Source organism: Xyrauchen texanus, chromosome 8 (assembly GCF_025860055.1).
Source record: "Xyrauchen texanus isolate HMW12.3.18 chromosome 8, RBS_HiC_50CHRs, whole genome shotgun sequence".
Classification (NCBI taxonomy): domain Eukaryota; kingdom Metazoa; phylum Chordata; class Actinopteri; order Cypriniformes; family Catostomidae; genus Xyrauchen; species Xyrauchen texanus.
In genome coordinates this window covers 38,648,071-38,768,343 of record NC_068283.1, presented here as the reverse complement: position 1 = coordinate 38,768,343, position 120,273 = coordinate 38,648,071, and the positions used below count along the sequence as shown (strand labels likewise).

At 37.4% G+C, this 120,273-nt stretch overlaps 6 protein-coding genes, 1 long non-coding RNA gene and 1 other non-coding gene across 12 annotated transcripts in view; all 8 read left to right on the top strand.

The window, feature by feature from the left end:
- Window positions 1–4,006: 4,006 nt before the first annotated feature.
- On the top strand, window positions 4,007–4,977 carry LOC127647312 (relaxin-3-like). The gene is made up of 2 exons (XM_052131481.1): window positions 4,007–4,233; window positions 4,484–4,977. The coding sequence occupies exons 1-2, from the start codon at window positions 4,071–4,073 to the stop codon at window positions 4,771–4,773; spliced, it is 453 nt and encodes a 150-aa protein (XP_051987441.1). The 5' UTR covers window positions 4,007–4,070; the 3' UTR covers window positions 4,774–4,977.
- Window positions 4,978–6,236: 1,259 nt separating this feature from the next.
- Window positions 6,237–27,201, top strand: LOC127647293 (interleukin-6 receptor subunit beta-like). 3 transcript variants are annotated; one of them, XR_007971039.1, is made up of 16 exons: window positions 6,237–6,716; window positions 8,252–8,539; window positions 10,084–10,219; window positions 10,319–10,470; window positions 10,743–10,885; window positions 11,943–12,084; window positions 16,242–16,318; window positions 16,452–16,698; window positions 18,262–18,459; window positions 18,546–18,647; window positions 18,856–18,987; window positions 21,987–22,130; window positions 22,294–22,375; window positions 22,811–22,842; window positions 23,888–23,972; window positions 24,152–24,204. XR_007971039.1 is itself a non-coding variant. In XM_052131456.1 (15 exons), the coding sequence occupies exons 1-15, from the start codon at window positions 6,653–6,655 to the stop codon at window positions 24,527–24,529; spliced, it is 2,370 nt and encodes a 789-aa protein (XP_051987416.1). In that variant the 5' UTR covers window positions 6,237–6,652; the 3' UTR covers window positions 24,530–27,201. The 3 variants fall into 3 exon arrangements, 1 of the variants encoding a protein (XP_051987416.1); XR_007971038.1 differs by having other exon boundaries at window positions 22,808–22,842; XM_052131456.1 differs by lacking the exon at window positions 22,811–22,842 and having other exon boundaries at window positions 24,152–27,201.
- A 248-nt stretch (window positions 27,202–27,449) lies between these two features.
- Window positions 27,450–47,904, top strand: LOC127647284 (transcription activator BRG1). 2 transcript variants are annotated; one of them, XM_052131443.1, is made up of 34 exons: window positions 27,450–27,567; window positions 31,288–31,581; window positions 31,686–31,818; window positions 34,183–34,638; window positions 34,834–34,932; window positions 35,086–35,341; window positions 35,492–35,618; window positions 35,731–35,904; window positions 36,067–36,240; window positions 36,375–36,545; window positions 36,694–36,741; window positions 37,098–37,228; window positions 37,428–37,482; window positions 39,764–39,876; window positions 40,026–40,173; window positions 40,269–40,432; window positions 40,655–40,721; window positions 41,307–41,417; window positions 41,546–41,788; window positions 41,908–42,021; window positions 42,115–42,222; window positions 42,313–42,399; window positions 42,509–42,555; window positions 42,650–42,816; window positions 43,001–43,164; window positions 43,962–44,189; window positions 44,295–44,372; window positions 44,663–44,881; window positions 44,968–45,230; window positions 45,391–45,496; window positions 45,599–45,700; window positions 46,557–46,689; window positions 46,809–46,945; window positions 47,306–47,904. In XM_052131443.1, the coding sequence occupies exons 2-34, from the start codon at window positions 31,360–31,362 to the stop codon at window positions 47,336–47,338; spliced, it is 4,878 nt and encodes a 1,625-aa protein (XP_051987403.1). In that variant the 5' UTR covers window positions 27,450–27,567; window positions 31,288–31,359; the 3' UTR covers window positions 47,339–47,904. The 2 variants fall into 2 exon arrangements, with proteins under 2 accessions (XP_051987403.1, XP_051987402.1); XM_052131442.1 differs by having other exon boundaries at window positions 36,691–36,741.
- Window positions 47,905–49,599: 1,695 nt separating this feature from the next.
- LOC127647311 (low-density lipoprotein receptor-like) lies at window positions 49,600–67,415 on the top strand. Its single transcript, XM_052131480.1, has 5 exons — window positions 49,600–49,690; window positions 62,935–63,057; window positions 64,247–64,369; window positions 65,399–65,518; window positions 66,534–67,415. The coding sequence occupies exons 1-5, from the start codon at window positions 49,606–49,608 to the stop codon at window positions 66,545–66,547; spliced, it is 465 nt and encodes a 154-aa protein (XP_051987440.1). The 5' UTR covers window positions 49,600–49,605; the 3' UTR covers window positions 66,548–67,415.
- Window positions 67,416–77,779: 10,364 nt separating this feature from the next.
- LOC127647291 (low-density lipoprotein receptor-like) lies at window positions 77,780–95,044 on the top strand. Its single transcript, XM_052131451.1, has 18 exons — window positions 77,780–77,986; window positions 85,154–85,276; window positions 85,535–85,657; window positions 86,249–86,626; window positions 86,928–87,050; window positions 87,159–87,281; window positions 88,009–88,128; window positions 88,448–88,573; window positions 88,681–88,852; window positions 88,982–89,209; window positions 89,448–89,566; window positions 89,725–89,864; window positions 89,964–90,105; window positions 91,426–91,569; window positions 91,713–91,937; window positions 94,088–94,168; window positions 94,265–94,428; window positions 94,812–95,044. Exons 1-18 carry the CDS (start codon window positions 77,902–77,904, stop codon window positions 94,842–94,844), a joined length of 2,649 nt encoding a protein of 882 aa, XP_051987411.1. The 5' UTR covers window positions 77,780–77,901; the 3' UTR covers window positions 94,845–95,044.
- Window positions 95,045–110,425: 15,381 nt separating this feature from the next.
- Window positions 110,426–112,810, top strand: LOC127647315 (uncharacterized). Its single transcript, XR_007971041.1, has 4 exons — window positions 110,426–110,556; window positions 111,270–111,411; window positions 111,766–111,830; window positions 112,421–112,810. It is a non-coding gene; the product is annotated as an uncharacterized LOC127647315 (long non-coding RNA).
- On the top strand, window positions 111,505–111,603 carry LOC127648490 (Z30 small nucleolar RNA). The gene has a single exon (XR_007971171.1). It is a non-coding gene; the product is annotated as a Z30 small nucleolar RNA (small nucleolar RNA).
- Window positions 112,811–114,404: 1,594 nt separating the features above from the next.
- Window positions 114,405–120,273, top strand: part of LOC127647310 (kinetochore protein Spc24-like) — a 6,196-nt gene continuing 327 nt past the window's right edge. The window contains exons 1-7 of one of the 2 annotated variants that reach the window (XM_052131478.1): window positions 115,028–115,118; window positions 115,802–115,955; window positions 116,088–116,281; window positions 117,146–117,290; window positions 118,275–118,379; window positions 118,965–119,041; window positions 119,141–120,273. The exon at window positions 119,141–120,273 is cut by the window's right edge and continues 327 nt beyond it. In XM_052131478.1, the coding sequence (XP_051987438.1) occupies window positions 116,107–116,281; window positions 117,146–117,290; window positions 118,275–118,379; window positions 118,965–119,041; window positions 119,141–119,247 (609 nt within the window). In that variant the 5' untranslated portion in view covers window positions 115,028–115,118; window positions 115,802–115,955; window positions 116,088–116,106 and the 3' untranslated portion in view covers window positions 119,248–120,273. Of the gene's footprint in view, window positions 114,422–115,027; window positions 115,119–115,801; window positions 115,956–116,087; window positions 116,282–117,145; window positions 117,291–118,274; window positions 118,380–118,964; window positions 119,042–119,140 lie in introns of those variants that run through there. The other variant, XM_052131479.1, reaches the window with a different exon arrangement.

Sequence of the window (120,273 nt, the reverse complement as noted above, 5' to 3'; positions counted from 1 at the left end):
AGGTCACAATTATGAGGTAAAAATGAAAAATTCTGATATTAAAAATCTAAATTATGAGATAAAAAGTCAGTTATGAGATACTAAGTTATAATTCTGAGATACAAAGTCAAAATGATGAGATAAAAAGTCAGTTATGGGATACTATATCAATTATGAGATACTAAGTCATAATTCTGAGATAAATGTCAGTTATGGGATACTATATCAATTATGAGATACTAAGTCATAATTCTGAGATATTAATTCAAAATGATGAGATAAAAAGTCAGTTATGGGATACTATATCAATTATGAGATACTAAGTCATAATTCTGAGATAAAAAGTCAGTTATGGGATATTATATCAATTATGTGATACTAAGTCATAATTCTGAGATAAAAAGTCAGTTATGGGATACTATATCAATTATGAGATACTAAGTCATAATTCTAAGATAAAAAGTCAGTTATGGGATACTATATCAATTATGAGATACTAAGTCATAATTCTAAGATAAAAAGTCAGTTATGGGATACTATATCAATTATGAGATACTAAGTCATAATTCTAAGATAAAAAGTCAGTTATGGGATACTATATCAATTATGAGATACTAAGTCATAATTCTAAGATAAAAAGTCAGTTATGGGATACTATATCAATTATGAGATACTAAGTCATAATTCCGAGATATTAATTCAAAATGATGAGATAAAAAGTCAGTTATGGGATACTAAGTCATAATTCAGAGATAAAAAGTCAGTTATGGGATACTATTTCAATTATGAGATACTAAGTCATAATTCTAAGATAAAAAGTCAGTTATGGGATACTATATCAATTATGAGATACTAAGTCATAATTCCGAGATATTAATTCAAAATGATGAGATAAAAAGTCAGTTATGGGATACTAAGTCATTATTCTGAGATAAAAAGTCAGTTATGGGACACTATATCAATTATGAGATACTAAGTCATAATTCTGAGATAAAAAGTCAGTTATGGGATATTATATCAATTATGAGATACTAAGTCATAATTCTGAGATAAAAAGTCAGTTATGGGATACTATATCAATTATGAGATACTAAGTCATAATTGCAAGATAAAAAGTCAGTTATGGGATACTATATCAATTATGAGATACTAAGTCATAATTGTAAGATAAAAAGTCAGTTATGGGATACTATATCAATTATGAGATACTAAGTCATAATTCTGAGATAAACAGTCAGTTATGGGATACTATATCAATTATGAGATACTAAGTCATAATTCTGAGATAAAAAAGTCAGTTATGGGATACTATATCAATTATGAGATACTAAGTCATAATTCTGAGATAAACAGTCAGTTATGGGATACTATATCAATTATGAGATACTAAGTCATAATTCTAAGATAAAAAGTCAGTTATGGGATACTAAGTCATAATTCTAAGATAAAAAGTCAGTTATGGGATACTATATCAATTATGAGATACTAAGTCATAATTCTAAGATAAAAAGTCAGTTATGGGATACTATATCAATTATGAGATACTAAGTCATAATTCTAAGATAAAAAGTCAGTTATGAGATACTAAGTCATAATTCTAAGATAAAAAGTCAGTTATGGGATACTATATCAATTATGAGATACTAAGTCATAATTCTAAGATAAAAAGTCAGTTATGGGATACTATATCAATTATGAGATACTAAGTCATAATTCTGAGATAAAAAGTCAGTTATGGGATACTATATCAATTATGAGATACTAAGTCATAATTCTAAGATAAAAAGTCAGTTATGGGATACTATATCAATTATGAGATACTAAGTCATAATTCTAAGATAAAAAGTCAGTTATGGGATACTATATCAATTATGAGATACTAAGTCATAATTCTAAGATAAAAAGTCAGTTATGGGATACTATATCAATTATGAGATACTAAGTCATAATTCTAAGATAAAAAGTCAGTTATGGGATACTATATCAATTATGAGATACTAAGTCATAATTCTGAGATAAACAGTCAGTTATGGGATAGTATGTCAATTATGAGATACTAAGTCATAATTCTGAGATTAAAAAGTCAGTTATGGGATACTATATCAATTATGAGATACTAAGTCATAATTCTGAGATAAACAGTCAGTTATGGGATACTATATCAATTATGAGATACTAAGTCATAATTCTAAGATAAAAAGTTAGTTATGAGATACTAAGTCATAATTCTGAGATAAAAAGTCAGTTATGGGACACAATATCAATTATGAGATACTAAGTCATAATTCTGAGATAAAAAGTCAGTTATGGGATACTATATCAATTATGAGATACTAAGTCATAATTCTGAGATATTAATTCAAAATGATGAGATAAAAAGTCAGTTATGGGATACTATATCAATTATGAGATACTTAGTCATAATTATGACTTTTTATCTACAATTTATGACTTTTATGTCATAATTTTGTCTTTTTATATCCGATTTATGACTTTTATGTCATAATTTTGACTTTTTATATCCGATTTTAGATTTTTATGTCATAATTATGACTTTTTATCTACAATTTATGACTTTTATGTCATAATTATGACTTTTTATCTCCAATTTATGACTTTTATGTCATAATTATGAGTTGTATCTCCGATTTATTACTTTTTACGTCATAATTAGGACTTTTTATTTCCGTTTGATGACTTGGTATCTAGTAATAATCATAATTATTACTTACTAAATCACAATTTTTATGAGGTGGAAATAGGCTTTCATAACATATTATGTTTAAAATAGGTTTAAAAATAAATTATGTTTAACATATTTAACATCCATCCATCCATCCATCGTCAACCGCTTATCCTGTGTACAGGGTCGCGGGGGGCTGGAGCCTATCCCAGCTAACATTGGGCGAAAGGCGGGGGACACCCTGGACAGGTCGCCAGTCCATCGCAGGGCCATATTTAACATATCATAGCTTTTTAAAATAATTAATATGCAGTGTTTATTCTTGAGAGGCCTTATGTGTATACCGTCCCTGTATGCAAAAACGTCAAACGCTTTTAACGTCTCCCAAAATGTCATGCTGCTTTTGTCATTGTTATCGTCACATTCATTAAAAATGCATTATTCTGTTGTCATTTGGGATATTGGGGACCTTTGTCCATGTGGTTACAAAGATAACCCATGTGCAATGGACTGTGTTATCACACTTTGAAAATGCCATGTTCGCTACATCTCTTTGTGTCTCTTAACCCTTACCCCTCATAATCGTCACATTGTCTGCAAACAGGACAAATTAATTATGTAAAGGTGTGATCAACTAAAAGGTAAAACAAGCATTAGGGTGAACTTGGGACACCCATATTTTGTAGCTTTACTATTAGCATAGCTTTACTATTGTTCAGACTTCAGGATATGAGCAAAACCCTTACTCTATTGCTATTATGATTAATAAGATTTTGCCTGATGGATGATAAAACAGGTGCATTAAAAAAAAATGACTAGACTTACATTGAAGGAGAGATGGGAGCCTATTTAGGGGCCACAATAGAGCTGTTCATGTTGTAGTCCAAAAATCTAGAGGATAATTAGCATTTTCGAGCCATGGATTCCCTCTGTATTTTGAGTAAAATAAGGTCTGTGGTAAACATTACTATACTTGAAGATACTTATTAACATTTTAATCTACAAAATACTACTGTCAAAATCATATTAATTTTATATAAATCAACGATGGTCCATAAATACACACCAGCAGTACACATGATAGTGCTAGAAATATGATTCATCAATTTCAATTGGAAAATAGTACTTCAGATAACAATTCAACCTTTACACCTTTCATACTTATACATTCACCTTCCATGCAGTTGCTTCCAGAAAGGTCTTGGACCTTATCTTCCTGTGTTATCTCTGACTACAGAGCCTGTTGGGGGGTGTTCGAACATGTGCCCCCCCTCATCTCTATATAAGCCAGACCAGGGACCTGGGACCAATCACAGAACTTTGCATCAAACAGACATCTGGAACCACACCAGAGAGATACCAGCTTCTGAATATCAGCCTCTGCTGTCAGTGAATCTGTGCTCCCAGCATGATGTGGAAAACCACAGCGCTTGTAGTGTGTCTGCTGCTGGCTGGAGTTGAGGCATTGAACAGCCCCTCGTATGGAGTGAAATTATGCGGCCGGGAGTTCATCCGCGCTGTCATCTTCACCTGTGGAGGTTCTCGGTGGAAACGCTCCTTAACAAACACAGGTTAGTGCTTGAGACCTAAAACACATGCACGAGTTTTATTGTGACATTTACATGGTCATGTTTTGTAAAACCTTTGTCTACAAAAATAACTAAAGCTTTCAATTATAATCCTTTAGATCAAAAGGTTTTTCAAGATCATGATCAACAATTTCAGTCCAAATTTGTATATATTGCAACAGCGTAAATGATTGCGATTCATCCCTTTATTTAACAGCTGTATGTTACATTGAATGTCTGTTTTGTTGCACAGATGAAATACTGGACTTATTCAACTCAGATGACAATAATGCTGCAGAGAGCTGGATGCTGCATACTGGTTCCTCATCCTCTCAGCATACCTCTGACCCTAAAGCTCTGTCGGTGGCACCAAGTGAACAAGAAGGCATTGAGTTCAGCAGACCTGTACGCTCACTCATTTCACAGGAAGTGCTTGAAGCGTTGCGTACCGTTGACAGGAAGGGACGAGATGTAGTGGTGGGACTGTCCAATGCCTGCTGCAAGTGGGGTTGCAGCAAAGGAGAGATCAGCTCCCTTTGTTGAGACTAATCTACCTAATGGAGCGAATGAGAGAGAGAACTTGTGTATGTGCTTTCTCTGTGTAAAAGTTTACTTTCTGTTCATTTATTGTGCTTAAGGCACGCAAATTATTTTATTGCATTAAAACTCCCATGTTTTAGTTTATTTAAATACTGATTTTATTATGTTTTGTAGTTTGAATTCATTTCACTGTATTCTGCTTTTAATATTCACCCAGAGTTTATTGTATTCTTGAATAAACATGAATATTTGCATTCATTTGTATTGAATGGGTTTCTGCTGAGTTGTGAATAAGTATACCGTTGGGGTCCAAAAGTCTGAGACCACATTTATATCTGGAAATAAATCAGTTTTAGGACTTTGAAAATGTAAATTGAAGTTATGATGTAAAATGAAGAAGACATTTTTAGAAATTAAGACAAAGGGTGCAATGGGGCTAAAGGCCCCCATTGAGGAAAATGTATGTTTAAAAAAAAAGAAAGTGTTTCACGTTTAAAAAAATAAATAAAAGAGTTATGTAGTTTTTTAATATTAAAGCAGCAACATAGCTGGTGTGAAAACAAATAATAACGGAAGGTTGTTTCAATGAAAAAATTTATAGAAAAAAATTGGGGATAGGGGCAGATAAAATGAGTCAACTTATGCATATACTTATAGATGCTCTTTTGAGTAACAAATTAGGATAATGCTTAATGAAAGTAACCCTATTTCCTCTTAATTTCACTGAAAAAAATATACAATATTGATTGAAGTGAGTGAGTAATTTTTACTTGACAATTTTGGGGAGGGGGGGGGGGGGGGTTCTCCCCATTTCTCACCAATTTGGAATGCCCAGTTCCCAATGTGCTCTAGGTCATTGTGGTGGGGTAGTGACTCACCTCAGTCCGGGTGACGGAGGACGAATTTCAGTTGCCCAGCCGTCGCAAGTTTGAATCCTGGGCATGCTGAGTGACTCCAGCCAGGTCTCCTAAGCAGGGTAGAGTCACATGTGGTAACCTCCTCGTGGTCATGATTTGTGGTTCTCACTCTTAATGGGGCGTGTGGTAACGTGCCAGGATTCACAGTCTCAGAGGCTGAGGCAACTGAAACTTCACCACCCAGGTGGGTAACCCGCGACACCACAAGGAATGAAATATTTTCCAATATTTTTATAATGACCTTAAGCATTACAATGCCAATTGTCTTCAATGACAATATAAATGCCATTTATTTATTTGAGCAAACAAGAAGTCTTTATAATGTCATGTTTCCTACTTTTCTCACACAGGGGGTCCCTCATAAAGGGATTGTCAAATTTGGCCTCAAAAAGTTTGGCAACCCCTGGGACAGGGGGGCCCCCATACAGTTTCCCCTAAAGTGAATTTATTGGAGGAAAAGGATCATCTTTGGATCATCTGATTGGTCACTGGGGCTTTACGCAACCGACATGTAGGCGGGGCCTTCTGGTAATCAATGCACGCTTATCCAGGGACTGTTACAGTGTTGGCGTGGACGGCGTTATGTTTGATCTTAAGCGCATTAATGTGCAACAATTTGGAAACCGCATGAGCGCGATGGTTGCGACTTAATAGGGTAAAATGTACTTTTCCATAAACGAGAAACTATAAGGGAATATTCTTCCAGGAAGTAGGCTACAAAATGCATGCACCAACATACAGAATGATGTCTTATGGATTTTGTTGTTATTGACGGATATCTGTAAAGAAGACAACAGAGGAAAGCAGCGGAAAACGTGTTTTGAACGCCTTCGAGTCAGAAATGTTTACATTGTTGCGAAACAAACAAACGCGTCACTGATCGCGGGCTTTCCGTGATTGTGTTACTGCTCGTATGAAGTTAATAGTGCGTTAAACTGTTCTCACGTGTGCGAATGCAGTGAGCGATGGGATGGGACAATGTGCACATATATTTGCTTATACTTCTGCACATGTGGATGTGCTTTCAAGGTGAGAAGGTGTTTTCTTTTGCAGTATTTCAGTCAACTCGGTGTAAGTGTATATACTCATGTATAAGATATCCATAAAGTGGCCCCAAAAGTATTAAGACACTTGAGTAACCACAATTAAAAATGTATAAATGTCATTGCATTAAATAACAATATCAAACCAATTTTTTTACATCATTCTACTTTTACATTCTAAAACAATATTTAAAAAATGAATTTAAGAAATATTTGGACAGTTTTTTCGTAATCAAACGTCTTTAGAACATCGCTATAGTCAGGGTTGGGGAGTAACGGAATACATGTAACGGGATTACGTGTTTAAATTACCAAATATAAGTAACTGTATATTCCACTACAGTTACAGTTTAAATCATTGGCATTTAGAATACAGTTACATTCTAAAAGTATTTTGATTACTGAAGAGATTACTTTGCATTTTATTGTCAGTTGTTTCATTTAATATTTAGTTTCAGATGGAAAACATTTATACATATAAATGATGTGATCCAAAGTGCATTTGAACAGCGGTGAAACACTTTCTTATGATCTGTTGCATTCATACGAGCAGACTGAGAAGTACGTTTGAAGTAAGTTTGGAGCAGAAGAAATAGAAATAAACCTTGTGTAAATTGTTAGCTTTATGCTAAGCTAATATGCTATTTCTAGCCATTTTACATGCACATGATCATATTTTTCTATCAAGAAAATTCAAGTTGGATCATAATTTATTTTTTCGAGTAAGACCTTTGATATTAGGGCAAAAATAATATTCTTGATAATATTTTTTTGTATTGTTTTCCTGTATAAATATCTAAAAATCCTTAAAACAAGACAGATTTGATTGATCTTGTTTTAGAAACAACACTGCATGAGATATTTGGGTTTTTCAGAGAATGTATTTTTAACATGTGTATTTTGTCTCACTGTACTGGCAGAGTTTTTATAGTCAAAACAAGTGAAAAAAATCTACCGGTGCAATCCAAAGTAATCCAAAGTATTTATAAGTAATCAAAAGTATTTAGATTACATTACTGACCTTGAGTAATCAAACGGAATATGTTACAAATTACATTTTACAGCATGTAATCTGTAATGGAATACATTTCAAAAGTAACTCTCCCAACCCTGGCTATAGTTAATTTAATGTGAATCCGCTAGGTGAACTTGGTTTAAAGTAAATGCAAAATGTCCACAATATATATTCACATTATAATTTAAGATGGCATTTACTTTTATGTTTTGTTATGTAATGCAATGGTATTCAGATATTTTTAAAGTATGGCTCAAGTGTGTCTTTTAAATAGAAAAGGTTTATTCCCCATTAGCTTTAGCAAATCATTAACGACTCGCATATAAGGTCACTGAATACCAATTTGAACATTTCTTGTTGCGTATTTGTTGTTAAAGCAATTATGTGTGCTTGAAGAATTCCAAACTTTGCTTATGCAATTGACATGTTAGAGTGTATGTTCTGTATTTTTGTCCCAACTTGTTCTTATCATCATATTATCTTTTTTGTCTTTTTTATGGGTTCAGCGTCATTAGTAGTGGATGTAAACTGCTGGTGGAATCAATCTTTTCCTGTGGTGGAGAATGTGGCTGTTGTGTGCAACACCAGTGCACAGGGAAGCACAGACCATTGTGAACTCTGCCAGCTTTATATTATCATGCACAAACAGAGACATCACTTACCCAATGCCTGTGCCAACACGATAAAAACTTTTCACATACCTGTTGCATCAGAACATCTCATAAATATTGACTGCAAGCTTGTGTGCCAGGACAATAAAGATGAACCTTGCCATGTCACAGGAAGAGGAGGCTGTGAGTATCACTGAGTTCAATTATATCGGATAACAATAACAAAATACGGTACTTCCAATAATCTTATGACTGTTTTTGCAACTTAAAGGAATGTTCTGTGTTCATCATCACATATGTAGCTCAATAAATTATCACCGAAAATTATTTCAATTCATCCCTTAACCCTTCCTTGGTTCTGACAATCAGGTTGCACCGTAGACCTCACCGGGTCAAAATGACCCGCCATTATTAATTACAACTCAACATCTGAATTTACCAATTTTTCACCAACAACTGATCATAAATCACAAAGCTACTTATTGCAGATTTCCTAATGCATATTTCAGGCATTTTATGGATGGTAAGTCAAATATTTTTATGCAAATAAAAACCAATGAGTCCTATTGTTTGTCTCATAAGAAACTTTTTTTTTCTCCAAAGAAATGTCTCATCTATATCATTTTATTTGTCTCCAAACACACATTTGTGTGTGTGAAAACGTTCTGTGTGTGGGTGTATATTTATATCTATGTACGGTAAGGTGTGAGAGTGCATATGTGTATGGAGAGTGTGCGAGGTAAGGTAATCACATAAACCGCAGAATGTACAAATGTGTGTGTGTGGAGAGGGTGTGTGCATGCAATTATGAGTATGAGTGTACTTTTTGGAACTGTGCAACCATTATGCACCTTTCTTGCAAGTCTTTATATTAACCGGGTCAAATTTTCCTTGAGAATTTACATAGGGACTTTTTTTATAACTTCCTTTTAAAAACATAATATTAGTCATTTTTACATCATCGGGTTCAGATCACCTCCTTACAGGATGTCATGAAGTTTCAGGATGAAAAGTTAAATTTCAGTTGATGTAAATCAGTGTTAAAATCTGAAATGGGTCAAATTGACCCAGAAGGCCCTTCAAGGGTTAAAGGAAAAATATGTGTGAAGTTATGCAATTACAATAGAAGTCTATGGGGCAAGCCACTGCACTGGGATAACTGTTGAAATACATACTATTTCGAAAGAAGATGTGTTATGATACTAATGAAAACGAGTTTTATCCAGTGGTATTAACAAGTAAAGCTGCCGAACACAATATAGTTCACATGATATGTAAAAGGTACCAAAAAAGAAACTGTTTACAAAGAGAAAAATCCACCCACAAATTGGTGTTTTTTTTTAATAAAAGCACGATTTAGACAACTTTACAGCTCAATTAATGCACAAGACTTCCATTGCCCCATAGACTTCCATTGTTAATGTGTTGCCGTAAACACACACAAGGGATTTTCTTTGGTGATCAGCAACAACATGTCACAGAAGCGATCAATAGCTATCAGCTTAATTTGTTTGAACCCAGAAGGTTCCTTTAAGAAATGCATATGTGTGAATTCATTGTCAAAAATAAGACGAAAAAGGAAGTGTGGCTTGCTTTCGCAAATATACCCACATGACTTCCTGTTATCTGTTGTATGAAAATAATTGTGCTCTTGCAGTACACTGTGTTTATGGCTTTCTGCTCCTTCCTTCTTTCCTAAACGTTTAACGTTCTTTCCTTGTTTACAGATCCCCCATTTCCCCCATCCCAGCCCGACTGTTCTATAGAAGACTTGGAGGATGGAGACATTCATTGCTCTTGGAAAAGTTCCAATGAGTCAATGATTCCAACTATTTACATCCTACACTGGCAAGATTTTGATGAGTATGTCACAAGTGTTGCCTCAATAACACTACCATTACATTATGCATGCTCATGTATGTGGGCATCTAAGTGTGTGTGTGTGTGTGTATTTATATACAGGAATATTAACTCCAGAGAGAGTGATAGTGAGAATGGAGTCATAAAACGAGCAGAGTATATGAAAAACACTGACATTAGTGTGTGGGTCACTGCTAAAAACCTGCTGGGTTCTGCACAGTCTGATGTGTCTGTCTTCAACACAGGATATATCAGTAAGCCACTTTTACTCTCTCACAAACTTGAACGTCAAATGTGAACGTGCCACGCAAACCTCGCGTAACATCCTGTGCAACATATACAACTATAAAAAAATGTTTTTTGAGGCATCGGACGTCATGTCTGATCTCACCTAGGGCACAATCACTGAGATTCCCCATCATGTGTGCAATACATTTGCCATTATTGTCAATACAGTGAATTAAACTTTGCATTACTCATGCTTGCTTTAATATCTTTACCCTCTGGGTTTTTTTTTCTTTCTAAGCACGGCCATACGCCCCCTACATTACTAACCACACCTCGCAGCCACTGGAGATCTTTTGGGAGATGGACTGTGAACTGTTGAGTTTCTCTGACGTTAAGTGTCAAGTGCAGTACCATGTGCACGATGACATGCATTTGACTGAGGTAGGAGGAGTAGAGGAGAAACTAGGACAATGTCTCAATTCAGTTGGCCATAGACTCTTCCATCAGTCTTGATGACATTTCTAGGGGGCCAGTTCCCACAATTGTTCATTACTTCTTTCAAAAGATGTGATTTGGTGTAATTATGTTATGCACACCGCAAATTTGGCCGAAATTCTGTTCAATCAGTGCAACATTGCAGGACTGGAGGTGTTCTACAAGTATTGACTAATGAATATATTCACACATCCACTTTAAAATACTTAGATGCCAATTGATATTTGAGGATATTTTGTGGCTTATTCATCCAAAAATGCAAATGATGTCATCATTTACTCACCCTCATGTCATTCTAAACCCACATGACTTTCTTATGAAAAAAAAAAGAAGAATATCCTGGTCCGTCCATTCGGTGTGTTCATGCAAGAACATGCATTGTTTTAGCACTAAATAGGAATGTCCCGAAACGATGCTGGTCTCAGAATCGGTTCGATACTGCACTCATGTACTCGTGCTTGTAAAAATGCTCCATATACCATCTGACGCATAAATGTCATTCCTTAAACATTCAGCACACAGATTAAAATCACATTATGTCTCAGTGTGATTATTAAGCTGCAAAGGCTGCAATTTAATGAGATAAATATAAAGTTAGCATGTGCTACACTCTTCAAATGTGAACAATTGTGGATAAGTGCAACCATGTTGGCCCATACACGGAAAACACCATCATGAGCAAGTGAGCGGAGCGATAATTCACTTTGTAGTGTGTGGCACATACAGATTACATATTTAATTAAATAGCAACCTTTTGTGGGTTTAATAATCACCTCAATCGGGACTTACCGAAATGGGATATTTGTTAAAAAAATAAGGAAAAAAAGTCATACAGGTTTGGTCATGAAGGTGAGTAAATTATGACCGAATGTTTTACTTTGGGGGAACTATCCCTTTAAAGCGAATCATAATTTATTGAGCAGAGATTTGTCACCTATTATAGTTTATATCCTAGTTAATGTTCATCAAACAGACTGTGACTCAGTTAAATATAATTGTGCAGGTGGATGATTATCAAGTTACGTTTCTGTTGGAGGAACCGCAGCCATTCACAGAGTACAAGTTTCGTGTTCGCTGCCACTGTGGTGAGGAGGAAGTTATGAGTCACTGGAGTACAGTGTATTCAGTCAGAACTCCCCCTGCAGGTCAGAGAAAAATACCCTCACACACACTTATATTCATTTAGCACATTGTATTGCACTCCAGGGTGACATTTACTGTTTTATTGAAGATGTCCACAAAAGATTGAATTAGCGCATTTCTCATTTTAACATGACTTTAGGGTCATAAAACTCTGTTCTACATGATTTTAGTGTGATAGAATTGATTACAAGGTTCATCTGTGTTGTGTCGCCATAGCAACGAAGTTGTAATATTGGTTAGTAAGGTTATTAAGCGATTTTATCACACTAAAATCAGGTAAACGCATATAATGTTTATGTCTTGTGGCTATACTTTTGAAACATTGTGTATTTTAACATTGATGGATTGGCCCTATTCACTTCCACTGTAAGTGCCTCCAAGTAACCAGGATTTTGTTTCCTTGTTAGGACATGTGACGTGTTTAAAACATTGTTGCAAATTGCATACTGTTTCATATACTACTTTATATATATTTATATACCTGCCAACACTCACTATTTTACTGGGTTTCTCCCATTTTTCCACCCTTACTCCCAATTTACAATTTCTCCCGATAAACTCACAGTTTTCCACATCCACACTTTGCTAATGAGAATGTATTAGACCTCTAGACAGTGTTGCCACCTGTCCCAGATGGCGTCAAAGTGAAGTCGTTCCAGACTGTTAATTTAGCATTGATACATGTTGGAAATTTTTCATACGGTGGATAAGGGGTTGTCTGAAAAGTCCACGCATTGTGCTGATATGCGCTAATACTGTGGAGGATGTGGTATGGGGCCATCTGAAAAGTCCACACATTGTGCTGATATGCGCTAATTCTGTGGAGGATGTGGTAAGGGACCGTCTGAAAAGTCCACGCATTGTGCTGAAACGCGCTAATACTGTGGAGGATGTGGTAAGGGACCGTCTGAAAAGTCCACGCATTGTGCTGAAACGCGCTAATACTGTGGAGGATGTGATAAGGGACCATCTGAATAGTCCACGCATTGTGCTAAAATGCGCTAATACTGTGGAGGATGTGATAAGGGACCGTCTGAATAGTCCACGCATTGTGCTGAAACGCGCTAATACTGTGGAGGATGTGGTAAGGGACTGTCTGAATAGCAGAGGTGGGGACAAGTCACACATGGTCAAGTCCAAGCAAGTCTCAAGTCTTAACCATCAAGTCTCGAGTCAAGTCTCAAGTCGCAGTTCAGATAAATCAAGCAAGTCAAGTCAAGGGTTCACCCTAAGCAAGTCAAGTCAAGTCCTGATAAGTTTCAAGTAAAGTCAAGTCACACTACTAAAATAAATAGAGGTAAATTTTTTCGATACATATTTATTTTTGCACAGAAAAGATGAACTTGTATACATATATTATGTATCTTATTTATTATACATTTGCTACATATTAATCATATGCATATCTGTGCTACATTAATATCTGAAAATAAAATAAAATTGTGTTGTTTACACAAAACATTCAGACATTAACATTACCTGTAAACATTAAAACTAATTTATTTTCGTATGCACAAACATTCTTTACATTTTTAAAAATTATGTAATTTAAGGAAAATCAATTTGCAAAACCACATTTATCAATCAAATCAAATCAAATCACTTTATTGTCACACTACCATGTACACAAGTGCAACAGTAGGTGAAATTCTTGTGTGCAGTTCCGAGCAACATAGCAGTCATGACAGTGACGAGACATATACCAATTACAATAAACAACATACTTTCACAAAACAATTTACAAATCAAATGTACACATACTTACACAACACAATAATTATATACAATGTACAGTAAACAATACACACAATATACAATACACAATATACAATAAGTGGGAGTATGTGAAATATATATATATATGAAGTAGTATATTGAGGAGAATATGTTGACAGTCCAGAGTGAAATTATAGATGAATAAAGTGCAGTGCAAATTATTGATCGTGATAGATCAAGTGTTCAACAGTCTGACTGCTTGGGGAAAGAAGCTGTCATGTAGTCGGCTGGTGCGGGTCCTTTATGTGACCAAGTGTAAATGGAATCGTTTTGATAAATCAGAATCAGCTATCCGATCTGAGAAAACGCATGAAGTGGCCAGTTGTAACGTTAAACATAGGGTTGCCAACCACAACAGTTTTCTGTAGCCTTGTGCGAACTTATTCAATAGAATTAGACTTCTAGAATGTTCTTTCAAGTGCAAAAAATATATTTTTTTAATTTAGTAGTTTTTCTTATCATAGCCAACAAATGTCTTCGAAACTCCTTTTCCTCGATTTACTGAAGCCTATATGTAAAACGCATTTGCAGCTGCACAGCCGTGTATATATCTATGCTGCATATATCTATGCCGTCTGGCTCGCTCATAGGCTGTGCTGCGGCAACTGCACAGCCAATGGCGCGAGCGCTGGTCAGAGCCCGCCCAGGGGCGCCAAGTCCCCGAATTTTGCATTAAAGCAGGTCTTCGTTCATTCATAGTCTGTCTGACGTATATATTAGAATAGAAGCTATGTGTCTGTCATGGATTTGCACTGAATTGATACTCAAAAATACGGAACAAAGTGCGTTCCGTATCAGTTCAATACGGAACAAGACTTTATATTATACTATATATTATAAGTATTATACGGAACGGTTGGCAACCCTAGTTAAACAGCCCCTTAGAAATGTTTAGGTGCGTGCAAGTGATCACATCGCCGCCTCCATGTTAGCCTGTCATGCAGTTATGTGCAATGCTTTATAGTTTCCACACGCAGTCCACAAACTTGAAAATGCGCACATTTAATACATACATTATAACCTAAATGTAATATTGAGCTGCCCGCTCATTTTAAGATGCCAATCAACATTAAAAAATTCAGGCAACGCCACTGTTATAATCAAATTCCCCAATAAGTTACATCTATTTACGAGACGTAACAGTATAATGATAATGCCATGGTCACATTTCTAATAAGAAAAAACATAATATGCCATCAAGGCCAAATTATGACAAACAGAAAAGATTAATTCATTACATTAGTAATCGTTATAACGTAGATCTTAGTGAAACTGACTATAAAGAGATTACTTTCTTACCTTTCCTTGTGGTTCTTCTTGATATGTCGAACGAAATTTGACGTTGTGGTTGTCGTGTCGGATATTCGTGCCTTGCATATTTTGCAACTGGCAAATCTTTTTTTATAGGCACGGTCCAGTTCAAAGTCTGTATAGCCAAAGAGACAATTTGTGGAGCTCGACTACTGTCTGCCATGTTTGGCGCGGTTTGAATTGAGCAGCGTTAAAGGCACAGATGCCAATAGTGATGCTGACGTCACAATATATATATTTTTTAATTAATTGTATTGCTGTTTGTTTATTATAAGTTCAAGTCATTGTCGAGTCTTCCACTTCAAGTCAAGTCAAGTAACTTGTTCTCAAGTCAAAGTCAAGTCAAGTCATTTTCGTACTTTAATCAAGCAAGTCACAAGTCCTGAAAATTGTGACTCGAGTCAAGTCATGTGACTCGAGTCCACCACCTCTGCTGAATAGTCCACGCATTGTGCTGAAACGCGCTAATACTGTGGAGGATGTGATAAGGGACCGTCTGAATAGTCCACGCATTGTGCTGAAACGTGCTAATACTGTGGAGGATGTGATAAGGGACTGTCTGAAAAGTCTACGCTTTGTGGTGAAATGCACTAATAATGTGGAGGATGTGGTATGGGACCGTCTGAAAAGTCCACACTTTGTGGTGAAAAGCGCTAATAATGTGGAGGATGTGGTATAGGACCGTCTGAAAAGTCCACGCATTGTGCTGAAACGTGCTAATACTGTGGAGGATGTGGTGAGGGACCATCTGAAAAGTACACACATTGTGCTAAATCTGTGGATTTTTTTATTTAAAAAACAGAAGTTCAATATAAATGTTCAATAAGATTACACAGATCCAACAACGTATGAATACAATCACTGAGTCATAAAGACAAGTACAGGTGAAAGAAAATAAAATTATCATTAAAATGTACCAAAATACCCCCCAAAAATCGCCCTATTTTTTACAATCCAATGTTGGCAGGTATGAGTGTATACCAGGCAGTATGCTAGTGTTCTACTCCAAACTTAACCTGAATGATATTAATGGTCAATGATGCTGATTCTGCATCTCTATTATTCTTTGCAGCACCAATTGGGCAGCTGGATGTTTGGACTGACTGTGCCCCTAATTCAAACACATCTTCCTGTAATGTCTTCTGGAAGGTAAATTCCCACAGTGCATCATTTTAATGGGTTCATTTTCAATGGGCCAATCATGAACAAGCTGCCAGAATGTGACAGGATCATTAGTCTCACATTATTCTCTCCTCTGGCCTTGTCTCTGTGCTCTCCACAGGAGATGCCCCTGTCTCAGGCAAAAGGGGAAGTTCATAACTATGTAGTGACGCTTAAGCTCGATAATGGTAAGGAGAACAAGCTGGTTACCAAGCAACGGAGAGACACAGATAGTCAGCATCCCGATGAAAATGGCTGCCATCAGCTCAGGCATTTCCCACTGCAGCCGGGTGTTATGGGAGTTTTTGTGTCAGCCAATACTTCAATGGGGATGTCTGACCCCACGTTTATGGCGTTTCCTGTCATGGGTATGTTTTATGATTAAATGTGTGTATGCAATTTCTCTAATAATGGTGGCACAAAATGGAATTGCACAAATAGCGACTTTCTCTCTCATGCTGCTTTCACCAAAGAATCACAGTGTTTACACTTTGTAGGGTTGTTAACCTACAAATCTATGCTGTAAAATACATTGTCCGGTAGCATAAAAATGTGCTTCATGTGGTAAAATCTAAATTAACTGTTTAATTATTCCATTTAAAAATGTTATGTAATCTGACAAAATATACCTGACAGATTAAGTTGCATGGAAAAAGTAATTTTTAAGGTTTAGATCAATGAATACTTGAGGTAACAATTGCAGGTTACTACACTTTTCAGTATTTCAGTATTTCCACAACTGGAATAGTAGGAAGCATTTTAACATTGAAAACAATACACACTTCACCTTTCAATCTGAGATTTAAATGATATTAATATTACATTTGGAAGTTCGTGTTGAATACGTTTGTACCAATATGACAGATTTAAGGTGCACTCAGTAATTTCTTTCCTAATTTAAAAAGTTTAACTTCTAAAGAAATGAATAGTCATTTTGAAACACATTTAAAAAATCACGAGCACTCATGTGAGATGAAGAGTTCAGTCATCTCAGTAACCTTATAAAAGCTGTTTTATTATACATAGAGCAGGGGCGCCCTCATGGGGGCAGCCATGTTGGCATCAACAGAATACTACTCTCTTAATCTCAGTAACTGCCCTGTTATTGGACATTTTCCTTCATGGATTAAAATAATCCTGGTTTAATGTGCATAGTGATTTTCTACAAAATGGCATTGGTAACTGAAAGCTACTATGTTTGAATGATGCAGCATCCAGGCCACTAGGTGCCAGCGTAAGCCATATTTTGACATACTTCAAAAGATTTGTGAGCGCACCTTTAAATCGGACGGAAACATTTATGTTGCTAACAAATTGCTAGATATGGAGTACAATTGTTTTTCATTTTGTCAGGCATGTACACTCACTCACTTGCTTGTGGTAGTTGTAGTCCTTATTTAGCAACTCGTTAGCAACATACATTTTTAAAAAAACATGGCAGCTTCAAAATTCACATTTGGGGTATGACTGTGTGTAATTTATGTTGTAGAACAACATGGCCAAGTATCTTCAAGTAATGTTTACCACAGAGCTTATTTTGCTCACAAATTGAAAACCCCCATTATTAAAACCCATTGGAAATTCCAGAGGGAACCCAAGGCTAATTAGCCTTCTGGGCTTGCCCACAAATTGATGTCACGGCTGAGCAGCTCTATTATAATTATTACACTGCTCTGTGGATTACTTGACACTGATTGTTCTATCTCTGCTTTCTGCTGTCAGTGTTTTTTGTATAATGACCTCTTAACTGTATAATTGTAGCCGATTTCCTAGTTAGCTCTGTGCTAATATCATATCTCTCGTATCACTTCATGGTCAAAATAATTTCAACACAAATCCATATATCATGTCCATTTATTTGGTAAATGGCTGTGTTACGGCTAACTTTACATCATCCGTTACTTATGTTAGACCTATGTCATATTATACAGCACGTCAGATGACACCAGAGGTGAATCTGAGTGTAATAGGAGAGAACCACCAGCTGTTTGTCACATGGTCAGAACCTTCTCAGTTCTCTGAGAGCCTTCTGGAGTATGTGGTCGAGCACGTGTCTGTAGAACTACCTCACACTCCCTGCCTGAACTGGGTCAAGGTAAACAGAACCCAGAGATCTGTCACACTCACAGGTGGGTTTGTGCATGTGTGAGAATGTGTGTGAGAGATTTGTAGGTGTGCCTAGTGTCAGTGATTTTGAGTTTGTCTCCATCTACAGGTGAATTTAGGAACTATACAGCATATAATGTATCATTGTTTGCCGTCATCAACAACCACAGCACTTTCCTCAAGTCTGCAATTGCATACACACTTCAAGGAGGTATGTAATGTGTGCCGTTACACGATCCATAAGACATTTGCTCATTTAATCAGCAAACATAAAAACAACCTGTGCAGATGTTGTTTTAAAGTGTGTTTTGTAAGATTTTCTCGATGCTTAGGGTAAATATAACGTGCCAGAAGATGCACGTTCTTGTAATTAGGTTTGTTAGTCAGCTAGACTTCACTTTTCATCTTCCCCTTTTCAGTGCCCCCTGAAGTCCAACAGTTCCATGTGAAGAACATCTCTCACTCATCTGTCACTCTGATGTGGAGTCCCATTCCTGTGCATGAGAGTAATGGTGTCATTCTCCAGTACTCAGTGGGACTCAATGAGACAGGTAACAGAGGAGGATACAATACACGAATGTACTGTATAAAAAGACACAGCTGTGTTTTAAAAGTTTGAAACAGTGGCAAGTATAGTGAGAGCTACAGTAATAGTTCAACAGCACAGACTGATTAACGACTATTGAACACACTTTACATTCACTGTTTTGAATGCATGTGAATTTTAAGATTCATTCACAGGTGGCACCTCAGGTTCTGCAAGATAGCTTAAAAGGTGGTGCTTTGTTTGTCCCCAGCTCAAAATTTTGAATTTGATCATTTTTGGAAAAGTGAAAGATGAACAAATTATGTAGTAAGCCAAAATATTAAATGCCATGTATCGATATTTACTGAGTAATTCATGACTTTGTAAAGGGAGGTCAAAATGACAATTATCTCCTATGATGTTGGAGCAAAATTACAGGTGAACAAAATAATCTTAGAAAGGTGGCAGTGTTATTATTTGTACACAGAGATGGCTAGCTCTATTAGTAAAATCAGGTGATTTCAGCAGCTCTTGTTGCATTATATACCAAAAATGGGAAAAAACAAGATTTTTGTGTTGTTGTTCCAAAGTTGGAGTGCCTGTAACTCCAGAAGTATTAAATACATCTTAATATCCTTTTAGATTCTGGTTCAGAACAAACTTTCCTTGTTGTATCTTCATTTGTAAGGCCCTATAGGTTTAATTCCCAGAGATATGGGGCTCTCAATGAGCACTTTGTGCCCATTTACACAACAACTAAGCTATGTTGTAACGTACGTATTGCTAGAAATTGTGGGAGTGGTGGTGGCGTAGTGGGCTAAAGCACATAACTGATAATCAGAAGGTTGCTGGTTCGATCCCCACAGCCACCACCATTGTGCCCTTGAGCAAGGCACTTAACTCCAAGTTGTTCTGGGGGGATTGTCCCTGTAATAAATGCACTGTAAGTCGCTTTGGATAAAAGCGTCTGCCAAATGCATAAATGTAAATGTAAATGTAAATGTAGTCACTGTAATAAGGGCAAGGTAGGTCGCTTTGGATAAAAGCGTCTGTCAAATGCATAAATGTAAATGTAGCCGAAAATTGTCTTTTTGACCCCCACTCTTGTTGTGGATTTTTGGACACTTTTTATTTGTTCAAATAATATGATCTTCCAAAAGAAATGCACTTATTTTATTTATTTATAAACCAATTTCCCTTCAATAACATGCACTTATTATTATACCACGTGCATGTACACATTTCATATATGCTGTCAATTGACTTTTTAGGATCACTCTGCACTCTTTTATCTCTTAATTCTTTCATAGTTATTTCTACTTGACCTAGAATGAAAAATTATATTATCGCCATTCATTTAGATAACTCATTAAATTTAAAGGATAAACGTATATCTTACTATTTTAGTTTATTTCCTACTACAACCATCTGCAACGCCAATATCTTGAAACAATTTTTCTAATTTGTTTCACCTTCACTATTCAATCCATAAATTCATAAAAGGCCATTTATTGTTGTGTGGGGCTCAAATTTCTCATATATACTTGTCCCATTTGTTTGGTATTCTCATACATTCATTCTTTCTCCTTAATATTATTAATAAGGCTTATTCACTCATTCTTCATCCTTATAATTAAGGCTCATACAGATACAGACAATCACACATACACTTTTTACAAACACAAGGCCTTTATAAACACAGAGCTCTCAAGAAACTTTTCCATTGCAATTTCCTACCCTACAAAATTGCCTTCCTGGTCAAAACTTTGTAATATTTAATTCCTCAACACATGAGGAATATGCCTAGGCCTTCCTTATGCTTTATCTGTTTTTATTTATCGCTCTCATCCTCTTAACAGTAAAAACAGATCATTGCATTGCATGAGTGCATGAGTGTCTTTACCACCATGGGCAAATTCTGGCCAGCAACACAAACTAATTATAAAAGCTAAGAATACTTACCTTTTAAGTGGCCACTGTTTGTGTTGCTCGTCCAGCCAACCCGCTGCTGTGGTCACTCTTCTGCCCTGTTCCGTCCCATCTGGGTTGCCAATTTGTTGTGGATTCGGCCATCGGAGTTTTTGATGCCAGAAAATAGACTTTATTATCAGAAAACAAAGCCGAGTTGTCCTTCTGATACAACTGATGTGTCTTGAGTTTGCACTCGCTTACATCGGTCTAACAAGTCATGGCTAAAACCTTCCATACATTTTCTTCTGTGTCTTCAGTCTGTTATTTTTAAAAAGGGAACATCTGGAACCTCTTTAAGGGGCCTTCTTCTATATTTTCTGTAGTGTCAAGACATGAGACTCAAGTTTACCATATGAGTACCATATGTGATCACGCATTGCATTTTGAGGGGCCTCATTTTCACATGCCTCTATACTCACACACACACACACACACACATGTTGGGTTTTCCATGTTTTATTGGGACTTTCCATAGACATAATGGTTTTTATAATGTTCAACCTATATATTCTATCCCCTAACCCTCACAGAAAACTTTCTACATTTTAAAATTTTTCAAAAAACATAATTTAGTATGATTTCTAAGCTGATTTCTTTCATGTGGACCGACAAAATGTCCCCACCAGGTCAAACATTTTGGGTTTTACTATCTTTATGGGGACATTTGGTGCCCACAAAGTGATAAATACACGCACAGCGCGCACACACACTAAAATACATGCTTGACCATCAGAAATAATTGGAGAATAAAATGGCTATATTTACACTTGATTCATTTATATTTAACTTGATATTCCACACTCTACAAAATAGTGGATTACTCAGTAAATATTAATTCATGGCTTCTACTATTGTGACATTCATTATTATTTCTGTTTATCTTTCCTCAGTGTAAACATTTCAGCTGGGGATATTTCTGAAATTTTGGGGGAAGCTTAAACGTATCTTTTTCAGCCAAATAGGCATGATTATTATTGAATATTTTAATTGGTTAAATATCAGGCAGTTAATCACAGCGGTCAATATATAGATCTGTATGACCTTGTTTAACAGGAGCTAATGTGAGCAGTGACAGAACCAGTGTGCAGCTGTTAGGTCTGCAGCCAGCTCAGCAGTACCAGGCCTGGGTCAGCGCTGTGACCTCCGCTGGTGAGGGAGTGAGAAGCATCACCACTTTCTCCACCACTGAGGAACCTGGTAATTCCTTCATTTCCTTCACTCCGTGCTAGGCCCATATTGATGAAACAACAGGAGCTCAAATGTTCAAAATGTCTTTGTGGTCATTCTTATGCAATTTGTGGGGCAGAAATTCAGCTTCTTCTAGATATATGTAAACCTGTCTCTCTGTTTAATCTCACAGGTTATGTTACCCCAGTGCTGTTGGCTATTATCATAGTCCTACCATTGTTTGTCCTGGTAATACTCCTTGCTTTTGTTTTACTGTAAGTATTACCTATCATGTTTATACTTCTTTCAGTGCTACAGTTTAGCTGTAACAACAATTGTGTTATTTCTGCATTCCAACAAATCACTCTTTTGTGCACTTATTTATTGGTCTCGCATACGGTTTAGCAAGAATGTAAATTTTTTATGTGCATTTTGGTATATGGCTAAAAAACTGCTGGATGGAAACGCCAAGATGTGAATAAAATCTCCGCAGGGTATCCGCGGGTCCTTAAAAAGTCTTAAATTTACTTTTTAAAATGTAAGGCCATAAAAAGTCTTAAATATCTTAATTAAATTACAAGAAGTCTTAAATTACATTTACTGACATCTTAAATTTTGGGGCGTGAATAGAGATGCTTAAAACAGTGTGTGAGTCAAAATCATCTCTCTCTCTCTCTCTCTCTCTCTCTCGTGCATCCGTCATTCAGCAGCTGACACTTGAGTTTAGTGTGAGCGTGTGCAGGTAAGAGCATTTTTACTGAACTTACGACGCTACACATGTACAAACCTTCTTAAACGCATTAATCCGAAATGCAAATGCTGTTATTTTGCGTCTCTAACACTGTCGTTCCAGCTTATAATCGACAAAGCGGTCAACGTTACAATTTGCAAGCGCGCAAGTCTGGAGCGATCATCTGACGCCTTTTAAATCGTTGCTCATCCTTATTTTACACTACCTTTGACAATAATTGTAAAGCTAACAGAACTACTCTCACAACCTTGTTTCCATTCTCTTTAAAAATCAAACATGGCACTACTGTGAATAATGTCTATAGACCAATCCTCTTGTTTACAAAAATGTCAGCGCATGTGCAATAAGTGGCGGCAGAAATCCCGCTGATTGTTGTGCTAGATTTGACAGATTAGAGGATTAAATGAAAGTATGACACAAAACCATCATAAATACAAACATATTCTTAGCGATACAATTGCTATAATGATATGAGTTAATAACAAACATGTAATCGTGGCCGCAGTCAGGTCAACTCTGTTGATGATCTTGAAGCCATCATTTTTCAACAATGTATTCTGAAAAAAGTTAATTTTCCGCATGTTTTTTGCCACCACTTCCGGGTTTGACATAAGCGGTCCAGAGACATTCAAGTAGCCTTAGTGGTTTTGTATTTACCAGCTAATAAATGTTTTTTTTTTTCACTGTGAAAGTGGCCTTAAATTTGTCTTTATTTGGCATTAAAAGTCTTACATTTCATTCCCTTGACCATGCAGATACCCTGGCTTTGAGATAAAGTTATTTAGAGTGTTTTATCTGTGTGATCTAAACCGTGAGTATTTTATTAATAGAAGACTCACAGTGGCTACAATTTCCACTAATGTGAGGATGGAAAAGTGGATTTATTCGCATTGTTTTTGCGATATTATGGTTTTTCCTCCTAAATCAAATTTGCAACTTGGATGGAAACATAGCTATTGTTCCATATTGCTTTTTATTGGAAAATGAGACATATTTTCATAAACTTATATCTACATCCTGCTGTTGTATGATACAGGTTACGGTCACTTTCACCCACCTGGTGTTTTCCAAAGATTCCAGACCCTTTAAACAGTGAATTGTTTAAACATGCAAACTTTCAGGTGAGTTTTTTGGCCTAACTGCCAATGTACAGATATTCCATTAGTATGCTGCATGCCTAGGAATTATAAAGAAATTAGCAAAATTCGGTTTTAAAAGATTTTAGTTAGAGTTTAGCATGTCACACCACAGGACATGTCGACTAACCATGAAGTGTATTCGTTCATGTCTTTGCTTCCAGGATTTGTGGCCTGGCCACTTGTCTACCTCTGAATCATCTCTAAAGATCTCTGAGCTGGAGATCGTAGAGAACCTTGTTCCCACTACACTTACCCATGCCTCAGAGACTGAATTAATGGATGAGGAGCCCCATCAGAAGCAGATAGATGGAATACAGAGTCTGGAGTCTGAGAAGTCAAAGAGTGGAAGCGTTTCAGAGTGTGGCGGTTGGACAAAGGACTACAGAGAAATTGTTGACACTGATGAGGATGAGGAGGAGGAGGAGGAGGAGGAGGAGGAGGGTGGTAGTGATGGTAAAGAAGAGGATGAGGACTGGGTTGAGCAAAACTGTGTCTCGGACTATGAGAGGCATTTTATGCCATCTGTTGAGGCAATTTAACACTGACTTGTCTGAGCTGTACTGTATTTACTCTTTTAATATCCAGGTTCCCATGGTCATGGAAATATCAGGGAATTTTAAAAACAGATTTCCAAGCCTGGTAAAGTCATGGAAATTAGATGAATCTCAAAATGTCATGGAAAGTTCTCTAGTAAATATGCAGTTTTCTAATTATGCTCTACTCTACAATATTTCATTGGTTGGAAATTGTTCTTTATGAGTGATTTATAGAAGTAATTAAAAAAAATTTTTTTTTGAAAAGTCATGGAAACATTGTGGAAATTAAATGGTCAAAAAGTGTGGGAATTCTGAAATATGAAAACAATAGTGAAAAGTCACACGTTCTTTAATTGCCAAATTTATGTAGGTCTTAATTGTAGAACTATGGACATCATTTCAAGTTTACAATCTTCCAAAATACTAAATTAGTTCCAATGTACAACTAACAATAGAAATAAATAACAAATTAAACTACTACAGACAGACACACAATTTACTTGTACACAAACCAAGGACTGTAAAATATATAGTTTTTTTACTATATATATAATAAAAATGTTCCACATATTTTTAAAATAATTTGTAGCATTACAGATTCTTTTCAGAAACATTGTCTTGTGAAATGTGTATATATATATTGGGTTGGAACAGTCAGGAATGCTGAGAGGATTATTGGTGACCTCCTGCCCACCCTCCAAGACCTGTATGTCTCTAGAATGAGGAGATGTGCAGGTAGAATCACTCTGGACCCCACACACCCTGCCCACTCCCTCTTTGAATTGTTGCCCTCTGGCTGGCGCTACAGAGGACTGAGCACCAGGACATCCAGGCACGACAACAGTTTTTACCCTCAGGCCATTTTCCTCATGAACAATTAAAGTGCCTCAGGACTCCCATAGTGCATTATTGTAAATGCATATCTTATGTACATTTGTAAATTCACATATTTAATTCATTAACTGTACATACCCCTACCTTGCACATACATTAACACTTGCACATGTACAGCCGTGGCCAAAAGTATTGGCAGTGACATTTTGTTTCTCGCAAAGTTTTCTGCTTCAGTTGTTGTGTTGAGTCACATTGTTTCTAGATTATTGTGCAGAGTGATCAGATGCATTTTAAATAATTACAAAAAGCTTAATTCAACTTTATCACAAAAACCCAACATTTCACTGTTTTTTTGGCCCTGGCACAAAATGACCAGCTAACATCATTTCACTAATCATAGCAGCACCTGGGAAAGTGTGAACGAGTACTAGTCAGGTGAAATCACTCTATCATTCTGAGTGGATTATAAGAGCAGACTGATTGCTATAAAAGGAGGGAAGAAGTGCTTTCAATCATTGTTTTCTTGTTCGCAATGGTTACCTCTAAAGATAGACGTGCAGCCATCATCGCTTTGCATCAAAAAGGCCTCACATGCAAGGAAATTGCTGCAAAGAATATTGCACCTGTAAGAACCATTTACCGGATCATCTAGAACTTCAAGGAGAGAGGTTCAACTGCAGTGAAGAATGCTTCAGGACGTCCCAGAGTGTCCAGCAGACGCCAGGACCGTCTCCTCCTGAGGAATCAGCTACGGAATCGTGTCACCACCAGTGCAGAGCTCAATATTGGCAGTATGTTGGTGTGAGTGCATGTGCACACACAGTGAGGCGAAGGCTTTTGGACAATGGCCTGGTGTCAAGAAGGGCAGCAAAGAAGCCACTTCTCTCCATCAAAACATCAAGGACAGACTGAAATTCTGCAGGAAGTACAAGGATTGGACAGCAGCAGATTGGTGCAAAGTTATTTTTCTCTGATGAAGCCCCCTTCTGACTGTTTGGGACATCTGGAAAATCGATAGTCTGGAGAAAAAAAGGTGAATGCTATCATGAGTCCTGTGTCGTGCCAACAGTGAAGCTTCCTGAGACCATCCATGTGTGCGGTTGCTTTTCATCCAAGGGAGTGGGCTCTCTCACAATTCTGCCCAAAAACACTGCCATGAATAACGAATGGTATCAAAACATCCTGCAAGAGCAACTTCTCTCATTTACATTTATACATTTGACAGATGCTTTTGTCCAAAGCAACTTACAGTGCACTTATTACAGGGACAATCCCCCCGGAGCAACCTGGAGTTAAGTGCCTTGCTCAAGGACACAATGGTGGTGACTGTGGTGATCGAACCAGTTATGTGCTTTAGCCCACTACACCACCACCACTCCACTCTCTCAACGATCCAGGAGCAATTTGGTGATGATCCTCAAAAGGCGAGTGGATAAGGAGAAGCCCAAAAATTGTGATCAACTCCGAGCACTAATAAGGCAAGAATGGATCGCCATCAGTCAGGATTTGGTCCAGAATCTGATATCCAGCATGCCAGAGCGAATTGCAGAGGTTATGAAGAACAAGGGTCAACACTGTAAATATTGACTCTTTGCATAAATTGAATGTTTTTGCAAATAAAAGCCTTTCAAACGTATGAAATGCGTATCATTGTTTTCCAGTATACCACAAATACTGAATCAGCAAACTTTGCAAAACACAATTTATGTCACTGCCAATACTTTTGGCCGCGGCTGTACATACACCATTATGTTATATGTCCTATTATTTGTATGTGTGTTTATACTCTTACCTTGTTTTATGTTCTGTGTGCACTTGTTTCTCCTATCACCAAAAAAAAAAAAAAATCCTTGTACTTGAGCTTGTGTGGCAGTAAAGCTCATTCTGATTTTAGTGTGTGTGTGTGTACGTACGTTTTATCTGTAGAAAACTGTACCAACACAGCACCCATCCCCCATGTAGTCAGTCAAGCAGCTTGCATTTTACCCTGTAGGCTCCAACTAAGCATGCGCTGCGGCCTTCCGGTCGTTTATGTAGGGGGGGCGCTAGAGAGCCGCGGATCGGAGCACTCAGGCCGTTCTAGAGATATATTCAGAGCAGACGGGAGGGGTAAGAGAGAGGGAAAAAAAGGAACTGGCTGAGCTACCCTTTGTTTCTCGATTTGCCGAAGAGAACGGGGAAGAGACCGGCGCAACATCACACACTCTGTAAGTCACACTCTAAACATTCCGCAGTGATCGTAGAACACCTGACGTCACAAAGGCTTTTTAAGAATCAAACGGATACAATGTATATGAGTTCTAGAACGCGAATACGTTGTTTCCTTCGCCGGCTGTGTGATTGCTAGGCCTGCAACAGCGGCGACAGAATGAATGAATACGTTTTGGGAATATGTAACAAGAGAGGGGGACCGGGCCAAGGGTACGGGAGGCGGGTTGGATCAATCAACTTAAAAAAGGGATGATCGCAGTATTTACTTCTGGATAACTCGAACGATTCCACATTAAAAGCACACACAGCCATGGGCAAGCACAGCATGGCCGACTGTGGAATCTAAAGCACATAACCGGGTCGTTTTGCCATTCTTTGTCTTTCTATTCGGTGTTAAATTAATCTTTCAAGCTGCTTTTAAATCACTTATGGAAAGTTTGAATTCTCATAAGACACCCTATCTTGTGTAGACTTATTGGAGATGTTGTAACTTCATTTTAAAGGTCGTTTGGTTTAATGTGTTAATGGTCCTCTAATCAATCTGTTGTTCCATGGTTGGGTCAGCTCTTTAAAGTCATAAATATTTCGTTTTAATAAACTGCCATTAGCACTAATTGATGATTTGTTTAGTAGCGTTAAAGGCGAAAAGTAATGAAGTATATTAGGCATAAGTGGATCATGTTTAGCTCGTAGCCCAATGAAACTGAACATGAGCTGACTGGCTAGCCGGCTGCTAATTTTAGTTAGCCTTGTAAAAAAAATAATATATATGTTATTTTATTGCTGCTTATTAACACTTTCTTATAGGGAATACAGTATGATTTACACCAGAAGTAATTTGAGTTGTTTGTGTTAACTATTTGTTGGTTATTTTTGTAAATTAACTAATTGCAGCTTGTTGTCAGGAGTAGATTTGGCTACTATGTGTTTTTGATGTTGTTTATAACATAATTCAAGTACCTTATTAGACTTAACAGCTCTTTTGTATCCGGTTATTAATGAGAATCTACATAGATGTGATATCTGCTTTAAAACAATCTGGTTGCATTTGCGTACAAGTTATGAATCTTTGATTTTGTGTATCCTTAATGTATTCTGATCTCTGATTTGTTTTAAGCTATGATGAAGTTGCTTTTCGAAATCTTTTGAAAATGTATTTTAATTGTATTATTGTTATTTTTATATTTAAAAGCAAGCAAATGTTTGAATCTCACAAATAACATGTCCAGGTAGATGCTTATATATATATAGCCTACCCATGTAAAACATTTTCAGGAAAGACAACTCTAATGATACTTTCATTTGTAATTTACATTTGTAAATGGTTGATACATCTTTTATTAAGTTCTGAAGAGTTTCAGACACATTGAAAATGTAGTAAGAGTTACTGTTACATTTATATAGTGCTTTTTCGGACACTACACTCAAAGCGCTTTACACAGTGAACAGGGGACTCTCCTCAACCTTCACCACTCCAAAAAAAAAAAATGCCTGTATAACAGAAATATGGGCAATTTCCATGTTTGGTGGTAAAATATGAATTGTTTCAACAACTCTATCCACACATACAAATAAGTACTCTGGACTAGGATACAATGTTTATATATTTATTAGTGATGAACTTGTAAAATGACAACCTTGGTACTCTATATTGCTGTATCACTCTGTATTTCTATATTACTCTATGTAGCTATATATGTTGTTTGGATTGGTCAGACGTACTATAAAAAGAAAAGTTGCAGGTTCAATTACACTAAAGGAGTGGTCCAGGAGCTATGACCATTGTGCCCTATCTGTAACAATGTATCCAACCTCCGTTTCCTCCATGGACACTGTCTCTGTAAAGAGTATCAAGTACTTTAGCAATAAGCATCAGCTGAATGACAGGTTTCTATACTTGCATACTACATATAAATATGAATGTAATCATGGTATTTAACACATATAATTACATAACTAATGGAAACTGATTTATTTTGTTTACAGAAATAATGACAAGTGTTAAATTCATTGAATACCATAGGAAATGCTTATGGGTAAAATAGGACCCAAATCTAGTGGTATTTTTGCAAATTCTCTTATAATGGCACTGCAGCGGGTGGTGAAAACCGCCCAGTGCATCACTGGGACTCAACTACCTGCCATCGAGCACATCCAGAGGAAACGCTGTCTGCACCGAGCTCGCAGCATCCTTAAGGACTCCTCTCACCCAGCCCACAGACTGTTTTCTCTCCTGCCCTCTGGCAGGCGTTTCAGGTGCCTCCAGACCAGGACCAGCAGACTAAAGAACAGCTTTTTCCCCAGAGCTGTCTCTTTACTGAACTCTAACCCTCACTGATCCCACTCCCCTCATATACTGATAAACTCTCCTCTCCCTCCTCATACCTCATACACTTTGTTATTTGCACTGCTATAATGTTCATTTGCACTGCTGACTATATTATAGTAACAACTGTTTACATATGCATCTTGCACTACTTATCTGACTGGAATATCATTTGCACTGCCGACTGTTTATTTACAGTACCAATTGTTTACATATACATTTGCAAAACCGTACTTTAACTGTAATATGCAATTACTTTCCACTGCACTTTTACTCGGATAGTTTTTGTCCAATTTAATTTGTACTAATAGTATTTATTGCACTTCTGGTTAGACCCAAACTGCATTTCGTTGCCTTGTACCCGTACTTGTGTAATGACAATAAAGTTGAATCTAATCTAATGGAAAAAAATTATATATATATATATATATATATATACACATACATAAGCAAGCTAAACGTTACAACAACAAAAAAAAGTCACCTGACATGATAGAAGACACCTTAATTGAGGAATTCCTGGAGTGGAGTGGCACATCACAAGACCACTTCATGTAAAAACGAGGTCTTAACTAGATGCCGAGTCATTTTTGACATTCAAATGCATTTTAGTATTAAAAAAAATGTGCATTATGAAAAACAAATTGCATTAAAGTAATGGTAGTTATGGGGGAAAATGTGCTTAATTGTCAAATATTAAATGCCACAATTCCCCCCAAAAAATCGATATTTTCTTGATGATAAATATTTTATTTTGTCCCGTCTTTTTCTGATTTTGGTGTTAAATATGACCTGGTCATGGTCTTGACAGGCTTTGTGAGATTGACCCTGATTTCAAACATGCAAACTGAACTATTATCTGAAGTTTGCCCCCTTTGGGGTCTTCACCACAGTGTTTTTAATATGTGATGTTACAGATTCATTGACCCATTTTCTAGCTTTGTTACAAGGGCTTTCTTTAGTTGCTTCATTTTCAAGTCCGTCTTGCTTTTGTTACAACTGTATTCCATCAGAGATGTTATAACTATTACCATCATCTGTTGCATGGCACATATTTGATCTTTACAGTTTGACTGAAAATAAGCTTTTAAAGCATTATGGTTCTGGTTGTCATTCACATGATAAAGATGAGTGTGTTAGAATGTTGTTTTTTCCCTGCACCGTCACCTTTCCCACATAATTATCATTAGCCAAGTTTGCTAAAGTATTGTTAAAGGGATATTTCACAAAAATGTTTTTACTTATTCTCACGTTGTTCCAAATGCATATGACTTTTGTTCTTCCTTGCAATGCAAAGGGAGATGTTAGGCATCTTTTTCTGGTAAACTATTCCTTAAACGTCTAATTTTTGATGTACGTCGCCAACGTTTAATTTTATTGTTGTTTTTAGGTATTCTGAAAACGTATCTGAAGAACGGTGCTTTTTTCCTGCCTCTCTGGCCCCTTCTGGCTCTGCTGAGAGATGTCCACTCCTGACCCACCCATGGGGGGGACCCCTCGGCCCGGCCCTTCCCCAGGCCCTGGGCTGTCCCCAGGGGCCATGTTGGGGCCTAGTCCTGGACCCTCACCTGGCTCTTCCCATGGCATGATGGGCCCCAGTCCCGGGCCCCCCTCCTCAGGACATCCACTACCACCTCAGGGGCCCTCAGGCTACCCCAAGGACAACATGCATCAGATGCACAAGGTGCTGATCTTTTAAACAATATGTATTAGATTTATGTGTGGTAGGAATGGTGCCATGCATTCTGCTGTTAGGTCAATATCGCTGAGTTGTGTTTTGTTTTAAAGCCAATGGAAGGCATGCATGAGAAAGGCATGCCTGATGATCAACGTTACAATCAAATGAAGGGGATGGGCATGAGACAGGGTGGGCACAGTGGCATGGGTCCACCACCAAGCCCTATGGACCAACACTCTCAAGGTACACTATCATGAATATAATATCGTATATCACTATCTGAATATTGTCGAAATATAATGTAAATGTTTTTTAAATTAAATTAGTAGTTTATTGCTTTGAATAAAAATGGCACAGCTTGAAGGTGTTCTACACTTACAGTGACTTTTGTATGGATGAAGTATGTAAATTTGCTACATGCAGCATCATAGACAGTAAATACTAAATTAACATGGTAAAACTTACAATGTTTTCTACTATTATTAGGAGAATGGTTTCTTTGTACCAGCAAGCATCAAAACAAACATTAAATAAATGATCCAGAAATACACTTATTAAAGATTTGCTATTTATTGTATGCTCTGTTAAATGGCGAACAGACTGTTTAGACTGGGTATAGAGAACCCATCCAACCTGTTTGCTCACGTTTCTCTTTGATGTGCACTGCTTCCTTCCTCGTTTTCCTGAGAGAGATGCTAGAGTGAATGGGGTTGCCCCTTTGAAACAGAAACACAGACAGCTGTTGGAAACCACAAAGTCATGACTGAGAAAGAAACCGAATGTAGTCAAATTACTTTGAAAGTAACAGACATGAACGATTGTTTATTGCAGCTCTGTAATTATTATACAGGTTTATATTTTAGTTTTAACAATCATATCTATTCATAATGTATTGGTGAATTATTTATTATTTTGGTCACAAAATTGGACAATTGTATTTTTGGCTTTCTCTGAATGAATCCTTTGTTGTTGTTTTCAGGTTTTATATTGTATATGCTTATCTTTGAAATAATCTACCACATTTTTTTCTTTGTTTATACATTTGTATTCTCATTAGTGCTGTTTGTCAAGATGGTCTGCCTACTTTGGCCAACTGCTTATATTTTTTTAAATGTATGAATATTTTGCTATATAATTTAAAGCTAGACTATAACTTTTGCCCTCAAGCGGTTGAAGCATTAAACCGCAAGTTACTTGCGAAGGAACATTGTTTTGATAATTATGTGAGTTGGGCTTTAGCTCTGTTCTTCTGTGTGGATGAAATCATGGTTACAGGTGATCATCTTATCAGAGCAAATGTCATTAATGACACCAAATCTCGCCCCCTCCCCTCAAAAAATAAAATCAATAAATAACAACATAAAAGATCTTCTGAGCAGGTAAGAAGTGTATCTTCCGCTGTTGTTTTGACTCATTGAAAACTTTTTATAAATAAATAACTTTACAAAAAGTTAGGCAATTCTGTCATGAGACATAATGATTGCTAGTCATATCAGTTGATGTCAAATGGTGGAAAATATTATAACTTGGCTAGCAGGCAAATATATCAATGTAACTGGTTTAGAGATTGGCATTGTTACCAGCATTAAGTTTGTCCTTCCTCAAATTAAATCAAGCACTGCAGTGTTACAATACATAATAAAATGCCACATTAGAGTGGCTAACACTATATAACTAACTACCACTCTGAGAGAGGTACCTGGCTAACTATCGGTCCAATAAAATGTCTCACCTGTCGAGCAAGACAGAAGCCATCTCTGAGTCAGTTTTTAATGCTTTCAGATAGCTACCTCTGAAAAGCCAAGCCGATGTTATGTCGTGTTTTATTACGGGCTCTGTCGCTTTCCCTTTTTGCTTGTTTCAAAGTTTCTTTATTTTGCATACGGGTGGTTGCCCATAGGGTTGCCTTTTGGAATAATCTATGGTTAATGTGGCTTATTTGTTGTGGCTACAAGCTGTCGGGTTCAAACTGCCACCATCACCGCACATATACACACGCTGTAGTAGGACCTTCTTTTCTTTGTTTACTGACATGACGTAAACACACACCGACAACTGACGGAAGTATGCCATTTCCTGCCAAATCTGTCCCGACAGCTCTAAAATACAAATCATCATTATAGGCTTAACATAGTGAATCGGGGAAAGGCAAAAACATGGTTTGGAAGACTAATTGTTTTGCACTTGATCATTAATAAAACTTTGTTCATTTCTAGTAAATAAATCTTACATATTTAGACTTTATATATGTACTGTATATACAGTAATCAACAACATGATAAATTATTATTTATTTTTTTTAACTATTGATTTTGTTATTTGTAGTGCTTCATGGGAGTGTAGTTCATTCCCTCATAAAAGACGTTAAGTGCACAGTCTTGTACCTTCATATTTTTGTCTGATGTTTTTCTTTTTCCTGTCAAATCAAAGTTTGTAATGTTGTAATCCAACCTGATAATAATGGTCCAAACCATTAACCAAATCAACCAGTTCTGAAATACTTTATGCAATCCCAAAGAAAAAATAATATTTCTGGAACCAAGATGGATGAAAAAGTGGGCGGGCACTGTTGCACTCCATTGACCCTGCTTTCATGAATTCTACAAGGTTACCCATCACCTCTGGGCAGTTCTGAGCATGCCCCCAGCCCGGTACCTGCTAACGGGCCTCCATCTGGCCCCATGATGCCTTCTGGGCCTGGTGCAGTACCTATGGAGGGTGGAGACCCGCAGGTCATGGGGCAGCAGAACCGAAGTGGAAGTGCCGGTGGCTTACCAGGTGCAGGACCCAGCGGAGGGCCTCCAAATGCTGGTGGTGCTGGGGGACCCACACCTTTCAACCAGAACCAGCTACACCAGCTGCGGGCACAGATCATGGCATATAAGATGCTGGCACGCGGACAGCCCCTGCCTGACCACCTGCAGATGGCAGTACAGGGAAAGAGGCCGATGCCAGGCATGCAGCAGGGGATGCCCAATATGCCCCCTGCTTCAGGACAAGGAGTAGGCCCTCCTGGACCAGGGGGCCCTGGACCTGTGGGACCCAACTACAATAGACCACATGGTAAGAGATCAGAAGAGATAATTACTCCTAATTATTTTCCAGCTTTCCTAAATGCAGAAGTAACTACCACTTTGTAAGGGGAGAAGCAGTTTAGAGTTTCTAGTACCATGTAGAGCAGAATGTTGACTAAAAATATTGTACGCTACATGACAAGTTAATCTTCCTTTGTGTATAAACCTTTTATGTACATTACAGGAATGGTTGGACCAAACATGCCACCTCCAGGACCCTCTGGGGTTCCTCCAGGCATGCAGGGACAACCCTCTAATGGACCACCAAAACCATGGCCTGAAGGTAGGTCCATCAATCAGTCTGGGAATTTATCCACATTCAATAGTGATATGAATTTGATATTAAGGCTTCCATCTTTTATCTGGGAAAACTCAACAATATGTGTTTACATTCATATCTCGGAGTCAACTACTATCCATGTGTTTGTAACTGCAGGGCCCATGGTGAACGCTGCTGCCCCTGCCAGTGCCCCGCAGAAGATGATACCTCCCCAGCCTACAGGCCGCCCCTCTCCAGCGCCTCCCTCCGTTCCTCCTGCTGCCTCGCCCGTCATGCCACCACAGACCCAGTCTCCAGGACAACCTGCCCAGCCGCCACCCATGGTGCTCCATCAGAAACAGAACCGCATCACGCCCATTCAGAAACCCCGGGGCCTTGACCCAGTGGAAATCCTTCAGGAAAGAGAGTACAGGTAAGAGGAAGAGTTGAACTGATGTCTTCAGGGAAGATCTGGCAAATAGATTTATTTTTTTGTGTCTTCAACTTCTGGTGGACCAATCTACTGTAGCTTCTCAGTTGACCATTTTCTTCAACATTCAATGTCTTTTTTTCCATCCATCAGGTTACAGGCTCGTATTACCCATCGTATTCAAGAACTGGAGAACCTTCCAGGATCTCTAGCTGGAGACTTGAGGACCAAAGCCAACATTGAGCTCAAGGCTCTTAGGCTGCTTAACTTCCAGAGACAGGTAGGACTTGCAATTCTTCGGAAAGGGTTCGACTTGGTTTTTGACTTCATCTAAATTCTCCCACATTTCAGTGGCCTCTGGTCTTTGACCTATGATGTCTTCTCTCTTTCAGCTCCGTCAGGAAGTAGTGGTGTGTATGCGCCGTGACACTGCCTTGGAGACGGCTCTGAACGGCAAGGCCTATAAGCGCAGCAAGAGACAGTCACTGCGTGAAGCGCGTATCACCGAGAAACTTGAGAAACAGCAGAAGATCGAGCAGGAACGCAAGCGCCGACAGAAACACCAGGTACTTGACCAGTTTGCCTTGGTCTCATTGCTCACCCATGGGAAGCTGATCTTCACAGAATGTCAAGTCTAGAGCGAATTTTTCCCAATTTTTAATCTTAGTGCACAAAGACCAAAAGAAATTTGGATGAGTCTGTGATGATGATGATTATTGTACTTGTAGGAGTATCTAAACAGCATCCTGCAGCATGCTAAGGACTTCAAGGAATACCATCGCACCATCACCGGAAAGATGCAGAAAGTGACCAAAGCTGTGGCCACGTACCATGCCAACACTGAGAGAGAGCAGAAGAAAGAGAATGAGCGTATCGAGAAGGAGAGAATGAGAAGGCTGATGGTAAGCAGACACATTTTTTCTCCGTCTTATCTTGAAATATGAAACTTGCCTCATTAAAGTTGTTGTCAGGCATCACTCCATGTCTGCAAAAAGGAACATCTCCAGACTGAGGTCTTTGCATATGTTTGTCCCAGGCTGAGGATGAGGAGGGTTACAGGAAGCTGATTGATCAGAAGAAAGACAAACGTCTGGCATACTTACTGCAGCAGACAGACGAGTATGTGGCCAACCTCACCGAGCTCGTCAGAGCCCACAAAGCTGTCCAGGCTCTCAAAGACAAGAAGAAGAAGAAGAAAAAGAAGAAGGTGATGAGATTGAATTGAGATTCAGAGTTAATGAAGTAATCTAGCTTTACACTTACATTGGAATGGATTCCTCGCTAGATTTATCAGTGTAAGTGTCTTGCTACATTCTGGAGTTTAAGGGTTCTCCTCGTTTGTCTCCTCACAGAAGACAGAGAATGCAGAGGGTGGAGCACCTGTTCTGGGTCCAGATGGAGAGGTGAGTTCCAGACATCATTTTACACAAATGATGATTAGTTCAATGATTACACAGCTCTTTTACATACTATAAATGTGAATGGGGCGATTAAGCTAAACAGCAATACTGGCAGAACGGCACCATAAAAGCAGTCCATAAGACTTGTCCACTGTTTTCTAAAGTCTTCTGAAGTCATACAATTGCTTTGTATGAGGGACAGAATGAAATGCAAGTTGTTTTTCTTTGAAAATCTTCCTCCTCGCCATAGCTTTCTAATATCTTGCCACAATAAAAGTTGAGAATCACTGTTCCTCTAAAAAAAACAAAAGTTTGTTCTAGTGCAATGTTGTCTCACTAAGTTTTCCTGGTATTTTTAGCCACTGGATGAGACCAGTCAGATGAGTGATCTACCTGTGACGGTGATTCATGTGGACAGTGGGAATATCCTCACTGGCATGGATGCTCCTAAAGCTGGACAACTGGATACTTGGCTGGAGATGAATCCAGGGTAAGCATTTGCTTTGTCTTAGCAGAAATTTCAAATTACTCATTGATATTTCTCAGTGCCAAAATAATTACTATTTTTATATTTTTGATTTGTGAGTTCTCATAACATCATGCCTAAATCAACAGGTTTTAAGGTGCTTGGAGTCATTTACTCCACAAACATTGTGTTTTGAATGTTTTGTCAAAAACATTTTTTGTAGGTACGAAGTTGCTCCCCGGTCAGATAGTGAAGATAGTGGCTCAGAGGAGGACGAGGTACAGCAGTTTTTCACCTCTCATCTCTCTTGAGCATATCTGAGCAGCAATGTCTACTGTGCTCTCTGCCAAGGAGGTTTACATGTGATGAAAGTGAAAACGATATTGTTGTGGGGGTATCTTCACAGCTTTTAAGCTGTCAGAAAGTAGACCATCAGAATATGAATAATATAAGTGATTAGGGCTGTCAAAATTGCTCAAAAATGACATTCGAATATTCCCTCTAAAAAAAACACATATATTCGAACTATTCGAATATCTGGTTGCGCATTTGGTCAATGACGCGCATTACGTCAATAACAGGACAAATTAATACAAAGAGACATAACTATTTGTATAGGTAGTTTATTTAAGTTTAAACATATTTGACAACGTATTACCTACACAAAAACAAGTAAATCAACTAATGGCCAAGACCTCACTCTACGCCGCCACACGCAGGCACTCTTTCTCTCTCTCTCGCCCTCACGCTCTCTCTGCATAACGGTTTAAAAGAACAACAACAATAAACAAATGTTGAGTGCTGATCAAGAGTTTTGTGCAAGCAATATAAGGTCGCCACTCTTGTCCTAAATATAGCAGGCTTCATTCAGTGACGAAATAACTTCGAATGGAAGCCATGACAGACCCAGGAGAACATATTACTTATTTTTAAATTATGACATTTATTTCATATGATATTCTATAAGTGATGTAGTTTTATGTGAGATGCTGCTATGAGCTGATATAAATGGTTATGTCTTCCTTTAATTATATCTAAAGGTTTTTGCACTTTGTAATTAATGTGGCAGTTATCGACTTATAATACAAATATACAAGATTTGCCCCCAAATAGACTTCCATTGCATGTTGTTTTTTTACAAACTGTAGCACGAATGGAAATTAATCTGTGGTAAAGACAACAAAGATGTGCCCAGTAGATCTTAACTCAGAAAAGTCCTTTTTAAAATCGAATCCTTTGTTAAAAACAGTAGTTTTAGTTTGATGCTTGCATAACCACTGTTACTCCGTAAATTGTCCCGTATATGTAGCATTTAATTTTTTTGTTGGTGGCCAAAAGTTTGGAATAATGTACAGATTTTGCTCTTATGGAAAGATGTTGGTACTTTTATTCACCAAAGTGGCATTCAACTGATCACAATGTTAGTCAGGACATTAATAACGTGAAAAATTACAATTTGAAAGACATGTTCAGAACTTCTTAAACTGCTTCAAAGAGTTCATCACAAAATCCTCCACATGCAGCAATGACAGCTTTGCAGATCCTTGTTATTCTAGCTGTCAGTTTGTCCAGATACTCAGGTGACATTTCACCCCACACTTCCTGTAGCACTTGCCATAGATGTGGCTGTAGATTGGCACTTCTCACGCACCTTACAGTCTAGCTGATCCCACAAAAGCTCAATGGGGTTCAGATCCATAACACTCTTCCAATTATCTGTTGTCCAATGTCTGTGTTTCTTTGCCCACTCTAATCGTCTTCATTTTGTTTTTCTGTTTCAAAAGTGCCTTTTCTTTGCAATTCTTCCCATAAGTCCTCCTGAGTCTTCTCTTTACTGTTGTACATGAAACTGGTTTTGAGCGGGTAGAATTCAATGAAGCTGTCAGCGGAGGACATGTGAGGCGTCTATTTCTCAAACTAGAGACTCTGATGTGCTTATCCTCTAGTTTAGTTGTACATCTGGCCTTCCACATCTCTTTCTGTCCTTGTTAGAGCCAGTTGTCCTTTTGTCTTTGAAGACTGTAGTTACACCTTTGTATGACATCTTCAGTTTTTTGGCAATTTCAAGCATTGTATGGCCTTCATTCCTCAAAACAATGATTGACTTAAGACATGCCAGTCTATTGCATACTGTGGCAAATCAAATACAAACACAAAGATGATGTTAAGCTTCATTTAATGAACTAAATAGCTTTCAACTGTGTTTGATATAATGGCAAGTGATTTTCTAGTACCAAATGATCAATTTAGCATGATTACTCAAGGATAAGGTGTCGGAGTGATACCTGCTGTATAGATTTGATAAAAAATGACCTTTTTCAAATGGTGATGGTACTGTTTTTTACATCAGTAATGTCCTGACTACTGTATACTTTGTGATCAGTTGAATGCTGCTTTGGTGAATTCAAGTATCAATTTCCTTCAGAAACAGCAAAATCTGTACATTATTCCAAACTTGTGTGTGTGTGTGTGTGTGTGTGTGTGTGTGTGTGTGTGTGTGTATTTCTATTTTATATATTTAAACATTTCTTATTTTATGTACCTCCTTGTTCTCCAAAGGATGAAGATGAGGAGCAGCATCAGCTTAGTCAGTCCTCATCAGAAGAGAAGAAAAAGTTTCCAGATCCAGACAACGAGGATGTGTCTGAGGTGGACGTCCGGCACATCATTGAGTAAGTTATGGAATAAGAGCTGTACCTGTGATTGTAAAACAGAATTTTTGAGAATATTTTAGCAGGTTTCTTGTGTTTTCAGATGTTGTCTTAATATATCCTGATATGATATGCAGCCAAATGAATCAGATCTGTTATATCTCTCACAGGCATGCCAAGCAGGATGTTGACGATGAATATGGCAATGCAGCGTTTGCTCGTGGACTGCAGTCGTACTACGCTGTGGCGCACGCGGTCACTGAGAAGGTGGATGGACAGTCGACTCTGCTAGTGAATGGACAGCTCAAGCAATACCAGGTACTAACATACAACACAATATCCAACAGACTAGACAGTCTACAAACACACTACCCTAGTATGTGTTTTAAGTTCTACTGTCCGTCCCCCTGTAGATCAAAGGTCTGGAGTGGCTGGTGTCTTTGTATAACAATAACTTGAATGGAATTCTAGCTGATGAAATGGGTTTGGGAAAAACCATCCAGACTATCGCACTCATCACCTACCTCATGGAGTACAAACGACTGAATGGACCCTTCCTCATTATCGTTCCGCTCTCGTGAGTCACTTCAACTTTGATTTTCTGGCTTTTTCTGCTGTATTTGGCCGGACAGCAGATGATACAATGTAAATCAGATCTTTATGCCATCTGCCATTACAAAGAATTGTGTGAACTCATTTTTATATTTAAGTATTTTACAAGAAACTAGCTGTGATCAAACACCCATTTTGATCTAACTGCAGTGATATTTATTGTAATTATTTGTTTTCCCTGTTACAGGACTCTGTCGAACTGGGTGTATGAGTTTGATAAGTGGGCCCCGTCTGTGGTGAAAGTTGCTTACAAGGTCATTATTTGAAGTAGTACACAATATTTAAATATTGTCAGAAATAAATGAAGGCAATAGAAACTAGGGGTGTGTTCTCGTGGACTCGATCAATGTCATCATCCACTGCCGAAATTCGATTCCAATACTCAAGAACGCAAGTATCGAGAATGCACAAAATTACCCAGATGTGTTCTTGATCAGTCCAAATATCGAGGATGAATCGCGGATGGTGACTTGTGGGCAAGAACCCAATTGAAGTCTCAGAAGTCATAGCGGCACTATTGTGGTAGATGGGATTTATCGTTGTTTTTTTCGCTCAAATGTTTACAGCTGTAAGCTTGTGAAAGTTTGACTGCTCGTGAGGGTTGTTCTACTCCGTCAGCATCTGTTGTTTGTTGGGCATCATTTATATAAAGTAATAAACAAATTCCAAGGTATCTTGGCAAGACTGGTCTTCATAAGAACACAAGTCCGTTCTCTGCATTCTTAGCATTGAGAAACACCCAGGGTTTTTGTCAGCTAACCAAAAGTAAAACTAAATAACAAGGTCACCCAAGCATGTATCTGAACTCAACTAACTTTATTTGCTAATTTTCTTCTCAGGGGTCTCCTGCCGCTCGCCGTGCGTTCATTCCCATTTTGCGCAGCGGCAAGTTCAACGTGCTGATCACCACTTACGAATACATCATCAAAGACAAACAAGTGCTGGCCAAGGTACAATCCGTTTCAAGCCTGTTGAGTTGAAGGGGTTTATTGTCATCAAACTTGTTTGTTCATTGCTGGGTTTTTGAAGAATGCAGACAATTCGTTCAGGTTTTAACAATACATTTGGTCTCGATTAGCTCCGCTGGAAGTACATGATAGTGGACGAAGGGCATCGTATGAAGAATCACCACTGTAAGTTGACTCAGGTGTTGAACACGCACTACCTTGCACCCCGGCGTATTCTGCTCACCGGCACACCGCTGCAGAACAAGCTGCCAGAGCTGTGGGCTCTGCTCAACTTCCTACTGCCCACCATCTTCAAGAGCTGCAGCACCTTTGAGCAGTGGTTCAATGCTCCATTCGCCATGACCGGAGAGAAGGTAATCAGAATTCAAATAATATTAGATGAACGATTTAGCCTTTCCCCATTGAAGTAGATGGGTGCTTGGGTATTAACCCAATGTTTTTATGTATTTTTTTACCTGATCATGTTTTAAAGGTGGACCTGAACGAGGAAGAGACCATTCTGATCATTCGTCGTCTGCACAAAGTGCTCCGTCCCTTCCTGCTCAGAAGACTCAAGAAGGAAGTGGAGGCCCAACTGCCAGAGAAGGTTTGTTATGGACCTTATAGGCCTTAATAGATTAAACGCTTTATTGCTTAAATGCTATTTATGTAAATCCGCCTCTTCACTTCCGGCGTTCAGGTGGAATATGTGATCAAGTGTGACATGTCTGCGCTACAGAGAGTTCTGTACAGACACATGCAGGCTAAAGGAGTGCTGCTCACTGACGGATCTGAGAAAGACAAGAAGGTGAGAGCATGTGATCCAGGAAGAGATGTGTGGAGACTTTAACAACTGTATCTTCAGGAAGGATCTAATGCAACTTTCTGTCTGTTATAGGGTAAAGGAGGCACTAAGACACTAATGAACACTATTATGCAGTTGAGGAAGATTTGTAACCACCCTTACATGTTCCAACACATTGAGGTGAGTGTCCGTTGTATTTATTCTCCTTACAATGTTGTTTATATGCTGTTCAACTGTCCCATAGGATTTTTTTTGTACCTTATTTGGTATTTTTCTGTTTGTTTTGTAGGAATCTTTCTCTGAGCACTTGGGCTTCACTGGAGGCATTGTTCAAGGGTAATCAAAAATGTATCCATGTTGAAGACAACACAGTCCGCATTCTTATTTTTATCCTTCGTGACTTATTTTATTCTGTCTTGACCAATTACAGACCTGATTTGTACCGCGCCTCTGGTAAGTTTGAGCTGCTGGATCGTATTCTGCCGAAGCTTCGCGCCACCAACCACAAAGTGCTGCTCTTCTGTCAGATGACCTCTCTCATGACCATCATGGAGGACTACTTCGCCCACCGTAACTTCAAATACCTGCGCTTGGACGGTGAGCTGTCTTCAAACAGATTCACTCATCTGTCTGATTTAGAATTGCATAGAATGAAAAGGATATTTTGGATGCTGTTAAACTGTCGCTCTTTTTTTTTTTTTTTTTCTACAAATCGTCAACAAATAATGTCCAGAATGTAAACGTTTTTTTTCCGCCCTCCCCTTTTTGTTTTTGTCTGTAGGAACCACTAAGGCTGAGGATCGTGGTATGTTGCTGAAGAACTTCAATGATGCATCGTATCAGTACTTCATCTTCCTGTTGAGTACCAGAGCTGGAGGTCTGGGGCTGAACCTGCAGTCTGCAGACACCGTTATCATCTTTGACAGTGACTGGAACCCTCACCAGGTACCATCCTGTCTCCTGTACAAAAGCAATGGAATCCTATCAGTATAGAATATATGAAAATGGGTTTGGAATGTTTGTAGAGTAGAATGCTTACAATAGAATCTTTGTTAAAAAAGAATTTTTGTTTAACAGAATGAATAGATTCAGTAAATGGAACATTAGTAGAACAGAATGTGTAGAATGAAAAATGTAAATAAAGAGCCATTAGATGCTAGAGATTGACCAATAGTGGATTTTGCGGATACTGATAACTAAGGTGGTGGGAAAGGTCAAAAACCTATTAATCGGACAATAGTTTTTAAAATCGATTTATAGAATGTAAAAAAAAAAATCTATGATGGCACAGACACAGAGGCTACAAGAGTTCAAGTTCAGAAGCCTAATAAAAACCACAAAGAAATGAAGATTTGGTACATAACTCTGGACTTTTAACTATAAACAAGCTCGAAACACACTGGTGACTCTTATTTTGAAATGGAGACTTGGCCCTGTTAAAATGCTCTAAGTATTCGCCAAACTAAAACTGAGGTGTGAAATTTCTGCGACACTCACCACCAAACGGAGTTGCAAAAATAAATAATGTTTTCAAAAGAGCTTTCTGAATACATCCTTCATTTACCATTGGTCAAACAAAAAGATAGTCCCACCCCGCTACTCATGCCAATGGTTGAGTAATGTTGTTGGGTGTTTTCTTGTAGTCAATGTAATGATTTTTTTGTACTTGTTTTTTTGTTGTTTAATGGTCCAACAATATTATCTTTGTATGTAATGTCTCTGACGTCTCTTTTCTCTCATAGGATCTGCAGGCCCAGGATCGTGCTCATCGTATCGGGCAGCAGAACGAGGTGCGTGTGCTGCGTCTGTGTACTGTGAACAGTGTAGAAGAGAAGATACTGGCCGCTGCCAAATACAAGCTGAACGTGGACCAGAAGGTCATCCAGGCTGGTATGTTCGACCAGAAATCCTCCGGCCACGAGCGCAGAGCTTTACTCCAAGCCATCCTGGAGCACGAAGAGCAGGATGAGGTACGGACACTTGTCAAATAACTGTTTTAAAGCCCTGAAAATACGTGTACACCCTCAGTTGTTGTTTTTTTTTTGTAGCATTGACCCTCTCTTTCTCTTCCTCAGGAGGAGGATGAGGTACCTGATGATGAGACGGTCAACCAGATGATTGCCAGAAGTGAGGAAGAGTTTGATCAATTCATGGTTAGTAGCTCTACCACATCAATACTCCCAATTTGGAATTCCCAATTCCAGGGTGATTGTCCCTGTAATAAGTGCACTGTAAATTGCTTTGGATAAAAGCGTCCGCCAAATGCATAAATGTAAATGTATTTCATCACTCTGTGTAGAAAAGGGGAAAAAAAGAGACTCTCTATTAAAAAAAAAAAATTAGCTTTGTCAGCACGCGAAAGTTCGCTCCAGGTGTGAATGGCTTGTTATGAATCAATTTATTTGTTTTATTTTTTGGTCTTTTTTCGTTTCTTTTCCTCTAGCGCATGGACCTTGACCGCCGCCGCGAAGAGGCTCGTAACCCGAAGCGCAGACCCCGTCTGATGGAGGAAGATGAGCTGCCTACCTGGATCATGAAGGATGATGCAGAGGTGGAAAGACTCACCTGTGAGGAAGAGGAGGAGAAGATGTTCGGCCGTGGCTCCCGTCAGAGGAAGGAGGTGGACTATAGTGACTCGCTCACGGAGAAACAGTGGCTCAAGGTGAATGACGTTCGTAAAAATCCCCATTGCAGTGTATGGGCAGTTACAAAATGGCAAGTGTCTTTACGTACTTCACTCTCTTGTAGGCCATCGAGGAAGGCACACTCGACGAGATTGAAGAGGAAGTGCGCCACAAGAAGACGACTCGGAAGAGGAAGCGGGACCGTGATCTTGACCTTCCAGGTCCGGCCACACCCAGCTTTAGTGGGCGGAGCAGAGATAAAGATGACGACGGTAAGAAGCAGAAGAAACGCGGCCGCCCTCCTGCTGAAAAACTCTCCCCCAACCCTCCCACTCTTACCAAGAAGATGAAGAAGATTGTGGATGCTGTCATCAAGTACAAGGACGGGTTAGTTGGTTCTGTCTTATTCTCCTCTTGAACACTTTTAGCACAAATGGGACTGAACCAAAGTGTTTTAAAACTTGAAGCTCTTTAACTTGATGCATTCTATTGTGTATCAGAGCTCATGTAGTATTGTAATGACCTCCTGCCTTGTTGTGTTTTGTAGCAATGGAAGACAGCTCAGTGAGGTGTTTATTCAACTGCCTTCTCGTAAAGAGCTACCAGAATATTATGAACTGATTCGCAAACCTGTGGACTTCAGGAAGATCAAGGTATGTCACTTCATGTTTTTCTGCGACTTATATCTGGCTCGCCAATAAAATTCCAAATAGACCCAAATATACTTATACTTGGGTAATATGGTTACTCTACAGGAGCGCATCAAGAGTCATAAGTACCGCAGTCTAAACGACATGGAGAAGGACGTCATGCTGCTCTGCTCGAACGCTCAGACCTTTAACTTGGAAGGATCACTGGTAAACGTCCCTCTCCTGTTAAAGCTGGGTGCTATGACGTACATATATAACATTTCAACAACATTTAAGCTGAAGAGTATAATTTCTGTGCCATAAGGCCATCAAACTGAATTGCAAAAATGGTTGTTTTCAAAAAGCTTTTTCAAATACTCCCCCAGGCTGTCATTGGCTGAACAAACCTATATTCCCTTTAGTCCCACATAGTTCCCTTAAAGTTTATGAAACCCTGATCATGGGTGTATTGATGCTGACTACCACCCCTGGAGTCGCAAGTTCGAATCCAGGGCATGCCGAGAGGCTCCAGCCAGGTCTCCCGAGCAACCAAATTTGCCCATTTGCTAGGGAGGGTAGAATCACATGGGGTAACCTCCTCGTGGTCACGATTAGTGTTTCTCGCTCTCAATGGGGCGCGTGGTAAATTGTGTGTGAATTGTGGGGAGTAGCATGAGCCTCCACATGCGGAGTCTCCGCGGAGTCTCCACAGAGTCATGCACAGCGGGACACGTGATAATATGCGCGGATTGACGGTCTCAGAAGCGGAGGCAACTGAAACTTGTCCTCCGCCATCCGGATTGAGGTGAGTAACCCGCGCCACCACGAGGACCTACTAAGTAGTGGGATAAAATATTATTATTATTATTATTAGTATTTTTTTTTTTAAATGAACCCCGATCTTATGGATCATCCCATGCTTATGATGTGAGACATTTTTGTGAATATTCATGTTCCTTTCAAAAGTGCTAAATTAATATAGAAACCACAACAGAGGGCGGTTATAAAATTAAACGTGCTGTACACTGGAAGTGTTCAACTGTATTTGGCTGACTCAAAGTTCCTTATCATTATTTTCTTTCAGATCTATGAAGACTCCATCGTGCTGCAGTCCGTGTTCACCAGCGTGCGGCAGAAGATTGAGAAAGAGGAAGACAGCGAGGGAGAGGAGAGTGAGGAGGAGGAAGAAGAGGCAGATGACGGATCAGAGTCCGAATGTGAGCATTGATGACTATATTGAACTTGTACACTAAATAATATGTAAAAATTCAGAAATGATCTGAGCACAGTTGTAAGACAATTGGCATTGGAAAATGTTCATATATGTGTGTTTTAGCTCGTTCAGTGAAGGTGAAGATCAAGTTGAGTCGCAAGGAAAAAATGGAGAGGGGGAAGGGAAGACGGCGAACCGGACGGAGCTCACGCCCCAAACCTGTTGTTAGCGACGATGACACCGAAGAGGAACAGGAGGAGGTATCATGTAAAATAATTGTCCAAATGAAAAGAAAAGTTGCTAGTTGCATTTAAGCAAACTTTATTTGTTTTCTCCCTATGATTTTGGGGTCAATAGTGCAACAGACAGGTTCTAGAAGAAAAAATCCAATAACATTATTCCATAGGCAAATAATTTTTTAACAATAACTTATAAACCTTTAAAGACAGACCAAGATTACACAAGATTTACCCAATTTTCCACAGTTTCAATCGCTATCCAGTTATGATACCATGATGCATCTCAATGTATTGAATTGTGACTCATGTATTGCCGACACTCATCCTCTGCTCGCATCAACCTTCACTTAAGCTAAACGTTTTCCCAATCTTTCTTCACAGGAGCGTTCAGGTAGTGGCAGCGATGAAGATTAAAGCTCCTACAGGACCAATCACTCACTGATGCCGCAGATACGTGGTGTTGCATCAGACTCAGTGGGCATAGTTTTACTCTAGATGAGCTTTTAGAGAGAGAAATGTATACAAAAAGATTAAATGAAACTGAAAAATCTTCCATTCGCATATTTAAGCAGGTGATCTCCATTTATGTATAGTAAGACAGTTTAAGTATTGAGCATTGTTTGTTTTTCCATAAATGTTTGTATTATTTCTCTCAAGAAAGTGACGTAAGATGGACCGATATCTGACCAACTGGCTGACAGTGGACCAGTAAGAGTGGACAATGTTTAAATACCCTCTTGTTGTTTTTAACAGTTTGAAAGTCACCCCACCCCAGACCCCAGGATGCATGTTGTTTGTGGAAAACACAGCAAGTTTGTTCTCTTTCCGTTTTCCTATTGCTCTTTCTGTTTAAATTAAGATTACAAATGGGATTAAGGTACTTCCTCCTCATAGACGTCCTGTCAGGAGAAATGGGGGAGAATAGGGTGTAGGATTCTGTACTGTGTCAGTGTCACTGGATTTCCAAAATGCACAATAAAGGCCTTTCAGAAATATTCCTAATGCTTGTGAGTTGTGCACATGAATCAAGGAGGTCTACAATGCCTGGAGGGACACATTTTAATAGTTAAAAATGGATATCAATTATTTGTAATTGTAAATCAAGTCATTGTAAATTGTCAATTGTAAGTAATTGAAGTTATGGAATTATGGCCCATAATAGATGTGTCCTATTTCAAATAATTTAACATTGTAATTGAATTGACATGATGAATTCATTGAAAGTGCATAAATCAATATTTTCTAAGAAAAACACCAAACTCAAGGACATTTAATTAGCATTATAAAAAGCATCCTTGGAAGTCAATATATTGTTTCTTTTCATATTGAACATAAGAGTATCATTAACCTACAGTCCACAGCAATCCATTCTGCAATAGAGTTAGTCACCGATTGGCTTAAAGACCATTCACACAGGAAGTGTACCTGCATTATGTATGAAGCTTTTATGTATTTTTTATTTTTGATGGTCTATCAACACGTCCGTCAGACAGGAGTCATTGGTCGTTGTGTCACATCACTGTTTTTTCCCAGCCATGAGCACTGAGAGCCACAGAAGTTGAAGGTATTGCTCAGTTTGGTATCCATTCAGATCAGTTCAGTATCCTTTTTTTAACCTAGATAAAATAAAATAAAAACTAATTGAGATTAAATCTCTTTTTCAAAAGTGGATTGTTCAAGAAGGCAGCAACCAGTACCAAAAAAATGTTTGTTTTTTTTAAATGAAAATGATAAAGTAAGTCAAGCAGAGGATAAAACAAAATACCCAGCAATCCAGTCAAAGGCAATTTCCAACAGGACTATACTCAAGGTTGATTATAAGTGCCATAAATTAATCCAGTTGGGGAGCACTGCAAGTTTGAAATGATCCTGTAAATTGTTGCAAATGTTGGTGACTTAAAATATTTTTTACCCAGTGCAGACCTAATACGGGGAACAGCAAGTTGTATAGAGTCCTTTGAGCGAAGATTGTAATGTTGAATTTTTACAAAGATTTTAAAGAGAAGTAAATGGGTAACAGGTCACTTATCGTTTTATAAATGAAACAGTACAAAAGTGAGTACCGTTGTGAGTCTGGAGCAGTTCAGCATTAGCATACAGTAGAGTAGTGAGTTTGATAACCACAACCAATATTGCATGTTCACAGCAAACACTGAACTCCTGGTCCTTGCTACCGCTTTAAATATGCACATGTTTACTGACTTGGTAGTTTAGGATAGGAAAAGTCTAACTAGATTAAAATATTTGAGGTATAAGACACATTTTTTTGTTTATTGGAGCAGTCATTCAATTATAATTGGTCATATATTTCCCTCCATAAATAACAGTATGTAGTTAAGTGCTTTCACTCTTCTATCTGGAAAATACCTTTGCATACACCCATCAATTGTGAGAATCTTAAACCAAACCCAAAACCAGGGCCGGCGCTACCTATAGGCGAACTAGGCTGTTGCCTAGAGCATCGGCCTTGGAGGCGGGGCCTCCAAAACATACGCATGCTTATCGACCAATCAAGAGCAGCAAAATACTATGCGGTTTGTCCATTGGATATAACAATTGTCATTCACCTGTAGTTAAACCAATTAATATCACCGTTTACATGCGAGTCACTCCCAACCTCTGAATTTTTGAATGAAGAGATTGTAGATTAATAAAATCCAACTTTTCTGTAAATTTATCTGATGGCGCCGAAGCGAACTCATCCTTCAGGGGCTGCTAAGCGTAAGGCTAAGCAGGCACGCAAAGAAAGTGCAGCTCGTGATTCAGGTATCATCTATTTTTGAGTGATTGTAATGTATTGTAAAAAATAAACTGATTCTAACGATCAGCGTCATTTTGAGATAGATCATTTGACGGTTATTTCCAGTTCAAAAGAGCGCGAGCACCGTTGATGGACTGAATTCGCTTCTGACACTTTGAATCCGAGCGTATGTAGCTACAATCGATTTCCAGCCCTAGTCAGGAGCTGACTCGCAAAATACTACAGAAAAAGTCAAGTTTGTCAGTCAAAGAGCAAACGCACTATACTAAAGCATTGTTTATTATGTTTTAAAACAGTCTGTATATCTTCTAAAACGCAAATGTTTAGCCTACATTAACTGCTCTAGTCTATCATAATAGACTATAGACCATAATAGACTTCATTTTTTTCGTTTTCCAATCATAAATGCTGTTGCAATATTTATTGAAAATAAGTATGCAATCTTAAGCATATGAATAAGCATACAATTACAGTTGACGAAATTAACTTGTCTTTTCACTTCCACTAGCAGCTGATTTGTGTATCATAAGGTATTTCTCTACAATACATACCTGTTACGACCACTAGGGGTCGGCCGTAACAGGAAAAGGAATAAGTCAAACTACCAGAGAGATATCAAAAATAACATGCGTTTATTTCCAAAAGGGTTTTTAGCGTCAGGGGCAGACAAGGCCAAAATAACAAACAAAACAATCTTTTGTTAAACCTCTACAATTCCTAAAACAAAAGAAAACAAAATACAATTTAAACTTACCTACCTCCCTATCCCAAAACAATGTGAAAAGATATACAAAATAAAATGGCGTCAAACCCCCTACCTCCCTTATTTAGACAAAAATATTTACAGTACCTAAATGTACAAGTCCGTAGCAAACAGAACAATCCGGAATCCAAAATCGTAGTCAAACAGGCATGGGTCAGTTAACAAGGATAAAAAGGTTCAAAATCACAATCTCCTAATATCACTCACTGCACAATTCCAAATAAACACTCGCAAACTCTCTGATACACTCTAGAATAGACAATAAAACAATAGCAAAGTGGTAACAATCAACGATGGCACAATAGTGGGGCCTCCTGTTGAGTGTTTGGGGCGGTTCTTATATGTGGATCAGGTGTGGAGGAGAACCAATCGGAGCCTCCAACAAATTATCACCAGATCTGTAACACAAATAAGCACATGCACATACACAGACAATACACAGGACAGAATGGAATCAGTGAGTAAACATCAAAATGACTCAGGCTCATAACAACCTAATATTATTATATTTAGTCTATCAAAAACAAAACTGTTCATTATCCCAAATAGTGGGTTAGTGTATTACCATAAATAAATTACTGAACAAATTACTGCAAAAAACTTCCTGACTGCTAAAAAAAAAAGATGACTTTTCAGATGATATTTTTTTTTGTTTACCTTAATTAAAGTTACATTAATATGCACATTTAAGTAAAAATATAAAAATACTGATAACAGGTTTTGTATAAATAAAATGGTTAGGAATCATATTTGTTTTCAAGTCTTTTTTATTAAATGATGTTTTATTAACAAAGTTCGGGAGGAGCACATTCAGATAATCAACGAGATAAGAGGTATATATACTGCAGATTTACCTCTGTTCATTGACAGTTTATCAGCATCCCTCCTCCACCCCCATCTCCTCACTTTGATTTTTAATAATCTCTTATTGGATGTAAACAACACAATCCAAAATACAATGCAATCCAATGTAATACTGTGTAAATCTGGCCAAAATTCAGAGCCTGGAGCCCTCCCCTGGACAGCATGCCAAATACGCATAATCTTTACTCTATTTAATTTGATGTAAGTGTGAACTCGTGAATTCTGAAAGGTGGAGGGGAGGAGGGCATGGCGGGGGGCCTCCAACATACATTTTGCCTAGGGCCTCCAAATGTCTAGAACCGGCCCTGCCCAAAACCATGCCTTCATGTGAGTAAATCAGGTTATTTTTGGGGTTTTGAATACAGTTCTATTCTTTTATTCATTTTCAATATCAAATTATTATCAAGTTTCATTTATTTTGCATTGTTTGTCAACTTTTATTTTTATTTTATCAATATATTTTTGTAGTTTTCACGATGTAGTCTTATCATGTGAAAGTTTATTTTATCGTTCACTTTTTAAAAATGTTAACCACATTTTACCTTTTTTTAAATGCAGTAATTCCAAAAAAGTAAAACCTTTTTCTATCCATATGGTGTCATAGTGTAGGGAATTGTGTTATTTTAGGAACGGTGCATATAGATTTTTGCAACTGGTGTTTTTTTACTTTCTAGGACCCCACTGAATACAAAACAACCTGTTTCCAATTTTATTCTTCATTTTTAGTGCCAAAATTCAAGATGGCAGACAATATATGCAGAAAAATCACAGAAAATAAAATATATAGTCTTTTCACTTCTGTAAAGGCTTTAAAATGGTAAACTTTTTGATGAATGTATTCCTAATAAGGCAGACAAGTGAGACACAGACTATTTTCAAAATATTTATTGGATCATTTGCCAAAAAAATTGAAAAAATGAAAAAAGAAATCTGCATTTTGTTTCATTATTGAAGAGTTCAACAAAACAGTCAGTCATTGTCACTCAAGTGTTTATCCTCATCACTCTCACTGTCACTGTCTGACTTTTCAATATTGGTGCATGTCTCCTCAGAGCCCTCACACCTGCAAAGTTGCGTGCATGGTAAGTTGTTGCTCTTGCAAGAACACCTTCTACTGCATTGGCTGGCAAGACAAGAGCACTTCACAAGCTCCACAACAGCCTCTGGTGCTGGTGGAAGTTTTGACAGGACAGGAGCCCATTGCCCATCATCAATTTGCCTCCATCCCAGTGATAGTGCGTCAAGAATCTTTGGAGCAGCATCTAAAACCCAACTCCCTGGTTGGGTTTTAGATTTTTAAACATGTTCCACCGAAGGGCTTTAGCTGTTTCATAACCAGGTTTGAAGAGCTGACGCATGAATTTCTCACATCCAGCTAACACGTCTGGAGATGGATGAGGACCTACACCAAGCCTACAAAGTGCATTAATGACATCATTATCTGTCTCCATGAATGACTTGAAACAAGAAACCTTTCCGTTCCCACAGATATGGCCTGTGGTATCGCAACCTGTGAGTGCATGGAACCCTGGTAATGCTGCTGCACGCTCTGGGCCAAGAGCCACGTAAATAGGTTGGAGTTGTATCTTTCCTCGACGATCTCCAGTGCCCATGATAATGAGACTGTCTTTGTTGAGGTCTGGTACCCTGCGTAGGGCAAGCACCAAGACATCTGTGTTACATGTGTAGATATGTGGGGTTTTGCCAAAATGACTTACTGCTACTGCGTACATGATCAGTAGAGTGTCCGCTTCTTCTTGTGAGCTCCTCATGCTCACCATGTTAACTTTTGAGGCCATAACACCTTTGTGTGTGTGAACTGTGATTGGCAGTTTACATAGTTCAACAGCTTTATGAGCAAGGTAGAGAACGAGGTTGGCTTTGGTTTCCTTAGATCCCAGAAAAGCTTTAAAGTCTTTGATTGGTGTAGAATCTTGTATTTTGTATCCCTTATCCTGTGCTTTTCCCGCTGGACGCACCTGTCTTGTTCTGTCTTTCATGGACTTTGTGATGGTATAGTTGTCAAATTAAGTATATGTCATTGTAGCCTTGTGCCTTACTTTCAACACTTTGAATGAAGCATTCTGCCAAATCTTGGCAACATTTTATGTCACTTTTCCTGACAACCATCTCCTGCACAACAGCCATGCCATCTATTAAGATGCTATCCAATGTCTGTGTTGATTGCACAGAGCTACTCTCTGTAGATTGTTCAGAGGATGTTGTTTCTGAAACCAGTCCCTCCAGTTCATGGATGAGGGCAGACTTAGCTGTAGTGGGCAGCAAAGAAACATCAGGCACCATTAGGCTTGCGTTATAATCAGCAAATTCATATGTTCCCACAATGTCCTGCAAGTCCAGTTCTCTTGAGGACTTTGCAATGAGGAGCAAGCAAACAAACAGGGAGTTGGTTGCTTTCATCTGAACAACCTCAGAAGACGACTTAAGCTTGATAGTTTTGCATCCATCTTTCCATGTCAAATACTTCAGCTTTGACATTTTGTCCCACATATTCTTTTTTCCTCTGACCCTTTCATTAACATAAGTTCCAAGTGCTTTTGCACCTCGTAACTCTGTGTCCAAAATATCATGCTGCACTGCTGTTGGCATTATTTGCTTGTTGACAAAGTTAACCAATTTCATTTCAGATGCATCATCATTCTCTGGTGGGCTGAAAGGGTTTGTGATGCTCAACACATGTTTCACATTTTTTACTGCTTTTTCCTGAAGTGTATTTCTGTATAAAGAATGTTGATGATGTTTGTTTCTTGTGGGACCGGTTATATTAAGCATTCGCTCTGTCTCACCAGCCAGTCTAGCCAGCACCGGGGAACTCAGGCAGTACTTCAACAGGCCCTGATTGTCAGTGGTTAAGCCCGAAATGGCACCCTCTCCTTTGTGAATCTTGTTCATATGCTCTTGAGCATGATCAGGTCCAATGGATGTGAAGGGAATAGGGTTCGTACTAACAACAAAGTCACCACTCTTGAGATCTTGCCAAATTGAAGGCTGTCTTCTTTCCAGGTGATACATATGTGCAATGTACTCAGGAATATTCTGGGCATAATCATGCCTGTTGTAGGCAAAAAAGTAAATGCACATCCTTTCAAGTGAAGCCAGGTGCAAGAGCCAGTTCTGACTGCGAATACTTCGTATGAAGTGGAGTAGGTTGCTGATCTGTCTCATGTACATACGAGCCCACTGGTACATTGGATTCTTTTCATTGTTGCGATCAAATTGTTCCAACATTTCCATCAAGTTCAGATCAGATACCATTTCAACCAGTTTACAATGAACTTGAGGAACATCTTCACCACTTTGAACAGTTTTTCTGACTTCCTCTAGCACAGGCGACAATTTACGACGCAACACTGGGTGATGTTCATAGAAGGCCTCAATCCATAAATCAAATAGAACTTGTAGAATGACTTGGTGAGCTTCCAATGCTCTATTGTAGTGTTTACCATTCAGTATTTGGCTTACTGTAACACTACTGTACAGACCAGATTGAACCCAGGCTTCATCCAGACCACTGCCCTCAAGGGTTGCACCAAGACACCGTAAAGCACAGAGTACTACATGGAAAGGACCTGGATTATTGTGGTGAGCGCAGAACATTATTTTAATTAAAATTATTATTAGGTTATATGAAGGAAACTTTTAATCAGTCAATGTGATTTTCCGGGTATGCCAATAAATAGCATAATGGTGGTTATACACCCATCATTGGTTGATAATCATGATAATTCATGTTACCCATGGTCATATTTATTACCTAAGTCATTCAATTAATTAGAAAATGTATGTATATAATGATATACCTAACATATATCCATTTGAAATGTTTAAAAAGGCGATTATTTGCAATTTTGGGTGATATATCCGCCATCTTGGATTTTGGGCCTGTGCAGTCCGGGAAAAAATCCAAGAGGTCCTCGCTGCAGCCTGTAGCAATATGACGTAGCTGGATGGTCTAATACGTACTGGACGCTGTTACGCTTTGTTAAATTAAAACTGTTTCTATATGTGAGTCCTTCAATATATTTACATGATGTTTAGCCTTCCCCCCTGGCTGTTTTGTTTTTCTCTTTATATATGTATTATTGTAGTTTTGACTGTACATTGACTTTGTTTGTTTGAATCTTAATAAAAAAAATTTAAAAACGCTGTTACGCTTTGTTGTGGGGACTTATTTAAAGACTTCCCGCCAGGCTATGTTGGAGATGGAAGGAAAGGAATCCTTTGTGCCTTTTACTCCACCAAAGACATTGAAGGTTGATGCTCAGCAGACTGCTTCATCAGTGACGGCAATCACTATAGCCCAAAGGACAACTATTTATGAATATAAATGGTCACTTTAGTGACAAAGCTTGATCTGACTGCTGTGATCAGTTTGTATATTAAACTTAAAATCAGTTGTTGTTTTTTTGTTTTGTTTTTAATGTAGCTACGTACATGTCCTGCAGACACTGAAATAAAAAATATACTTCAGGTTTAAAGTTAGGTTTAAAATCATGTGATTTAAAATGTTGTAAAATTATCCAGTACGTATTGGACCATCCAGCTACGTCATGCGTGCTACAGGCTGCAGCGAGGGTGTCTCAAAAATTGGAAACAGGTAGTTTTGCAAACTATAGGGTCTGAAGAAGTCAAAAAACATAATTTGCAAAAATCTATATGAAATGTTCCAAACACTTTATTTTGCTACATATGGCCCTGCACTATCATATTGCACGTTTAATAAAGTAAAGCATTTGTCAGTGCTTTACATTTTATGTCAGCTACATATTTTAACACCTAAATACCTCAAATTAGAAGTGTAGTGTGTTTGTCTTGGCTGTCTGAATGTGACCTGTAATCAGGGTTGGGAGGATTACTTTTGAAATATATTCCATTACAGATTACATGCTGTAAAATGTAATTTGTAATGTATTCCGGTTAGATTACTCAAGGTCAGTAATGTAATCTAAATACGTTGGATTACTACTTCAGCACTGGTAGATTTTTTTTTCACTTGTTTTGACTATAAAACACAAAATACACATGTTAAAAATATCTTATGCAGTGTTGTTTCTAAAACAAGATAAATCAAATTGACTTATTTTAATGAATTTTAGATATTTTTACTGGAAAACAATGCAAAAATTATTAGCAATAATATGTTTTTTGCCCTAATATCAAAAGGTCTTACTAGAAAAAAAGAAATTATGATCTAATGTGAATTTTCTTGATAAAATAATATGATCGTGCTGGTAACATGTGCATGTAAAATGGCTAGAAATAGCATTTTAGCTTAGCGTAAAGCTGATAATTTACACAAGGTTTATTTCTATTTCTTCTGCTCCAAACTTACTTCAAAAGTACTTCTCTGTCTGCTCGTATGAATGTAACACATCATAAGAAAGTGTTTCACCGCTGTTCAAATGCACTTTGGATCACATCATTTATATGTATCCATTTACCATGACAGTGACATCACACGTTCGTCCTAGTTACTTCCGTAACCTCCGTTCCCTGATGGAGGGAAGGAGACGTTGTGTCGATTAAGTGACACTAGGGGGTCACTCTTGGGAGCCTGAGACATCGTTGATCTTTGATAGGCCAATGGGAATTGGCGAGTGCATCTCAATTCCACTGCAGGTCACTATAGAAAGTTAAGGAAATAAACAGCAACAAGTCTGAAAAAATCTGGAAATAAAGCTGTGAGCCATCTGCCGTGGGACGAGGAGCCCAGCCGCCTGAAAGAGGACGATGGCCGCTGACCGCGAGGGGAGAAGGGGTTCCTAACCGACCGCCTGGAGCGATCAGGGGCGCAGGAGTCACCTACCGGCCGCTGAAACGCAGCGAGGTTTCACATCATTTATATGTATCCCCAACATCTTGTGCAAAGAAATGAATCAGCTTCTTTTTGTTTGCTGAAAAAAACATAACATTTTTCATATCTCTAGCTTGTGCTGTCTGACACACAGGGTGACAAAGAGCATCGATGAGCGGTGAACGTGTGATGTCACTGTCATGGTAAAAGGATACATTAAGTCGATCTGCTGAAAGACTACAATATAAGTATCGTCAAATCAATGTGCAGTGCAACAATATAGCTTCCGTTCCCTGCAAATGATACAAGAGATGATAGCAAGAAGGACATTGAGGATATTCAAATGTAATTATTTAATAATATAATTTAATAAATATTAGTGGGTCTAACAGCTAAAACCCAAAATTTATATATAATAAAAAAAGTGTGATAATTACCGGGAGAACGGGACAAATTTCGTGAAACCAGGTTCTCGTTCAGCCCCAACAAAATGTTTATTTAAACAGAAACGGTGGTTTCTTTTAGTTAGTTTTAAAGCAATGCAAGACAGTTCCATATAGGGATTTTTTTTGTTTTTTCCCTGTTTCCTGTCAGTTAACTGTAATAACCTTGACACACACTCCACAAATAAACTTTTCTATACTTTTCTAAAGTACATATTTACGCAACGTCACACAAGCAGGACTCCTCCTACTTTATCAGAGCTATTTATTTAGTCCTTTGATCCACTTGTGCAACAGAAACAAATCTGATGTTTTTGACAGGTCATTGTAAAACTATGAACATTTTATTGACATTGTTTCTTGCAGTTACTTTATTTGGTCCTGTTCAATCAGGTAAGCAACATTTTTTTTTTGTGTTACAAGTTATCTTTAATAGATTTCTTTACATTTTATCCATAAATACATTTGAATACGGTATAATTTGTTGCCAGTGTCTTACAAGTGTTAAAGACTTTTGCAACAAATGCACTTAACATGTAGCAAATTATTTGATTAGTCTTAGTTTGCAATTCCATTTACAGAGACTAAAGCCATTGAAAGTGCCCACATATGCTAATTTTAATAATACATTTTATATTTTGGGAAAAAGTAAATTTATCAAGTAAATTTATCTCATTTATCATGTATTCAAAACAAATTTAAACTTGGTTTAAGCAGCTTGTAATATGGTTAAGCTTTATTCTTTTTATGAAAGGGCTGTTGAACAAAAAACGTTTATTATACTATTCATTGCTTTAACTGCATGTTTGCCCTACATTACAAAAAATAACTGGTTGGGAAAAAGAAAATATTTAAATTTTTTTATTATTTTGTGTGGTTCCAAATTACTGATTAACCTAGATATGAAAAGTTTTTCAAGACTAACTTTAATGTTGGTCTGACAAAACCTTGTCTGAAAGTTTAAATTAGAAATTTGTACAGGGTTTACAGAAAGAAAGAAAGGAAGGAAGGAAGAAGAGAGCCTCTTAGAACAGATTAAAGGACTTGAGTGTAAGTTTTGACAGCTAAAGTTTAAAACTACTAACATTCCAAAACGTCCTAGTTACTTCCGTAACCTCCGTTCCCTGATGGAGGGAAGGAGACGTTGTGTCGATTAAGTGACACTAGGGGGTCACTCTTAGGAGCCTGAGACATCGTTGATCTTTGATAGGCCAATGGGAATTGGCGAGTGCATCTCAATTCCACTGCAGGTCACTATAGAAAGTTAAGGAAATAAACAGCAACAAGTCTGAAAAAATCTGGAAATAAAGCTGTGAGCCATCTGCCGGGGGACGAGGAGCCCAGCCGCCTGAAAGAGGACGATGGCCGCTGACCGCGAGGGGAGAAGGGGCTCCTAACCGACCGCCTGGAGCGGTCAGGGGTGCAGGAGTCGCCTACCGGCCGCTGAAACGCAACGAGGTTTAAGACCGCCGACCGCGAGCGGGGAGGGGCTCACTGTCGACCGCCTGGAGCAAGGGAGACCCCTTCTGTTCCCCGAGAACGTGGCGGGGAAGGACTGCCTCTGCGGCTGTCGTCCGATAGAGGGTGGAGGAGTGGCCGAGGAACAAGCTGCGGCATATCGGAGAACGGCGCAGCATTCTTTTTTCATCTCTCTCTCCTCTCTCTCTCTCTCTCTCTGCTGCTCCACATTGGCCTTTTCCCTCTTTTAAATTTTACAGTTTTTTGTCATTTTAATTATTTCTGATTCCCTCCCCTTGTCCCCTCCCTCGTCCAGGTAGATGGGATGACCTGCCGGCAGACTAGACGTAAAGCACGCCCTCCCCCAGGGAAGGGGGGGGGGTATGTCAGGCTGGGGGCTTCCATGTTTAAACAAACTTATCTCAACTTTTAGTCACAGCAACGAAGCGTTTCTTTGGCAAACTGCAATGCATCGATCCCTTTTGAAATCAATGGATTTGCAGTGATTTATGACGCAGCATAAACTCTTGTATGTAAGATGCCAGTACACTAATATTTGCTTTAGTGCCCCTTATGATGCATTATAAATTGCAGTCAGACACATTTCAGTACGTGCATATCTAGATGTGTTCAGAAGAACATTTACAAAAGGTGCATTTTTCAATCTGTCTATGCTTTTCTGGGATTGTTTTACTGTAAATTTCTATATTTTCTATGTAAATATGTGCTAGATGGATGTCTTTGACCGTGCGACACATCGTACTGTTTTTACAGTATCTCGCACAGAATCGCCGCATTTCTAAAATGTGTGTTATATACTAAAATATTTTTTAAAGCAGAAGTTACATTTGTTAATATTAGTTACTGCACTATTGTTATGATTCAGACGAGGACAGACGAGGAGTGAGGATCTAAATGCAATTTTTAATAAAAGAACAAACGGTGAACAGGATAACTAAAAATAACTAAACAATACAGGGAACAAACAAAACATCCACGAGGGGAAAAACAAAGTATAAACATGAGAAACATCCACGGAGAACACGGGCAGGAGAAACATAGAGGACAACCATAACATCATTTGGATTTGACGACCGACAATGAATGAACAAACAACAGGGTTTAATAAATACAGAGGGATGATGACTAAATTACACACAGGTGAGAACAATGACACTGGCAGTGATGAGGGCAGGGGATTATGGGATGTGTAGTTCAGAACAGGTGACGGGGAGAAACACAGAGCAGACAACAGGGGTTTGTGACATAAACCCCCCCCCCAAAAAAAACGTCGAAGGAGTGAAAGGGGGGGGCTCGGGGGGGGCAGGCAGACCAAGGAGGGCACAAGGGGCAAACAGACAGTTCAAGGGGGGCACAAGGGGCAAAGAGACAGTCCAAGGGGGGCACAAGGGGCAAACAGGCAGTCCACGGGGGCACAAGACGGGGACTGGGTCAGGAGGCCTGGGAGGTGGCCACAGGAGAGGGACTGGGGTTCAGGAGGCCTGGGAGGTGGCCACAGGACAGGGACTGGGTCAGGAGGCCTGGGAGGCGGCCAGAGGACGGGGAGTGGGTCAGGAGGCCTGGGAGGCGGCCACAGGACGGGGAGTGGGTCAGGAGGCCTGGGAGGCGGCCACAGGACGGGGACTGGGTCAGGTGACCCGGGAGGTGGCCAGAGGACCACAGCCATGGAGAACTCAGAGGGCGGAGCTGTGGAAGGCGGAGCCATGGGAGATTCAGGTGGCGGAGCCATGGAGGGCGGAGCCGTGGAAGACTCAAGAGGCAGAGCCATAGAAGGTTCTGGGGACCGGGCCGTGGAAGGCTCAGGAGATGAAGCTGTGGGAGGCGAAGCCAGGGAGGACTTCGAGGGTGGAGCCGTGGTAGGCGGAGCCATGGAAGGCTCAGGAGGCAGAGCCGTAGAAGGCGGAGCTGTGGAAGGCAATGGAGGCGGAGCCGTAGAAGGCGGAGCCGTGGGAGGCCCTGGAGTGGAAGCCGTGGAAGGCCCTGGAGTCAAAGCAGAGGAAGGCTCTGGAGGCGGAGATCTGGGAGTCTCGTGAGGCGGTGCCGTGGAAGGAGGAGCCCTGGGAGGCTCGAGAGGCAGAGCCCTGGGTGGTTCGAGAGGCGGAGCTCTGGGAGTCTCGAGATTGACCTCAGTGGTCTCGAGTACTAGCGGAGTCTGGGGAGAAGGTGCCCTCTTCCTTCTCTTTCTCCTTCGGCCAGCAGGAGGCGTGGTCAAGGGGACTGTTGAGGCTACAGGCGCTGACTCTGACTCTGGGACGGTCGAGGCTACAGGCGCTGGCTCACTGACGGTCGAGGCTACAGCCACTGGCTCACTGATGGTCGAGGCTACAGACACTGGCTCACTGACGGTCGAGGCTACAGGCGCTGATTCGTTGACCGTGGCCTGCGTGAGCTCTGGTTCGCTGAACGTGGAAAGCAGAGCCATGGGAGGTTCTGTGGACGGAGCCATGGAAGGCGGAGACTGGAGAGCAGAGGCCTTTCCTCTTCTCCTCCTCCTCCGGGCGGACGAGACCATGCTTGCTGGTTCTGGGACAGACGAGGCTGGCAACGCTGGCTCTGGGATGGACGAGGTTGGCAACACAGGCTCTGGGACAGACGAGGCTGGCAACGCTGGCTCTGGGACGGACAAGACTTCCAGAGCGTCGGCCATGGCAGGCGTGGGCTCGTTGGCCGTGGCAGGCGTGGGCTCGTTGGCCGTGGCAGGCGTGGAAAGCTCAGAAGCTGAACCCGGGATCGAGAGAAGTGGTTCTTCGGCAGCGAGTTTTTCCAAAACGAGCCTCACATACTCCTTCCATGTGTGATCTCCGGGTTCCGGCAATTCCCTCTGCCGGCGTGTCGGTAGTCCAAGTCGGTAGATGGTTTTCAGGGAGGCGTCATCAAAACCGGTGTGGATGGCAACAGTGGAGAAGAAGTATGAGTACTCGCGGATTGACAAATCCGCCTGGGTCAGTTCCGTGATGAAAGCTGCTAGATCCATTTTGACGGTCTGTCGTTCTGTTATGATTCAGACGAGGACAGACGAGGAGTGAGGATCTAAATGCAATTTTTAATAAAGGAACAAACGGTGAACAGGATAACTAAAAATAACTAAACAATACAGCGAACAAACAAAACATCCACGAGGGGAAAAACAAAGTATAAACGTGAGAAACATCCACGGGGAACACGGGCAGGAGAAACATAGAGGACAACCATAACATCATTTGGATTTGACGACCGACAATGAATGAACAAACAACAGGGTTTAAATACAGAGTGATGATGACTAAATTACACACAGGTGAGAACAATGACACTGGCAGTGATGAGGGCAGGGGATTATGGGAAGTGTAGTTCAGAACAGGTGACGGGGAGAAACACAGAGCAGACAACGGGATCGTGACAACTATGAACTAACAATGAACAATTGTTAAAAAGATTAATAAATGCTCTAAAAATCTATTGTTATTTGTTTGTTCATGATACCTAATGCATTTAGTAAAGTTAGCGAATGGAACCTTATTGTAAAGTGTTACCCAGTTATCTTAGATATATCACATTTATAATAAAACAAGTTCATCCACATATGGCATTCTTCCTCTATATCACGCAGCCAAATTCTTCAGTTCTAAACTTGTCTATTCTTCAGGAATAATAATAATAAAAAAACAAAGAACAGGTTGAGATTTCATGTGGTTGTTCAGAGAAATGGTAAATGAGACTTGTTATTTTGTCTATAAAGCCAGACTGATGTTCTTGCATTTTCTTAATTCCAACATTTTGAATATTATCTTCCTTGCAATGTCCCTACCAACATTCAAACTAAAACCAAGCCCTTGCTCTGCCTGACAAGTACCTCAACTTGTGATCCTCAGTTTATCTTGATTTATTATTGCTTTGATTCCTCAGCTGTCAGTAACTGCAGTCTGAATCAATTCAGCTGTGGTGATGAAAGAAACCTTTGTGTGCCTAAGCATTGGAGGTGTGATGGTGACAAGGACTGTTCTAATGGTGCAGATGAGGAAGGCTGTGGTGAGTGACATCACTTAATATACTTCTGGTGTTCCATTCACATTATGATCATACTATAAAGTTATACATTTTCACTCAGAACAGTTGTGCAATGGCAGCATTTTGGAAAAAAACTGCCTCTCTAAAATACTTATTGGACAACAGATGTTTAAAACAAACTTATCTGAACTTTTGGTCGCAGCAACGAAGCGTTTCTTTGGCAAACTGCAATGCATCAATCCCTTTTGAAATCAATGGATTCCACTACGCCAAATTATGAAAAAGAACCAAATTGCGTACCATAGTTATGCAGACGACACCCAGATCCATCGACAAATGACTACAGCCCCATAGACGCTCTGTGCCAGTGCATTGATGAAATTAACAGTTGGATGTGCCAAAACTTCCTTCAGTTAAACAATGACAAGACAGAGGTCATTGTGTTTGGCAACAAAGGTGAAATTCCAAAGATGAATATATACCTTGACTCCAAGGGCTTAAAGACAAAAAAATCAAGAAATCTTGGTGTCATTTTAGAGTCAGACCTTAGTCTCAGTAGTCACATCAAAGCAATAATTAAATCAGCCTATTATAATCTAAAAATATAGCCAGAATAAGATGTTTTGTATCCAGTCAAGAATTAGATAAACTTGTTCCTGTATTCATCACCAGTAGGTTGGACTACTGCAATGGACTCCTCACCGGCCTTCCCAAAAAGACCATTAGACACCTGCAGCTCATTCAGAATGCTGCTTACATTTAGATTACAGGATACATTTCAGCAAATACGCTGGTTTCTTGATCATAGTACAACATATGACATACAAAACGTACAATAGTGCAACGTAACAATTCAGTGCAACATTAAACTATCTGGTATATTTCAGTAGTATAGCTGTATGATCAGGCAGACCAGCTCAAAGATTCACTTAGCCACCTACTGTACCGAAGGAAAATTGTTTGTCGATTAGCACCACCTATTGTAAAGGCATGAATGAGCTAACGGCGGTCATTTGCTTTGCTTTCTATGGGAAGGGGCCATTCATCGGCATTTCACCTCTCATTATCGTGTCTCGTTTGGTCTGAAAAGGCTTTTACATTTGCTTTGAATTGTTAGATATAATGTATCAAGTAAAGTATCCTTGTATGTCTCTGCCTGACTAGTGTTGTGATCCTCAGTTTGTCTTTGATTATTGCTTAAATCCCACAGCAAGCACGACCTGCATATCCGATGAATTTAAATGTTTTCCTAATAGCAACATATGTGTGCCTAAGCGGTGGAGGTGTGATGGCAATAAAGACTGTGTAAATGGTGCAGATGAGGAAGGCTGTGGTGAGTGACATCACTTAAAATATTTTTTTCCTCTCTTTTCCCCCCAATTTGGTATGCCCAATTCCCAATGCTCTAGGTCCTTGTGCTGATTCACATTGCTGATTCAGTGTGCTAACACTGCAACCTCCACCACCCAACCACCACCTGCTGAGTCCCGTCTTGCAAGGTGGTAGACTCCTTGCCCCTGCCTCCTATCTCCGGCAGGATATGACGGTTCCGAGTACAACTTCTTCGGACCGCCAGATGGGGCTTACCCCAAACAGAGACATTACATTTCTATTTTATATTCATCAAATAAATGTCATCTTAAATTTCACTCAAGTCTGCGAGTCTTCCTGATAGAACCACATTATAGTGACCACGAGGAGGTTAACCCAACGTGACTCTACCCACCCTAGCAACCAAAACAGCACTAACCCGCATCTCAGAATATCATTCAGAGATGATATTCTTCTCACCACAATTGTAGAGCGGTTTTCTGAGTTACCGAAGACTTTGTCTGTTCGAATCAATCTGGCCATTCTCTGTTGACCTCTCTCATCAACAAATTGTTTCCATCCACAGAACGGAGAGCGGTCACTGGATGTTTTTGTTTTTGGCACCATTCTGAGTAAATTCTAGAGACTGCTGTGTGTGAAAATCCCAGGACATCAGCAGTTACAGAAATACTCAAATCAGCCCGTCTGGCACCAACAATCGTCCATGCGATTATCTAATCAGCCAATCGTGTGGCAGCAGTGCATCAAATCATGCAGATATGTGTCAGGAGCTTCAGTTAATGTTCACATCAACCATCAGAATTGGGACAAATGTGATCTCAGTGATTTGGACCGTGGCATGATTGTTGGTGCCAGATGGGATGGTTTGAGTATTTCTGTAACTCCTGGGATATATGCTACTACTAAATATATGCATGATGCAGTAAGTAAATTTGTCATTAAATGAGACCCTTTGCCTTTATACAAACATGAATATTCATGGGTTTTGGAGTTGACAGCCAGCCTGTGTTACATTATGTCACTTTCACAGATGTGAACGAGTGTTTTAAAAACAACGGAGGTTGCTCTCATACCTGTAAGGACTTGAAGATCGGTTATGAGTGCAAGTGTCCCACCGGCATGCGCTTGAGCGACAAAAAACACTGTGAAGGTAAGAAAGGAATGTTTTGCAAAAACATTTGTTACCACGCTGAAACATCAAATCCTAGAACAACAGACATATTAAAAACGAATATTTTACAGTTTGCAAAAATCTAATTTCAGGCAGTGTTCCTTATAAAGCTCTCAAACCCTCAGTCTGGGGATTATGATCAGCTAGACCTTTACTAAACTGTCCAAAACAACACAACCCTTCAAGCCTCATTACAAACTAAATCTAGCTGGTAACACTTTACAATATGGTTCCATTTCTTTACATTAGTTAATGAATTAGGTATCACGAACAAAAAAATCTACAATATATTTTTTAATCATTTGTAATATTAGTTAATAAAAATACAATTGTTCATTGTTAGTTCATTATTAGTTCATAGTGCATTAACTAATGTTAACTAATACAAACTTTGATTTTAAATATGTATATACAGTATGTTGAAAGTAACATTAACTGCAATTGTTAAATGGTTAATTAGTGTTGTTCATTGTTAGTTCATGTTAATGTTAACAAATTATACCTTATTTTTAAAGTGTTACCACCTAGCTTTATGATTCTGGCAGTCATATTGCTACTACTCTTCTTAAGTCGCTGTTACATCACAACAAGTGCACTTTATTATTTCAGTCTGCCAAGAAATAATAATGTAAACAAGCTTGTTTCATGTGCAGATCCTTCATTCTTAGGGGCTGTTCATACAGGATGAGTTATCGAGTCTGTCTTCATCTAGGGCCTTTGACATGTTTCGCTGCTTTTGAGGATCTTGCACCAGAAACAGTGTGTTTAAGATGTCATGTCAAGTTAAAAACAGCGAGTCTCGAGACACCTGCGTTCTATTCCTTTCCACTGTTTTTGAACTTCCCCTGTGTGAACAGCCCCTTACTCGAGTTGTGAATGTTTTGTTTACACAGTTGTATGTCCATTGCTGTGCTGATCGGACAGACTAACCATGAACACTTGCATTTGCTCTACACTTGCATCAACCTTTCTCATTTTCTGGTCTTTTTCACAGAAGTGTCCAGCTAGTGACAGCTGATGTTGGTTCTCATGCAGATACACCAGCAGACCATCTCATCATGGAGATGTCCATTCCTTAAAGGCCTCTCTGTTCTCTAGATGAGCTGAATTAAAAAAAAAGAGAGAGAGAGAGAGAATAGGAAAATGTATACAAAGTTTTTAAATGAGAAAATGTAAATCAAAATATTATGTTTCATGTCCTTGTTTATATTAAAGGGATAGTTCACCTAAAAATGAAAATCCTCCCCCTCATGCCATCGCAGATGTGTATGACTTTCTTCAGCAGAACACAAATGAAGATTTATAGAAGAATATTTCTGCTCTGTTGGTCCATACAAGGCAAGTGAATGGTGACCAAAACTTAAAAGCTCCAAAAAGCACATAAAGGCAGCATAAAAGCAATTAATACAACTCAGACCAAAATGTAACTCCTTTTTCTCTATAAATCTTGATATCATCAGTTTAATTTGTGATTTTTTATTTAAAGTTCGATAACTATTCATGGCGCCATCTAGTGCTCTGAGCATGCTCAAGCACTAGCTAGTTGCATATGACAGCCATATAGATTTTATGGTTTAGCGAGTGTGGTCATAGCTACTTCTGGTTTCGTCTGGTGCCGGTCCAGAGACCGCTGAAAATGGCAGTTTACATTGGGTGTTTATAGAAAATTGACTGAAAATGTGTTGTTGTTATGTATTGCTGATGTCAAGATTTATAGAGAAAAGGGGGTGATACTTTGTTCTGTTCTCATCCAGAATCGACTGGATCGCTTCAGAAGATATTGATTTAACCACTGGAGGCATATGGATTACTTTTATTCAAAGTTCTGGTCACCATTCACATTGTATGTACCAACAGACCTGAAATATTCTTCTATAAATCTTCATTTGTGTTTTGCAAGAAAGTCAAACACATCTAGGATGGCATGAGGGTGAGTAAATGAGTATTTTATATTTTTGGGGAAGTATTCTGCACTTCAATAGATTTAATTGACGGAATGCAAAACACAAATTAAGTTGTGCAAGAGCACAATTCAATTAGTCAGTCCTATAAGACTAAAGACAATTATCTGCAAAAATGTAACATTTACATAAAATTGTAAGGAATAAAAAGAACAAATTTCACTGGAGCTGTAATTAAGTAAAAGTACATATATTCAGTTTAAATTGCCCTTGAGTAAAGTGCAAATCCTCCTAAACATAATTTGTAAGTATAGTGGCCTAATACTGAACAATTTACAGCACTTTACACCCCTGACCTGAAAATAAACCCTTGCAGGATGATTCAAGACATCAGCTCTGTGGATCACCATTGTTCTGATAAGATCAAGTCCAGGATAATACGTTTTTAAGGCAATTTTGACTACATATATAGCCTCTCAAAAGTAGCTTACACACACTTAACCCTCTGGGGTCTGAGGGTATTTTGGACCCTGGAGAAGTTTTGACATGCCTTGACATTTGTGCTTTTTTCAGTTGCTTAAAAACATATTAATGGCTAAAGTCTGATAACACTGTATTCAGCACAAACTGGGCTACAATAATATGTGAGCAACATATATGTGCAGATTTGTATTTTTGAGAAAATAACGTTTATGCATGGTTTTTGAAAAAACAAAATGTTTAAGTCATTGAAATAAGGCCATATAACACACACTAAACATTTGTCCACAAGACTTTTGAGAACTAGATCTTGTAGCCTAGAGTTTTTGCTACAATACGATGTGAAAACCATCCTGATCACTCATTCATACAAAACAATATAGTATTTTAACTTTTAGTTAAGACACTTTTAGTGTTGAAAGGTCATATGCAAGGAGGCGTGAATGATCATGAATATTGTGGTAATTCACACCAGAGGATAAAAAAGACCCCACCCCTGGGACTATCAATGAGGGACAGAGAATGAATGTGAGGAGACTTAATGATCCAAATCACGTTTTAAGTTAAAAGAAGTATTCTGACTATATGTATTCTTTACATAAAGACTTTACTTAATTTTAGACCTACACTACCGTTAAAAGAATTCTCTTCTGCTCAAGACCAAAATACTGTAAAAACAGTGATATTGTGAACTCTTTTTACAATTTAAAAGAACAGTTTTCTATTTAAATATATTGTAAAATGTAATTTGTTATCAAAGCTGAATTTTCAGCATCATTACTGCAGTCTTCAGTGTCACATGATCCTTCAGAAATCATTATAAGCTGCTGATTTTCTAATATTGGCTTATTTAAAGTACATTTTACTCATTTACACCTGAACACATATTTGCAAGCACAAGCTTTATTGATGATAATGAGGCAGCATAAACACTAGATAAAATATTCATATTATTTTGATATCATATTGAAGGGTGAGCGTCAGAAATCCCTTGTCTCTTCAGATATATCAATACATATATATATATATCCTTTTATATCAATATCTATCTATATTCTGTTGCTTAACTTCTTTAATAAAATGATGAATTAACTATATGCATGATCACATAATCAATTTTATTTTTCTTATGCATAACTGAAATATACGCTGAATCATATGTGTGTTAAGAGTTAATTTTTGATTTCATGCACATTCCTTGAAGCCTCTCTCTCTGTTCTGCACGGAGGCTGACTTGAAGGTCGTCTTGGGAATAAGCTTGAGATGGGGGGATGTTAAACATATGTTCCAGATGTATTCTGTGGTTGATTTTTACCTGTCCATGACTAATTATATGATTTAAAATCCTATGTAATAGCCCTTGAATAAGTAGAAGTGTAAATTTTCTCTTATTATTTCTTTAAGGGAAGGAATGCATGTTATCTCTTTCCTCTCCTTTGCCTGAGGGGTGAATATTTCGTATCTCACTGTTTTGGTTAAAATGACCTGATAAATGTGTGCTCTGGTTCCCTTGTGCGCAGAGAAACACTGTCGTTCGTCAGTGTTTCGTGTGTGCGTATTGACCTTCTACCCAGGTTTTGAATCCAGGGAGACACATCAGGCAGACTCGAAGATGCCCGAGACCATCTGCGAGGTCACTTCAGATGTAAATCTCGCGCCAGGACGACAATTGCGCTGATTAATGTGGATGTGCTATAGCTATCTATATGTTGTGACTTTATGCTCTGTTAGCCAATCAGGAGTGAAATAATAGAATATACGTCCTTGCAAATGGTATAATTGATGTAAAATTTTGTGTAAGGTATGAGTTAGCTTTCGATCTCCTCGTGAGACTTTGTCGCTGGCTGTACCAATTTCACTGCAAACTATTCTTCAGTAAATTTTGGATTCTTTAATTTAACTTCTTGACTCCTGGTTTTCGTTCTCCATATCTGGTCTGGGTCATAACTGTTATACCCCTAACAATATTACATATCATATTTATATCATACAGCATAAAATTTAAATACCTGCTTTAGGCGAAACAGCATTTATATGTAACCAAAACTTGCTTATTAGGACATATTTCAAATGTCAATGCTCTGAATCCTGGCTGGACTATTTGATGTGTGAGTTTACATCTGAAAGACATATGTTTTTTACGATATTTGCTCATCTACAATATACTGTACGTCTATGAGACGTATGTCAATAAGTCATTCACCAGAACGACTTTGAGACATTTAGGATTTAGAATATTTTGGAAATCTGATCTTTTTAAGATGTTTAGCAGATGTTAATTAGATTGTGATGCATCTCGGAGATGTACTGTACATGTGCTTTCTGGGTAGCTAGTTAGCTATCTAAGTGTGTGAAACCACAACAACATGCATACTTTATAAATGAGCAGTACAGAAAGGAGATGAAAAAATATTTCCCAGGATGGATATGCTTTCATTTTAAATTGTAGTAAAATATCTGTTTTTGTTTTATTTTTTATTTCCCCTTAGATATTAAAGAGTGCTTTGTGTTAAGGAACTGGTACCATTCTCAAATACCACAGGTTTCTGCTGTAACACAACAGAATGTGTAAAAGTCAAAGGGGTGAACTGCCCTGTACATGAGACAGAAATGCTAAAGCTGGGGTCTAAGTTGATGTTTATACATGCAAACTAAATAGCCTGACCTGCTCAAAGGCCATCTGTTACACTTAGTGCAAGGTCTGATTATAAATGAAGGTGTGGCAAATGAGTCTTTATACCAATTGCACACTTCCCCCCCTGAACACTAATGCCAGGTCACATTGCCCATGCAGGTCAAATTTCATCCCCAAAATCAAAAGGTAAAATAGACCATTAAGCTAATTTACATTGTGACAATTTCATGGTAATTATAACATTCTCTTGTTCTCGTTAATGTAATGTGTCCCGCTGTTAACAGATTTTCATTACTGTAATACAGTTTTTTTTACAGTAAAACTTTACTTTGGTGGGTTTCCAGTGTGTTCAGATGTTCTGCATCCAATCGGGTGGAGGGGAGGCATGCACACTCTGTTACTTGGCCACTCAGAGAATACAGAGACATTATTGTTAAACTCCCACCCCCTTTCTATGATGGGATGTCACAATCACCCGTCAAGGCAAGAGATTTTGAGTATGGTTATAAAATGTTTTTGATGTCAAACTCTGGTTACAGCTGTTTGTTTCAAGAGAGTTTACAACTGGGTTCTGGCCTGTATGTATGTCCGAGAAAGTAAACTGTACTTCTTGTGGTGAAATCATTATTTAACATGACTGAATCAAACTTACTACATTAGGTTACACAAACAAAGGCTCTTTAACTGGTCATAATGGCATGTTTTTGCTATTTTCATTGCAAGTTTTAAAATATAATACAAAGCTTCATTGATGGAATATCCAGTTCATCATTTATTAATCTTAATCTAATCTTCTGTTTGGGTCTTTTTTTTTTTAGCCCCTTTTGCAATTAGCTTCTTTTAAAAAAACATGGTTACCTTCATCTCAGTGGGATGAGGTTTGGTGATTTTTCGTACATTTAATATCTATACTCGGGGTCAAATTTGACCACCTATTGGAAATGAATGGGTGAGACGATAAAGCTGTGCATTTTTATATTTGTCAAATAAAATCAATAAATCATCCACAAATCAGAACACACACACAGAAATTAAAGCATGAGCCCAATACACATCCACAATGAAGAACACACACACACACACACATTTATTGCTGTTGGTTTATTTGATTGAGTTATTGAATTAGGATGTGTGAAATTAATAATAGGTAACTAAAATGTGGCATCATTGCAAAACTAACACTTCAAACCAAAAAAATAAAAATAAATAAATGCTAACCTTTGACAAAAATAATGATTTTTTTTTAACTTATATCTAAATGCATAACTAGTCATAATATCTGAAAACATCAGTGTGCTACAATTTATTACAGGCAATTGAGTTGACCTCTGCAGCCATCAGCTGGTTATATGTTGCAATTTCATGTCTAAAGAATATGTCCCTGAATACAATTGTGTGTAAATGTGAATTTAACATAAACTTTTGTTATTTTATATAAAAATGTATGAGGTTATATATATATACAGTGAGGAAAATAAGTATTTGAACACCCTGCTATTTTGCAAGTTCTCCCACTTAGAAATCATGGAGGGGTCTGAAATTGTCATCGTAGGTGCATGTCCACTGTGAGAGACATAATCTAAAAAAAAAATCCAGAAATCACAATATATGATTTTTTAACTATTTATTTGTATGATACAGCTGCAAATAAGTATTTGAACACCTGAGAAAATCAATGTTAATATTTGGTACAGTAGCCTTTGTTTGCAATTACAGAGGTCAAACGTTTCCTGTAGTTTTTCACCAGGTTTGCACACACTGCAGGAGGGATTTTGGCCCATTCCTCCACACAGATCTTCTCTAGATCAGTCAGGTTTCTGGGCTGTCGCTGAGAAACACGGAGTTTGAGCTCCCTCCAAAGATTCTCTATTGGGTTTAGGTCTGGAGACTGGCTAGGCCACGCCAGAACCTTGATATGCTTCTTACAGAGCCACTCCTTGGTTATCCTGGCTGTGTGCTTCGGTCATTGTCATGTTGGAAGACCCAGCCTCGACCCATCTTCAATGCTGTAACTGAGGGAAGGAGGTTGTTCTCCAAAATCTCGCAATACATGGCCCCGGTCATCCTCTCCTTAATACAGTGCAGTCAGCCCTGTCCCATGTGCAGAAAAACACCCCCAAAGCATGATGCTACCACCCCCATGCTTCACAGTAGGGATGGTGTTCTTGGGATGGTACTCATCATTCTTCTTCCTCCAAACACGGTTAGTGGAATTATGACCAAAAAGTTATATTTTGGTCTCATCTGACCACATGACTTTCTCCCATGACTCCTCTGGATCATCCAAATGGTCATTGGCAAACTTAAGACGGGCCTTGACATGTGCTGGTTTAAGCAGGGGAACCTTCCATGCCATGCATGATTTCAAACCATGACGTCTTAGTGTATTACCAACAGTAACCTTGGAAACGGTGGTCACAGCTCTTTTCAGGTCATTGACCAGCTCCTCCCGTGTAGTTCTGGGCTGATTTCTCACCTTTCTTAGGATCATTGAGACCCCACGAGGTGAGATGTTGCATGGAGCCCCAGTCCGAGGGAGATTGACAGTCATGTTTAGCTTCTTCCATTTTCTAATGATTGCTCCAACAGTGGACCTTTTTTCACCAAGCTGCTTGGCAATTTCCCCGTAGCCCTTTCCAGCCTTGTGGAGGTGTACAATTTTGTCTCTAGTGTCTTTGGACAGCTCTTTGGTCTTGGCCATGTTAGTAGTTGGATTCTTACTGATTGTATGGGGTGGACAGGTGTCTTTATGCAGCTAACGACCTCAAACAGGTGCATCTAATTTAGGATAATAAATGGAGTGGAGGTGGACATTTTAAAGGCAGACTAACAGGTCTTTGAGGGTCAGAATTCTAGCTGATAGACAGGTGTTCAAATACTTATTTGCAGCTGTATCATACAAATAAATAGTTAAAAAATCATACATTGTGATTTCTGGATTTTTTTTTAGATTATGTCTCTCACAGTGGACATGAACCTACGATGACAATTTCAGACCCCTCCATGATTTCCAAGTGGGAGAACTTGCAAAATAGCAGGGTGTTCAAATACTTATTTTCCTCACTGTATATATATATATATATATATATATATATATATATATATATATATATATCACCACAGTTAGTTCCGGTCCTCAAATCTGATTGGACGAGAGGTGTTCCATGAGCACTGATGGTCTGACAGCATCAGCACTCGGACGCTTCACTGTGTGTGTATCACTCCGCTTGTGTTCATCATCCTAAACTAACGTGTAAGAGCAGTGCATATCTGTTAGGAGTTACTGTCTTTATTTTTGGAATTATATATGTTAGCCAGCAGGTGGTGGCAAAAGATCATTTGTGTGTGTAATATGAGCCAGTTGGTGACGTAAAGTGAATCCGTTAGTCATTGTTTACAACGAACAGCGCTCTGAGTTTCCACATTGGATACATACTGTTTAAAATGGCGGAGGACATCGCTGTTTCTATAGTGAATGACATTTGCACACTGGCTACCCTGAAATAGAGAGGAAATACCCCGCTTGGACGTCTATATTCCACTGAGAAAACTGACCTTCAGAAAGCTGACAGCATCTCTGATTGGGTGTGGCAACATGTGATCGCACAAGCTCCATCTCTTTCTCTCTCTCTCTCTCTCTCTCTCTCTCTCTCTCTCTCTCTCTCACACACACACACACAAACACACACCCATCCGTCTATCCTTGTTTATCCAATAACTTGTTAGAGACAGCACAAGCTGTGATACTATTTCTGTAGTGAAAATTTTGAATTACTAATGGAGGTTTGGACGCATCATTTGTTTTGAACCAGCAACGGCAGATTCTGATCCGTCGCGTAAGAAAGTAGTTTCATGCACAAATGCGTTTTTAATGACCATACTTTTTAAAAATGTACTTGTTCATTGAAATGTTGTATATAAGCAATATCACACTCGCAAGAGTGCGATATGGCCCTACATCAGCACTGCTGTGATTACCTATGGCACTCGTGCCTGCGGCCGAATCACAGCAGTGCTGATATAGGGCCTTATCGCACTCTTGCTCGTGTGATATTGCTTAAATATATATACACCACAACCACCCCCAAAACAACTTTAAAGTTTTAAATAATTGAAATTAGCGATATAACATTTGTTTAAAAAAAATAAATCATGATTTTGATACAAATTGCACTCTTAGTGTGTGGGGGTCAAAATTGACCCCTAACACACAGTAAACCCTTAACTAACAGAAAACAAGTGTTACATTGTGTTTGTTAATCCTCTCATTTTCATTGTGTTTGCAGGTAAAACAGAGAATAAAGCTCTCAAGATTTTCTTTGAAAGGTAGTGTTGCTACTACAAACAAACTGAATGTGATAATGTAAAGCATTCAGGATGTGATTGTCACAGAAGCATAAAAGACACATTAAACTCTCAAACAAGTCTGAAAACATAAATCAGTTGCTCCTACTTTCTATTTGCAGAGTTCAATATTGCTTCTGATGCTAGCGTGTAGCTTCACACTGTGTTGTTGTTCTTTAAGCTTCTGTGATTTATAGGCAACATAAAACACCAGATAAACCCTCTTACTGTACATCTAACATAGCAGTAAATGACTTTTTTCTGTTTTGACAAGTCGAGCGGCTTCTGAGATGAGTGGTGGGTTTGCAGGGTGGTGGATCCAGTTTCAGATGGGGTGAGACGCTGTTTTAGGTGATCAGGAAATGCTCACCTCTCCTACAGTTCCCTCAGAAGCAGTGGACTTTTTTTGATAGTTAATAGAAATTTCTCAGCCATGTTGTGAAAGGATGATAAATTATCTGTCAGTATTTCCTCTTCTTTTTAATATATCTGCTCAAGTGAAAAAAGAAAAGAAAAATGTGCATACTGTTATTTTACAGTATGCAAATGTAACAAACCAAATATTTTTACCAGTGAAGGGATAGTTCACCCAGAAATGTACATTCTCTCATCATTTACTCCCCCTTATGCTATCCCAGATGTGTATGACTTCCTTTCTTCTGCAGAACACAAATGAAGATTTTTAGAAAAATATCTCAGCTCTTTTGGTCCTCACAATTCAAGTGAATGGTGACCTGAACTCAGATGGTCCAAAAAGGATAAAGGCCCAAAAAAGGCAGCATAATAGTAATCCATATGACTCCAGTGGTTAAATACATGTCTTCTCAATTGATATGATAGTGGTTTGTGTGAGAAACGTTTTTATTATTACTGAAAATCTTCACTTACCCTTTCACTTCACATTCTGGTTTGGAAGTGACTTTCACATTCAGCCACCTGGTCTGGGCTGGTCCACCAATTTCACCAGCCCTGACCAGGTGGCTGAATGTGAAAGTCACTTCCAAACCATACTGTGATGTGAAAGGGTACGTGTAGATTTTCAGTAAAACAAAAAACAGGAATGAAATATTGATCTTTTTCTCACCCACACCTATCCTATCACTTCTGAAGACATGGATTAACCTCTGGAGTCGTATGGATTGCTTTTATGCTGCCTTTATGTGCTTTTTGGACCTTCAAAGTTCTGGTCACCATTCAATTGCATTGTATGGACCTACAGAGCTGAGATATTCTTCTAAAAAGCTTCATTTGTGTTCTGCAGAAGAAAGAACGTCATACACATCTGGGATGACTTGGGGGTGAGCAAGTGATAAGAGAATTTGCATTTTTGGGGAAACTATCCCTTTAAAAACCAGATGGTTCAATGCTTCACCGTCATCCACATATAAACTTAAACCACCTCATGTAAGTATGGACTTTGCCGCATCAGCTGCTTTTTGCCTACTCCCTTTCACCCTTTAATAGGCTTCAATATTTCATAGTGTTTTTTCAAAGTGATTATCACAAGGTGAAATTTTAGAGAGGTAAAATATCTTTGAGCCACAACAGCTTCATTATAGGCCAGATGCAACTTTGAAGGTTCTGCTCTGTTTGCAGTCTATTGATCCAAAGGATCACTGTGTGATTCCCATAGAAGACAAACAGAACATTTATCAGAACTGGCTCAAGGGCCCTCCCATTCATTTCTGTTTATACTACCTGACATATAACTTAAGGAAGAAGTTGGACTTTTTTTGTTTTCTTTTTTCTTTCTTTATGTGCTTTACCAGACCCCAAACATGAGGTAGTGGATATCTTGACCTCAATTCCAATCTATATATTTAGCTACAATATCATGATATACTCACAAGTGTATTCTAGATACAGATAGCACACCAAATGTTAGTGTTATGATATTTGAGTACGTCACAGCTGTTGTTTAAGAAGACTCTGTGTTTTGTGCAGTGACATTAGGGTCACTAGTTCAAGTACACTTAGTCCATTTTCCGCAGTGTTTTTAAACTGCCCATAATGGATTATTTTCCTCAACATTTACAAACCATAAGTTTAATAACACATTTCTTAAATAAGCTTTGATAAGCACTTTTATAGGACAATTAATGTATTTAACATACTGTATGCTGTTTGGTGATACTTTAGGTCTTGTTTTACTTATAGATTTAAAATAAAATGGTTTGAGTCATTTAAAATGTATATATTTCAAATAACAGTGGCTTAATTATTTTTTTAAATTAAAAAAATGTAAATTAAAGTGTTTTTACATGTGTGTGTGTGTGTGTGTGTGTGTGTGATAATTCTAATCATAGTGTCTTTAACTCTCTCACAGATAACTAAGAATATGTTGATAACGATTAGCACATTTGATTGAGCCCATAAGATGTTTATGACTGTGTCTTTGTATATGAACACTGTTCCATAGTATAGCCGGTCACAAAATAACAATAGGATTGACATTTATGTGATATATCTCAACTCTGAGAGGTAGTTTTGACAGGGAAGACCAGATGTACAGGTTTATAATGGTTTATAGGCCTGTTTAACAAAGCTCTCATCCTAATATATTTGCTTTAACTCGTGCTTATCATATCAGTCATCAGGTTTTTTTTTTACACTGCTGTTATTTTTCCCGCCATACATGATAAGCGGCTAAGTGTTCTCAAGATTTCTCCCTCCTCTTCTTCTTCTTGGAAAGTTGTAGAATACTTGGAAATGGAACTCTTTGGCTGGGTGGGGGCGGAGTTGACCACGCCCCCGATAGTGAAAACCTTAAATCACACCACCGAATCCCGCCCCCACGTCACTAAACCCCGCCCACCCCACAAGCTCGCTCAAATTCGAACGATTCAACCGCAACATCACAAGTACCTGCGTTCACCTTTTCTAAAGTACATATTTGCCTGCAGCGTCGCATGAGCAGGAGTCTACCTGCTTTATTAGAAACTTGAATTAGAATTTATTTAATACAAAGATTCATAACACACCACAAACAAAGAAACGAGGGGATGTTTTTGAAAGGGCATTGTAAAATGATGGACATTTCATTCATGGTGTTGCAAGCGGTTACTTTGTTTCGTCTTGTACAAACAGGTGAGTGAGCATCAGTTTATTTTCTTTAGATTCTTCAATGATGATTATAAATAATCTTTAACACAATGCAAAGTTATGAGAATGTTATTTAAGTCAGTTTTATCGGTGGCCAAACTTTAAGGCAGGATTTATTATTTAAATGCAGAACAATGATAAATATATTTTATATTTTTATGTATATGTGTGTGTGTGTGTGTGTGTGTGTGTGTGTGTGTGTGTGTGTGTGTGTGTGTGTGTGAGAGAATGTGAATAAAACAATGAGAGAAATAATACTGCACATTTTAATATTTTAAATTTTATTTATACATATATATATATATAAAAATAATATTGAACTTTTAACTTTTTCTAATTGTGAATTTGGAATGACCAATGCGCAGTACTTTGTAGGTCCTCGTGGTGGCGCGGTTACTCACCTCAACCCGGGTGGCGGATTGTTAATCCTCCGCTTCTGAGACCGTCAATCCGTGCATCTTATCACGTGGCTTCACGAGATTCACAGGATGTGGAGGTTCACGCTACACTCTGCGATCCACGCACAACGTACCACACGCCCCATTGAGCGCGAGAACCACCAATCGCGACCACGAGGAGGTTACCCCATGTGACTCTACCCTCCCTAGCAACTAGGCCAATTTTTTGCTTAAGAGACCTGACTGGAGTCACTCAGCACGGCCAGGATTCGAACAATTGCAACTCCAGGGGTGGTAGTCTGCGGCAATACTCGCTGCGCTACCCAGGCCCCAATAATATTGAACTTTTTCTAATTATATATATATATATATATCAGCGGTGGGCCGTGCATTTTAAGTCTAGGCCTTCAGTGTGATTCATGCCATTAAGAAAACAGTTTCACAATGATTAATACACCCTATGCCTTTGGGCATCATACATTATGTCGCAGCTAAATAATAACACCAATTGACACGTCCCCGCATGAAAGCCAGAACTTGAAACGACACTTAATGCTCAAGCAAGTCTAAGTTTAACTGCAGCTTGACTGTTTTGTGAAATGAACATCAAAATCATAATTTTTCATATGAATCTACTAAGGAGGTCTATAATACCTGGACAAATCTATCTAATAATATTTGAGATTTAAATGTTGCTTGCATTAAATTTCATTTCGTCAGTGTACACGGTCGTGCTGCGTTCCAATCAAGTTGGATGTGGGATATTCCTACTTGATATCTCCGACCATAAATGCATTCCATTACCCGATATTCGGAACGGCAACGCTCCCGTTAGCTTAGCAGGGGTCTGACTCTCATTAGAGACGTCTCCTAGCAACCCTAATGATAAACAATGCTGCAGCACTAGTATTTGTGCTTCAGGTGTGCGATTATCAAAAGAGATTATAATGTTTTATACACCTGCTTCTGCAGGCGTTTGTTACACAAGTTTTTGTGGAAACAAACTCATTTATCGATATTACTTAATAAAGCGTGTTTATCACTTATCTCCCTGAGTGTCAACATGTTTGTGTGACATCATGCACCTGCATATCGGAGAAATCGTAGTTGTATGACTTTTCCTAGTAGGAAGTTGTAAAATCCGACTTTCCGAGTTGAATGGAACGCAGCACTACTTTTCAAAACTTGATTCGACACTGAATCCTCAAACTTAGAAAACTCCTGATGTTGCTATAGCAATGCAAAAAGCACTTACTAATTTTCTTGAGGTGAAAATCAGTCCTCCTTTCCTGTTTAATAAATTAAGCAATCACATGGTCATGCAGAACATCTCGTTTTTTTTAAATCCATAAGGATCTCTTTCTCAATGGTGATGTGGCAGAGACAGCCGACTCATCAGCAAGATCTCGTGCTCTTCACTTTGAAATGACATCTCTTAAAGCGTGATTCGCTCAAGGCCAGCTAGAAGGCATCGACCGGGACATATCCTAAAGATCACACCCACCAAGAACAAATAAATCAATCTGATTGGCTGATGAATCTGACAATCTGACTTTAGTTGCTCATTCATTTGCACTGTTGAGGGATTCTGTGGAAATTCTGAAGGGGGTGGAGCTCAGACTCACATGCTGCTTTGGATTCGGGCATATGATTTGTGAAATAGTTGTCACTTTGCTTGTAAGCATCAAGGATTCAATTCTGACTGGAAAGCCGTTTCGTTATTCCCTATTTGTTTGTAAATTGATCGAGAGTGGAAAGCAAAAGGCAAAATGAATTCTTCAATTCTTCAACTTCACTAGAAATAGGCCACAAGGCAAAACAGTGTCTATATACATTCCTTGTAGCCACACATGTACATACTGTCCGTGCCTTTGCCTTACGAGAAGCATTCCATAGTATGTTCACACACAGCTTTTCCTGGAAGTTTGCTGTATTTTTATACCGCTGTAAACCTATCTGAGAACTTCTCAACCCTTATAACACATGTTAATAATATATATTACTCACCGGTTGCTTTGCAGGGTAGTTGGAGTTGTAATAGGGTCCTCGGCGGTGTCCAATCCAGCTCAATCTAGGATCCGTTTCACTGGGCTTTTGCTTAGCAAAAATATCTAATTATATATATGAAGATATATTCAGGGAAAAAAATCACTCTGAGACTTGTTTGAAAGATTTTTCGAATCACCAAAAATTATGGTTTCGTTTTACTCAAAAATGTTCAGAATAATATAAAGACAATAAGTTCAAAAATAACAGAAAAGCGTATAGGTCTTCACCTCGGAGTGCGGCCCCGTCCATCAGTAAACAGAAAACATTTATATGGTTTGATTGGGGCCGTCTTTAAGAATTTGGGGGCAGTCACCTTAAAGAAATCATTCCTTATTAGGAAGCTTTTACAGTTCTCTCGCTACACACAAAGCGGCTTGCTTACTCTAAAATCTTCCCCCATTAAGCTTGCTAAAAATCTACCCGTTTTCTCAACTTCATGTGTTAAAACCACGTTCTAACCCTGGCCTCTCAATGGCCTCTATCTCACATACATGGGTTAAAACCACGTCCTAACCCTGGCCTCTCAATGGCCTCTTCTCTTCTATGTCTAAAGGTTACAGGGACACATACAAGCGTGGTTTCACCCCAGTTTAACCCCCTTTAATGCTTTACAGAAATCACACAGGAAACAGTAGCTTTTCAACTAACAGAGCGAGTTTGCATCAGCCATGCAAGCTCCTTCTGCTAGATTAACATTTCACAAATAGGACACATAAATTGTTTTCCCCTTAATAGCTCCTTTGCGGTACACAACAATTGTTTATTAAGCTTTTCCATCTGTTTGATGGTCTTTGTCATCTGACAGATGAGATTCTTTCTCTGTCTCTTCAACTGCTTCTTCTTTCTCTGTTTTCTCCTGGCTTTATGCAGTTTTCTGGCGTGGTCCTTTTGTAGTCTGTCCACTAAAAGATCATCCATAAATATTTCAATTTTATCAGTCTGTTTTGAGATACTTAATTCACCAAGAAAAGGTAATGTGAGGCATTTATCAGAAGATTTCATAGTCTCAGTGCCATGCGACACTACAAGTTCTAAATCACGTGGAGGTTATGATGTCACATAGATCCATGACATAAACTAGGAACCTGCAGGAACTGGCGTCCCTTTCACAAACATGCAAACTCATGAAAAAATTGTTACTTATCCCTTATACCTTGACTTGAGAGTAATATAAGAGTTTAGAGCATACATATAACGGCCATGTCCACTGGCGTGTGTGTGTGTGTGTGTGTGCGTGCGTGCGTGTGTGCGTTCTTTTTTTTCAATAACATTTAGTGGTGATTCTTAATAGTTTCCAATAGATTCATTCTCCTTAAAACATCCTTGGCATGGTTACCATGTGTTTTGCATCAACCGTGCAAATCTTTATAGTCTTAATGGTAAGATGTTTAGATAATTTCATACAATGAGAGAGTGTAGGGATGGGCACGAAAAAAGTTACATAGCCACATTGCAATCCGTGATCACCAGAATGGCCAAAGCTTGTCATCAACTGCTCCTGTAAACAATGAACAATTTATTTAGCTTTGGAGAGGTGATGTATGATGTCAACCCAGGATCATAAACAGAGTTTGATATGTTTGAAGGAGCATTAGAGGGGTAGTTCACCCAAAAACTATTGGGTATAGTGATATAAAAAATATGACTATTTACTCACCCTCATGTCGTTCCATATACCCACATGACTTTCTTTTGAAGAATGTCCTTGCCATGCCTTTCCATATAATGAAAGTGAATGAGGACTGAACATCAAAAGTTTTACAAAAGTGGTCATATATGGATATGGACTCAAGACTGTCATCTAAAGCCATACAATAGCTTTGTGTGAGAATGTATGTTGTTTTTACGTCCTTTTTTTAGTTTTAAACCCTCAGCCTTTCATTACAATTGCATTGGAAAAGGGCAACATATGTCTCCTTTTGTGTTCCACGGAAGAAAGAAAGTCAAACAGGTTTAGAACAACGTGAGGGTGAGTAAGTGAGTTATATTTTTTGGCGAACTATCTTTTTAAGATCTTTACAGTGGGTCTGAGCAACAGCAGGTTTGTGTTGCCATACTGATAAGAAAGACCTGTCTGTATAACGTGATATTTGTGTAATCATGGCAAAACAGATGGTTCCTACTCTGAGTTCTGATTGGATGAGCCACCTTCAAAGCCGTTGTAAATTAGCTGATATTAGGGCAGCAACTAACTATTATTTTGATAATCGATTAATCTAACGATTATTAGAATGATTATTCAACTATCGTCTATTCTCTAAAAGTAAGTCTAAATATCTCATATGCTGCTTCTCATGTGAATGCATCTTTTTTAAAGGATTTTTAGATATTTTAAAATATTTACATTTTTAATATTATATTCAACATTCTCAGATAACTATTTTTTCTTCTGATTTATAGCTGCTAAAGAAAATGTACGTTGTTTTAAATGAGTTTTAGATATTTACATTGGAAAACAAGCCAAAAAATATCATAAACATATTTTGTTGCAGTGAATAATGGGGCGAAGACTTCCTCTCTCACCTTTCTGTTCACTTCAATCTTTAACTCACAAAAAACAAAATCCCTCTTATTAATAAAGCTGCATATTGCACATTTTCTTCACAATAAGAAATGCACAGTGACTCATATATTATGCTTCAATAAGCCGTGAGCCATCATGTTATAATCTAGCTGCATTAAGCGCACACACTCAAGGGATGAGCGCCCCCGCGACAGAGTGTGCATCAGCCGGATGCAGTTTCAGTCTCTCCCCCTTATATCGGGACATTCACACAACTCATAGAAGAGGCACCGACCACACAGAGTAATGCCAGTTTCGGAGTTTGTAGTTATTTACATGATCTGCTTCTGTATTATTTGAACTTTAATAAAGCTGAAACGCATTAGATATAACTGCATTTAAGATGTAATGCCGGGGTGTTTCCTTTAAAGAGTTCCGGCTCCGCTTATTCCACAACGTGAGTGCTTCTGAATGTACTGATTTTGTATTTTTGCATTATAATTCCCTCATACTTTGTGATCTACGAGTATTCTTCCTCTCCTCAGTCTTGCGCGAGTTGCAGCGCTGGTCTTGTGCGTCATCATTAGAGTTTAATGTGATGTCATGTTACGTTAAATGAGATCAAATTAATATTCGACAACGGAAATGTTATTGACATTTTTTTATTGTTGACGTTGTTAATAATGTTGAGTAATCCTTTCAGCCCTAGTTGATATACAGTAGCTGATACACACGTGACGCACATTGACATTTTATTATAATGCAGCAAGTTTCTATGTTGCTATGAACCGTAAACAGTTAGGCTAATTAACTATTACATAGTGAAAGAATGGTTGATTATTGTTATTAATAAATGTAATTATTTATTGAACATTGGTGTCTTTTATCATATTGCTGTTGCCACCATTTTATGGCGCTTTGACGTGGAACAGTTCCGTCTGGAATTATTTTAACGAGCGGAGCAAAAGTAGTTAAAATAGCCAAACATAAATGTAAGTTACTTGGTATTTACTTCTTGTTTAGTTGCACTAAATATCAGCATGTTGATATTCGTGTGTCGGTACTTTTTATTCCAAAAAAGATGGAATAGACACCATAGTCCATAAATGAATGGCTGTTTATTGAAGAAAGTCTTGAAATGAGTTGCCGTCGTGTCATAGTTATGGATTGCATTATGAATTGATTGATCAATCAGTGACTTGAGCCATTTGCTACCTCCACATTTATTGTCAGAAATAGCAGGGTGACCCAGATTCATTGAGCCGTGGCCTGAGCCATCAAAAGAAACCACAACACTTCATTATTCCCCTGAAAAACTTTGAATGCACCCTAATGAGTGTCACGTCTATTCCACTTTTGAAACCAGAGAAAAGCTGATGGTTGGTTAGTGTGAGTATTCTTAGATGTCTTTGTTTGACTGAAATAGCACAGTCCATTTAAAGGGTTACATCTATTGAACAGTTGAAAGCCGGTCATGTAGAATAAACTCAAATTCATGCATTGACCTTGAGGGGAAAACATTCCTACAACATTTTGATCAGTGGTCAACCAATGACGATATTCCCCTATGCTGAAATATTTGGTTACAGCCTTGGAGTCATGCCATGCTTGCATGCAACCAATGTAAAGTGCATGCATCTCCTTTTGTATGTGTGCGGCATACTGCATGTCTACATTTTGAAATTGTGTTGTGACATTCATTTTTAAGTTTGTTTGAAGAGCACTCTCAATAGTGCAAACATTTCCCAAAGAATCACAATGAACACAAGGCTCTTTTTGATTACAGTTTCAAAACAGGACAAACGCGACAGTCTATACTTGTTGAAATCAGTCAAACGAACCTAGTTGGGCATACTACAGTTCCTGGATTTAGCACTAGTTTGTGTAGACTGATATACAACTTCTATCAGGGGTTATCGTTTTCTAGATCGCTCTCTAGAAGAAACGTTTCAAAAAGATTTCAAATGTAATAACTGGCACAAAATAAATCGTAATTATGTAATTATTAGGCCACTTTTTTCTTTATATAGCACTTAATGTAAGTATTAAAGGATGTATTTTTAGTTTTTATTATGAAGACAAATATTTGAATCTTTTATAACATTGTCAACATTGGTTGTGTTTTTTTGTGAGAGGTGATGTATAATGTCAACCCAGGTTTTCATGTGTTTGAAGGAGCATTAAAAGTTTTTTTTTGTTCAGGTTTCATCACTTGTGACCCTCAGCAATATCAGTGTGGCAATGGGAAGTGTATCACATCCAGATGGATCTGTGATGAAACTGATGACTGTGGTGACGGCACTGATGAACTTGTTGCTGCCTGCTGTAAGTGTACTCACACCCATATTGGTACAACTAGATCCACTTAGTTTGTATTTCTACACCGATTGTGGGGGTAATCAGTGGAATTTTGTCACCACTAACAGCACCAAACAGAATAGCAGCAACTTGATAAAGTTGGTGATGTATGATGTGGTGGAAGAGAAGAAATGCAAAGACACGGCTGTGACTAGTTCCCATTATAGGTTAAAGTGGCTGAAGGGAATTTTCAGTATTTGATTTATTTTCGTTTTGCTCTCTCAGTAGCCAAAACCTGCAGACCCTCTGAATTCAGCTGTGGTGGGCGTCTCAACCAGTGCGTGCCCAAGAGCTGGAAGTGTGACGGCAAGGCAGACTGTGAGAATGGAGCAGATGAGGAAGGCTGTGGTGAGTGGCTTCACTTTGGCACACTTCAATTTTCACACTTGCTTCGAATGCTCGTTCAAAACTCGAGTTTGATATCACATCAATAGCGATTCACTTTCACAAGTAAAGCTGAATTGAGTTCATCCTAATTGTAACTTCCATTTGTAAGTCCACGTGAACTGTTGGGGCGGCTGTGGCTCAGGAGGTAGAGCGGGTTGTCCACTAATCGCAGGGTTGGTGGTTCGATTCCCGGCCCACATGTCTCCACATGCCGAAGTGTCCTTGGGCAAGACACTGAACCCCAAGTTGCTCCCAATGGCAGGCTAGCACCTTGCATGGCAGCTCTGTGTGTAAATGAGTGTGTGAATGGGTGAATGAGATGCAGTGTAAAGTGCTTTGAATACCGCTGAGTTTAAAAAGACTCTATATAAGTGCAGACCATTTACCATTCCCAAGACCACTGCTTTAAGCAGACTTGTATAAGTAAATGGAAGCAGAATCTTTGGGTAAACTATTTATTTAATTAATTCTCGTACCTTTTCATGTTGATGCCAGTGCGCATACTGTATGTGTTCAAACCCTCCATTGCTTTCTTTCTGTCTTCACTAACAGCTCCTCGGCAGTGTTTAAATGGTGAATTCCAGTGCGGCAGTGGGCAGTGTGTTTCGACTGCATTTTTGTGTGATGAGGAGGCAGACTGTGATGATGGCAGTGATGAAGTCTCCTGCCCACCCACCACCTGTAGCTCAAGCTCTTTCAGGTGCAACAATTCACAATGTGTGCCTCGATTGTGGGTTTGTGATGGAGACACCGACTGTGACGACGGCTCAGACGAGTGGCCACAGAAATGCGGTCCAGGGGCATCTACAGCTCATAGAAATCCATGCTCTTCTATGGAGTTCCAATGCGGCAGTGGGGAATGTATACACAGTAGCTGGAAATGTGATGGGGGAGCAGATTGTTTGGATCGCTCGGACGAGAAAAACTGCTGTAAGAAAATAAAAACATTATGTTGATGTTATATTTGCACTGACTTTATCCAGCTACTCTAAAATGAATGTTCTGCTTTGCCCCATTGACTTCCATCGTGAGTGCATTACAGAAAACCCGTTTTTTGTTCATCTTTATAGATCAAGGGACGAATTGTCTCTGGTAACATATTTTGAGCCCAGAAAATTATTTTGAGAGCTGAGAAACTATTGCTTTAAGTTTAGAAGCATTGTATTCGTTGTCTGATGTGTTCGTTATTAAAATGTTGCCATGAAATATTTTGATTTTTCAATATGAGCAGCCTTGCCCACATGTCGACCGGATGAGTTCCAATGTGCTGACGGATCTTGTATCCACGGCAGCCGGCAGTGCAACCATGTATACGACTGCAAAGATTTAAGTGATGAGCTGGGCTGTGTCAATGGTGAGCCATACAAATTATACCATTTACATATTTCATATCCAAATTACATGCATTATGTGTTATTATTCTGACATCCTAAACTTATATTTCTCCTCTCCAAATTTTAAGCAACCCATTGTGAAGCACCATACAGGTTTAAGTGCCGTAGTGGTGAATGTATTAGCATGGAAAAGGTTTGCGACAAGAAGCGTGACTGTAGGGATTGGTCTGATGAGCCGTTACGAGAGTGCGGTAAGTAAATTGAACTTTCAAGGAGGCACATTACCTTTATGCAGATCTGAATCTTCATATGTGATTTGATTTTGACCCATCAAAATCCTATTGAAATTTTGTGTTAACTAGCTACAGCTTAGTAATTATCTTTCTGAAATGGTAGGCTATAATAGCTCCACTTGTACACTACCTGCATTTTAACGCAATCCCTTTCAAATAATCAAGAGTTGCAGCAAATTTGCCACTCATTATTTTTACACGTAAATGAGCTTTGTGGCAAACTTGTCATTGCCTTCATTGTCTACAAAGGTTTGCCTCAGGTTCACCACTACCAGTGAAGAACTGCAAACTTCTGGCAAACATTTGTGCTGAATAACGAGCTCATTTTCATGTGAAAATAATGAGTGGTGAAATTGCGGTAAGTTTGCCAAGACTCTGGATGCATGCCACTGGATAAATAACGTTTTAAAGGCATTTTTCAGTGATGTTAATTACTAAGCTAACTAGAAAATAGAAATAATGTTTGCTAGCATAGTTATTAGCTAGTTAGCATATCCTGGCTGGAATGAATCATCTAACCAATATTGATAAGTGTGGGGTGCAAATAGGTACTGTTTACACCGGGGTGCATACATTGCTATTTAGGAATCACAGTACAAAAAGAACAGAATACACCACCTGAATGTAAACAGTATGTTAATTTTACACTGGGGTGCAAATTGCATCTGTCATTTCAAATCCACAGATTCGAACGAGTGTCTATACAACAATGGAGGTTGCTCTCATATCTGTAATGATCTGAAGATTGGTTATGAGTGCCTGTGTCCCACCGGCTTCCGTTTGTTGGACAAGAGACGTTGTGAAGGTACAAATTTGAAATTGGTTCCAATGCCGAAACTGGTAGATGCATTGAAAAACGGGCCAGAGTACATTTTATTTCTGATAAAAATCTTTGGTGCTAATCCAAATCAAAGAGTGATTTAATCTGAACTTCAAACTTATTTGCTTCATTCAGTTATTCTGTAAATGTCTCGATGGCATGAGTCAGGTTAGAGTTTGTCCAGTACGTCCATGCTGTTTCTTCCTATCATGAGTCAGTGGTGAGACTCAAACCATTTTAATGCAACAGTTGTTATCATGACCATTTTTAACTTTATGCCCAATACTTTGTTTGATTTTCTCAGACATCGATGAGTGCGCCAACCCAGACACCTGCAGCCAAATTTGCATCAATCAGGTGGGCAGTTACAAGTGTGAATGCGAGGAAGGCTACCAGATGGATCCTGCCAGCAAGGCCTGCAAAGCTATTGGTACGATTTTAAAATTGCAAATGGCCATTTTCCATGTTTGTGGACAATAAGACTTGTACTCAATTACACACACAAAACATTGTTCCCTCCTTCCTCTGGTTCTACAGGAACCATCGCGTACCTATTTTTCACCAATCGCCACGAGGTGAGAAAGATGACCCTGGATCGTAGCGAGTACACCCAAGTAATTTCCCACCTGAAGAATGTTGTGGCATTGGACGTGAATATTGCAACCAAAGAAATCTACTGGTCAGATCTTTCCCTCAAGAAGATATACAGGTAAGGAGAGAATCTTTGGACTCGTATTCAGAAACTTTACAAATACCACTTTGACTCTTGGGTCTCTAGACCATTTGTGTAGTACCCAACAGATGGTCCTCAATGTCAAGCTTTGTCATAATTTCCTAGAGCCCCAATGGAAACAGCACATGACTCCTCTCAACACAGTGTCATAATTAGCAATGGCTTAAATGCACCTGAAGGTATCGCCATTGACTGGATCCACGGAAACATCTATTGGACAGATAGCATCCAAGGTGCCATCTCGGTGGCAACAGCTGACGGAAGCAGACGCAAGACACTCTTTAGAGAAAACCTGGCCAAGCCGCGTGCTATTGTGGTCGACCCTATTAAGAAGTACGTCAATTCCCAGAAACTCAGTACCAGTTTAAGGGCACATTGAAGTCTAGTCCGATCCCCTCTGATATGGTGATCTCAGGCAACCATGTCTAAAAAATACAATAATATTTCAGCCACAGAAGTCGATAGAGAGAGAGTGCACCTTTAAATGACCATGGAACTCTTTAAGATGTATACTTAAATGAGCACATTGCCAAGTTGTATAACATGTTAAACCTTTTGTAATCCATTGTAGCTTTATGTTCTGGACTGATTGGGGCACACCAGCCAAGATTGAGAGGGGAGGTCTCAATGGAGGTGACCGCAGTGCCCTGGTGACGGATAACATTGTCTGGCCCAATGGAATAACCCTTGGTATGAACTCGTCAACCTGCTTAACTCTATCATGACAGATCAGCAATTTTGGATCTAGTCCCTAGAGGGTTTATCTTGCTCAACCCTTGCAGAGCTTTTTGCCCAAAGTGTACTTTTTATAACTGTGATCTTGTTTTCTTGTTCTTCCCCATGCCTAGACCTAGTAAACCAGCGTCTGTACTGGGTTGACTCTAAACTACACACACTCTCTAGTATCAGTGTGCAGGGAGGTGGTCGGCGAACTCTAATCATAGACCAGGGCAAACTCGCCCACCCTCTGGGTCTCACTGTTTTTGAGGTAACAGTTTCATAACCTATTCAAACTTGTTGCTTGAAGACCTTGTATAGAATGCCATCTCTGAATGCTTACTCAAGAATACCCAACCTTTGTCTTCAGGAGAAAGTGTTCTGGACGGATGTAAGCAACAATGCAATTCTAAGTGCAAATCGTGTGACGGGCAGAGACATTATAAAAGTAGCAGAACATCTCTCATCCCCTGAAGACCTTGTCCTGTTTCACAACCTGAAACAACCCAAAGGTGTGTTGGTTATTACAGTACATAGGCATAAATTTGACTTTTTGTTGTAACTTCTCGGTCAGTACATTTACATGTACTTTAAAAGTTTGATTTCAGTCGGATTAACACTATCATTTATAAAAACATTTTGTTAAGTTGGACTAGTAAGACCTAGATAAAGCGATTGTAGCTTGGCTTCCTCCAGCATGTATATACATTCATAAGTCCACGCTTTGCCTCTGTGTTGTGCATATTCTCTGAAAGACAGAGGTAAAATGCAATGAGTATTACTGGTAGAGCTGGGTAAAAAATAATGATCATACAATTAATCAGCATCTTCATTTGTACAATTCAAAAATCAATTCTTAAACTCCCAAGATTGAGCTTTTACTCTATGGGCAACCCTTTACAATGCGAGTAAATTACCCTCATTTGTGACCAAATTGCACTCTATGCAACTACAAATGTCTGTGATTGATGTTTCGCTCACCAATGAGTTACTATAGTGGCAAAGAAGTTTAGCACTGAGATCCTTTCACAGTGTGTTGAGAGTAAAAGTTTGATTCGGTGTAATTGGTGTCCAAGATGAGATCTGCATAATCCACTTGTCATTGAATAATCTCTTTTAATACCATTTCTGTTCTTTTCACTCAGTTGCTAGTCAAAAAATAAATAAATAAATAAACATTACATATAATAAACATGCATGCGCTTAACCAAAACACTTGAACTGAACTGCTGCTAAACTTAAAGAGACAGTACTGTTTTAGTGCTCACTGTAAATACTTGTAAATAGTACAAATTGCATGCAAAAAAGACATGTAACAATATATATGTTTGCAATAATATCAAATGCAATTTCAAGACATATTTATTGGAATACATCATATGTTTTACATTTGAAAGAAGCTAAAATGTGGCCTAACTAATGATCAAATAAAATGTGTAAAATTGAATACTTTCATAATGTACTAAGTTAGAAGGTCCCCTGTATAATTAACAGTGTAGAGAGAATTTCTTTCTTATGTATATAAAATTGACATTATGTTATGAATTATACCCAAATGAATCGGAATCGAATCAGGAAAGTTGTATCGGTACCCAGGCTTAATTACTGGCTCTTCCTGAGCTGACGTCATTACATATTATATTACGCATTGTGTCATGTACACTTGGACAGATGCAGACTGTAGCTCGACAATGTAAAAATCCACTTGTTTATAATTGTGCCTATAAACTCACTGAACACACCACATTATGTCCTAAAAGCAGTTGGTTTCTGTCCAAAACACCACATGGCAAAATAGTCTTCAGCTAAATTCTTTCTCAATGTCCTTTCAGGAATAAACTGGTGCAGGGTCAACAATGGTGGGTGTGAGTTCCTGTGCCTAGCTGCCCCTCAAGTCAATAGATTCTCTCCCAAGTACACTTGTGCCTGCCCAGACAACATGATGCTGGCCAAAGACATGCGAAAATGTGCTCCAGGCAAGTGTCCCAAACAACTGGGATGTTGTTTAACCTTAAACTCAAGAACAGTTTTGTGAGATTTTTTTATTTTTTATTGTATTATATTTAATGTAATTCCTGTTTGATTTCTTCACTTGACCATTCTGTTTTAATTTGAACAGTTGTTGTAACACCAGCAGCTCCTGTCAGACCCCAAATGCTTACAACTAGTCATCCTCAAGTACCTTCAAAAACTTCACCAAAACCTGCTCACCCTACTACTTCCAAAGTGCAACCTTCTACTACTCGTACTCCTGTACCTATGAGACCTAGCAAGCCCACCACCCAAGCTGCCCCTACCAAACCTTCCCAAACCACTACTGGACTTCCACTGTCCACCCAGACAGGTATGTGTATGATCAGATCATTACCTTGTCTAAGTATTTGGCTCCTTTTCCTGGCAAATAAACTATGAACCTAAAGGGGCATTCGCATTCACAGTGAATAAATCACTGGAGGTCACCAAGCTGGTGTACTATTGGTTTGTAGTAGGTTTCTCCATTGGACCCTTTTCACATTTCCTTGTACCCTTTTCACATTTCCGTGTTTTGGAACACAGAAGTAAACTATAGCAGGGTAAACCTTTATAGCGGTATATGGGAGACCACAGCAAATATTAATTTTGCATTCCCATTCTCTCCAAAAGCTATTTGCTATTTCGTTTCCACAATTGAACAAAAGAGGACAAAAATGGAGAGATATGGATTACGGCTTTCAGAGAAAGATGCTAAATTTACTATCATTCCCTCAGCAGCTGTGTTTGAAACACCATCGGAGAGGTTGCAGTTAGTTAAAAAAAAAAAAACCTGGGTAATATAACACAAGAATAATGTTATACATTTCAGTGCCCCTGTGTCAATAGGCCTGGCTCCCCTAAATTGGAGTGGTAGAATGGTATGAGTGGTATTCTCAATGGTATTCTTAAAGCTATCTTTCAAGTCAAGTCAAGTGGTTTTTATTGTTCAACCATATACAGTTAGTGCAGTACACAGCGAAACGAGACAACGTTCCTCCAGGACCATGGTGCTACATAAAACACCATAGGACAAACACAGAACCACATGAGACTACACAGACTAAATAACATACCTATATAAAGTGCATGTGCAAACGTGTGCAAAAAGTACGGGCCAGTACCATACATTTCTAAAAATTAACAGGACAATAGACAGTGAGAGACAGTGCAGCTCCGACCAGTACACATTTGTAATCTGAGTAGTGCAAAAAGATGACACTTTCTACAAATGCCAAATATAAACATAACATACTATGAGATTCTTCTATGCACATAGCAGTTATTGAGGTAGCAGACAGGTATAAAGTGACAACATTAAAGTGCAACTCAAGGACGTGTGTGTGTGTGTGTGTGTGTGTGTGTGTGTGTGTGTGTGTGTGTGTGTGTGTGTGTGTGTGTGTGTGTGTGTGTGTGTGTGTGTGTGTGTGTGTGTGTGTGTGTGTGTGTGTGTGTGTGTGTGTGTGTGTGTGTGTGTGTGTGTGTCAGTCCAGTCTCTGAGTATTGAGGATTCTGATGGCTTGGGGGAAGAAGCTGTTACACAGTCTGGCCGTGAGGGCCCGAATGCTTCGGTAGCTCTTGCCAGGCGGCAGGAGGGTAAAGAGTTTGTGTGAGGGGTGTGTGGGGTCGTCCACGATGCTGGTTGCTTTGCGGAAGCAGCGTTTTTTGTAAATGTCTTTGATGGAGGGAAGAGAGACGCCGATGATCTTCTCAGCTGTCCTCACTATCCTCTGCAGGGCTTTGCGGTCCGACACGGTGCAAGTCCCAAACCAGGCAGTGACGCACGCAGCTGCTCAGGATGCTCTCAATAGTCCCTCTATAGAATGTAGATCTTGTTGGTCACTCATATTTGCGATGCATGCAACTTTTATATTCATAGTAATAATCATAGATACAAGCATTTAACAATTCACTTGTTACACTGGACCATTTAAAATGAACTAGTGAGTTTAAAAATGTGCTTAAAAATACTTAGTTTAACCCATTTACAAGACCTGTACATACTGATTAAATTCTAACCTAAAATCTTAATGTAGCCTATTATTAATTTTACCCAAAAATGTTACTGCATTAATTATTCTAAATAACAGCATGGCAACATGGCTTAAAGTTTGTGGGTAAAACCAGAATGTTTGAGTCATTTAAGGGATAATACAGTTGCCCCCCTACAAGCACACTCCCCTGCCCCCCACCCAGTCAAATTGGTCTTGAACCGCCCCTGGATTTATGCTACTAAATAAGGTGGAAATGCATCATTGCAGTCTGTGACAATAGTCAATTTGAATGCTATCAGCAGATGACATGACCTTCACTATCTGCACTCCCATTCATAAAGCTGCATAAACTTGTTTTTGCATGCAACTCATGTCACTTTAAATCACCAACTATCACTGAAAATGAAGTTAGTTAGTGTGAAGAAATGTTTACATGTTGTTTTATAATGAAAATAAAGCATGCTTCAAATTACTGTGATTTTCTCCTTAGATGAGCACAACAGTGATGTTAAAGCCGTCTCAGAAACGTTGCCTTCGACACCGTTGGCCCTGTACATTGTAGTGCCTCTAGGTGAGTGCTTCAAACTGAATATTTTAACAGGTTACTCTTCAGATCTTTTAAAAGTTCTACCAATTCTAATGTAAATGTCTCATTTTCTTTTTAAAGTTGTCCTATGTTTGGTTGCGGTTGGTGCTCTGCTTTTCTGGAGAAAGTGGCGACAGAATAAAACCAACAGCATTCACTTTGATAATCCGGTTTATCAAAAGACTACTGAAGACCAGGTGCACTTATGCAGAAACAACAGTTCTGATGGCTACTTTTACCCACATGTAAGATGTTTCCATTATTTATAAAAAATATCCACTGAGTACCGACTACATTTCACAATCTAATCCATGTTATCATATTAGCATTAGCATATTAGCTTCAGCTTCAATTTTAGGGCATTATTGACCATCAGTTTATTAGTAGCGGTGCTCGCTAAAGATGAATGATAGTCGAATTGTGCGGCTAGTTTAATCGAGAAGTGATGTTTCTTTTCTAAGCTGATTGACTAATGATTTTTGCCTTGTGGATGATATAACGGGTGAAGAAATCCCATAGACTTACATTAGCTACTATACAGTAAAAATTAGGAAGCATTAGGTTTACACTGCTGTCTTGAATAAAAGGTAATTGCTTTGAAATGTCTAATAATAATTCATCTTTACAGCGGCAGATTGTGAGTCTTGATGATGAAATTTGATGATGAAATTGGCATTGAGATCCATGCTGAAACTGACTGGAAAAGAGCCATATTTGACATCTTACAGACATCTAGAGAACGATGGAGAGTCCACACAAAATGCCTTGTCACACAAGACAATTTAGACAAAAAACTAATCCAGGGCTGCTGGTTTAAGTCTACAGTAACAGAGAAACCTCAGACAACAACAACCTCAACTTAGCACTTCCCTTTATATTTTATAGCTCTTCTCTATATACTGTAAATCAATGATAGCACTTCTATAAATATAAATCAGAGCACTTATAAATTATATAATAATGATATATATATATATATACTACAGCACTTAAGAATCAAAGTTTTATTTTCTTGAGGTTTTCTTTTCTTTTTTTTTCTTTTGGCAGCAATCACAAATTTTTTAATGCACTAATGCTTCTTTTTTTTTACTTGCCGAAGAAACTAAGCAATTGATGACAAATCTAATTCATAACTTATGATGCAGTACATTGAATACTAAATGAACTTTTAGAACGAAAGAATCTTTCCTTCCCAACAAGAAGCACTTCAGCATTCATTTCAAATGGACCATTTACTATGAAAAGAAGCACTTAAGCCAAGTTTATGTTCTTAAGGTCCTTTATGTCTTTGTTTACACCTTTTTTCTGAACAACTCATGTTTTTGTGCCAAAATGGTCAATGTTACACCTGAAACTGGTAGTTAACGGTTCGACCTAAAATAATGTTGTGTCTGTCCAACACCGGCTCAGTGTGTACATTTATACATTTGGCAGACACTTTTATACAAAGAAACTTATAGAGCCCTTATTACAGGGACAATCCCCCTGGAGTTAAGTGCCTTGCTCAAGGACACAATGGTGGTGGCTGTTGGGATCGAACCAGCGACCTTCTGATTACCAGTTTACCAGTTATGTGGTTTAGACCACTACACCACCACATGTATATATGAGGGATGATTTTTGATTATCACAATATGGGATTTATCCAGTTCCGCATTCCACATTTTCTTTTTTTTTCTTTTTTAAACCATGCTTTAATTATATAACTGTAGTGTTAAATAGTTTTATTTGTGGTTGTAGTGGTGAAAATGATGTAAATTATTACTAAATTTATTTCAGAGCAGTTAGAGCATTTTACTTACAATTATGACGGCCATAATTCCGCAGGTGAACTTTGGTTAAACTGCTTGAATGTCGAGATTAATCTCAAAAACACATAATGTTGTTTTTGTTTTACTTGCTTTGATGGAGTTGCTTCGATAGTCAAGATTATCAATAATTTCTTTGCAATTGTTTAACATTCTCCATGTGAATGTGTAAATATTGTATTCTTGTATGTAAATATGTTTATTGTTGCATACTATTACGGCCGATTTGTATTTTAAGTATAGATTCTTGTATATAAAGTTTTATTTATTTTTAGAATCTTTGGTTAATAATTGGCTTTCTGTACTGCGTACCATGTGTGATTTTGTTTGGGTGGGAACAGTTGTTTAGAAATAAATAAATAATTTATAATGTTTCTGTACATTCTAATAGACGTAAAACAAATTAATAATGTCTGTATTTGTATATTACTGGTGCATTTTCTGATTTATTGTCTGGTCGATTGTTCATGACCTGTACGTAATCTTGAAATAAAATAACTTGAAATAAAAACATTTTGAATACTTTTAAGCAGATGTGGTTTTGATTGTCCTAATGTAATTTCGGAACAACTATCATTGGCTTTCCTGGGAAGACAAATATAAATAAATCCAGTATTTCATGTTTAACACATACTTAAGAACTGCACTCAGCTGTTAACCTTGGGTCCAGTCTGACCCATAAAAATTAATAAATTCAAATTCAGTTGCAAAATGGATTTTAAATCTACTAAATTAAAGTCTACTAAATCGACTTTTTGTATTGCCTGCAATTATATTAATAAAATGTATTATATACTATATTTTGTAATGTAATTTTTTTAATTTTTAATAATTATACACTGGCAGCCAAAAGTTTTAAATAATGTACAGATTTAGCTGTTTAGGGAGGAAATTGGTACTTGAATCCACCAAAGCAGCATTCAACTGATCACAAAGTATAGTCAGGACATTACTGATGTAAAAAACTGCATCATCACTATTTCCAGCAACCATCACTCAAACACCTTATCCTTGAGTAATCATGCTAAATTGATACTAGAAAATCACTTGCCATTATATCAAACACAATTGAAAGCTATTTGGTTCATTAAATGAAGCTTAACATTGTTTGTATTTGAGTTGCCACAGTATGCAATAGACTGGCATGTCTTAAGTCAATCATTGTTTTGAGGAATGAAGACTATCCAATGCTTGAAATTGCCAAAAAATTGAAGATTTTATACAAAGGTGTTCACTACAGTCTTCAAAGACAAAAGGACAACTGACTCTAACAAGGACAGAAAGAGATGTGGAAGACCAGATGTGCAACTAAACAAGAGGATAAGTACATCAGAGTCTCTAGTTTGAGAAATAGACGCCTCACATGTCCTCCGCTGACAGCTTCATTGAATTCTACCCGTTCAACACCAGTTTCATGTACAACAGTAAAGAGAAGACTCAGGAGGTCTTATGCGAAGAATTACAAAGAAAAAGACACTTTTGAAACAGAAAAACAAAATGAAAAGGTTAGAGGTGGAAAAGAAACACAGACATTGGACAACAGATAATTGGAAGAGTGTTATGGATCTGAACCCCATTGAGCTTTTGTGGGATCAGCTAGACTGTAAGGTGTGTGAGAAGTGCCCGACAAGACTGACACATCTATGGCAAGTGCTACAGGAAGTGTGGGGTGAAAGGTCACCTGAGTATCTGGACAAACTGAAAGCTATAATAACAAGGATCTGCAAAGCTGTCATTGATGTACATGGAGGATTTTTTTGATGAGAACTCTTTAAAGATTTTTTTTCAAATTGTAATAGTAATTTTTTACGTTAATAATGTCCTGACTATATATTGTGATCAGTTGAATGCCATTTTTGTCCATTGGTGTATATTTAGTTATTTCTTTTGGGGGGGCCTTTCTATGCAAATATTGATATATGCGATTAATTTAGATTATTTTGACTCATTAATGGACATATGATGTAATTAATTCGATTAAAAATCGTAATGGAGTGACTGGCCTAAAAAAATAAATGAACTATTGAACAGTGTGTGAGGGGGCAATTTTTATTTGGGGTCAAAGTTGATTCATATACAAAGATATAAATATATTTAAATCTGCAAAACATCCTGAAAAGCCAAAGGTGAATGGTCATAACTGGATCTTTAAATATGGGTCAAACATTTGGCTCACAGATTTCTTTCTCACAATTTTTAAATGATTTATTTCTGTCACAATGCCTGCTTCCAATACCAATTCCATTTATGACATATTCTACTGGAAATGGGTCAAAAATGACCCTATAAGAGTTAGCAAAGAGCTGCAATGAGCAAAACATTCACAAATCTCTTATAGCTGCTGTGAACTAGAATGTAAACATCAGCCGAAGGACCCCGGGATCAGTTTCAGCACATGAGTAGATAAAATGCTTTTGACAATTCCTTTTCCCATAGATGTGCTGAATGTACTCATTCATATGGAGGTCCATGCTGAAAACACCTCACAAAATACCTCACAGAGGCAGCTGTAAATATAAACCTTAGGACCATATTTTACACATGACTGAGCTATAAGACCACTTTCCTCCTGGACACTGGTAAATTTGGGTCAGTTTAGAGTGAACTGTATAAACACAAAGGAATGAGAGTGAAGCCATGACTTCTAGGAAACCGTTTCTCTGCACACGCTCACTTTTCAAAACATGCCTTCCCCAAGAGATGACACCATGATATACTGACATCCTGGAGAAAGAGGGCCACATATTAGTTGAGACCAATGGGAAGACGGGACCACATGACCTATACATGTTTTTCGACGAAGTCAACCGGGCAAACAGCTCCACCTCCTCCGTTATCTCTCACGTTTCTGGAACTCTTATGAGAATTGCACAGGGCCACTAGAAAAGGCAGCACGGGAGGAGGGCATGTTTCTTCATACTAGTCTACACACTGAGTGTATGGAAGCCTGATTTTACAGGCAAAGTTCAAGGCTCAAGAGATGTACATTGTGGGCGGTTACATTAGATAACAACACATTCAAAACAAGTTGGTTGGTTACTCCCTGTCTTAATCTTTCCTTCTTTTTCCATTTATATGGTCACCACGATTTTGCCAAGTGAACGACATTTTCCTGGATCAACATTCCTGTTTAAGAAGCTAAATCAAAATCCTAGCCCATTTTAATTGACATTCTATCAAGAAAAAGGTAATCACAGCGCTCTCCCAGCTAATCCAGTGCTATGACCAAAACATTTGATCTATTCAAGAAAAGGAATATCTGCAGTCTGGAAATGTCTTGCAAAAAATATAGGTTTTTATTACCTAAAACCAGCAGCAGGGGAATAAAACAGACGTTTCTGCCCAAGGCCTTCTTCAGTATAATTTACATTCTGTGCAAACGCTTTTACTCGAAGGAATTTACATTGCATTCAGTGCATACGGTTTTATCAGAGCAGTGTTCTTTGGTATCGAACCCACAACATTGGCATTGCTGGTGCAATGCAAGACCAGTTGAGCTACAGAAACAACTATTGCTAAACTAAACTAAACCCACTTAACCCTAACAATAAACTACCCCTAATATAAAAGGGAAATATGTTAAGAATGTTGTTCAAGCCCCTAATCACAGCCATAATCCTTATTCTACCAATTCCCTTTACCTAAAATATGATTGGTTGATATGGGAATGTTGTTCCAGGAACATGTCCTACTTGGCAAAATCCTGGTCTGTATACCTATCAACATATATATATCCCCCCTCAACTTTGTACTGGTTAATTCCCATATATTACTACCGATATAACCTATGAATGCACAGAATTAACCATGCAAACCAAAACAAGTACAAAGATGTTCAAAGACGATTAAAGGTAGAAGACCATGTCTTTTCTAATAAACTAAGTACAATATATTTTATATTTGATGTACTGTGTACACTGGCGGCCAAAGGTTTGGAATAATGTACAGCTGTTTCGGAAAGAAATGTGTACTTTAATTCAATAAAAACTGGCATTCAACTGATCACGATGTATAGTCAGGACATTACTGATGTAAAAAACAGCACCATCACTATTTGAAAATAGTGTAAATAGTGCATTCCAGCAGCCATCACTCCAACACCTTATCCTTGAGTAATCATGCTAAATTGATAATTTGGTACTAGAAAACCAAACCCAGACTGAGGTGAGTAACCCGCGCCACCACGAGGACCTACTAAGAAGTGGGAATTGGGAGAAAATGGGAATTGCCACAGACCCCCGATTCTTCTTCTGTTTTTGGTGATTCAAATTCTTCATGCAGATTCATTATCCTCTACTGGGAGGATAATGTATGATATATAAATTACTTAAACATTGATCTGTTTTTCACCCACACCATGTCGTGTCTGAAGAAATGGATTTATCATATCACATCATGTTAACTTTATTGTCATTGTGCAGAGCCAATGAAATGCAGTTGTTTTCACATATCCCAAGTGTGCTGGGGTCAGAGTGCAGGGTCAGTTATGAAACAGCACCCCTGGAGCAGATAGGATCAAGGGCCTTGCTCAAGGGCCCAACAGTGGTATCTTGGCAGTGCTGGGGCTTGAATCCCCGACCTTTCGGTCAGTAACCCAGTGCCTTAACCGCTGAGCTACCACTGGCCATATCATATTAAATCATATCACATCACATCATATCATGTCATATTATATCATATCAAATTTTATCAAATCATATCATATCATGTCATATTATATCATATCAAATCATATCATGTTATATTATATTATATCATATCAAATCATATCATGTCATATCACATCATATCACATCATATCATGTCATATTATATCATATCAAATCATATCATGTTCTATTATATCATATCATATCATGTCATGTTACATTATATCATATCAAATCATATCATGTCATATCACATCATATCATGTCATGTTATATTATATCATATCAAATCATATCATGTTATATTATATTATATCATATCAAATCATATCATGTCATGTCATATCACATCATATCATATCATGTCATGTTATATTATATCATATCAAATCATATCATGTCATATCACATCATATCATGTCATGTTATATTATATCATATCAAATCATATCATGTTATATTATATTATGTCATATCAAATCATATCATGTCATATCACATCATATCATGTCATGTTATATTATATCATATCAAATCATATCATGTTATATTATATTATATCATATCAAATCATATCATGTCATGTCATATCACATCATATCATATCATGTCATGTTATATTATATCATATCAAATCATATCATGTCATATCACATCATATCATATCATGTCATGTTATATTATATCATATCAAATCATATCATGTTATATTATATCATATCAAATCATATCATGTCATATCACATCATATCATATCATATCATGTTATATTATATCATATAAAATCATATCATGTCACATCATATCATATCATGTCATATTATATCATATCAAATCATATCATGTTATATTATATCATATCAAATCATATCATGTCAGATCATGTTATATTATATCATGTTATATTATATCATATAAAATCATATCATGTTATATTATATTATATCATATCAAATCATGTTATATTATATTATATCAAATCATATCATGTCAGATCATGTTATATTATATCATGTTATATTATATCATATAAAATCATATCATGTTATATTATATTATATCATATCATATCATGTTATATTATATCATATAAAATCATATCATGTTATATTATATCATATCAAATCATATCATGTCAGATCATGTTATATTATATCATATAAAATCATATCATGTTATATTATATTATATCATATCATATCATGTTATATTATATCATATAAAATCATATCATGTCATATCACATCATATCATATCATGTCATGTTATATTATATCATATCAAATCATATCATGTTATATTATATTATATCATATCAAATCATATCATATCATGTCAGATCATGTTATACTATATCATGTTATATTATATCATATCAAATCATATCATATCATATCACATCATATCATATCACATCATATCAAATCATATCATGTTATAGTATATCATATCAAATTTTATCATATCATATCATGTTATATTATATCATATCAAATCAAATCATGTTATATTATATTATATCATATCAAATCATATCATATCATATCATGTCAGATCATGTTCTATTATATCATATCATATCATGTCATGTTATATTATATCATATCAAATCATATCATGTTATATTATATCATATCATATCAAATCATATCATATCATATCATGTCAGATCATGTTCTATTATATCATATCATATCATGTCATGTTATATTATATCATATCAAATCATATCATGTCATATCACATCATATCATATCATGTCATGTTATATTATATCATATCAAATCATGTTATATTATATCATATCACATCATATCAAATCATATCATGTTATATTATATCATATCAAATTTTATCATATCATATCATGTTATATTATATCATATAAAATCATATCATGTTATATTATATTATATCATATCAAATCATATCATATCATGTCAGATCATGTTATATTATATCATGTTATATTATATCATATAAAATCATATCATGTTATATTATATTATATCATATCATATCATATCATATCATATCAAATCATATCATATCATATCATGTCAGATCATGTTCTATTATATCATATCATATTATATCATGTCATGTCATGTTATATTATATTATATCATATCAAATCATATCATGTCATGACATATCACATCATATCATATCATGTCATGTTATATTATATCATATCAAATCATATCATGTCATATCACATCATATCATATCATGTCATGTTATATTATATCATATCAAATCATATCATGTTATATTATATTATATCATATCAAATCATATCATATCATGTCAGATCATGTTATACTATATCATGTTATATTATATCATATCAAATCATATCATATCATATCATATCACATCATATCATATCACATCATATCAAATCATATCATGGTATATTATATCATATCAAATTTTATCATATCATATCATGTTATATTATATCATATCAAATCAAATCATGTTATATTATATTATATCATATCAAATCATATCATATCATATCATGTCAGATCATGTTATATTATATCATGTTATATTATATCATATAAAATCATATCATGTTATATTATATCATATCATATCAAATCATATCATATCATGTCAGATCATGTTCTATTATATCAAATCATATCATGTCATATCACATCATATCATTTCATGTCATGTTATATTATATCATATCAAATCATATCATGTTATATTATATTATATCATATCAAATCATATCATATCATGTCAGATCATGTCTATATCATATCATATTTCATGTTATATTATATCATATCAAATCATATCATGTTATATTATATCATATCATATCAAATCATATCATATCAGATCATGTTATACTATATCATGTTATATTATATCATATCATATCATATCATATCATATCATATCATATCACATCATATCATATCACATCATATCAAATCATATCATGTTATATTATATCATATCAAATTTTATCATATCATATCATGTTATATTATATCATATAAAATCATATCATGTTATATTATATTATATCATATCAAATCATATCATATCATGTCAGATCATGTTATATTATATTATATCATATCAAATCATATCATGTTATATTATATCATATCATATCAAATCATATCATATCATATCACATCATATCATATCACATCATATCAAATCATATCATGTTATATTATATCATATCACATCATATCAAATCATATCATGTTATATTATATCATATCAAATTTTATCATACCATATCATGTTATATTATATCATATAAAATCATATCATGTTATATTATATTATATCATATCAAATCATATCATATCATGTCAGATCATGTTATATTATATCATGTTATATTATATTATATCATGTTATATTATATCATATAAAATCATATCATGTTATATTATATTATATCATATCATATCAAATCATATCATATCATATCATGTCAGATCATGTTCTATTATATCATATCATATTATATCATGTCATGTCATGTTATATTATATCATATCAAATCATATCATGTCATATCACATCATATTATGTCATGTTATATTATATCATATAAAATCATATCATGTTATATTATATTATATCATATCAAATCATATCATATCATGTCAGATCATGTTATATTATATCATGTTATATTATATTATATCATATCAAATCATATCACAACATATCACATCATATCATATCATATCAAATCATATCATGTTATATTATATCATATCATATCAAATCATATCATATCATATCATATCATATCATATCACATCATATCAAATCATATCATGTTATATTATATCATATCAAATTTTATCATATCATATCATGTTATATTATATCATATAAAATCATATCATGTTATATTATATTATATCATATCAAATCATATCATATCATATCATGTCAGATCATGTTATATTATATCATGTTATATTATATCATGTTATATTATATTATATCATATCAAATCATATCATGTTATATTATATTATATCATATCAAATCATATCATGTCAGATCATGTTATATTATTTCATGTTATATTATATCATATAAAATCATATCATGTTATATTATATCATATCATATCAAATCATATCGTATCATATCATGTTATATTATATCATATCAAATCATATCATATCACATCATATCATGTTATATTATATCATGTTATATCATATAAAATCATGTTATATTATAGCAAATCATATCATATCACATAATATCATGTTGTATCATATCATGTTATATTATATCATATAAAATCATATCATGTTATATTATATTATATCATATCATCATATCAAATCATATCATGTTATATTATATCATATCATATCATTATATCAAATCATATCATGTTATATCATATCATGTTATATTATATTATATCATATAAAATCATATCATGTTATATTATATTATATCATATCACATCATATCAAATCACATCACATCATGTTATATTATATCATGTTATATTATATCATATCAAATCATATCATATCATGTCATATCATATCATGTTATATTATATCATATAATAGTTCAGAAAACTATGTGGAGGAGACAATCAGACACTATTTCTAGCAGATTGGTGAATTAGAAAACTTTTTCTAGCCTCTTAAATGTCAACTTTGATCTATAAAGATGAGAAAATCTTCTCTTACATTTGATAACCCCTTCCCCTTTAACCATAACTGCAGTTCAAGAAAAGAGGTCTGAACATAATCAACACTGTACAGGGATACAAAACATCAAAGCAGTGATTAACAGGAAAGCTCTGCACTCTGAACTTTCCCTCATGTTTTCAGTGTACCTTGGCCCCCTACCATGCCTATATGCAGAAAAGGGAATTATTAACCTTTCTCCGTAATCACCGTCATAGAGCAGGAGTCAGGAACAGGGGTCCAGAGGAGGACATGGGTGGGGAGATATGACAGGTGTTTGTGCTGTTGTTTTGTCTCTTAGCACACACTTCAAAATTCTGATTTGTTGTTATCAGTAGACACTTTCATAACAACGCTTCTGTTCAATCTTTCTCCCTCTAAAAATTCCTATTTTATTCCACTAGATGACAGAAAGTATGAGAAAAAAAATATTTTTTCCTCTATCACCTTCCATCAGAATATGCAGATCTGAAATGTCGGTGGTGCTATAATGCCTTTCAGCCCTCACGGATGCTGTCATCCATAGACATTCAGTCTAATTTTCAGCTCATGAACCACCCTTATATATAGTTCATCAAATATCTTGGCCTCTGAGTGGACTAGAGGCTCAATCTAGGTGTCATTAGAAACCTTTGCGATGATATATAACCTTTCATCATCAATAGTTGATAGCATATATATCTGCTATTTTATTTAGCATGCTTTTCCTGCTGGACCGCACATTTTGTTCTGGATATCTATGATATAACATTGAATTATTCACACAAGCAAGCTTACAGACAAGATATAAAACTGCTAATTTTGTGGAAAACTGCCTAAGGTAAGAGCACATATAAAGTATTTAGCTCTTTGGGGCTTACAGTAGCAGTGATCGGCACATAAAAGTGATGTTTGTATTTGATGTCAGAAATGTGAGAAATCATTTCTTTGTAATTCTTTTGAAAATCTTTCAAACTGTGGTATTAGGGCAATACAATTATAATACAGTGACATATCAGAGAGTGAGAGCATTCACTTGATATGTTATTTGTCTATTTAAATGCTATTTAAAATGCTATATAAATTGCGATGCAGATGTTTTCAGGACTTATTTTGTTATTTTACGTAACAACAGAAGTTATGATTATCTTTGAAAGGTTCAGATTCTAAGCTTGCTAGCGATTCCCCATATGCTGTATTTATGTTTACTAGGACTTTTAAACGTAAACTTTTTTTGCTATATACAAATATTGATACTTCTGTAAATTACATACACATAACACATAATAAAGTAATCCGGAGTAAGAATATATACACCAAATATATATTATGGTGTAGTGGTCTAAAGCACATAACTGGTAAACTGGTAATCATAAGGTCACTGGTTCGATCCCCACAGCCACCACCATTGTGTCCTTGAGTAAGGCACTTAACTCCAGGTTGCTCCGGGGGGATTGTCCCTGTAATAAGTGCACTGTAAGTTGCTTTGGATAAAAGCGTCTGCCAAATGCATAAATGTAAATGTAAATACAATATGGCCTTTCAACCCCCAGTGAGCTAAAGATGAAGAACATTTTATATCACAAACCTAGAGTATATAAAGATTTTCTTTACTCTCACATCACCCCCCTTTTTTTTACTCTCACAAATCCCGCCCCATTTATTTTACTCTCACAAACCCCACCCCTTTTTTTACTCTCACAAACCCCGCCCCTTTTTTTACTCCCACAACGCCCCCCTTTTTTAGTCTCACAAACCCCCTTTTTTACAAACCCCCACTTTTTTACTCTCACTCTTGCAAAAAACTACTTTATTTTTATTTTTATTTTTTTATGTAAGTTCAAACAGTGACCACAGATTTGCTTGGTCTTAATGTATACATATTTGAAAATATATTTGATAATATAATTTAATATCTGTATTTTTTATGTCTGTATTTGTGTTTTTATTTAAATTATAACAAACTTCTTTCTGATTACATTTTGTACTTGAAACGTGTGCATTTGCTATATTTTTAAGATATTAAAGAACTTCTTGATTTGTTAAGGAAGCAATGATTCCTAAAATGTCAGTGTGTCTCAACTTCACTTAAAATGTTGTTAAGATGAACACAATTTCATAATACAAATCTATCAAATTTAATTGTTTTAATTTTTGCTTAAATTAAATATTTAGTTTGTTTTTATAATTGCTCAATTCAATTTCATTGAGTTTTGCATCTTAAAATCATTTTTGAGTGTACTTTTTGGTGTGACTCAAAAAGCACTTGATATACTGCCCTCTAGAGGCCGCACCAGACCATAACGCCATATTTACACAATGAAGCCACGTGTCCTATTCAAGCAAACACGCCTGTTTTCATCTAATTATTCAACAAACCATTATAGCATGTTCATTTGAAATTATGTTGAAAAAACATAATATCTGTTGTAGAATATCTAAGCACTGTAGGTCCATACTATGGAAGTGAAAGGTGATCAGACGTTGTAGCTCCAAAATTCACATAAAGGTAACACAAAAGTAATCCATAAAACACCAGTGTTTAAATACATATCTTCTAAAGTGATATAATCTCTAATCTCTAATCTGTGGGTGAGAAACAGAATAATATTTAAGTCTTTATTTACACTAAATCTCCACTTAGTGAAACTAAACAGGCAGCACACGTCACTTTCAGATGTAAAAGTGAAAGCTTCAAATTTCTGGTCACCATTCACTTGCATTGCATGGACCAACAGAGCAGATATATTCTTCTAAAAACCTTCTTTTGTGTTCTTCAGAGGAAAGAAAGTCATACACATCTGGGATGGCATCAGGGTGAGTAAATGATGATAAATCTTTCATTTTTGGTTGAACTATCCCTTTAAACTTTATCCTGAGAAGAATTTTCTATTTTCATGATTTCAAGATTTTTGGTGAAACCAGCTCCTGGATTTTTCCACTTAACACTGGCATCAATGTGTGTGGAAGAAGCTCTTAGTCTAATCTGTAATCTCTTTGATAGATGGAGGCTGACTATGACCCAAGTCAAGAGCCAGTGTCTAAAAAGAAGAGAAAGAAGGAGAGAGAGTAGAGAGCTGGTGCAAATTTACCTCCATCTGTAAGATCATTCGTGTTGAGACCATGTCGTTAATCAGTCTACAAATGTAATCAAATCTACTCAAATACTGTTAAGTGCCCATTCACTCTGTTGTTTGATACTTCACTCATGTGCCATCTGCAGCGAAAGCCATTCACACATCTGCCCAAAGTTAGATAATATGCCTGCCATCATTCTTTAGTCTGTATTACCCATTCACACTCTTTTATACACTCATCTTTGCAGTAGTAACAGTGTCATCATTCAGTAAATTACAACAACAGTGTAATCAGTGCATGTTATGGTCGAGTTTAGCTTGTTAGCACATTTATTCCATAAATTCAGAATGCACACAAACGATTCATTATCTGCAGCATGTACTGTACATTACCTTAAGTAATCATCGAGTGGTTAAAACAGCTTCTTTTAATGAATTCTACTCGTAGAATGAGGCATGAAGTCATTGATAACACAATTTAATGTCACATTAGTTAAGGTTTAACGTGTAGTTTTGAGCATCCTTATATTTATATGTATCTCTAAATGCCTCCCACAATGGTGTGTCCGGTGTCTGAATGTTTTTACCTCGAAACAAAGAACAAATTAACTTCTCTGGAAGTGTGCTGAAGCCTTAATGGTAAAATCAAACAACTATTTGCAACAAAACAGCTTTAATAATACCACAAAAGAGCTAACGCCTAGACGAATGGTTAACAACAACTATTTAAATGCCCCCATAACTTCCCTTACACTATGAAAGCATAAATAATACATTCAAACGCAAGGGGTTGTGGGTATTCCCCATAGCCTCAATTTTGTACTCGATAGTTTGGGTTCAATACAAGTTAAGCTCAATTGACAGCATTTGTGGCATAATGTTGATTACCGCAAAAAAATATTTGACTCGTCCCTCCTCGTCCAACAAATGTAGGTACAGGGAGACATTTACAATGGAAGTGAATGGGGGCCAATTTGTGGAGTGTTTAAAGGCAAAAACGTTAAGTAATTATTTGAGCTGTAAAGTTGTTTAAATCAAAAAATGTTACAGTCATTTTGTTGACATTACATCGTCATGGCAACGAAGATCTAAAATTGGCTCTAACTTTACACGGAAATTGTAAGTAAGGGATTTAATCACACTTAAATCATATTAACATGCATATTGTTTATGTCTTGTGGCTATACTTTCAAAACAGTGAGTATTTTAACATTCAAAAATTGACCCCCATTCACTTCCATTGTAAGTGCAGCACTGTAACCAAGATTTTGTGCTTTAAAAAAAAAAAAAGTGGGGCATGTCAAAATATTTTTTTTGTGGTAATCGACTTTACTGTCACATATACTGTCGATTGAACTCAACTTGTGTTAACAGTTAAAATCTTAAGTATATGTTTTTTCATTTTAATTTAATTTTATTAATTTAATATTGTAGTTCAGATCCCATAACATGACATTTCAAGTAATAATTACGACAACTTGGTTTTTCTAATAATGACAACATTAGTGTTGTCAGTGTCACTAGCGGATTTAGTAGGCGACATGGGCACGCGCCCAGGGCGGCATCTTGCCGGCAATGCCGAACAAAAACATTCGGAATGGTGACATATGTTCAATCAGTTTTCTATCGCCGTGTGGGACTGTGGGTCAATTAACTTGGTCGGAGCTAACTTTTTTTGTGAGCTAGGCAGGCTACTACCTGGGAAGTTGAAAGTTCTCCCACTCAGAAGTACGAGATGGGGAGGGGGGGGTGGGGTTAGTTCAGGTCTAACCACTGGAAGCCCGAGGTAGGGGGAGCGGGAGAATCTATCCAATAGCGCACCTCGAACTTTGTACAGTTCTAATGAAAATAAGTCACACTACAAAACGTTACAAAATAATACACAATTAATTAATAATACTGTGAATAGTTTCACAGACATATTGTTGCATTTTTGTCTGGTTTGTGTGAAATCGTTAAGAATAAAATAAAACCAGACAGTCTGCACACCCCCGAGCAGAATTGGTTTAGTCTTGAATGGTTGACGCTGGTATTTATAGATGCGCGAGAGCCAAATAAACACTAATGGATCTGAAAAGGTCTAAGCCATCAGGTATCTAGGAAAAAGAGGAAAGAAGAAGAGAAACGCACAAAAGATAAAAGGTATGTCATCTCTTAATGAGTATAATATTAATTTATTCATGTAATGTAAAGGGCTAGTATAAAACTTACGTATATTAGCCTATGTTGCTTGCTATGCCATTACACATAGGGCGACTAGCTTACCATTGGATATAATTTCAAACAGTTCACACAGTTTCATCATGATAATGTGTGTAGCCTGCAGCAAGATTATTACAACCTAACTAGCACATTATTGATTTGGTTAACTTTAAATTGAGGTGTCATCATAAAGGTTTTCTGTTTTTAAAAAAAAATAAAATAAAAAAAATAATCTTTTATATTGACTATGTCCTGAGCTCAGTAAGGGGAATTTCCAATGCTAAAGGCTAACTTGAAAGCCGTCTATATTATGTATCTTGTGATATATTGTGTCTTTTGGGGTGTCTTATGCCTAGAATTAGCCAAGGAGGTTGTATGGTTCATTTGTTTCCTATTCTGAGAGTTTGATAAATTGTGCATAATGAAATGTGTATTTAATTGCGCAACAAATGTATTTAGGGTGTCATTCTCGTATACTTTATTTCAATGCAAATTCAGGGGCACTTCTGAAATATTTTGGAGCACCCTCTGGCACTGGCCTCCTTAGCCACACCGGCCTATTCAGAAATTGTCTTGCCCCCTGACAAAATCCAACCCTTTTTATAAAGCAAATTAAATGCTTAAATTTTCTAATCCAACATTATTTCGGTCAGTTTGTTTCCAGAGGATAAGACGTTTGAGCAGTGTTTGGATGAGTACTATAAACTGGATTATGAGGACATCATTGATGACTTGCCAGGCCGGTTCCGTTACAGGGAGGCGGTACCCAACGACTTCGACCTGACCACTGATGAGGTAAAGATCTACGAGCAACCTTGAAACCATGATGAATTGCTTTATACTATGATTAGTTACTGTATGTGAATATGAAGAATAGATCTGTCGGTTATGCGGTGATGAGCTGTGATTGTGTCTGACCTGGTATTGATGTTCCTCTGGGAATAACTCTGACCAGGATCTGAGGACGGTAATCTTCTCTCTGAGCAAATCTGAATTGATATGAAGCACCACCTGTGTAGATTAGTATTTGATACCGGATGATATATTAAGAAATATAGAAAATGATGTACAATAATTCTATTATTTTATATTTTTACACAAATCCTTTGGCTAATATTTCTTTAACTTCACCTGCATTTATTTCCCTAGATCCTAAAAGCTGATGAAAAGGAGCTAAACCAGTGGTACTAGCTGAGGAAGACTTGCATGTACAGGTCTGTACAGTACTCCTTTTGCCAGAGTTGAATTAAGGGAATTGCTATGAAAATCGTCATTATTTAGTCACCCATACGTTGTTCCAAACTCATGACTTGCATTGTGAAACACGAGAAAATGAATGTTGAAGATTTATCACTTTTTCTTTCTACGCAATGGGAAGTAAATGGGGATCCCAGTTATTGAGCTCCAAAATGACAAAAGGACCATGACATTTTCATAAATGTGTCCAAACAGTGAAGAAATGACAGTTTTTGTTTTTAAAGAGCATGGAATTTAAAATTTACTTTTGATAATTTTTTTTTTTTTTTTTTTTCCCTTGTTTGGGTCGGAAGGGGATTAACTTTGTGAGGTGAAGAACTTTAAGATTAAAGCTCTGAACGTCAAGAAGAAACCGCAAGTGTTCACGTCTCCGTATAATGAGTGAATGTTCCTTTTAAAAATCATATCAAGTCTGTAAACATTGATTAAAATCTAAATGTGACAAAAATGAGACCAATGAAATTCTAGTTTGCATTTGAGAACCGTGACCCTTTCCATCACATGAGTACTTGTGCTTTTAGTGTTTTTATCCTGTTGTATGTCACAGGAATGGCAAAAGATGCCGACGGATACCAAGGGCAAGGTGGGCAAGAGGGATCGTCTGAAGAGGTCAGAGGCCATGAACTGGAAGATCTCACAGAGGAGAAATCCGAAAGCAGACAAAGCGGAGGTCCAGGATCCTGAGAAGCCACTGCAATGGAGGAGTTCCTGTTTCCTAAGAAGATGAAAGCGGAAAAGACTCCAGAAACCCAGAAAGAGGACGTGCCCAAATAAAAAAACTGAAAACCCTAAATGGCCGAAAAGGCGCCCAGATGGTCGATTTCACTTAATGAAATGAATACATTCATGCACAAATACTTTCACATTCATCTTTTGTGTTAAGCACTGCCCTCTTGATCAGTGTTTTCAATCCATTAACTGTATTCGGTGTGAGATAACGAAGCATAATAAAAAATTAAATAATTGCATTTTGTATTGTCATTTATGCTGAAGCAAATTATTAGAATACTATCTAGAAACTCTGTAGAAAGATACAACAGAAATGCAAGCTATTCTTCAAAATATGTAACTTGAAAGGAAGGAGAGATGAAACCATAGAACATAATATATGAAACGTTATGCAGAAAGAACACATTTTTTTCTGTTATTTAGAAACTATAATTGTCAAAGATAAAAAATCATAATCTCGATTTCAGAGTGAAACAGAAATGTAAATGAGAATTTTTTTTTTTTTTTTAGTGGTTCCAGCTATATATTTTATAGTTATATATATATAAAGAGTAATTCAGTTTTGTCGGAGTCAACCCAAACCTACTTTTAAGGGATGGTTCACCCCAAAAAACAAAACATTCTCTGCTCATGAACTTGCCCTCATGCCATCCTGGATGTGTATGACGTTCTTTTGCTGAACACATGAATTTTTATTTTAATAGAATATTTCATTTCTGTAAGTTCATACAATTCAAGTGAATGGTGACCAAAACTTTGAAGCTCCAAAAAGCACAAGGGCAGCACAAAAGTGATCCATAAGACTCCAGTATAAATACATATCTTTAGAAATGATAGGTTTGGGTGGAAAAACCTACCAGTATTTACTATAACATTTCCTCCCTGCCAGGAGGTGATATGAATGAAGAACGTGAATTGGCAAAAAATAAAAACTCTTCGGAAAGAAGAGCTCATAGGAGGGCTGTTTGAAAGTGGAGATTTCTAGTAAAAAGGACTTCAATATTGATCTGTTTCTTACCCACACCAATAAAATCGCTTTTGAAGATATGGATTCAATCACTGGAGTTGTGTGGATTATTTTAATGCTGCTTTTATATGCTTTTTTTTTTTTAGCTTCAAAGTTTTGATCACAATTCACTTGCATTGTATGGAGCTGAAATATTCTAAAAATCTTAGTTTGAAGAAAGAAAAATCATATATCTGGGATGGTATGAGGGTGAGTAAATGAGTTTTATTTTTGGGTGAACTATCCATTTAACAAGATGGAAAATATAAAGAATAGCACTAATTTATCTAAATTAACCTAAAGAAAATGAAACTAGCCACAGTATGGTTGCAGCCTGAATATGTTGTTGATTACTTTAAAAATACTAATAATATTTTGCATAAATTAAATAAAAAAATGTATGTATAAAATACGTTTAATTATCAGATCAGTGGAGAAATTATTTAAGAGTAATAATTAGGATTTGTATACACTGGAATGGCTAAATTCGGTATCACACGCTACAGCATACTACAACATAAGTAGTCATTTCAGAATGGCATTCTGAATGATCGCCAGCTCAAGTAAGGTGTCTCACAGAGATGCCTGACAGAAATTCCATAGGCAACTCAAAAATGATCTTACATAGTTTATAAGGACGTACTGGGGGGTTCATATACATTGTATTTGGTCAAAAAAAATTATCAGGATATCAGGGGTTTTCATCACAACACATTCACTCAACCAACGAACGGTTTTTTGTTCAGGCACAGTTTAGGAAAGCGCGTCAAAGACCCGCCAGTTTGAAATCTGAAGAAGCGTCGAATGTGTCGGGTGAGGCTGTTTACACTCTTATATTTCACAATAAACCAGAATAGTGTACATCTAATCAACATTGGTTACTCTTAATGTTAGTATTTGTTTAATAAAAAAATCTCTCTAATCAATATGAAGCCGAAAGGTTTATTTGGATGTATAATATAAACGAAAGTTAATAAAGTTCTGTTCATCATTTAAGCGTTTTGTTTCTCAAGGTGTGCTGCTACTTTTGATTTAAAATACAAACGATCCACACTAGTTTACTTTAGATTTGTATGCAGTGCGTTTTAGAGACATAGATGTTGTCCATTGTGTATTTGGGAGATTTCAAAAGTGTCCGCTTTGAAGAAAGGTGTAAAAAAGAAGAAGATAGGCCATTTTAGGGCCATAATGTCGTTAAAGAATCTGCAGCTGCATGCGATATTCTGTTAGGCTGTTTTATTAAACACTTCTTGTAGATTTTGCATTTGTCAGCAATGACATCTCAACTGGTCCATATAGTTTGGGTGGCCCGTTCAAGTGATAGTTCACCCAAAAATGAAAATTCTGTCATCATTTACACACCCTTATGGCATCGCAGATGTGTATGACTTTCTTTCTTTACCAGAACACAAATGAAGATTTTTAGAAGAATGTTTCAGCTCTGTAGGTCCATACAATACAAGTGAATGGTGACCAGAACTTAAGACTCCAGCGATCCAATCGGTTTTGGGTAAGAACAGACCAAAATATAACCCCTTTTTCACTATAAATTTTGACATCAGCAGTCTTATTGGAGATTATGATTTCAAGCTCGATTAAGCCCAAAGTATACTGCTGTTTTGACATGAATGCTTACTGTCTGTGTTCAGTCGAACGCTAGCCTTTCAAAGTATACTTCATATGACTGCAGGATGGCGCATGCGTGCTACGAGCCTATGACTTTATGAGACACTGGACTATTTCTTTATGAGTTTAGACCCATAAAGATGTATTTATATCCCCTCAGACTCGAGCTATACAAATGCAGGTATCCTGATCTCCTCGCACATGCACTCTTGATGTGCACATCCTCTGTTGTTGCTTCTACCTTCGTTTTTTGTTTATCAGCGAGTATATATTTTTCTAGTGCTTCTTTGTGACAGCAAAGGCTTAATTGTGAGTGTTGCCACCTTGTGGACCCACTAATTTGTACAAATAATTCCAGGCACATGCACATACTACACGTTCAGAGTACGCGCAGTTCGAAAAATCAGGCCGTGCGTGTTCAGTGCCCAAGCACTGCTGATGACGAAATACGCATACACCTAGCGTTCACGACTGACTAGTATACATTGGGCTTTACACTTCCTTACACAATGAAAAATGAGTTACATTTTGCTCTTTTCTCACCCAAAACGAATCGTATTTCTTCAGAAGACATGGATTAAATCACTGGCGTCATATGGATTACTTTTATGCTGCCTTTGTGTGCTTTGTGAAGTTTCACAGAGCTGAAATATTCTTCTAAAAATCTTAATTTGTCTTCAGGAGAACAAAGTAAGTCATACACATCTGTAATGGCATGAGGGTGAGTAAATGATGAGAGAATTTTCATTTTTGGGTGAACTACCCCTTTAAATCAAATACCTCTGGTTTGAAGCCACACGTGCCACTACAGCTCTTATATCTTTGTCTTCTTCTGTGCCTGTCTTCTCTGCAGAAATAACTTAATTGCAGATATGTCACAGAGCGATGCATTAAATGATGATGACCTCGAGAAATCGGGGGAATCACTCATTGAGTTCATCAAGAGCAGCAAGGCAGAGAGCGCCCTTCAAGGAGCGAGAGAGAAGCTGCAGGAGTTCTTTGACCATCACATCAAGACCAAGAAGACCACAACCGAGATCTTAAATAGTATTATTTTAATCTAATCTAAAGAATATTTTAGAGAGTATTTAAAATGTTTCAATAATAACCTTTGATATTATCAGATATTATAGACTTGAGAGCAGATTTTGGATATTTTAAATGATTATTTTAGATTTTTTTTAAACATTATATATGACATTAGTGACCTTATTGATCATGTCCATGTTAAGTTATATAAAAGGGTGATTGAGAAAACCCCACAGCACAAAGAATATATGTATGTTTACAGAATAATTAATAAAGTGCTATAACAATAATATGAGCTTTGCATACACCTCCGGAAAGCTGACACAGTTTACTTCCATTGTAAGTGCATTTACCATGATTTATTTATTGTTTATGAGGGAAAAGCCATTTATTTTATTTTCTGTCGTTATTGACATTAAGCCGCAGATGCTGTCAATAAAGCTTAAAGGAAGGTTTCATGCTCAATGCAAGTTAAGCTCAATCAACAGCATCATTGTCTTAATGTTGATTACCACAAAAAATTATATTTCGATTCATCCCTTATTTATTTTAATATAATTGCGGTTACAGTGAGGCACATACAATAGAAGTGAATAGAGCCAGTCCCCAAGATGTAAACATTGCATGTGTTAAACATGATTTTAGTGGGATAAAATCAGGGATTTACCAGTGTTATGGTATTTACCAGATTATGGGGTTTACTGGCATTACATCGTCATGACAACAATGTTGTTGTATTGAATATAATTTTACACTGATAAGTTCAGTAAGAGATTTTATAACACTAAATTATGTTTGCATGTATAATATTTACGTCTTGTGGCTATACTTATGAAATAGTGTAACAAAATATATATTTTTTCTGTTGTCTGCTCTTTAAAGGTCTTGTGCATGCAGAGGAGGTGGTCAGCCAGAAGCTGATAAATTTAGAGGGACAGCAGAGCCAGGTTATGCAGGAGATCGAGAGAGTGGAACAGGAAGTGCAAAGAAGCCTGTCCAAAAGTCACAACCTCAAATCAGAGCAGGAGTATCCTTCAACCAGAACCAGTATTTGCTTTCTGTAGAACTACTGGCCATTAAAATATGTTTATTTACATTACACCAGAGGTCAGGTGACCAAGACACTGTTGATATCAGTTTGATGCACATGTAAGCACTTTAAAAACGTTTTTGAGTGGTCAATTTCCAGTGCGACATTAAAGGAATATTCCAGGTTCAATACAAGTTGAGCTCAATCAACAGCATTTTAGCATAATATTGATTATCACACAAAAAAATACTGTGACTTCTATTATAAAAAAAAAAGTCAAAATTGTAGTTCTAGTAAGGCAATTAAAATCATGTATAACACACTTTACATTTTTGGCTCTGATGTAGTTGAAATAGGCGGCAACGTTCGTTGAGAATGCTTGGTTTTGTGAACTATATTTAAAGGGGCCGCAAAACATCGAGACATGGCGACCGGTATCTTTTTGCTGACATATCACAAGTATATCATGGAGTCTTTTAATATATTATTATATAATATTATATAAACCGTAATATCAGCTTCATCAACTCACATGGAACATCAACTATTTCAGACACCTTTGTCCACTCATCTTTTTTTTAATTTTATTTATATCCCTGTATGCAAACAGGGACAGATCAAATATTACGGTAAAACTCGCCATGGCAATAATCAGTTTCTCCTCCATTTTGTCTTCGGAACTAATTTTTATAAAGTTTACACGGTTGTGTTCTCTAGACTTCGCTAGAGCGGAGCACTTCTATACACCAATAGCGCTGAACTGCGTCAAAGCTCATTACCATAATGTTGCCCGCACTTGAACTTTCCTCTGACGGCCACACCTCCCAAGACGTGCCACACCGCTTCTCGCCGCCGAGAGACGCTGGCTGCCATAGAAATTGAATGTCTTATGATCGATTTGACTCTCTCGACACCTCTGGTCTGAACGCACCATTAGTGTTAAGATGTTCTCTGTGGCATGTCCCTTGACTCATGCGGAAGATTCTTACAGAGAGAGTTGGAAAGACTACGAGATGCTGAGCAAGAAATTCAAACCCTGCAACAAGAAGTGGACGAGGACACAACTGAGGTCATCCCTTCAGCAATGTAAGCACTGAACCTGGCTTAACAGCTTAAAGAAATGGTTTACCCCAAAATTACAATTCGGTCATCATTTACTCCCCCCTCGTGTCGCACCAAACACAAAGGACTTCCTTCTGCGGAATGCAAAAGAAGATATTTTTAAGGATGTTCCGTTCGCTGATTTCAGTACAGTTGCAATTGGTAGTGTCTTGCTTTAAAGCTTAAAAAGCACCCCATAGTGGGAATTGGGCATTCCAAATTGGGGAGAAAAGGGGATAAATAATTTAAAAAAAAGCACCCATAGTTTCGTAAAAGTGGACCAGGCGACTCATGGATCATATTCCAGGTCTTCTGAACGCATACGGTCAGTTTATATGATGAACAGACTAAAATGTAAGTTGTTTTTCACTCTATTCAAACTTCGACGCGCAAGAACCAATAAGGTTTATGTTATTGGTATGTCACCATAATAAATCATTGATTGAATAGCAACTTAAAATTGGTCTTCTCATTGTACATAGTGATTGTATGCTTTCAGAAGACTTGGAATATTAGGAGTTTGACTGCTTTGAAATGGTGCCTGCTATAAATTCTGTTTTTCTTATTTAGATACATTGCTCAGCTCTTCTACAAAGTTACCAAGATAAAGCTAGAGGTTGACACAGAGCCACATATACTGAGGGGAGGTAATCATGTCACATGTTGGATATACCATATACTTATGATAAATGTAATATATCTTTATATTCTAGACCGTATGAAATCATTTTGTCGTCTCTTGACAGTTCACTATGGTGCTGATGTTGCCACCCCCATCAACATAGACACAACTGCTCGTTCCCCCTGTGAGGTTAGCGACGAGCTGTGGAGCCTGGTTAATACCGAATGGTAGATCCGGTGCACGTGTAATCACTTTTAGTCGTGAAACATCTGTTTGTTGTTTTTGTATTTATATGTATGTTTCTATGTCAATATATATGTGTTGTGTGTTTGTTAATAAATTTGACTCTCATGCTACTTTTGAGTCCACACCACAAGATGTCACTATACATCCACAAAGTTCCTCCCCTTGCTGAAAATGCACATTTTGCATTCCTGGAATAGCTTTTTGTGAGTATTTTGATATTAGGCTCCCCTGCATTTCAGAGGAATAAATCAGATTCTATGAAATTTTTTGAAAACATTTTTATTCAGTGTTAGTAAAGACAAATTATACTGAATTACATATTCTACTGTTAATACTATTAATCCATAGAGAGTTTGGGAGGAAAAAAAAAGAAATATCCTCTGTTAAAAATACCTAAAGCGTATTTTAAAATACAGAGGCAGGTGGGTTGTATCTTGCATTATATCTTGTGAATGACCATAGTGTATTTCTGTTTTGCTTTTGGTGTGAATAGATCGCCCATTGAAAGTTTGTTTCACTTTTTCTTTTCATTCATGGTGTGCTGAAGCCTACGTAGATCGTTTATTTTTCATTTATGCTGGCTAGCAGCATGGAAGTAATATTAAAGGAATATTCCAGGTTCAATACAAATTAAGCTGTATTGCTGCATTTGTGCCTTTTAAACCCTCCAAAAATTGCCCCCAGTCACTTCCATTGTAAGTGCCTCACCGTAACAGTGATTTTTGCTGTTTTTAAAGAAAAGGAGGGATGAGTCGAAATACATTTTTGTGCAAAAAAATGGCACAAGTACTGTTGATTCAGCTTAACTTGTATGAAACCTGGAAATGTTCCTTTAATGATTTAGATTTAAGGCACTGACTCAAGTCAATAAATCATTACTCACCACTGGACACCTAAAAAACTAATGAAAACTGAAATATATGATACTATATATTTTTATAACATGTAGTGGAGTGAGACACTCTGGTCATGATTCATGCAGATATATTACATTTATTTTATAATATTAAA

Excerpts from the sequence above, each read along its gene's own strand:
- LOC127647293 (XM_052131456.1), top strand. The coding sequence starts at position 6,653 with ATGGGATGGGACAATGTGCACATATATTTGCTTATACTTCTGCACATG. Across the intron at positions 12,085-16,241 it reads AGTCAGAACTCCCCCTGCAG|CACCAATTGGGCAGCTGGAT; the intron begins GTCAGAGAAAAA and ends TATTCTTTGCAG. Across the intron at positions 22,376-23,887 it reads CTCCTTGCTTTTGTTTTACT|GTTACGGTCACTTTCACCCA; the intron begins GTAAGTATTACC and ends TGTATGATACAG.
- LOC127647311 (XM_052131480.1), top strand. The coding sequence starts at position 49,606 with ATGGCGCCGAAGCGAACTCATCCTTCAGGGGCTGCTAAGCGTAAGGCT. Across the intron at positions 49,691-62,934 it reads AAGTGCAGCTCGTGATTCAG|CTGTCAGTAACTGCAGTCTG; the intron begins GTATCATCTATT and ends TTGATTCCTCAG. Across the intron at positions 64,370-65,398 it reads TGCAGATGAGGAAGGCTGTG|ATGTGAACGAGTGTTTTAAA; the intron begins GTGAGTGACATC and ends TCACTTTCACAG.
- LOC127647284 (XM_052131442.1), top strand. The coding sequence starts at position 31,360 with ATGTCCACTCCTGACCCACCCATGGGGGGGACCCCTCGGCCCGGCCCT. Across the intron at positions 41,789-41,907 it reads TCGCCATGACCGGAGAGAAG|GTGGACCTGAACGAGGAAGA; the intron begins GTAATCAGAATT and ends CATGTTTTAAAG. Across the intron at positions 42,022-42,114 it reads AGGCCCAACTGCCAGAGAAG|GTGGAATATGTGATCAAGTG; the intron begins GTTTGTTATGGA and ends TCCGGCGTTCAG.
- LOC127647291 (XM_052131451.1), top strand. The coding sequence starts at position 77,902 with ATGTTTTTGAAAGGGCATTGTAAAATGATGGACATTTCATTCATGGTG. Across the intron at positions 85,277-85,534 it reads TGAACTTGTTGCTGCCTGCT|TAGCCAAAACCTGCAGACCC; the intron begins GTAAGTGTACTC and ends TTGCTCTCTCAG. Across the intron at positions 89,567-89,724 it reads GCCCAATGGAATAACCCTTG|ACCTAGTAAACCAGCGTCTG; the intron begins GTATGAACTCGT and ends CCCCATGCCTAG.
- LOC127647312 (XM_052131481.1), top strand. The coding sequence starts at position 4,071 with ATGATGTGGAAAACCACAGCGCTTGTAGTGTGTCTGCTGCTGGCTGGA. Across the intron at positions 4,234-4,483 it reads ACGCTCCTTAACAAACACAG|ATGAAATACTGGACTTATTC; the intron begins GTTAGTGCTTGA and ends TTTGTTGCACAG.